This window comes from Zosterops lateralis (genome assembly GCF_965231275.1).
Source record: "Zosterops lateralis genome assembly, chromosome: 2".
In the NCBI taxonomy this organism is placed as follows: domain Eukaryota; kingdom Metazoa; phylum Chordata; class Aves; order Passeriformes; family Zosteropidae; genus Zosterops; species Zosterops lateralis.
The window spans coordinates 79,481,737-79,625,915 of NC_139763.1; the positions used below are offsets into that span (position 1 = coordinate 79,481,737).

The 144,179-nt window shown below is 44.3% G+C and overlaps 2 protein-coding genes across 3 annotated transcripts; one reads left to right on the plus strand and one right to left on the minus strand.

Annotated features, from left to right (window-relative positions):
* The first annotated feature begins 10,582 nt into the window (after positions 1-10,582).
* Positions 10,583-25,471, plus strand: CWC15 (CWC15 spliceosome associated protein homolog). The gene is made up of 7 exons (XM_083855563.1): positions 10,583-10,665; positions 13,056-13,194; positions 15,223-15,335; positions 16,218-16,306; positions 17,030-17,140; positions 24,716-24,834; positions 25,122-25,471. Exons 2-7 carry the CDS (start codon positions 13,064-13,066, stop codon positions 25,249-25,251), a joined length of 693 nt encoding a protein of 230 aa, XP_083711689.1. The 5' UTR covers positions 10,583-10,665; positions 13,056-13,063; the 3' UTR covers positions 25,252-25,471.
* Positions 25,472-38,975: 13,504 nt separating this feature from the next.
* Positions 38,976-105,079, minus strand: AMOTL1 (angiomotin like 1; the record flags this gene model as incomplete). Of its 2 annotated transcripts, XM_083854615.1 has the most annotated exons (14): positions 38,976-41,901; positions 42,823-43,092; positions 43,778-44,004; positions 45,233-45,358; positions 46,661-46,851; positions 50,331-50,480; positions 56,278-56,423; positions 63,052-63,141; positions 64,184-64,328; positions 68,288-68,561; positions 78,766-79,651; positions 81,695-81,841; positions 102,445-102,495; positions 104,995-105,079. In XM_083854615.1, 14 exons carry the CDS (start codon positions 105,077-105,079, stop codon positions 41,798-41,800), a joined length of 2,892 nt encoding a protein of 963 aa, XP_083710741.1. In that variant the 3' UTR covers positions 38,976-41,797. The 2 variants fall into 2 exon arrangements, with proteins under 2 accessions (XP_083710741.1, XP_083710742.1); XM_083854616.1 differs by lacking the exons at positions 102,445-102,495; positions 104,995-105,079 and adding an exon at positions 92,791-92,833.
* Between the last annotated feature and the right edge of the window lie 39,100 nt (positions 105,080-144,179).

Below are 144,179 nucleotides of genomic sequence, written 5' to 3' on the forward strand. Positions count from 1 at the left end.
GCAGTCTTCCTGTTCTCCAAGTGTCACAAGCATCAAGAACAATGTCTCAAAAAGAAAAATAACTTCATGCAAAACAAACCTGAAAAGCATGTCAGCATCCAAACTCTCTAGCCATTAAGAAGCTGCCAGGCTTGTTTGTCTGCTTTCCCACACTGCTTCTCCAGCCCTGTCTTTGTTCACAGGACTGACACTGGATTTGCTACAAATAGAAAATCTATCCCCTCACATGCTTGACCCCTCTACCCTAGTCTTTCAAAACATTCTTGACTCCAAATATTTTTCCAGGCTGAATTTCCAGTCTCCTAGCATGGCCTCTGTGAGACTCTAGTGTTGTATGTGACTGTCTCTTTCTCCTGAGAAGAAAAGGAAGAAGACCGTGTCTCCAAGGGCAAGAAGTGGCATGAGAGAGACACTATTTGTTTCAGTAGGCATACCAAGCTTGGACTTGGAGCACAACAGTGCCAGGAGACATGCCATGGCATGTCAGAGAGCATATCTGCCTCCTCACTGTCTCATAGGGAAACAGTCTCTTTTTAAAATTAGTTTAAAAACTTGCTCTGGGAAGGGAGCCCAGTGCTGAACTACAGCAAAAAGCAAGAGTGAAACAATTTTCCTATTGTAACTAAGAGATTCAAGGGCAAGGGGAAGGGGTGGGCAGAAGGACAACAAACTCTTTAGGAAAGAGCTTAAAAACACATTTTTGGGATTCCCACCTAAAATGAGGTTTTGATGCCAGTCTCTACTGCCTTTTTGTCTTCACATCTGCCCCACAGTGTCCCTGGTGCTGGTGAGGAGTGGTCCTCCACTGGCAGTGCTGCTTTGTTGCTCAAATCTGCCATGATGCTCACTAGCAAGGGTGGCCTGTGAGAGGCCACAAACTTCCTCAGACTGCCAGGGATGCTGATCTGGCTCCTCTGCTTCTTCACTTGCATTTTCTCCTGTCCAGACTCAGTGTCCACCCACAGCAGGCAGTGGATGCCCTGAAGTGGTCAGGGCACAGTTGAAATCAGAAAAAAAAAAAGAGCATGAAGTTTTAAATAAAAAAATTATAGAGGAAGTTCTTCATGGTGTACAACTAGAGGAAAAGGGTGGCAACTGGGAAGAGTGAAGCACCCAAACTGCTCTATGGATGGTAACACCGTAAGAACAGAGACATGTTCTCATTTTGTACAAAAACTCGCACGGTGGAAGTCTGACAGGTACCTTGTAAACCATGAAGTATACATGCTTTGCATAAATATTGAATAAAATTAATAAGATCCAAAGGCTGCTTCCTTTGGCACTTCATCACAGTCTTCATACCCAAGAGCTCTCTGTTAATCTTCAGACTATTTAAAGGTAGCACAATAACAATCCCATGCTAGACAGCAAAAGCAGGATGGATATAGATTAGCAATAGTGGCAGGATTAGTGCAAATTATTATCTGTCAAGATGAGCTATTTAGAGATATGCTGAAAGCTCCAGTACTTCCATTCTTTAAATTAGGAGGTGCTTTTTAACACAATAACTAAAAAAAAAGAGTTGATGTTTCAACTGTAATGACCTTTGTTTTACAGATTGCCAACTAGTCAGAGCCACAACAGTTCTTACCCACCTTAAATCTGTTTTGGACAGGAAAATTATCCACTTACGTGCTTTTCTTCTAGGTATTAATATTGATTTTTTTTTTTTCTTTTTTTTCTTTTTTTTTTTACTATTTGTTTTATTTTATATTTTCAAAACTGCGGTGTGATTCAGTCAATGCTGAGAGCTTGCCATGCTACCTGCTGCCCAAAACAAGGCATGAGACAGCTCCTGACAGTCTGCATTGACAAAAGACTGGTGAGTGGGAAGAAAATTAGAGGCACAGGCTTGTTAGGCTTGCATCATCTTCAGAAGAGGGAAGAAGAAAGCCATAACCCTTGAGAAAGCTAAACCTGCTGGCAGGATCCAGAACCTCTAATCAAGAGGCAAGATAGTAGTCACACCCAGGACTGCCTGTCTCCAGAAACACCACTGTGTTTTGGAACCAAGGAGTAATAGGAGGAGTGACATGTTCTGCATTAAAGGTTTGGCCAGACCTGATACATGGATATTCCAGCTGCTCCCCAGCTCCAGCACCCTCTGTGCTACTCAGATTGGCAGTGGACATGCCCCTGCTGTGGAGCCCAGTCATCCCAACAGCCAAAGTAGAGAGGCAGGCACCACAAGGCTCTGACTTGCATCATTCTACATGGCCAGGCAAGGATGAGATGGCATCTCCAGATGTGTCTCTGTCTCTGCACCAGCTTTAAAGTGAACCCAGGATGTCCACAGCTGGTCAGACAAGCCTCAGGCAGGATCTAATGTACTCCTGCCACCACAGAGATTTAGCTCACGAAAAATAAAGTGTGTTGGCTGTGTGAGGGAAGAGTGAGCAGCTCTTTCTCCATTCTCATTTCAGGCCTTGGCTTGCTACTGAAATATGTATTGCAACTGCTCTAGGCATAAAAGTAATATCATATTTTCCACATGTGTTGCTTCTTGGCCAGTACTGCCAAGGGAAAAATTTAGATGTGAAAAACACAATCACCAGTCCCAGGATCCTGTCACCACCATGAGTATAGGGCTCAGATCCTGCCCTTAGAGTTCACAGAATAGCATTGGTGCATGACAGCCAGGACAGGGTATTTCCTCTAAAATGAAAAAGGAGCAGTGCTTTTAGTCACATTGGCAGTAGGGTGGAAGGAAGTGCTGGCCTCAAATTAGACCTCTAGACAAACAGGTGACTGTTGAGATTGCAGGTTAAATTACAAGTGCAAAACCCAAAGCCCCTGAGGAAAGGTAACTTTGTCTCTCTCTTTAACTCAGTTCAGCATCTGGGAAATTGAGGTTTAGATCTTATCTCCATCACAAGGCAGAAGAGGTTTGGCCTCAAATGTCTCATGCTTGTAAGAGCCAGTGACAGGAGTCACTGTTCTGCTGCCCTGGGCTGCTTGCCACTGAACTTTGCACAAATAGTCAGGAGAATCACCCTCTGTCCTTTAGTTCTGTAGTGAAAGCACAAGAGCAAGAGTCTCACAGTCCAGCCTGGACCACTCTGCTCACAGTCCCTCTGAACAGCAGCCCCTGTGCCTCTGCAAGGACATGGTGCTCTCAACCTCCTCTGTGCAGCAGCCAAAGGAACCAGAACTCCCTTGAGAGCACCACAGCCTTCTAACCTCCCTCCAGCACAAGTGTTGTGTAACCACTCCACATGTTCCTAACTGAGCATTCTTACACCTGATGAGAAGTGCTTTGAAGTCTACCAAGCACCGGACTACAGAGCTCACAGCTGGTAAAGAGTGCAGGAGCTGGGGTTGCTGGAGTAGGCAGGCTCCAGCACAATGAAAACTTGAAGGGGGGAGATGTAAATAGTGGGGCACATTCATCACACGCCAAACATTCCTGTGCAAAGCCCTACCCCCACAGGCACCAGCTCTGTCCGTCTTCCTACCACAGCTGCTCATGAACTGCTGTGCTCTGATGGGTGGGATGCAGCACCTTACACAGGACCAGGACTCCTCCCTCTATTCCTGCTTAATTTTTTACCCCCAAGGATAGCAAAGTCAAGTTACTAGGGGCACAGTAAGATTGTCTTGGATAGGAGCAATAAGGTCCAGCTGCTCAATGTGCATGTTCTTGCAGGGACAGATGTAAGATGTGGCTGTTTTCACCATGCTCATGATTGGCAACTGGACAAGGAGAACAGGAAAAGGGAGAGAAATGCAAAGCTTGGATGCAAATTACTAATCCTCAATAGCAATGATACAAAAACAAGGTCTTGACAAGATGAGGCAGGTCTGCAGAGGCGTTTGCAGCACACACACCTTGGTGTGTCCCAAGTTTTCAGGGGAGCATGCAATGCCCCATTCAAAAGGCCTCTTGCTTACACCCACAGTGGAGCTCCATGTTCAGCTGAAGGAACTGGCCACCAGAAATCCTGAGCCAACCAATTCTTCTCATCATGTTTTTATACTCCTAACCAGCATTAACCACTTTGACTTCGACTGAACCCCTCCTGTCTTTCTGCACAAATCACAAAACAGAGATTAAAACCTAGGAAGGGAATGAATTTTGCCAGGCTGGTGTCAACTGTAAGTGGCTTCAGTCAGGATTACTGATCTTGTAGGAGCAGCCTGCTTTATCCTTAATCTGAGTCCCACAACAGGACCCAGTTTACAAGTCTTGTGCAAATAGAGGTGATCATTCTGATGGTAAAATTAAATGTCAAAACCCTATGGACTTTGTAATACAGGAAACCAAATTTCAGAGCCTGCTCATAAATGGGACACTATATCTGTAAGTTGCAGAGTGAAAACCTTTGGTCCATTATTTGTGGTTTTATAAAAAGGGAAATGCACAAGACTTGGGGAGAGGGGGTCAAGGTCCCCTGGCTAGTGGCAGTGCTAGGAAGAAAATAACAGTGTCCCGAGTCCCCGCCCTCTGCACTGACATAGTTCTGCAAAAGCAAAAGGCTCCCTTGAGGCCTCAGCAGCTAAAATACTGTGAATTTGCAATCAAGAACGAAAATAAAAACAACCTGATTGATCCCACTTGTGGGGGTTTCATTGTTTTTTAAGCTCTTGTTCTTTGTTTCCATCTGAATCAGAATAAACTCACTTCTGCCCACGTCTGAAAGAAACAATGTGACTGGTTAAAACTCTTCCAAAGCCCCAGTGGCCTCATTACCGGGCAAACCCTTTGCACAGTGTGCTAGTTCAGTAAATAAAGGATAACTAAGGACAGATAAAGGTTATCACAGTTGTTAAGAGAACTCACTGCTGGCTGATACCAGCTAAAATCCTCTTAGGTAGGAACACATATTATATTCATGTGGCATCTTTGGAGGTAGTAGAAATTGATCCTATGCCTGACCTTCTTTTCAATGGGTTTGAGAATTGCACTACTGAGATGTTGCTAGAAAGGAACCTGAATTGTGTCTTAGGTCAGGATGACATATAGCTGCTTTACTTTTCTTATAAACTCTTCCTTGTATTCTTGGTTTGGAGACTGGAGATAAATTAGGAGATTCTGGGCTTCCACACTGGATTCTCTGTCCCTTAGAGCCCTGTTTACAAAAAGTACTTACCTGCATCCTGAAGATTTTAGTAACTGAAATTTTAAATCCAGAAAGATCCCATATAACTTAACCTCATCTTTGGAACATAACTACTTAGGAAGTTTTATGTTATATACTCCACATGTTTTGCTTGCCTTTGTAAATTACTAATGAAATATAGAGCAGGATTTTCTGGGATTGCTCAAGCAAGTGAATGAATCACCTCCCAGAGGAACCTGTCACTGTCCACTGAACAGATAAAGGGTCCTAAAGATTTGCCTAGACTAGATACCTCACTTACCTGGAACTGTATGAGAGTAATCCTAAAGCTAAGGGAGTAATGCACATAAACTGAAGACTGATTCAGGCAGAAAATATTGATAAAGCAATAAATCATTAAAAAACTTACAGAGAAATATGTGTACCAGCTCCTGATGTTATTGCTAAAGTTACAGCTGCAGCTGACTCTTACAGAGACAAGGTCATCTCCACTCCACCCTGCCTAACAAATTGACTTGTGGAATACTTCACTGGTTTCTTTATTCTGCATCTACACAAAGACAGAGGTAAAGTGACCAGGTTCAAAGCCACAGCCACTGTGGCACATGGACAGCCAGCCCTTCCTTCTGTATAACACTGGTTTTCAAAATCTGGGCACTATGCTACTGAGACTCCTCCCAGACAGACTGAGTCATCATCAGCCAGCATTAAGGAAAGGATAAAATTAGCTTGGCTATTAGAAATGTTTGGTTAATAAATAAAACAGTAGGACAGTTTTGCTTAACAGTGGATGCAACCATAGACAGAGGTATGTCCTGGCTGCTTGCCTGGATGTAAATAGTGCATGGCTAAAATTATTTGCTTTGTCCAAGCACAAAAAAAAAAAAAAAAAAAAAAAAAAAAAAAAAAAAATCCCTTCAATAGAAACAAGAGAGCTTCCATGGAGCTGAGCATGCATCCAAGACTGTGAGTCCAGGAAGCATTAGCTGTGTGTGTCTTGGGGCACCACTCCTTCCTACAGCACCCTCCCTTCCCCAAGTCCCTGAGTGCCTTTTGGCTGACATCACGTCTCACGGTGGAAAAGCACTGGGATCTCGGCGGAGAGCCGCGCATGTGGGGAAGCAGACAGAGAAAGACACAATTAACAGAAGATGTATTCAAAACCAGTGTGTTGGACCTGCAGCACTGGTCTGGCTCATTAAATGGCTGCCTGAGGAGCCACAGTCTGTGGTGTCTGATGAAGGCCATCACTGCCTTAGGAAAGATACAGATCAGCTCCTCATCCCGTGTCTTTTCTTCCAGGGAATTCCCACTCATTCCTGGGATTTCACCACCCTCTGTGGTGAGTAGGTCACAATCTGTCTCTGTTGCTGCAAAGTAAGACTTTGAAGCTGCTAAAGACACCCATGACTGGAGTACTGAAGGCACAAAAATCCCAGAAGCCATGGGAATGGAATGGAGCACAGAAGCAGAAATTTGGAGAGACGGTGCAGTGGGAGGCGTGAGGGCAGAGGTTACAGGCTGGAATGACTGAGCAATGAGAAGCAGCAGTAAATGGCATTTACTGTCACATGGCAGGCGGTAGGGAAGGTGTGACAGAGAGCAAAAGAACAGGAATGGCCTCATCGGAAAGCAGCCCCTGTTGACTCACTGGCTGAGTCACAGCCTTGCCCAGCTTCTATTCTTTTTCCAATCAAGGAAACAGCAACTTCCCATAAACTTCTTTAAAGGCTGGTTTGGATGCTGAGCATTCCTGCACCAAGTTTCCACTCTTGACAATCCCCTGTGCCCTTCTATATATGTTTCCCAGCAGGAGACACAATCCTTCAAAGCACAGAGTGTCCTGAGGGAGGAAACGGTGCTGTGGCTGCTCCAAAGCAGAAACAGGATTTACAATTTACTGCTGATCGGCCATGCAAGTGCCTCAGATGGCCAGGGACAAGCTTGCACAGGAAAAGGGAGGTAAGGGGAAAATTCAAGCTGGGAGATTTCCATTCTGGCACTGAAATTCTGCCCTGCTAGGGAAAATGGTCACCCTCAGAGCATTGCTTTGAAAGCAGAGATTGCACATCATCCTGGTGTACTTTAAGGGTAGGAAAAAGATGGCCTACAGTGGGAGACATTAAAACTCAGGAATTACAATTGCTTCAACTAAATTCCTTTCTGGATTTAGAAAAAAATCAGTGAAAATCAATAAGTAAGAGTTACGCTAGAGATGGAAGAAAGGGGAACCAAAACCCAAAGAATATACATTGAAAGATTTCAAAACCAGAAAAATTACACAGGAAACAGGAAAAAAATCCCTACACTGGCAAGGCTAAAAGGGAGTTTATAAAGTCCATTAGGAACTTAAGCAATCTTCATAACACTACAGGCCAATAAGTAGATGAGAAAAACATTAACAAGGCTCCAAACAGGCACAAGGTTTTTAGAAATGTTTTTGTTCTCTTTCAGAACACAATGTCTTTTGCAGTCTTGCCATGATCTCAGAGAAGAAGCAGCACTTTGGTGAGACCTACATCCTAAAGCACTGGGATAACCAGAGAATGTTGGTCTCCTGGTGTGATCCACAAGCAAATACAAAATTGCACTGAGAATGTGTACAGGTATCATAAAGGATTTGGGACACTAACAGGCCATGCCAGTGGCATCAGCAGAGGATTTATTTTTAAGACTGATGCCTGTAACACAACCAAATATGTTTGTTTGTTGCAGTTCAAAGACTACATGGAATTTTCTAATCCAGAAAATTACAACCCTGAGAAAGATTCAAGAGTCACCATGGACATGTACCTGGATTCAAGCCCTCAATGCAGTGGTGTGGGTAAAAAGGCCAGAGTGATCCTCAGATAAACAACCACATAGAAAGCTGTGAAAGGAAAGCAGTTATATCTCTCTAGTTCACATTGATGGAGCTGATGCTGAAACATTTGTTTATATATTTGTTGTTGATAGATTGGATAGAGAGCAAGAAAAAGTGCTCAAATAATTGGTGTGAGGAAGAAAACAATCCCAAGACTAAAAGAGCCCAGGCCGCTTACTTTATCCAAAGGCAGCAGCAAGACTAGATTACAAAGTATAAATACTTAGTGAGAACACAGGCTTTTAAAATTACCACAGAAACGCACAAAAGACACCTGTGGTTGGAAACAAATATGATTGAAATTAAAAATAAGGTGCAGTTTTAAACTGTGAGGATAATTAATCACTGGAGGAAATGATCAAGGGAAGTGGTGAGTTCTTTTCATGTTTTCCATGCAGCACACAATATCTTTCTAAGGGTTTGCCACAGCCAAATTGCTCAGCAAAGATTGGAGCAGCCATGGGAAGATCTGGGGTTTTGTTATTGTCTTGTTTACACTATCTGATGACATTTCAATGCATAATCCAAGAACACAGGAATTCACACTTGCCACCTTTACCACTGAACTTGAGTGGTGTCCCCTTGTACATCCCTGCACTTTGGTGGATCTTTAAACCCTTCCCTTGCACTTGCCTAGTCAAAAACACACAGAGAATGTCCCTAAATGTCAAAGCCTGCCTGGTGGGGCAATAATTCTTCACATGTGGGGTGAGCCCTGCTTGGGAAAGAGCTCTGTGATGTGACCCAGAGGGACTGAGAAGCTGATGGTGATATTGATGAGTGTGGACATGCTCTGAGAATAATCACTGGATGAAGGCTCTCTGAGCACTTGAGCTGGGAAATAGACCAGCTATTATTGCTAGGCCCTGGAGACAATATGGTGCTAAACTTCTTACTCCTAAACTAAATCCAAACACGTTCAAGACTGGGGAAAACTGTGTATGGTTAGAGACCTTTAAACCCAAAAGCTGTGGACCTGTGAAGGTTAGGTTCTTCTGACACAAAACAGAGTTTGTATTTTTAGAAGTCTGGCTTCAGGCACCTCCACTTCACCAATATCCTTCTTTAGTGCTCAAGTCTTCTAAGGAAACCAAGCCGTGGACCATAAAACACATCTGCACATTGATACACACAATCTAGGGGAAGGGAAGCTCCCTGGGGAACAATTTTGGCCAAAGACACAAAGCCATTCCTTTACTATTTGAAGAATCTTCCAATCTGTTCAGAGCAGGGACTGTGCTAGTTTTTAACACGCAATGGAATGTTGCCTTTTCCTCTAACTCAAGAGCAGGAGAGGTCCCTTTAGTTCTTGAGGTCTTTAATCAAGACTCGATACTTCTGCCAGATGGATATTACAGCTGAACAGTAGGCACTGCCTTCAGGATCTGTTACTGAGCAAAACATAACATTCTGCTGCACCCCGACAGTCAAATTAGCATAACAGTCAGTGCCTCCTGATTTAAAGTCCACAGATTTGTAATCTAGGAATAACACCCACCACTGCAGAATGATGCACTCAATTCAGGCTGCTGTGATCTGTAGCCCAACACCACCAAATTCCCAAAGCCAGACTTCTCTGCAAGGTTTGATTTTGAGTTTAAACTGCCTGTAGTGGAAGAAATCATAAACCCATTTCACAGGGTGCCGATAGAGGCTTGCAGATGAGAAAATGCAATGCTGGGTACTCGGTTACTGACAGGTGTAGCTCTTAGAACGTGACACAGTAATTACTGACACTATTTATCCAGCTTCAGAGCGAAGCTTAACTTGATTAAAGTAATTGGTTTCTTTCTATACTGAAGCCCGACTTGTTCCAAGTGCTTTCTCCGATAGCTCGTTAGGCAAAGGGTGCAATTTCCATTGTTGCTGCAGCTCCCTGGATGGCAACATCTGCGGGACCTCTTGTGGGCTCTTCTGAACTGCACGTTGGGTGTCCAGCACTCAGGAAAACGTTTCCGCGTTCATTTGTAGATACATCAGAAACCCTTTCATTTCCCATGCTTTAGTCTGGATTCGCAGAAGCTTGATAGCAAAGTGTATCTGAAAGGAGCAATAAACACAAGAAGCTGCATTTTAAGAGAAGGAATTTAATTCCTTAGTGATTGCCGTTTGTGCTTTGGCTTCTTTATATAGACAGCAATGATTACAGAATCACAGAACAATGTGGGTTGGAAAAGACATTGAAGAGCATCCAGTTCTAATCCCCCTGTCATGAGCAGGGGCATCTCCCACTAATGGGATCGCTCAAAGCCTGTCCCCGGGCGCTTCCAGGGATGGAGCGCCCTCTTACAGCACCTCAACACCGTCACAGTAAAAGATGTCTTCCTAACTGGCAATCTAAATCTATCGTATAAACTGTAAAGGACTTCTCTGCAATGAGGGCAGGGACAAGACAGCCGTCAGCTGCTGCCCTACAGTCAGACTGAGGATGATGTTCTTAATACAACCCCACCCCCCAAATAAAGAGAATTTCTAAGGTACTCCTTTTCCTCCGCCTGCCATTGTGTCCATCCTCCCCTATTATCTCTCCCAGGCTCTCGACCCTCCCTCCCTCTTTAACCCCGTCCCCCCCGCGCTGGCCCCGCAGCGCTTCCGCCCCAGCACCGTCATGGCGGACACGCTCCCGCCCCTCTCTATGGTCAGCGCGCCGTGTCTATGGCCCGCCGCGGTGCATTGTGGGCGCCTGGCGGAACTATGGTGGCGGTGTAGGGCCCGGCTGCGCGGGGCGGAGGAGGCCGCGCTGTAAGTGCCCGGGAAAGCGGCGGGGAGGCTGCGGGAGGGCCCTGGAGGCCGAGAGGCGGCCCTGGGGCAGGGGGTGTCGGGGGAGAGGCGTGCGCGGCGATTCGGATCCCCCCGTAAGGGCCCGGCCCGGCAAGGCCAAGGCAATTCAGCTGCAGGCCGAGCTCGGTTACTCGCTCTGGGCCGATAACTCCTAGTAGCACTAAAGAGGCTCAGGTATTTCTGGAACCTGAGAGGTTTCAGGTTGAGTCTGGGTCCTTGAAGGCCAAGCTGAATACAGACTGACTTAGTTCTGTGGGCAGCGGCTGAGGCAGCTGGGGCTGTGGAGCCTGGAGAAGGCTCAGGGGGACCTTTTCGCTTAATAAACTGCCTGAAAGGAGGTTGGAGCCACCTGGGGATTGGCCGCTTTTCTCAAGACAAGAGGAGTTGTGCCAGTGGGGGTTTAGGTTGGACATCAGGAAGAATTTCTTCCCCGAAAGGGTGATGAGACATTAGAATGAGCTGCCTAAGGAGATAGTGGCGTCACTGTCCCTCGAGGTGTTTAAGGGAAGACTGGATTTTGGCTCTTAGTGCCCTGTCTAGTTGACAAGGTTATATTCGGTCACAGGTTGGACTGAACAGTCTCAGAGCTCTTTAACAACTTGATTAATTCCGTAACCTAAGAGAAGCAGAGATGCTTTCCAGACAATTTGTTAATGCTTCCTGAAACCACTGCAGCCACACCAGATCTCCTTCCTCACCTGATTTCATGGGTCCCCCTGTTACACACAATTAGCACAGATATATTATGGGAACAAGGGACTTTCTTGGATCCTGGGTCTGGCAGAACGTGTGCCAAGAGAGCTGATGGCTCACTGAGCTTCAGCTGACTTGTACAGCATTACTGAAAAGTGTCAGCTGTCCTTGATTAACAAGCTAAGGCTAATTATTGTCTTACTTCTTTATAAATGTATTTTCCTGTGTTAATTTTGTTTTCTGAGTAGTAGTTCAGGGCAGTAACTGTTCTGCCTGATGGGATGTTACTTTGAGCCGCATATTGTATTACCACTTTGATGCTGGAGTTGGGCATTTTGTGCTCTCATTCAAAATGACAAACTAACAAAATAAGCAGAGCATAAATAACTTTTGTTTGTGTACCACAAAGGTGTATGAAACAATGTCATAGTTTTTTATTTTGCTTTTTAATATTTTTAATAAGTTCTCTTGTTGCCTTTCAACATTCAACCCTCTGGCTGGTAGGACTGACACCTTTATGTGTCTCTGCAGGTCTCTCCTGTCCTAAAGATCTTTAGGCTGTGACTAATGGATATGCCTGCCTTGGTGAAGCAGGAATGAGAATTGTTTCAGATAGTGGATTTAAGGTCACAGAGTTCTAGAATATCCTGAATTGGAAGGGACACACAAGGATCATCAAAGTGCAGCTCCTGGCCCTGCACAGGACACCCCAAGAGTCACACCATGTGCCTGAGAGCATTGTCCAAATGCTCCTTGAGCTCTGCCAGGCTGTGCTGTGACCACTGCCCTGGGGAGCCTGTTCAGTGCCCAAACACCCTCTGGGTGAGGAACATTTTCCTGATACCCAACCCAAACCTCCCCTGACTCAGCTTCATGCTGTTCCCTCCTGTCCTGATGGCTGATCCCACAGTGTTTCCTGGCACTGATGAACCATCTCACACTCGTGGCTGGCACAGTGGTTTGGTCTTGCAGGGTCTGCAGGTGCTGTCAGGCAGTGCTGGGCACAGTGTGAGCTCACAGGGTGTCTGTGGCTGAGCCTGCTCGGAGCCTGTTTCACTCTTATGCACAGAAGAACTGAGAGTAGAAATTTGGGCATCCACCAGTTTGGTTTTTGGACATGCTGAGTTCCTGCAGTTTCTAGGGGAGAGCTGGTGACAACTTCTCTATTTATCCAAACTTTTTTTCTTGCACTTTGTGTATGCTGCCTGATGTTCATTGGTGGTTAATGATCAGCACCTGTGGTCTCTGTGAGCTGGCATTTCTGGTGGTGGTGCTGTGCAATGGTCTGGGGTCATGCCAGTAGGCAGTCATTTTTGACTGCAGTTCTTCAGGAGGAGAAAGAGTTGAGTTACAAGACTGTGCTGCTTGCTTTAAGGATGGGAGATCAATTCCTGGCTGCTGTTATTTACTTTACAAGCATACCTTCATATTTAAGTTAGAGTCCATGTATCATCTTTCAAGCATATTGGAAAAGACTCTACTTTGAAGCCTGCATAGATTCCATCAATAAAACACTACTTAAATATTGAGGATCATGAGCTGAGTGACAGCTGGTATACTGTACTGGGACTTGTCACTGCTTCTACAGTTCCAATTCCTAACGAGTGTCTTACACAGTAAGTTGGAGTAACAACTTGTTCTGTCCCTTGATTCTGTAGGAGTGAAGATGACGACAGCGGCGAGGCCAACATTTGAACCTGCAAGAGGAGGAAGAGGAAAAGGTGAAGGAGACTTAAGCCAGCTATCCAAACAATATTCTAGCAGAGATCTTCCTTCTCATACTAAAATCAAATACAGGTTAGTATCATTTTTTGAGTGTCAGGGCAAAGCAGGCTGGGAATGACTGTTTTGTTATGAGTGGTACCCTGCAATTTTCTCAATACATGTTGATGTGCTCAACACCGAGCAAGGTCCAGAGATTGTGCAGCAGTTCTGAACAGGCGGGCTAAAAGTGAAAGTCTCAAAAGCAGAGCTAGGAGCTGAGATGCATTGCAAGTGCTTTGGGGAGGTTTAATTTTAGTGATAATTTGTTGCTGTTTATGCACATGAACTATCAGAAGAAGATGAGCATTGGAGACTGAACATCTTGGGCAGTGAAAGGGAAAGTAAGTTGGCATTGGGGCTGAGCCACAGGGAGCACTGTCACTTGCAGAGCAAGATGGGATGAGAGAAGTGAAGCTGAGCACATCTTAGAAGCAGGAAAACCACATCATGTTTTTGGCAAAGGACCACTTGGTAAAGGCATTAAGAGGCAGGGGAGCCATGGAATAGCACTCAGGTAGTGGGATGTGTTGGAAGAGCTGATGTTAAAGTGCAACTCATCTTCAGCTACAGGTGGTTTACACAGGTCGTGGGAGAAGAAATTTATTTAACCAGTGAGAAAGATAATGTGATCTTAGGAATATTTTCCTATGTTTGAAATGCATATTCAATTTTTATCTTTCTGAAAGAGTATATAAAAGCTGGCATCAGTATGATAGAATTTAAATTAAATGTATCAATCTAAAAATGCTCGTTTTGTCTAATTGATGTTACTCTTGTCAGTGAAATTACTGTTAAGGTTTTACTTTTGCACTTTTCTGTGTGGATATTTACCCTGTCACCTCTTCCCTCCTGCCCCTTTGTTTTTTAAGAAAATGTATTCATAAGGGAGCTGAGTGTTTTGGAGAATACCAACACAAAAAGTGCTGTCAAATGCATTTTGCTGTTACGGGGAAAATTGCTGGTGGTTTGTTTTGTATAAAAAGTGGGGTTTGGAACAGCAGTCTGTTGCTTTGGAAGAAGTCTGTTGGGACAGGTATATATGGAAATATACAATGTATGTTTTAACAAATCCCTCTTTTTGTGTGAGAGGGAATGTGGAGGGAGCATCAAGTGTCTTCTGTTCTTCCTCCCAAATACCTAGTAAAAAGTTGTCTTTGTTAAATTGCCAGGGCTGCACCACTGCAGGAAAAGTCCAGTGTTTCAGTCCCACTCATGTTTGTTTGAGTGGCACAGAGTTTGGGGAGATTTTGCAGCTCTAACAAGGATTCCAAATTATAAAGACAGGCTGTGCACACAGTGTGTTTATAATGGCTCAAGTCTGGGTTTCTTCCAGGCACTCTTACTTCCAGCACTGGGTTCACAGAGAGGTAAAAGCAATTGCTGCTTCTTTTTATTCACAAGTTCTTTTCCCAATATCCACAAAAGTTTCAGCAGCCTTTAGGTGGAACTTAATGTGGCTCAGATATATGTGGTTCATTGCTTTTTGCCAGTGTGTTGTTATATAAAAGAGGAGTGATCATATATTCAATTTACAAGGTGTTTTGCCTGTTCTCCCAACTTTTTTATTATCATGGTCTGGGCTCATGGAGAAGAAAAGATTTATGAAAAGGATGTTCCAGTCTTGGTCTTATCTGTAAGCCTTAGAGATTGGGTTTGCAGCAGCAACTTTGGGTGGTAAAACGGTGAAGAAAGGTGACCATGATGTTTGTGGATGTCTGCTAGGACACTGGTATTGTACTGCTGGAGAGCAGAATATTTCAATGTAGTGAAATACAGAGAGATGTCACCATCCTGTTTTGTAGGAATTTAAGTAGAGTCTTTTTATTCATTCAGGAGCCACCAGAAGGAGCATGAGTGTGGGGCACCACAGGTCTGTGTGTGCAATGCATATGTGCACAGGGAGGGCTCTGCTGGAGAGAGAATAAACATCCATTTACATGGAACCCACTTCTTGTTCCCTATCCTTACCTGTTCACCCCAGGATTTACTGGTCTCCATGAAAATATTGTCCCCAGCTGCAGACTGTCAAACTTGAAGCTTTTTCCTTGTTTGCTGTTTCAGGCAGACCACCCAGGATGCTCCTGAGGAGGTGCGTAACCGTGACTTCAGACGGGAGCTGGAGGAGAGAGAAAGAGTCGCTGCAAGAGAAAAGAACAGAGACAGACCAACCAGAGGTAAAAAACTAGGAAACAAAAATCTTAACATCTTTGTGAAACATTGCTCTTGCGTGAAATTTGGGGTTGTAAGAAGTTTGCAGTTGCAGACAGCATGTCATGAGAGCAGAATTTTGGGTATTGTTCTGATAGTTCAGAACTATTGACCTGCAAGGGAGATTCCACTGGCTTCATGCTCGCAGAAATCTAGGCCGGGCAATAGAAAAGCATGCCCAGCTGATACAGTATAATTGTAATGAATTGGCAACAAGTGTGTGCAGCTAATAAAGGGCTTTTTTTGTACTTGTACCAGCAAGACAGAAAGAAAGACTGTTACATTCTGCTGTTACAGCACCAGTGTAACAATAAATCTGTTTGAAAGTATGCTATTCTTTTCAGATATGGTGAAGTAATAACAAAATCAAAGAGCTTTTTGAGAAATACTTATTTTTAGTATTAAAGTACAACCTCTCATACTTAAGATTTAGGTGTGAAGCTATTGCATGGCTTTCAAATTCAGAGAAGAAAGTAGATGTGGTTTGGACCAAACTAGCAAGCAGTAATACTTTGGGGTCATCCTAAATGGGAACTCTCCAGTTAGATATGTATAAAATAAGAATATTTCTCCTCATCTGTTTTTTCTGGGTTTTTTCTGCTTGAAATAATAATGACTTCAAAAAACTGTAAGGCCAAACTGTAAGTTTGGGACGTTATTGCTGCTCTTGAGGCTTCCTGAGGGGGAGGAATTAACATGGGCATTAAGATTGAGAAGTGAGGGGAAAAGTCAGCATAATAAGCTTGTTTCTCTTACTCTAATGCAAGACAAATTGTGAGGATTTTTGCTTTCTTACATTAGATGTTGTTAAATGAAGTGACTTAGACACTTTTTCTTTTACACCACAGAACATACAACATCATCTTCTGTGTCTAAGAAGCCTCGGCTAGACCAGATTCCTGCAGCAAATCTTGATGCAGATGATCCTCTTACTGATGTATGTGTCTTCTTTTCTATCTTCTTTCCTTTCATTCCTTATCAAAGCCTTAAGGATTTGCTGTTAATGCAATATCTTCTAGGTTGCCTGAAGATTTCAGACATATTTTCCTTTTACAACTTCTGTACTGTGGTGAAAGTCCAGAGTGGTTCAGAGGATTCTGGTCCATGCTGTGATGGTATTCTTGGAAAGCACAAAAAATCTAGGAAACTGAAAATACCACTTCCAGTATGGGGAATTACCACTGGCTTAGTAAGAATTCCCCAGGGGTAGAACTGTTGAGATACCTGCAAATGACTGCAACAAATGTTTGCCTTTGACTGTGCTTCTTATTACTGACATCTAGGAGTTAAATCAAAGGCTCAACAATAAGCTCTGGGTTTTTAAATTCCATGGTATTTGGTCCCAGCAGTATTGGACAGAGTAATCAGGCACACAGAATGACTTGTATCACAACGATTAGAGAGTGATTTGGGGACAGCCGTTCTCTAGAGTCTGTCAGTTACACATAGCATTTGTAATTGCAGGCATTCCAAAAGCACAAACCTATTTTTCTCTTTACTACAGAAGAGCAAGAACCCTATTTGTATTTCATTTGTTGCTACCCAAGTACTTCAGAAATCAGCCAGCAGCAAATTGTAGCCTTAGCTGGGAGGCACAGGGCTGGTTTTTTATTAAATTAAATGAACAGGCTGATTCTTGCCTTCCATTTGTTACTGTTAGGAAGATGATGAAGATGAGGACTTGGAAGACAGCGATGATGATGACACTGCAGCTCTCCTGGCTGAACTGGAAAAAATCAAGAAAGAACGAGCTGAAGAACAAGCTCGAAAGGTAAAATCTCACACATTAAAAAAAAAATTGTTGTTTTTTTTTTTGTACTGGTGTCTATTAAAACCAGTGTGCCTTAAGTACTTGGGATGAGTGAGAACGGGAAAACAAAGTGCTGTTCAGACCTCCTCTCAGGTATGATGGATTGGTTCTTCTATCAAATAATTATTAAGAATTTTTTTCTTTATAAGGCGCACTGAATGTTTTACTCACTGAAACATTTTATTCACTTTTCCTACGCTTTGTGTGGGCAGTGAGTCAACATAATCTTGATTTCATGTGTAAATACTCTGCATTCAGCTATCATACCAAAGGCTATAGTGGCATTAGTGAGCTGCATGCCATCCAGTGTAATTTAGTTTGTTAATGAGCTTTTACAAGAAATACTGATTTTATTTATGAAATAAAGATATGTGCTTTTTGATGCTCTGGGTTTTATACAGTAGTTGTCCTTTCACAGCTTTGGTGTTGTGTTGCAAGGAGCACAAGTTTGAACTGTAAGACCAGAACTATTTTCATGTGATTATACACAGGCAAATTCATTTGAAAAATGTCTCTGCAAAACCAAATAACAATACAGCAGTCTTTTCAGAACTGGGAAACTCATTCAGTTCACATATAGCTTTCATACCTCTCTATAATATTTCTCTCTACAGACAGAAATACCATGTTCTGCCCTTTAACGGGAGGAGAGTCCTGTAGTTACAGATGTTTTCCTGTGAGTGGGATTAAATCCTGTGCTGGTGGTGCTGTTACATCCTTGGTGTAAGAGAGATTGTTGGGATGGAGTGCATTAGCAAAATTCCTAAGTATTGACTGGACTTCTAGTGACTGGGAGCTTGGACTGGTTTCTGGGAGTGGTCTGTGTTGTCAAATTTGCCTCGTTTTAGGTTTGTATTGGGTGCTGGTTCTAATATTGTATTGCAAGAGTTTAGAGTCCAGGTATTTCATCTGCACTGCTGAAACACTCTCCTCTGATGGTGTAACAGAAGTACTGGATATGTGCAGCATTCCCTCCTCTGCTTTTACTAAGTGCTTGCTCTCTTTGACTAGGGCTTAAATAATTTTAGTGCTTTTGTGAAACATTTGTTCCTTCATCTGGAGTAGTTTTGCAAGGTTTTGTAAGTATACTCTCCATTAGTGTAAAACAAAACAAAAACCCCAAACCAAACAAAAAGTCTGTCAGAAAACCGAGCCACCTGTCACCTGTGCATAAACTAATCTGAGGTATTTTTTTAGAACATGCCAAATAAACACATTAGATGCTGATCAGGAGGCTAATCAAAGGCTGCTCTGACAATGTAATACTTTAGTGCCTCTGAACTATTTGTAACCTTTCCTGTAGCTTAACATGCATATTCATAGTTCAGTGTTTTTCATGAATGCTTAGCTGGCAGTGAACAGGGCTGAGCTTCTATCAGACACTAGGAACAGCTAGGAGAGGATAATGTTTTAACTGCTGTTGGCAGCATTGTAGTTAGGCTAGAACAGCAAGCCTGTTCTTGCCTAACAATATAAAAATTTACCTATAGAATCAACAAGGCCTGTAAAACCAGTGAGCTCTGCAGTTTTGCACTTAAATAGTATGTAAGGCTAAAAGCTGTACCATTCTGCTTCATTGCAGAAATTGTGCTGTAGAAGATTGTTTCTACTTGGTTGCCCATCTGGCCTTCTGCATTAAAGGATGTCTGAAAGCATCTCTTGTCTCTTTATCTAGGCATTTGAGGCACATCATGAAGCAATGAAATTGTCTTTTGCAGTAACAACATGGTGAACATTACTTGAAAACACTGTCAACAATTCGACCATGTATTCCTATTTGAAAAGTACTAAATTACAAATTAAGTGTAACCATGTGTAGGAAAGATTTTGACCTCAGCTGTCCTTGCACAGGGCTTGAAAGGAAAGTTTATGTCTCTGAAGATTTTCCACTTTGCTTGATAGTTGAAATTATGCATCAAGATTAAACAGCACAACTGGTCACATTTCAGTGTAGAAAACTTGCATTAGGAAAACAATGGTTAGTAAATTGCAGCTCAGATAATCAAGTCCCTGCTTCTTTTTATCACATATGGAAAGTAGGAATATCGTAATATCCATGAAATTCTAATTTTGTCACTAGAGGGTGCTAAAAGCCATGAAGTATTTGGGATAGCACTTGTTTTATTTTGCTGTCTCTTACAGGTCTAATGTGTTACCTTCATGGATATTCTCCTTACCCCAGCAGCAGGGTTTGTAGTGTCCAGTGCTGCACTGGACTGTTCTCTCTCCACACTGATCATCATTCTCAAAACCCATTGTTATTCAGACAGATTAATGTGTCTCTTCTTGTCATCTTCTTAGAATGTCCCAGGGTCTTAACAAGATTAAGTGGGTAAACTACTGTAATATAACCCAAACCTGTGCCATATGTACATTTTTCCCTGACACTTTAGTTATTTTCATTTATTAAAATGCTAGTCCAGTTACTTCAGAGACTTCATTTAGAGAAAACTATTTTTGTTAATAGTCTTCACTCATCACTTCAGTGTCCATTATTTAAATTGCCATTAAAGGAGAATGGCTGCTTTCCAAATGCATCTGTGGTGAAAGAGCAATTAAAAACAAAATATGAGAATCTGCTTTTTATGGGGAATCCTGTTCTGTTAACTTCCCTTATGGGTGACACTAATTTCCATAGAAATTATCTAAATCTAATTTTGACAATATTAATATTAAGAAGTTCTAATAGTTTGTCAGCCAAATACACAGTTCCTCTCAAAGATTGTCTTCTCAAAATGTTTAAGTTCCCTGAAGTTACATAGAATATTAAATAAATACTATTAATGTTTTTAAAAAATTCTTTGAGTGTGGGAGTCCTCCTGACATTTCCTCTACAATTGTAATCTCAGATTGTTTCTAGTAGACACTAAGCTGGCCAGGAAATTCTGCTTTTGAAAGGCATTTCTGTGGAATAATTCTAGGTCTGTATAAAAGTGTACAAGCACTAAATTGATGCCTGTGTTAACCATCCATGGATAAGTTTCAGGAAACATTTCAGTATTCTAAATTAGGCTTTACAATGCTCTTGTTACTCAGTTTTCAAGTGCTTCCTTAGAAAGTAAATTGAAATAATTAAGAAAAAAATTCAAACCAGTGAGCAGCTGAATGTATGTGTGCAGTTCTGGCAAACATGTTTTAATATGCAGTTGTTTTTTGCTTAGCTGAGAGCAGACTTAAAGTTTTTGATTTGTTTTCATAACAGTTTTATTTCACCAAATTTCTCTATAACTGCATATATTATTTCACCAGTGATCAGAGTAAATCTTAACTTTGCCCCCTGTTTTACCCATGTCACAAGCTTTCAAATAAAACACTAGAAAATGAGTCTTGATAGATATTAACTTTTTCACTTAAGTCTTGAGGTTCTGACTAAAACTAAAGAGATCAAATCAGTGATTAGGAAAATTTCAGTAAAGAGGCAAAAGCAGATGGCAGAGTATGTTTCTTCATTCAGTGTTTGAGACATGCCAGGAACCTTAACCCTTGCCAGGAACTAATGATAACATCCCTTTCCTTGTGGACAAAATCACGACAAAGCTGTGTGTGGACACTGATTTGTGATTACTTGGTGCTCTTCATTTTTGAAGTTTGAATGAATTATTTGTATCTCTGTGTTGCACAGAGTTAGTAACTTGCACAGGATCAGATAACTGGGGTGGATCTGTGCATTCTTGAATTTCATTCCCTGCTGCAAATGGCAGTGCTGTCACAGTTTGTCATTCAAAAATTGGCATTTAAATCAGGTTATGCAATTTTTTAAAAACTTTTTTTCAGCCTTCAATGAAATGGGTATTTCAGGTTTTCTTTTAGCTGCTCAACATCTATAAAAACTGAGTAGGATAATTAACTTCAATACAATGGAGTAATTTGGGGAAATTCAGCACTTTCTGTAAAAGTAATCTTCCTCTGTGCTAAGGTTAGGAACTAAGCTCAAAATAAACATGGTAACGATGTTTTTCTCTCCTTTGCAGTCAGAGACAGATATGCCAAGGAAAGAAATTCCCAAGATTGCCTCTACCACTTACTTTATCTGCCACTTTCCAGTCCTCTGCAACTCTAGTTGACTTAAGTCAATGCAATGTTTTTGCAAGCAGTAATCAGCAGTAGACAGGACTCAGTTGAGCCTGAAATGCCAAGTTACTGGAGACAGTGTACAAGTTGTGTATCCCAGGCTGCGTGGTGGTGCAGTGGAAATGCAGCCAGATGCAGCCTAGAGTGTGGTTGGTGTCCTGTGTCATAATTTAGTGTGAGTACAAAAGCTGTCTTGGCTCCCTGTTGTATCCTCTAGGTCTCTGCCAAGGTGTGAGCTCAGCTGCCTATGGGACCATGCCCAGTGTTTGGTGTCTTAACCCAGAGCTAAATCCATCTTTTAGTCTTACACTAGTGCTTGAAGTATGACACTTCTTAAACATGTTATTTCAACTTTGATTTCTTTTCTATCACCACATTTTGTCACTTAATGCTTTTCTTTGTTATCAGAAATTGAGCTATATCAGACTGATTGAGGCTGCAGGATATTATATGGGTTATGTCAAAGCCAGTAGAAGTTAGGATGGTGTGTATCTATGTGTAGGAAGTACATTGGGGTACTGTATGCGTATTTTTTATGATTCTTAATATTGGCTTTGTCTTTCTCTAGTGATTCTGAATATTTCCCATTCAGATGACTGAGTGCTTTTTGCTTCTCTTCATGCATGGTGGAGAGTGCTGGAATCAGCTTTGTAGGAGCTGATGAGATTAAATCTGAAATGTGGAAAGAGAGGGAAGAGGCACTGCAATTTCTCCTAGAAAGTTGCTGAGTGACTCCAGCCAATTTTTGACCACTAAAAAAAATATGTGAAGTGCATTGTAGTTCTCTATAAATCAGTGGTGTGTGGATGCGTTTTCATGCATCATAGAAACCCAAACCAAAATAGTAATGTCTGCCTCAGATAACGTAATGCATGTTGCACAGGTTCAGTAACTTTGGATCATGGCTGAAGTTGATGTCTAAGAAGTTTGAGGATGAGACTGTGCCACCATGCTCTACCTGCCACCTTCAGAAGAGTTCACCTAGAGTCGAGCTCTAAAATGAGAGAAAGCTGCATCTGTTTGCATATATAAACTTGGAGGAAGTTCCCTCCACAAACCATTTTTCAACAGACTATTAATTTCTTATAATGGTCTTGGTAGTGCTACCTTCTCTTGACTAGGAATTTTTGGTTTGTAGCCTTCTCATTTGCTCTCAGTCTTTTTCCCAGGCCTGTTGTATTTTCAAAGGCTCACTTCTAATGGAGCATAGGAGATTAAAGTTAATGGTGCAGAGCCCACCTCATTTTGGACAACACAGAGAAAACTTCACATGCTTGCATCCAGCTGTAAATTTGCTAATGGTCCTAAACAGAATCTGATCACCTCCTGGGAGGTACCTGAAGATCAGTACTGGGATTTTGCTTGTTCCAGTATCCAAGATTTTGCTTGGTTTTAAAGCAGTGCTCTCCATGCATGTGCTGTACAATAATCTGAGGGCTGCTGGACTTCTGGTGGGAACACCTGGCAACAGACTGCAGTAAACTGGATTTCATGGCTCTTTGCTATTCCATGTTATGGGGAAGGAAGATGGTAAATCAAAGATTGGCATTCTGTGCAGAAGCAGCTGCATACTTTTCTTGTCTCTGATCCACAGAAAAAAGTATAATTTGAGTTTATATTTATAATATGGGAGGAAATTGCTATTCCACATAAAATATTTCTGTTCTCCATGTTTCCATACTTACTGGGGTGATAATAACAGAAGTTGGACTGCAAATGTTAGATTTAGAGCTGTTTGAAAGTTCATAACCTTAGTTGATCTGTGTTAATAACTTCTAATTGTTGTGGTTTGTGTTAAAGCTCCATGGATACAGTAGCAGGAAAGAGCAAGTTTTTCCGAGGCAAATATTTTAATAAGGGCACTACAGGGCTTGTCCTGAAACTGTGCTTTGTTTTTGAGCAATGTTCCCTTTTGGGGAGCTTTTCCCACCCACTGGCAATTAATTGCAGCTGGTTCTACATTTTATTTGTGAGAAGCAGTGTAAGCATAGGTGTTTTTTAATAACTAAAAATTGAGTAGATTTTGAAAAATAAAATCTTTAGCAGTGATCTGCATCATCTGGTATTTGTGTATACGTTAAATCTATGTTCTTAAGAAAGCTGAGGTATTTTAAAAGAAAATTTCATGGAATCACAGAATGGTTTGGGTTGGAAGGGACCTTAAAGGTCATCTACTTCCAGCCCCCTTGCTGTGGGCATGGACACCTTCCACTAGACCAAGTTGCTCAGAGCTCCATCCAGCCTGGCCCTAAACACTCCAGGGATGGGGCACCCATCCAAAATTTCACATACCTGATCAATTTAATGGAAAAATATTGTAAATTGTAGGTAATGGTAAATAACTTAGTATTGATTAAATGTTTGAAGCTAGAGAACTCTGGCTAGCATCAACATCAGGTTTAGCATTTAAATCTTGTAAACTCCAGCAGCAAGGAAACTGCTTCCTCTCTTGGGATCCTGTAGAGGTCCTCAGCAATTAATTTTCTACAGTTTTTTTTTTTTCCCAGCTTGAGGAAAAACCTTGATCTCATGATCTCTTTGTTTTTAGTTCATACTGTTTTTAAAAGCCATGGTTTGATTCTTCTGCAGTGCTAATTCAATTCATTTTTTTAACCAGAGTGTCTTCAGACCATACTTCAGAGTAGGAAACCTACTTAGTCATCTCAATTTAAAGAATTGCTTTTTTTTTCTACTAGTTCTTTTGTCAAAGAACACTCCCTGCAGTATTTGTGAAAGCTGCTGGAAAAATATGTAAAATGAATATTAAACATGAATTTTGAAGTCTGTAAACATTTAAGTCACTCGATGTGCTAATGGAGCTTGGAAGTGTGGGCAGTGAAATTACTTTGTGGTGCTTGTTGTGCATTGCTTCACTTAGGCTTGAGTTATATGCATTTGACAGTACAAGGACAAGAAAATTTGTCTGCTTCATAATATTGAAACTCTTAAATAGCCTTATGACATCTTCTGTTCATTTCACTGTGGGATTTTCAATATCCTTTTTAATTGGTCCCTAGGGAAGTTGCAGTTGTAAAATCCAAACAGCTGCTGAAAATAGAGAAGTTTCAACATGCTGTGTGGTTTCTTCTGTCTAGTGAATATTGTATGATGTACTGTCTTTTCTCATGAAGATAAAGAAAATCTTTTAATGTGTACTCGGTTTTTAATATAATATGTACAAAGTAAAGCTAGAATATACCTGAATATTTGATGGCACATCAGAGCTAAGTAGAGCCGATATTGAGTGTTGCGAGTTTGACAGTTTATTAGCAAAGTTAAGCTCTGTAGAGTATCTCTGCTTCTGTCCTTATTCTCCTCATATGTAAGTGCCAAACACTCTGAAAAGTCTGAGCTAAAAATTAAAGCTCCATCTGTGTGAATGTTCAAAGCTAAATAATGTGTCTCTCTACCAACAAGAGGAGAAAAGTGGCCTAGAAAAATAATGTATCCATTTCTGGTTCTCAGGAACAAGAGCAAAAGGCTGAAGAAGAAAGAATTCGAATGGAGAACATCCTGAGTGGTAACCCACTGCTGAACCTTACTGGGCCAGCACAGCCTCAGGCCAACTTCAAAGTTAAAAGGAGGTACTGTGCAGTCTGTTCAGTGACACCCATCCCCTCGCTGACTCTCGCTGTGCAGAGTCAGAAAAAGTTCTCACTGTAGCTGGTTTCCATTTCCTTCCTCAGATCTTGTCACAAGTGTGTAGGAGATAGCTTGGGGTAGAACAATAGATCATCTTTTCTTAAAGACTAAAATCTAATCCTAATGACTAGTTGTTCTGTAAGAGGGTCAAACTCCATTTAGATGTTTTTGTATATCGCACCTAATATTGATACAAGCTTACTGAAATTAAAAACTTTTTTGTTTTCAGGTGGGATGATGATGTTGTCTTCAAGAACTGCGCCAAGGGGATAGATGAAACAAAAAAGGACAAAAGATTTGTCAATGATACTCTGCGATCAGAGTTTCACAAAAAGTTCATGGAAAAATACATCAAGTAGTGAAGTTTTATGTGCGGTAGCGCGGAAGGACTTGGTAGGTCATGGCTGTTCCCTCCCTTTCCCTCAGAATTTAAGGCTGAGTGTTTGGTCATGGGTTCTCAAATGCTTTTCCAAGATCAGCTACAGCTTCATAATTAATAAGTACTATGTATCTGGAGTTTTTATTCCTGCATATTGTTTTCCTTTACATTTTTAATTAAACTGGTTTGTGTCTCATGAATGTTTTTTCTTCATGTGTGTTTACTTTTACTGTCCACCTTGTAAGTGATAAAAGAGAGAAGCTGATGTGCAATAAATACTGCTGATCATTTAAATTGCTTTCCAAAATACCCTGTGTTTGTAGTGATGGTGGTTTGTAACTTACAAAACTTAGTTGTCAGTATTAATCAAAGGTGAGGAAGAGCTCGGTATGGTAAGCAGTGTGAACTGGAAAGAACTATACTCTCTGTACCAAACTGGACTAAAAACTATTTAGAAACTAATTAATTAATCTTAGTTTTTAGTTTCTTTTTTCAGTCTGCATGTGTCCTTTAGTGGTAATAATAGAATTGTCAGAAACTTGCAAGTGTTTTTATCAAACAAGTGATCCCAAGATACCGTAGTACACTTTGTTTACTCCTCTAATGTCCATGTTAACACTTAGGACGGTATAAAATATGAATGACGGCTAAAAAAACTAAAATGTGAAAGGTTTTTTTTGTTTGTTTGGTTGGTTGGGAATGACGGCTAAAAAAACTAAAATGTGAAAGGTTTTTTTTGTTTGTTTGGTTGGTTGGTTTTTTTATTCCCTTGTCATCTCAGTTGCATTTGAAATTTTGGCCAAGTGATGCACTGGATAGGAACATAACATTTTCAAAATGGAGTAGTTACGTCTCTGCCTGAGACGTGACAGTGGCAGAACTCAGATGTATTTATGTAAAATTCTTGTCCTTTTCCTTGCCTATGTTATGCTCAATTGAGTTTGTTCTCACAGATGCTGTTTCTTAGTATTATTTTCAAATTCTTAATTTGAAAACTTACCTGATTCTCTTTCTAAGAGAGTAAATGTAGGGCACAATGTTTCAGATTTTTGTTTGGCATGATTGGTATCCTGTAAAAGCTTTCCTTAGCTTTAGCTGTATTTTCTACCCTTTCACTAAGCTATGCATAGTGTACTAATGCCAGCAGCTCACATCCACCTTTACTTGGAAACAAGATTTTCAGCATGCTTAGGATTATATAAGCTACTAGAGGAATACATGTTTGTGTTATTTCTCCTGCCTGCCTCATGATAGAAGTGATTCTTGGGAAGCAGAAAAATTGATGTAGTTTGTAATTATCTTAAAATAAAGCGACTAAAATCTTGATATATAGGCGACATGTTTAGAAGTGGGGAAAAAAGAAGTTGAAGGCTGTACTTGTCAGAGCCTGGCAGTGGAGAAGCCAGCTGCTGCTTTAGGTCCAACCCAGCAGCACTGTTGTTATGACAACAAAAAAATACATTGGTCTCACAGTATTCTGAGATCCAACTGCTGTGCCAAAGTGAGCGAACTTAGAGTCTTGTTGGATGGGGGAGACATAGATGGAATGCCAGCTCAATGCCCTCATGGAAAATCTCAAGTGCAGAGTGACCATCATTTGTGTTCCTGAAGTAACATGACTTTTCTTGGAAAAAATAACGCTTTAGAGAAGTCAGATGGCTGGGGTTGAATGAGGTCTTCCACAGACATGCAGGCAGCTGTTCTGCACACCTGCAGGAGCATCCCTTCCTTAAATTTAGGCATAATGCATAGCTGTGCTATTTCTCCCAGTAGCTCCCTCCCTCGCAGGCTCTGGGGAAAGATCTGTAGGGACTGTAGAGCTCCAGGCTGCAGCTTCATTTGAGGTTTTTTGTTGACATTGTTCTTCAGCTCCACCACAGAATTTGCAGATCCTATCTCTGATGTTCCCCCTCAAAGCTTTTGTATTTTAGCCTCCTGGAGTGTAAGCTGACCCACATCTGAGGACTCAGCAACACACCAACACAATATGATAATTAAGGAATCTCAAATCTTACCTTTGGTGGGTTTTGTATCATTTATTACTGAACTTTCTTTACTAGCACTGGAAAATCCGAAGTGCTCTGTGATTTTTTGTCAAGGAAGTGCTTTCAGTATTGATGCTGTATTGATATTTAATTTTCTACCGTGTTTCTTGCACACATCTAGGAAAAATAAGCAGGTCATTTGTTTTTGTAAAACTGTAGTGTGACTGTGAGTTCTTAAAAAAAAATCAGATTGACATTCTACACCTCTGCTCTTAGCAGAGTTTTTTTTCTAGGAACCCCTGTTCAGTATGACAAGCAGCTTTCAACAAGAACAGTGGACCTCGCAAAGGCAGTTTGTTCCAGGAGGTGAAGTGGAAGAAAATTAATGTTTAGCATTTCAAGGAAGGCATTATTTTGCAGTTCATAGCAATCAAGATGGTATGTTTTATAATTCTGAAGGGATTAATAGTATGAGGAGTAAAGCCTTATGATAGTCCTGCAGCTGGAAATAATTGTGTTGTATATACAGGGTTCTAAAATGTTTAGCATCTATTTGTCTTCCTTGACTAGATGGCTGAATATTACAGGCTTCCTATTGCAACTAGCAAGATTGTCATCTGCATTCTTCAGGATTTCCTATTGTTATAGGTACCAGGTAGGCATCCTATGAATGCCTGGAAAGAGTTGTTTTTTGAAAAAAACTCAACCAACCAAACCTTTTTTGGTGAGTTCCAGTTTCTCTGTTCACTTGTATTTTGTTTGAAGTACAATCCTGGGGCAGGGGTGATCTGGTCCTTGCTCTGTTTCCCTTGGAGTGTCTCATGGGCAGCCCAGCTGATGCTGCTGTGGTGACAGCCCCGTGTTTCCTTTCAGCCAGGCAGGTATCAATTCCCACTGAGGTGGTGGGATTTCTCTCTACAACTACAAATACCTAAAAGTCTTTCATGCTGGATGAGAGATCTGAACACAAGGTCAAAGCATCAAATGCATGGGGGATGTTGCCCTCAAGTGCTTCACTTCAAAGAAATCTAGGATTGAAGCCTTGAAGGAATGTGGTGATGCTCAGAAAGTGCTTCAGACTCAAGTGTTTATTTATATCTGCAGCCAGGGCTAGTTGGAGTCTGAAGCTTTTTTTTTTTTTTTTAAGGAAAGTCAGAATCACTTGTAGGCACTTCTCTGATTTTCTTTCTTTCTCATGGCATAGTGCTCTGCAGTACAGATTCAGGAGGAGGGAAAGGAAATATCCACAGAAATGTTTCCATACATCAAAGTCCTCATTCCATCTCCTGTCAGCTTCTAGTAGGAAGTTTAATTAGTTGTTATTCAAAAACAAAACTCCCTGCCTAATTTTGTCATGCCTGTTTGGAAGCTTCTTCCAAGGAAACAAAGTAATCTTGTGAGTTTTGTTGTTAGTTCAGCTCTATTTTCCTTACCAAGGCAGATTGACATGTCATTTCTAGTGGTAGAAGCAGGTACAGCCTTGCTACCACACTTTATGTCCCTCAAGATACAGTGCAAGCAGAGCATAAATGGGCACATTTGGAAAATTCATGTTTCCTAAGAAAGGCTTCTCTGAGCTCTCTTTTTGAATTGTGGATAAGCAGAAAAAAGAATAATGTTTCTATTCATGCCCCAGTCACTCATCTGAAATAAATTTAAAATAAAATAAAAAAAACCCAAATTAAATAGAATTCTTGTGTTGTTCAATCACAGATAGATTTTACCATTGTGCAGCTTTCCTCCTTGGGCTGAGGTCAGACAGGTTAGCTTTTCTGGATTTCAGACTTGACTTTGTTTTCTTGGCATAGGTGGGTGTATCATGAGATGTAACTCAAGAATGACCATAATACTGTGTCTGGTGAGGAAGTAAGATTGAAAATTAAATAGTGTTTAATAAATTAAAAATTAATTAAAATTAATTGAAAATTAAATTAAACTAGACTATGTCTAGTTTTTAAATTGCTTTAGTTCAGAGTTGGAATATACCAAAGGGTTGTATAATATGTTTTTCTTTCCCCTTTGTAGCATCTGACCAGTAGCTCGACCAGAACCTTCATGTCACTGATTTTACCAAGACTTGTCATTTCAAGTGGGAAGCTTTCATCAAAAAACAAAACTAGACAAAGAAAAATACAAGCAAAAAATTGCTTGGAATTCTAGTGTGCCTAGTGCAGCTCTAATGAGAAGAAAGGGTTATGTAGATCTAAACAAATTACATCTCCTAATGCAAACCCCAGTTTTCTACCAAGCCTAAGAAATACATTCTGAAGTAGAGAGAAGAAGCACTTGTACAGGAGGTGAAAGAATGGAATAGAGAAGTCTGATTGCTCTCTCTTGAAATCAATATCATCTGCATAGGGAAAATAAATTGTATACTAGAATATAATTTGAAAGACCACAATGGGCATCATGATAAGTTTTATGGAAACAGAGGCTACAAAGCAGGCTCTATTCTAAAGAGCTTAAATGCTCAAAGTCAGGATGAAGGGCAGAATGAAAACAGGGTGTTCAGACCAACAAAAAGTTGTATTTGGATGCTGAGTATTGAGCTCTTTCTCCCCTTGGTATCTGTGTTGCTTACAAATCTGCCACTCCAACCAGCTCTTGTCTCAGAAATACTTCTGTTAAGAAATTGGGCTGTTTCTGTTTTTTCTGAGTTGTTTCTAGTGGATGGGATTTCCAGGATTTGGGTTTCTTCCAGTGAAAAGTGGTTATTTTTCCTGCATTGTGAACAAGCTGTGAATTTGAGTTGGATGAGGGTCAAGGATACATCTGCCAGTTAGTCTGCTTACTTTCAGATGGGGTCCCTTGTGGTCGGTCTCTTTCTTTTGGGCTTGCCCGGTTGAAGTTGGTGGCACACGAGTGGTTGGGATTTGTGGTGAAACCACGAAGCAACTGAGGTCGTCCGCACCAAACACGGAGTGGAAGAAGTTTGGGTCCTGTTGAGTTTCTTCTTTCTGGTGATGAGAACTGTCACTTGCACCTCTGAAAGGACTGTGGTAAACCAACTCCTCCTATCAATAGATGGATTAATCACATTTCTCACTGCAAGACTTGTTTTGGGTAGTGCAGCATTGTGATTTATTTTAGAAAGTAAAGCTTCATTGGAACTTCTTTGCAGTTCGAAACTTTGAGGGCTGATTCATTTTGCTTGGAGCACAGATAAGCTGATGGTAACAACAATAAATCATGTTTTCTGAGAGCTATAGTAATTATTCATAGATGTTGAAATCCCTAGCTGTTTTATGCCCACCTTATATTTTAATTTATGCTTGCTTTTCAAACACCAGCTTTTAAAAATGTATATTCTCTCCTTCAATGCATCCGCTTTTTAAGTGAGAGAAGGCATAATTTTAGACAATTCTGGAGCCAAATAATTAAGAAAACATAAAAAGCAAAAGAAGTCTTTCTTTATGTAATATCCCTTTCTCCATTTGTGCCAATAAAGAATAAAAGCCAGATGGTGTTGTGTGGGTGTTAGAGCAGGGCTCTGGAGTCTGTTGCAGCCAAGATGGTGGCCTGGATTTTATTCCTTTTGATGGACTTGTGTTGCAGAACTTGTTATATTCATGGAGTTGGGCATGAAGCAAAAGGATGAAGCAATGATTTTAGCCCTGCTCTGGGATGGGAGGAAAGCAGGGTTCAGGTTTTGGCTCTGCCTCAGCTTTTGTGGATTTACAAGAGAGGCCCAGGCATGTAAACTCTTCCAGTCCCAACCATGGATCTGAGGAGAGAACAGGGTGCTGGCATCCCGGCTCTGTTCCTGGTGGAAGTGAGTGTACCTTTACCCTTGGTAAATGGTAAAGTGGGTGGTTTACCCTTGTGGTGCTGAACCACTTGGAGCAAGAGGACCTGAGTTAATGTTTCTCGAGGCAGATGGTAGCAGGAGAAGTGCTCAGCATTGGTCACTCGGGTAAGTTCACACTTTCCAGGTCAGACTCCTGCAGGAGGTTGGAATTTGGGACGTGCCTTTGGCTGCTGAGATGCCTCTTAGCTCAGCTGTAGCTGCAGAGCATGAGAGCATGTCTGGATCCAGAGTGAGCATGCCTTTGGCATAAAGATTTCATTAAAATTCCTCATTTTCAAAGTCAGTAGTTTTCATCAACTAGCAGTGATATGTATCAGAAACATTTGTCATTTTACTCTCAATAGAAAGCTACTTGCAATTGCTGATTGCAAATAGGAGCATGTATGGGTGAAGCTTTTCCATTCCTTACTGCTGTAGCCTTGCTGGCTCCTCTTCAGCAGTTGTTGGTTTGGAGTGGGTTTGTTATTTAATTTCATCCTCCCCCCCAGTAAATACTCTTTGCCAAGAGTATCAAATCTGAGGACTGGGGTGAGTGTGTTGCAAGAAAATGGAGAGATGCTGCAAAGTGCCTTGGTACAAGGGAATGTGAGGAGGGATTTCACAGAAGGACCTGGAGGGTGTTTGGACTGCACTCAACTGGAGGGAAATGCAATGCAGAACTAGCAGATGCAGAAAGTTAAGGAAAACAGATTTTTAAATGGTGAAATTAAGTAAAGAGATATGTAGGGAATAAATTGGAAGGAGTAGGATGGATAAGCAGGAAAGATGAGCAGAGTAACATAGACAGAAAGGAGCTCTACCCACTCCTGCAAAGTGCTTTAGACAAAGAGGTGATAACTCACTAAGTGGGACCAGGTGGAGTCGTTTGTCTGCTCTCCAGGGCTCAGCAGCACTTGTTTCAGCTGCCCCAAAGAATGAGTTTCAGACTCTCAGCACAGATAGTTGCTCTTCTGACAACCAGTCCAGGGGGCTGTCAACAGGCTTTCCAAAGCACTCAGTGTCTGCGGGAAAATGCTGTGCAATGTCTGAGATTGTGGTCAGTTAAGAGCCATCTGAAAGGGAGCTGGAAGATTTTAAAGCTCTGATTTCTGTCCTAGAATGCTCAAAAAACCAGTGCTCTGAGATGTTAATCCTATGATTAAGGATTAAGCCATCTTGTGGCCTGGCTCTGGTTTTATCCCAGTGTTATACTGCTGGTAGTGGTGGAGTTAGTCTTGGTCCTTCCTGTTGTAAATGGGAGAGCAAGATCAAGATGTTTCTAAATACCTGGAATTCTTCTTTTTAGGGAAATACAGTTTCTAGAGTGAAAATAACAATACACCAAAAAGATTTTTTTAATATCCTGGACATCCTAAGAGTCAGCTGTGTATTTTCCTGCCAAGTGCAGGGAGTCTGGTAGGATGAGTCCAACCGCAGGAACAGCAAAGCTGAGTGTTTGAGAATACTAGCTCCAAATCCAAGGTGGCAAGTTAAGCACAGGAAGGGTGGTTTGATGCTGAATGGCATCATTATGGACTAATCCAGAAGCTGCTCTTTCTAAGAAAAATTTGTCCGGAAGCTGAAAACTCCCCACAAGTTTTTTTGGTGGATGCAGCAGAAACAGAGGAAGTATGGGGACAGTGGAGTGGGAGCGTAAAGGTTGCAGTGGTACAAGCACTGGGTCTTCAGCAAAACCAGCTTCTGGAAATAGGGGAGTGAGTCCACGGTTCGGTCCTTTTGGGGTTTTTCATCCAGCAGTCAGTAGGCCAGAATACATTTTTTCAGTTTCATTTTGTGGCATTCTATTTCCTTTGCTATTTGTTCATTTCACTTCATTTCTTGATTCCTCATTTAATTTGTTTCATAAAATGAAATCTTGAGATTTCAATGGAATCATTTCAAGAAATGAAGAATTTTCTTGAAACAATTAAGTGAAAACAATTAAATGGAATTGAAAGAAAGAAAGTGTATCAAAATGAAGCAAAAATCATTAAATAATTGTAATTGAAATCTCAAGATTTTGTTTACTTTCATGAAATGATGGATTTTTGTCATGCCAGGGTACCCGGATTGCTCACTCCACACTTTTTGAATCCAGCCATGGTGATGTGGGTCTCAGCAGCAGCAATAAGCTGCCATTAGGGTTTGGGTTAGGGTTCAGATTGCTGCAGAGCCTGCAGCTCCAGGGACACTGGCACTCAAAAAGGCAGTGTAAGGGCATCAGGGCAGGGTGCCACATTGCCACCTCAACACTGTCTAATCTGTACACCCATGGCAATGAGGACCTCTGCCACAGTGCCAAGCTGCCATTAGGGTTAGGGTTAGTCTTAGGCCTAGGTTTAGGCTTAGGGTCAGAGTTGAGAGAGTAAAAGAGCCTACAGCTCCAGGAAAATTGGGGCTGGAAAAGTCCTGCCAAGGCGATCCTGGCAGGGCCCCAATGTTGCTGATTCTATATCTTTCTAATCTGGACCACCCATGGTGATGGGGACCTCAGGCCCAGGAACAAAATGGCATTAGGCTTCCTGTTAGGGTTGAGAGAGGAAAAGAGCCTAGAGCTCCAGTAATACTGGGCCTAGAAAATGCAGGCCAAGAGGATCATGGCAGAGCCACAATATTTCTGCCCTCTAATGTCCCACACCGCCCAGCAAACCATGCACAGTGATGAATTGTTCTTGAGAATTCTCCCTCTTCCTGTGGTGCTCTTCTAAGGAAAAACTTTGACACATCCGGCAAAACAGTCCACGTAAATTGCTTTAGTGACAGGTGCAGACTCCACGGTACTTTCCTGATGGTCCCTCACAAGAGATACATGGAGCTGGTGGAGTGAGGAGGAGATTGCCAAAGGCAATCTCCCAGCTGCTGGCCAGTGCCCAAGCAGTCCTGGGCTGCAGCACCCTTCTGTGCCAGCTCTGCTGGGAGCTGGAGGGAAATGGGTGCCTAGCCGTGGGTCAGGATCTTTGCATCCAGCATATGATGCAGATGATGATAACACAGAACTGCCGGTGCCTCTGGGATCCCAAGGCATGCCCCACCAAGTGCCTAGCCCAGTTGCAATTCTGAAGCTGCTCCTGAAGGGGGCCTCGAAATGGCATTCCTGTCTCCAGCAGGCTGAGAGGCAGGTCCTGCGTTCAGAAAAGTCTCTTCTATCTAGAACTTCAAGTACATTTTTCACATGGGAAAAATCCAAGGAGAAAGCTGATGTTTGGGGTGAAGGCTGTCGAGTGCTGGGAAATATTTGCTCTAAAGGGGTGTATGAAATTCTTCTTTAGAACTGAAATGAACCTGGTCTGTGGTAGCTGTTTTGGGTCTGAACTGTTCAACTGGATGATGATGCACAGAGGAATTTTACACCCAGGGGCTATGTAATAAACTAGTCTTCAAATGCAGACCCAGTTCCCACGAGCACACAATCCCATTTACTCGCTGCAAGCTCAAAGCCCTGTGCTTAGATCAAGCTTTTTTTACCTGGAAAAGCCTACATTTTAACAGGCCTGGCCACAGCCAGGGGTCACTGGGGGATAACAGAAAAAATTCCCTTAGCATGAATGTCTAGCTTAGTCTAGATTCAAATTCTTCATACTCAAATTTTCTTCTGCCACTAGAGGTGACTAGATTTCTTTTTCTCTTCCTCCTTCTTCTCTTCTTAATTTTGTTGTTCCCTGTAATGAAGTAAAATTTTTATTGTACTTATTCCTATTATTCTTATTTTCTTGTTCTGATTCCTATACTTATTTTTCATTTATAGCCTTATCATAGGATGTTTTGGATTGCAATGGACTTTTGAAGGCCATCTAGTCCAACCCCCATGCAATGACAGCAGCCATCTGAACTAGATCAGGTTCTTCCTAGTCAGTCTTATTCTCCTTGCTCTCTTCATCTACTACTGCTGCTGCTGCTATAATTACTGTAACTATAATACTACTGGTATTGGCATCATCATTCCATGCTGGACTCACCCTTCAGACCAAAACCCCCATCCCAGAGCTTTCCCAGTTTGAGATCCAGGTAAGAGCAGGCAGGATGAGCCAGCAGAGGGAGCGGTTCCCACGCTGTTTCAGCACAGGGGCCGACACCTTGTCTCAGCTGGCTTTGCCCAGGAGCTGGCCCACGGCTGCTGGAGAACGGCACAGGGGTCCTGTTAGTGGTGGATGGGGACAGGATGATGTAGGCTGCTGGTGTAGTCCTATTCGGGGTCGGGTGAGGCTTCAGAGCCCTGCAGGCAGAAGAGCCAGCACACACAGCCAATCTGGGTAACACGATAAGGCACTTCATGGCATCTGAAAAGAAAGGCTCAGCCATCTAAAAAAAGCCCTGTGGTGGGGATAAGACATTATTTGACACCTTAAGTGAAAGGACTCTGACCTGTGCACCATATTTAGGCTTGAGGAATGTGTACAATGATTTAATTTTAAAAGCAGAGGTGCACAGAGCTGGCACACAGATAATAATCATCTTTATCAACAAATACCCTTATATACAGCTTGAGAGCATGATTTGGGGCTACCACACATGTTCCCACTATGCCAGGCACTGTACAAATACCTAGATGAGAGTAGCCCCTTCCTCTTAAGCTGTTTAGTTTTAAAACTGATCAGTAAAACTGGTGGCACATGAGAACCTGACTGCCTGGGCTTTCACTGCCTGTTTCTGGCACGGTCGAGCTGGAAAAAGACGTTGGAGGCAGCAGGGGGAGAGGGTGCAGCAGAGAAGCAGGGGAGGATGTGCACTGAGAGGATGAAGGCTACAGCTACAATAGGGATGCTATAAAAGAAAGCCAGAGAGGAAGTTTTTCCAAGGCATGCAGTGATGGGACAAGGGGTAACGGCTTTAAAGAGGGAAAGTCTAGACTGGACATAAGGAAGAAATTCTGCATTATGAGGGTGGTGAGATACTGGCACCGGCTGCCCAGAAAAGTTGTGGATGCCCTGTTCCTGGGAACCTTCAAGGCCACGTTGGATGGGGCTTTGGGCAACTTGGTCTTATGGAAGGTGTCACTGCACAGGGTAGGGGTGTTGGAACTATGTGTGGTCTTTAATGTTCTTCTATAAATTCAGATGGGATTTACAGCAAACAGCAAATTTTTTTGCACACCAAATTGCATTGCAGTTTCAATAGCAAGCCTACCAGAAAGAGCCATCTTAAAAATGCTCCAAGTGACTGGCCAAGCAAGAGGACCTCCATCTCCTCACACCTTACAACACCTTTCTCCCTCCTGGAGCTTCGTCCCAGCAAGATTTTTCCTACCTGGGCTGATCAAGGCCCAAACCAGGGACCAGCGGAGGGATGTCATCTGCCATCACAGTCCCGTTCTCATTCTGAGCCCAGCTGTCCTGCAGGAAGCTTCACATGCCTGGAAGGTCACTGGCTGTCCACCCTGCTTCTGCAGGGGACTGAGGGTGCTCCCAGGGCACAGAGACACCAGAGGAGCCATGAACAAGGAGTCAGAGTCCACCAAGCAGCTGGAGAAGTCAATGGTCAGGTGTGAGTACGACCTCCAGAGAGGCGGTGGCACTGCCTTCTTCCCAACTTCTAGCTTGCCAAAAACTCCATCGCTGCCTCATCATGTGGTACTGGGGAAAAAAAAGTTCCTTTTCACCACTAAACTTTGCTGCAGGTCTTCAGCCTCTCACAGGATGTGGGGCCAACACAAACCTGGGCCTCACCTCGTAATTGCTGCCCTGCTTTGTGTCAGACTGGAGGGCACTGGCACAGCACTGAGTTCTGGACTGCAGCAGGGCCATGCAGGGTTACTCTGGAAAATATGCACACTGATATTTTGTTCATCTAAAGCTGAAGTGGTCGGTATGAAAGAAAATAGCTTGTGGTCTTCATACCTCGAGTCAATGAATTCCTGGGCCTTTTATAGCTCAGGAATGCCGGGCACTCGCGTTTGGTTTTACAAGGCTTCGAAGCCGCAGCTTAAGGTCTGGATGAACATTAATCACAGTGGCACGATGACAGCTGCTCGTGTTTTTACCCCTCTCTCTGGTGGGACTGCACTGAGGACATTGTGCTCTGTTTTCCCCACATGCTTTGGTTTGCAGAGGAGGGGGTTACTACCTTCAGGCTGACTTACCTGACTCAGAGTGGTCGAGGAACACAGCGGAGTACTCAGATAAGGCCAGATTGTTGGATTGCATCCAGATCCCAGACTGGGGATCCTGACAATAAGCATCCTTCCTGCCAGGGAATGAGATCTGAACTTTTCATGTTTTCACTGCAGTGTACTTTAAGTCCAGACTCAGAAGGTATTTAAAGATGTTGGAAATCGCAGCTTTTCCCCAAGAATGAACCTCACTGCTTTGTATGTTTGCCCCTCTCAGACTTTGGGAGGAGAAAGCCCTGAACGTAGAACAAACCAGGGCAGAAGAGATGCCAGAGCTGCACAGTGCACAGAATCCAAGTAAATCCTGAAAAGGTCTTGTCATTTTGGATGGGACTAGATTTTTGAATGCTTCTAAATGGCAATCCTGCTAATATTTTTAGCTCTTCTGAGCTCTTTACATGATGCAGGTCTGTTACTTTTGGAATAATGGATTTTAATGTTTAAACAAACTGACTCTCAAGTGTGCTTCTTTGCATATTTATTCCTGACATTAATATGTAAAATATATTTCACCTGTAGACAGTGTTACAGTGACATCCTTTTCTTTGGCCAGAGCATCTGTTGAAGACACACCTGAAAAATGGAATAAGCCCCCTCCTTGTTATACCTGAACACAGCTGGCCATGAGGCTGTTCCCATCCTAATACTAGTTTGGCCTCTGTTAGTTTCTTTTCTTCCATAGCCTCAAAAAACAAGACACATACCAAATTTTACTGTCAAATCTTGACTTGAAGGAAGTCAAAAAGCCACAATCTCAACAATCACCAAACTTTTGTTCTTGGCACAAGAAATACTACCAGCTGCTGTGTCTTGAAGATGGAGTGATCAGATGGGTCAGGCTGACCTGTGCCTACATGGGGAACACACAATGCTGGGATCTGGGTCAAACAAACTTCTTAAGCTTCTGCAACCAGCCTGGATCTTTGCTGACACACTTCTGCTCAGGACAGGTTGGTTTTTTCAACATGTGCAAAGATCTGGAGAGAAAAGATTGGGATGGGCAAAGAAGAACTCATAGAAGAGTGAGGCCTTTAGTGGCATTCATGCCTTTCATGCCTGCAGCTCCCTGGGACCTGATTCAGGAATTTTTTAACAGACACTTTCAAGAGCATGTGAGAGCCTGCTGAGCAACTCAACCTCTAACTCAAAGCCAGACACTTGGCTAACTTTTGCTCCCTTCCCCCCATTTATTTCAGTTGCATAAACAAACATAGGAACAATATTTCCACCAGGCTGGAGCATTCCCCTTGCCAGCACTACAGCATGAAATGGGATCTGGTCTTTACTCCTTACTGAGCACAGTATATAATTCAAGAACATCTAGATAGAAAAGATATTTATGTACCTCATTCACACTGATCCAACATCTGTCAAATAAAGCTCCAGACCCTCCAGAAAAAAATACAAAATAATCACTGGGAGTTCTATGCTTAGCAGGAACATAGGGCTAAAAAATATTCCTATCTTCACAAAAGTATCTCATTAAGTTTCCCCTCTCATTTCCTTCCAGTGAAGATGATCTCATTAAAATCATCTCTTCTTGATCATCTCTAAAATCATGCTCTTCTTGCTTGGGCAAGCTCCCAGTTTGACCCTCTGCCTTGGAGATCCACTGATTTCATGCCCACATACACCTATTGGTGTCACCTGCTGTGGGGCCTTTCATTAACCTGTGAAAAATGGAGAAGATGCAACCTTAAAAGCCCCTGTATCCCCTCTTAGTCTTAGCACATTGTTTGCAAAGCTTAAAGAATTTTTTTAAAGTCCTTTCTTCTGGAGGACTGAATGTATTCACACTGGAAAAGTGAGAAAATAAACATGTTTATACATTTATTATCTACAATAGTAAGGCACAAATTTAAACAGCAAAGAATAAGAAATCTTTGGCTGACCAACAATATCAACATTTGCTGGGAGTGACACATAATGTCCTTCATTTCCCCCCCTATGTACAAATAACTCTCCAGCTGTACAACACTGTACACAAACTTCTCTATACAACCAACAACAATAAAAAATGACAGTATTTTACAACTAGTTACCACCAACATCACCTGGAATGGCTACAGCACAGTTTCCCAACGACACCAAACAGTTCAAAGAGCTGGGAAAGGCAGCACAAATGGAGCTGTGCCGCTCTGCTCAGCGGGGCTGACATATGGCAGTAGTACTCCATGAAAGTTCTGCTAGTGCTCGGGCTGGAGGGAGGCACACCTGTCCTCCAGACTTTCCCTCCAGGAAAACTAACATCTCTTGAGCTCAACACAATTGGTGAGAATGAATCTTTTGGTTTATTTGAGCTGTAGCCTACAATGAGAGTTGCCTACACACTGTCTCTAACAGTTTCCTGTATGTGACCGTGAATCTGGGACAGTATCAAGTGTAAAGCCAGCTTTGGCTAGCAGAAACTGGAGAGACTCTGGTCTCCCCAAGGAGGAGTGCTGTACTCTAGCTGACTTGGAGAAATCGAGCTGAACCACTACCAAACATAACTGAGAGCTGATCCACGCTGATCCAGCACTGTTTCTCCTGGACGCCTCATTGTCTGCCTGCACACAACTTACTGAAGAGTTTCAGCAAAAGAAATATTACAGCTGGTAACAAAATGCTTAGGGATTTACAAGTACCTGGGTATCCTTATTTCTTGGATAAAAAGTGATGCAATTAAAAATTCACCAACATTTTACTTGTATTCCCTTGATTCGTCTTTCTCCTGCCCCATTCCTACCACAGACACTTGAGGAAGGGCCACAAAAGTGGGTCAGTGGTGATGCCACACGCGGTCCCGGCTTTTATGCAAACAATTACAACATTTAAATTAACTTTAGAGAAAAAAAATTATCTTACAAGGCATATATTAAGCTGCATAACATCTTCCAAGGGTTTTCCACCTTTGGTTTCACAATGCAAAGCTGCTAATACTTGAAACACAGTTGCTTCCTGCACAACCTATCTACCAATACTTTGTTTAACAAGTGCAAAACTCAGAAACAGGGTGACAACAACATACATCTAATTCTAGGTACACACAAAAATAAGTGCATAGCTTTAATATAGCAATTTTGTTCTTTCAAAAAAAGGTATCAGCCAAGCAGTACTGAGCACAAGGCTCTGGCCTGTGAAGGCTTTGAGTTCACAAGGACTTCAGTTTTTGGCAAAAGGAGAGTTTAAAATGCCCGGTGTTCTCAGCAGTCAAGGGCTCTACAGGAAGAGGTGACCTCGAGCCAGCCCTGAGTGCACGATTACTTTTAGCACCCATTACTTTTCCACTCTAGGAAGCTTCACGTTAGATCCCATTACTCTTTCCCAAAGTCAAGCTCTCCTTAAAGTCATTATGGTGCACCACAAGGCTCAGGAACTGCAGAGCCAATACAGAAATGCTTCACAGAGGAAAATTTCCCCATCGGCATGTGCAGTGCACAAAGCCACAAGTAACACAGCGGGTGAGTTGGCTGCCTCTTACTGAATTCAGGAACAAAGCTGAAAATAAGAAATGTTCCACCCTGGGTAAAATAAGGTGAAAAGAAACCACAGCTCAGCACAGAAAACACATGATGCTCACATACTGCTTTGCAGTTAAACCCTTCCCAGCCTGCTCCTGCACTCCTTAATGTCCAGTCCCACATCAGCTTGAACAGCAGGTTTGTATGCTCAAGGAAGGTAGGACTTGGATGTAAGAATTGAAAGTAAGGAAAAATCTTGTTCTTGCCACAAACACACTGATTCTTCCAATATCATGAACCAGTGCCCAGAAAGAGGTATCTTCTGATCTCACATGCAAACCCAGCTTAACTTCTCCAAAACAAACCCATGGAGCTCCCTCCTGAAGGAACTCTATAATGCAGAGCCCTTTAGGGAGCTGCTGGGATCCTCCCCCAACTTTCCTATGGTTACAACAGGGTTTGCTTCAGCAGGGTCCCCCCCTCCCCTTCTACATTCATCCACCAGGAGAATTCCAGCCAACAACTGCTCCTATCAAAAAAAGAAGTCTCAGCAAGCTCTGAGGTTGCAAGACATGAATACTTGTACTGTAAATTCAGCTCCAAGAGAAACACTTGTCCAGCCAGGAAAGAGGCACCTGACCTGCCTGCCCAGGAAAACCACACCAATGCCACTTCAAACAAATGCTTACGAGAACCTGCCATGTACATCTACAGACCAATTATTCACAAAAATTAAGAAGTGAAATTTTTGAGACTGAAACCTTTGAGAAATGCATTGATATTGAGGAAGATGCAAGTTTTTCCTGGATTACTCAGAAACTCTCTCTGTCCTCCAAAGAGACAGGATTTTGCTCCCTGTCCTGGTTGTAGAGGCAGGAAAATAGCAGTGTGCAACCAGTCTGTAACTTCACTACTTTCTCTTTATGCCAGAAAACACAGTTGCCTTTTTCCTCAACACTCCCCTTCTCACACCACTTTCCATTTTCAACAACCCTTTTTGTTCAGAAAATCTCAGACATTCATTTCATCACTCCTCTTCACTGCTCTTGACTTCTTGCCTGGTGAAAAGTCTCAACATATCAGCTTCAGTTTGGGAATAAACTTTGTTTTTTCAGACTCTCAGGGTTAGTTTTCAAGGTTGGCACACTGAGGGCCATCTTGGCCCTGGCTGTACACACACAAAACCCCAGAGTACTGTCCTCTGCTCAGATGAGGACTTCCATCATGTCTGTATCTGGAAACTCAGGCTTGTGGAGCAGGCTGCTCACTCTGCCTTTGCTGTCAGGCAGCTTCCCATGGCTGGAGTTCTCTGCAATGGAAAGAACAGAAAGTTGATCTTCAGTCCAAATTCAACGGCAATTTGTTCAAAGCAAATATCAAGCCATTCCTTGAAGGTGGGACATGTATTACGCACACATCCTACACACTGAAAGCCAAATTTCTTCAGGACACTAAGAACATGTGCTGCTGAATTCCCCGCACACTGACAGCAGGTGTGTTGGTGTGCACAGGCCCCGAGGACAGGCACAAAGATGATGTTTAAGAGATACAGACCAGAGAATCTAATTAGCTAAAATCATAAAATGGTCTGGGTTGGAAGGGACGCTACAGACCATCTAGTTCTGTGATAGTCAGCGCTTTTAATAATACATAGCATGTTTTCAAAGGAAAAGTTGCATTTGAGTGGAGATGAATGTGTAAGAAACAGGCTTTTTTCAAAATAATATGCATAAAATTAATTACTCCTTTGCTAGGGGTGCAAACCAGCAATTTCCACCTTTCAAAACTAACTAAAATTGTACTTTTTCATACCCTCTAAAAAAAAATCTTCACTTCCTCCTTACTATTCCCCCCAGCTTTCCTTTAAAAATTAGGGAGAAAATGGTGCTTTAACTAACCATGGTATGTGTGGAGGTGTGGAGAGTATGTGAGCAGGTGAGGAGGGTTTTCAAGGTATGAAACTCTACCATTTTATATCTGGCAGCATGAATAATTGCAAATTCTCCCTGCCACAGAGAAACTGAGCTTTACAGAAGCTGCCAAGCACAAAGCCACTCTGGGCAGCCTTAGAAAGTTCTCTCTCTCCAATTTTAGTTTCCCTGAAGAAACCTCCATTGTACTTTACAAACTGTGGCAGCATCACATCCCCCACACCTTGTCCCCACTGATACTGATGTGTCTCTGGGTATTGCTGACATTTTGCACTGAGGGGGGATCTGGCAGAGCTCACCCAGTTTCTCGCTGGCCACTCGTGTCCCCAGGGGCCGTGGGGCCGGGCTGTGTGATGAGGTGGCACCCAGGCGGCCCCGGCCGGGAAAGGAGGCGGTGGCAGGCCAGAAGAGCTCCGCGGTTTTGTCCGTCTGGGTGCTGCTGTCTTTGCTGCCCGTCTTTGCGTGGGACGCTGCCGGCACTGGCACGGGCATGCAAGACAAGGAGGGCAAAGGTGGAGGCAGTGAGGGGCCTGATGGGTGGTCATGGTGCTCCTTTCCCAAGAGCAGCCCTGAAAACACAGAGAGGTCAGTCGCATCCTGGCTCAAATGTTATGTACTGTCCCTCATCCCACCCTGGAGCTACAAGATGCTGGATATGGCTCATTTCGTTTGGCTTAGCTTTTCCCTTGATGCTGCTTTTTCTGGCATCTATATGGTACTTTCCTACAAAACAGCTTTTTGAAAGCAGCTTTCCCTCCCCTGCCTTCCCTTCTGCACCCCTCCCCATCCCAGTGGCACTTACTCCCAACACAGCCTTGCACACCTCCCTCCACACCCCATCCTACGTGGCCCCCAACAACAGGCAGTCCTGCACTGATTTTCCCATCATGCTGTCCTATCCAAAGAGATGCTCACCTTCTTGATTAACTTTATTCAGGCTTCATTTCTAGCCTAAATTTGTTATTTACTCCCATAAAGTTGCAAACATTATGTGTCTGTATCTGTGAGGACTTCCCTCAACTATGGCTTTCTATAATCAGTGCAGAATGGTTTTATTATGACTAAAAAATGTAATTAAAATACAAAACAAGGTTAAAGGATGACTGGTTTTTGACTTAAGCACAAGGACACACATTCTGCCTCTGGAAATGAGCTGTCAGGGCCATGTGTGCCAAGGCACTTTTGCTGAGCTCAAGCAGAAGCATTAGGATGAAGTGAAGGATGAACCGAAGCTTCAGCAAAAGCTGAACTCACCTATGCTTCCCTTCCAGAGCTTTTCTTCCTTCCTCTCCTCAGCTATCTGGTTGCTGGTGAGCGAGGTCTGGCGCGAGTGCGTGCCTGTGGCAGCGGCGATGGAGGGCACGGACCGGGCCGGCCGCAGGCTGGTGCTGTCAGCTTTCCCAGGGTCCTTCCGGGAGCGCTGCTGAAGGACCTTGATCATGGCATCCTTCTCGATTATCTTGGCATGGAGATTCTTTATTCTGCCAAAATATGAATGCTCTGCTTACAGGAATGGAAAAAACATTCACGTGGGCAGGTCTCCGCACCTGGAGACAGCAGGGAGGTCTGCACGCAGATGCCCTGCTGCTCTGTCCTCTCTGGTTTAGGATACTTGGGCAAGACAGCTCCTGGCAGTTCCTCCAAGGATAACCAAGCACTTCAAAACAGACAGTATTTTTTAAACCAAAACTTTTCTGCAAGGTTAACTGAACCCATCTATGCTATGGTTTTACGAACCCAGCAGGAGCAGTGGGCAGTGCATCCTGACCAGGCTGCACATTGCCACCTTCACAATACAAACACATAGGCAATTTTCACCCCTGTAACACATTAGAGCCAAATCTGGAAACTATGCTTTGGCAGACTGAGTTAACCCCAGGATTCAGGTCTGCTGTCAGCTGGAGTAAAGACCTGCTGAAGTGAGTAGAAAGGTTCCTTCTGGTTTCTCTGAGAGGTGGTCTGGCTCTTCCTTCTCTCTCACTGCTGCAAAAACAATGAGCACATGATATTCAGAGCTGAGCAAAGCTCACTACTTCCCTCACACAGACCCTGAAGACTCTCAAATCACTAAAAAAATGGGATTATCTGAACTCTTTTCCAGGAATGATTAACACCAAATCATACTGAACAACTACAAAACCGTATTTTTCATAAAGTTGTACACATTGACAGTCAAATAACTAGCCCGACTGTGCTGTACAATATATAATACAATGCAAGTGCATTTTGTAAATAGTGAAAGCATTAGTTTTCATCATCACATGTTTAATTAATAATGTAAACACAAGATGCTGATCTATATTTATGAAGGCAGTGGCAAAACTCTACTACTTCCCTGGAAGCAGGATTAGCTTGCATCTGTGAATGAAAAACAAAACCTAAACCCAGTAAAAACAATCACTGGTATTTTCTGCAAGCAACAAATACACCTTTTTTGTAAAAGGGTCTGCAAATTTGTGTGCTGGCATGCCAGACTACTTTTAATAGTGGAACAACCTCTGCTTTGTAAAAATGTTGGGTCTGTCACAGAAGGCTTAACAGGAAGGTAGGGAGGGAGTTATCAAATGACAACTCCTCTTTAATTCCTGTTTGAATGCTGAAGAGCAAAACTAAATCAAACTGAAGCCAAGCCCATCCTATCCAGGCATTCTGGTTTATGTGAACCCAGCCCCAACACACATGAAGCAGGAATGGCAGGGCATCCCTTACGTGTACTCCATGTCCTGGCAGCGGCGGTTGGCCTGCACGATCTCCTCCTCCTCCTGCCAGCCCCGCACCTCCAGCGCCATCTCGCCGTAGCTGCCGTTGTGTGAGTGGCTCGGGGCTGAGGCATCCCTGGCAAAGAGGTTCACCACAATCAGGGTCCTGAGACCATGAGGGTGGCTTTTGCAGCCTCAGTGCAAAAGTGAGATTGAAACTTGCAAAGAAAACCTCAAACCCACATTCAAAGAGCAAGTCAGCAATGGTTTCCTCTCAAGTGGATGGCTACCTGGCATGGGGGCATCCTGTTACAGGCTACTCTTGGCTTTGGCTGGGTCATTAATGCCATTAATTTAACTGGGTTAAAGGAACAGAGAGCATGCTGGAATCATGGGTGACCCACACAGGGCTAACACTCACCCAGCAGGATAGGATCAGACATCAGAGGGACTCACTCACCAGATCCCAAGTCAACAAGACTACATCATGAACCACTAAAAAAGCTCTATCATTTGGAAGGTGAAAAACAGCACAGGAATTGCTGCCTAGACTGGAGAGTGAAAGTAAAGTCCAACCTGAGTCACATACCTAAACACATTTCAAAAGCAAAACTCATTTTAGGATGTTTTCTGGGAATTTGGCTCCTAAGAAACTGGGCTGAGAAGTTAACTATCCCATCCTCCTGATCACTGGGAAGTGTCACTGCCTTCTGTGCTGTTGGCTACCACACTTTGACACAAACTGGAGACAGATAGTCCAGACATTTGCCATGTGAATGGGAAAGGGCACGTCAGAAACTGCTGAGGGGAGGAAGCTAGTTCAGACCAGAGAAAATACAACAGGGAATATCTGTCTTCCAATATTTACAAGGCTGTTTGAACATCAACAGTGGTCTGTTGTTTATCATGTATGCCTGGGAAGGATAAGAATCAATGGAGGAAATTTGCAGTGAAGAAGTTTAGCTTAGCTATCAGGAAAAACATTTTAGTTTGAAGATTAATAAAGTGGTGAAAAAGGGTATTTAGGCAACAAAATTTCCCTTCTTGGAGGTTTTTAAAATTAGGTTAAACAACCTTGTTGCAGGCCATGGGATGGGTGCAGCCATATATGAAGTCCCTGCTCACTCTGCCAGAGTGCTGGTAGAAGCTGCCTTACTGTGCTGCCTAATTTGGCACCTTGAGACTGCCAGAGGACATTGCTTCAATCTGATGCCTACATCTGATAAACTTCTGGACCCATCAGAAGGATAAAACCTATCTCAACCAACAATTCTATTTCACTGGCACAACACCCTGGAGAAGTGCATTAACCCTGGCAGCACGACTCAGCAGGGAAAGGGCAAGCAACATCCAGCCTTAGGAAAACACCCCTTCAGTATTATTTTGCCATGCTTTCCATGGTGAGCAGAGCCGCCTGCTTGCAGCAAGGGCATCTTACCTCTCCGTTACAGCTGTGGCTGCAGCGTTCATGGCAAAGTGCCGGATTGTACTTTCCTCCAGATACTTCTGCTCCCACTTGGTCATGTCAGCTTCCAAGGCCAGGATCCTCTCCTCCTTCTCCCGCACCAGCTCCATCAGGGCTGGGGCATTATGCTCCGGAAGGCTGCTTGCCTGGTAGCTGCCCTGCCTCTGCCAGTAGAAACAGTGACAGATATTCATGCCCTGCCCAACATGAGGAAAAACCTTTTTCTCCTCAGTTTCCTGGCACATATAAAGTCATCCCTTTTGATGGGGGCAGGTGGAAATCACAGGCTAAACCCCTTAGCTTGCAGGAGAACAGGTGAGTTGACCATATGTGCAACGCTGCACATGCTTTCCCAGACCATGCTGACAGAAGGAAGGAATTGGCTGCTACCCTGATGTGCAGAGATTTCCTGGGATATCCCAAGCCAAGGGAAAAGGTAGGGAAAAAAGCTGGTAGGAAAGGAAGCAATGAAGCTTTAAAAGGTATTTTCCTCACTGGGACTTCATGCCCATGGCTGGGCAGTGCTTAGTATGGACAGGCAGTTATTAGCAAAGGGTTTATATATTAAAGCTGAAAAAAACCACCTTGTGACCTAGTTACATGTACCCTGTTTAAAGCAGCAGCTGGGAAAAAATCCCAGCCATGCATTTAAGCTTGTCCCTTCTGGCACATTAGTTGTCTTGTGCCCTCAGGGGATGCTTTCTGTGGTGTAACAGCTAACTTTCTAACTAGAGGGGCAGAAGATCCCCAGGCACCTGTGGGGTGGCTCCCATGGGATGGTGACAAGCAGTAATGGGTGCATAACTCTTTCCATCTATGCTGCCAGAAAAGTGCTTGTCCAGGCAGGATTTATTTCACCCAGTTAGAGCACTTAATTAAGTCACCTAAGCAGCACGGAGAGCTTCCCTGAGCTCCTCCCACTGCTGATAGAGAGCAGTGGCAGAGGGAGATCCAGTCTTTGGCTCCACAGAAGGAGGAGTGCACACTGAGCAGAGAGGCATGAAGCTTTGGGATAACTCAGTAGAAATAAATTATTTTTTAAATAAAAAATTGCAAGACATTTGTTATACTCCATGGTGAACAGTATTGTACTAAGGAGGAAACCATGTCTCAGAGAACTGGCTTCTCATTCATGCTGCACCTTGGAGTTCCACTGGCAAAGCTGTACCATTGAAACTAGAGATACCAGAGAAGGGCTGCAGCCTTTGCCTCTGGTGCAGTAACAACATGTTTGGAAGATGTTTTCTGGAAGTGCAGTATGGAGTGGTCCATGGGAACAACGGCTGTGACTCTGCTCCTGCAAAAATATTGTCAAACCTCTGTCAGAAAGGTATTATTTTGGAAGTGTGGTCCTGATCTACAAATGGTATCTTGGGACATCATGGGTGCTTGTCATCTTCTGAGTGAAAACATCAGCCAGCCCTGCACACTGAGCCTGTAGTGCTGACTGAAAGAGTTTGTTTATTGGTCCCAATTTGTGCCATTAGTGACCAGGAAGATTTGCCATCTAGACTCAGTTACCAGCAAGCCAGGGACAGAAGAGATCCTGGGTCACTTTCTCCTTGTGTGCTGGGTACCTTCTGCTGACTCTGGTAAAAATGAGAAAAGAAAATCTCCCTTTTTTTTCTCTACAATGAAAAAATGTTTCAGAAGCTGTAACTTTGATTACTCAGAGAAGATAGCTCTGAAGCAAAAAGTTGGGGTATTTTGATGCCACGTGATTCTCTGCAGCATTGTGGCTCATAAACGAACAGTGTAGATAACAATAGTGAAAATACCCCAAAGTTTTCTCTCAAAGCTGATAGGTGAGACAAGAAGTTAATAGTATCTTTCCTCTTAAAACTTACTAGATGGAATGAGTGCAGGCATTTGAAAACTATGTCAACTCAAAAGCCAATTGCTAATTGCAGTACCAAAGAAATTTTTTAATTAAACACCCTGTAAATTACAGAGGAATTTTCTGCCAAAATGAACAGATATAGCCTGAACTCCCAAAATAAGGATTTCAGCAACAGTCCATCGCTGTTACTTAATATATCAATTTGTCTCTATACCCCAGCCTTTCTTAGTTCTAGTTTTACCTTCACTTGACTTTTAATTGTATTTTTCTCAGATGTTCTTTTCTCAAATGGCATTAGCATGTCATATTCCATGTAATTCCTTGTTAAGTTGGAAGAGAGCTGGCTAAGGGGGAACTGAGAAGACTTGAACACCAAGCCATGGTGGACTGGGCAAGAAAAACTTAAAATGCTTCTATAGCAGCAAGAAAGAGCAGAGAGAGATGAATGGGAAAGGTCTGCAGGCAGCAGCAGAGTGCTACCTTGGGAAGAGTGCTGGGGTACCTGCCCTGCCCTGGGGCTGCCAGAAGGAAGGGGATGCTCTCAGGTCTGGCTGCCTCATGACTCTGCAAACCACTGACACTGCCCCTGACCGTAGAGCTATTTCCCAATGGCATCCTGCCAGCAGGATCAGCCCCTCTGCTTTCTGGCACCACAAGCTCTGTGTAACAGCTGCTTTGGTGTCCACCAGTGGCTTACAAATAAGGAAAGGTTACAGTAGCAGATGCGTGCGATGACAGATACGAATGAGCCCTTCAAGAGTTCCAAGAGCATCATGCTTTGCTTATGTTGCTGGTTTTCCCTCAAGCTGTAGTTTGATACATTTAGCATATCTGCTCACTCTCCTCCAAAGCAAATGCCCATATTTTTGGCATTTGGTGCAGCCTGCAGCCTGGAACATCTTCCTGCAACCTCCTCATTTTTATTTTTTTTTTTCCTTTTCAAGATAATTTGACTTTGTGACTTAGGGATGAAGGTGTTGTAACAAAGGAGTAACTGTGCATAAAATACATGCATAACAATATCCCTCTAAGGACATAGGGCTACTGAAAAACAAGGGGACACATACAGAAATTCAAATCTATACTCCTGGCCCATTCTGGACTGGACTGATATATAAATAATTTATTGTCTGAAGATAACATCACTTGGCTCCAGATCTGTCATGGGTCGAAGTTTCTTTGAACCACATCCATCAAGCTTTGCACATAACAAACATGGGCCTAGGTCTTGCTCCTACCAGATCCCACATCATCCTACTTGGCCTTTTCAATGAAACATCGGCTAAAAGTTTTGGGGTGAATCTCAGGTGTACCACACCTTTCCTCTCCTTCTTCTGTGTGGAGCTGGTTTTTGCCCAATCTGTCATTGCTAGAGAGAGAAACCTGGAAGAACATTTTGCCCTGCCTGCCTTTGGGCAGGGGAGCCAGGACATCTCAGCCCAGCAGCAGGCAGGGCTCAACTGTATCCAACTGCCCGACAGCAGAATAGCCCCATCCTCTGCTGAAGATCAAGAATAAGAATCATCAAATGGTTTGGATTGGAAGGGACCTTCAAAGGTCATCTAAATCCAGCCCTCCTGTCATGGACAAGGAAAACTTCACAAGCTCAAAGCCCCATCCAACATGACCTTGAACATTTCCAATGATCCACAACCCTATCCAAATGAGTGGTTTAGGAGGAAAGACCAACAACTCGAATCCAAAGGCAAGGTGTCACCTGGCAGGGCTGCGAGTGACCATCTCTGTTAAAATCAACACCAAAGGCCCCGTGCTGGGGTCCTGCCCATATCCCCCTGTCCTCACCTGCTGCATCCTCAGCGAGTCCAGCTCCCGCTCCAGGCGCGTGCGCAGCCGCCGCTCCATCTGCTCCCTCTTCTCACAGGCTGCCTGCAGCTGTGTCAGCGCCTGCTGCAGCTTCTCCACCTTCTCCACGTAGGCCTGCTTCCTGCGCAGCTGTGGGGGACAGGGGTCAGCAGCCTGGAGGGCACTGCACCCCACCCTGCGCCCCCTGTGCACTTGCAGGCGTGCACTGGGCTTGAGCATAGCTTTGGTCATTTTGCTTCCAAGAGTTTCTCTAGGGAAAGGATGGTGTCTCTTTGATGGGCAGGGAATGGGCACAGCAGGCATTGCTGGGGCAGACCTACCCTTTTCGGAAGGAATGCTGCCCCAGATCTTCCACCCATTCAGGAACTGCTAACCATGAACCCCTCATGCCATTTCTAAGCAAGAGCTGTCATGTTGGGGGATACTCTTTGGGCAAACACATGGGACAGAGCCAGTTAAGAGGAATCCCCGTGGGTTGTATTGACTGCTGACACTCAGTACACCACCTGCACCCAAACAGAGGGGTTCTTTCTTCACTCCTGCATATCTGCTCAACACAGGTGAAACAAGTGGAGTGCCAGCAGCCAGAAGTGTTCCACCTATTCCATTCTGCTCACAGGCTTGTCCATGCTGATCTGTAGACAGGGTGTCCAGGCAGCCAAAGCCAGGCCCTCTTTATGTCTATAATGCAATTACTGAAAGGCTGAACTTGACACAAGAATTTTGTAATGCAGGGTTTTACAGCCAGAGATTGCTCAAGCAGCATACCCCAAAAGGGGTATGAATTCCTCTCCTGTCACCCTAAATCCATCCATGTTACAGGTGAAGTGAAATACAGGCTTGCTCACAACAAAAACATAGCTTGGTCTAAGCAAACCTCCCTAATGCCTCGCACCAACAGCTGGCAGAGTGACCTCCTTAGCTCTGCTGCAATCTAGGCTAATGCTAACAGCTCCCTGGGCTTTCCCTGAAAATTAATGAGATTATAATCCCCACTAGTCTCTGGCAGCAGCATGAAGACTGCATTCCTCAGGAGCTCATGACTTGGCAACACCACACAGCAGAGGCTTCTTACTAAATGTGCTATTTTGGCAGTAGGAAGGTATTTATATCACCTCCAGTTACACCAGCATGGAAAGAAAGGGTTAGGAAGCTCCCCCAGGGTCTCTCTTTGGCAGCAGACCTCATCTGCTCTCCCATGTCCTGCCAAGTGCTGCAGGGTCCATCTGTATCACAGGAGCCACAACTTGGCTTTGGAGCAGCCCTCTAGGCCCCGGGGCTCACATTCACACACCTCTGCCCTTGCAGGTGAGGCGATGCTCACATGCCCACTGCCTCCAAAAACAGTTTTGCAGGAGATACACAACAAGACAGTTCTCATATGCATAAGTTTACAGGGAGGTTCTTGAGCCAATTCTGACTTTTCTATTCTGCATGTAGATTCATAAACAACAACAAAAAATCACCAATGCATTTAAAACACAGTTTAAAACATTGTAATTCAAATTAATTTGGGTTGCCAGTGAAGCATGGATCCATAAGGGAGAAGTGACTACAGTCAGAGACATGTGACATTAAGCTCCAATACCTCACACACACACAGATTCCAAAAAGCCCCAAAACTGGATGGCAACTGGAGAGGTACCAATCCATCCTCCTGCTGCATGGTAGGATCAACTGTACATAAAACCTGGCACACATTTGTATAAGCTGTTTACAAAATCACCCAGGGGTAGGAATTACACAGCCTATCCCTGCAAACTACTTCACAGCTTATTTTCCTTTACTGCCAGAAAACTTTTACCCTAATGCCTAATCTGGCTTTCTCTTATGCAATTTAAGTAAATTACTTCTTGTTCTGTTTCCAAACTGTGATCTACTAGAGCAAGAAGCATTTAATTAAACAATTCACTTCTTCACTAGATCAGCAAACTTGTCTGAACACTGCCCTTGTCCTGGGGATTAGGAAAACAAAGATGAAGAAGAGCTAAGGCTAAAAGGGGATATCCAAGCAAATAAATCTGAGTAAAGATGAGTGGGTCTTGGAAAATATCCATGCTGGAAATGTAACTCCAGTTTGAACAATTGAATTCTATGGATATAAGATTTGAATGAAAGACTGTAAGAGATGGAGAATCCAGTATCACTCTAAGTAGATTGTTTCAGTGTTAATTACTCTTAACTCTTTATTTTCAGCCTGATTTGCTCAGCTTCAGCCTCCAAACACTGCATCTCATTATCTCCTCTTATGTTAAATAGCAATGTTTAATCTCTCTGACAGCAATCCCTTCTTCATCCATCCCTGGATGGATGAAGGGAGAGCAGTGGATACTGTCTACTTTGACTTCAGCAAGGCTTTCGATACCGTGTCTCATGACATCCTTATGGGTAAAGTCAGGAACCACGGATGAATGGACAGTGAGGAGGGTTGACAATTAGCTGAACAGCAGATCCCAGAGGATGGCACAGGGTCTGACTAGAGGCTTGTTATTAGTGGTGTCCCCCAAAGTTCAATACTGGGCCCAGCATTGTTAAACCTATTAATCAGCGACTTGAGTGGAGGGGCAGATGCCTCCTCAGCAAGTTCCCTGCAGACACAAAGCTGGGAGGAGTTGCTGATACCCCAGAGGGCTGTGCAGCCCTCCAGAAGGACCTTGACAGGCTGGAGAGATGGACAGAGAGGAACCATCTGAAATTCGACAGGGGCAAATGCAGAGCCCTGCACCTGGGGAGAGATAACCCCATACTCCACTACAGGGTGGGGGCTGACCTGCTGGAAAGCAGCTCTGCAGAGAAGACTGAGGGGTCTTTACTATGTGGGTGATGGAGCACTGGAACAGATTGACCAGGGAGGTTGTGGAGTTTCCCTCACTGTAGATAAGCAAGAACCATCTGGACATGATCCTGTGCCATATGCTCTAGGACGACCCTGCTTGAGCAGGGATGTTGGACCAGATGACCCACTGTTGTCCCTTCTAATCTTACCCATTCAAGTGATTCATGTTCTTGTGCACTCATCGAAGCTCAGACAACTTTTCACTTTAATTCTTCCCAGCAAAGAACAGCTTCTGGACCCCAAATAAATTGTATAGCTGCTTTCTGAGCCCTCTCAAATTATTGAGTTTTCTGCTCAAAGCATGGAACAGACACATGATTGCAGCAGCAGTCTGCCAAATGACATGTGGTGATAATACCACGTACACATTTTGAATTAAATCCTTCTACTAGCAGGCACTCAGGATAATGCAGATTTACATAGAACACTATCTTATGATAATTCAACTTAGTAGCTACTGCTTATTTCTCAAGGCTTGATTTAAAACGCTGTTAATTACATGCTGGTGGTAGAAGATATCTGGGCAGATTTACAAAGCAGTGCATGAACTAGAGCTCTGTTAACAATAATAACAGTCATTTTGATTTGGCTGAATTTGTGTTTTCCTCAATATATTCCAAATTACAGTAAAAATCCCTGGTTTAAAATGAAAGTTTAACACTGCAACTTATCTTCTGCATGTGTCTAATTAAGATCCAGAAACACTGGAGACTGTTGAAAAGGGTGCTCTGATTCAGCCATGAAACGAGACAAAAGGGAAAGTGAGTGCTGGAACTTGGGCACATGCTGGCAGCCTCAGATGGAACTGCACTTCACCCAAGCTGCCTGACACTTCATTGAACAATTAAAACACAGTAGCTGGGCTAAAATTCATTTTAACTGGCCCTAGAATGAAAAGAAAAGAAGTTAAAAGGTACCAGATCAATATGGGTTTGTCAGGCTGAGGACTCTGATATACTATGGCAAATACCACAGCACCACTTTCATACATGTCACCTCTGGAATCCACCATGCCCAAGGCAGGAGATTCCGCGTCTGTAACACCTACAGTGCCCCAGGCAGGAATTTAGCACCTCCAGAACATCTGCCATGCCCTGAGCAGGTTAGGAGCTGCATAGAGGGAAACATCTAACCTCTCATCAGCTCTACCAGTCCACAATCCAGGATGCAGCAAAGGCACATTTCTGTTGGATGACTAGACTATAACCTCACTACTGCCAAGCTGTTAGAGCTCTAAGGCTGCAAACATATTTACTACAACACAGCAGGTATAAGGTAGGTTCTTGAACCACCTGCCTGGAAATCACTGTATATGCTTCTGCCTTCACTAGTCTCTACTCAGCAAGTCAATGTTACCTGCCAGTGCCACACTGACAGTCTGTGGACCAGACACAAGCAAAACACTATTTCTTCCCATCTCTGCATGATGCCACAAGTATAGAAGCAGGCATTGCCACCTAAAACATTCCTTTATTCAGCTCTTTGTAATGAAATGCAAATAGAAAACCTTGGGCTGCCTTTCAGCCAAAGAGTGTCAAGTGAATTATGTACAGACTAAAGATATGCTGGCTCCTGCAGCTACCCCCAAAGGCACTGCCCCAAATACACCCCGATGGTGAGCAGGCTTAAGTCTAACTAACAAAGGAGCAGTTAAACTTAATGTGATCCTCTTCTTGCTGCTGAGGGAATGGAGTTTTTAAAATGTTTCTGAACAGGGCGTCAGAATGGGCCAATGGTCAGGTACAAACCAGCAATGTGCCTTCAGCACTCACATATAGTGAGTGCTGAATCTTCCAGACTCTAAGTAACCATTGGTTAGCCTAACAGGGAGTCTGTCATTGTCATTTTAGTGTCAATAAAAACCATTCAAAAACCACAGAGGTCAATTCTCCTTTCACCTTTCCAAGACAATGAATGGCACTTAACTTAATTGCAGGTATTTGGGAAAGGCTTTCTCTGCTCCCCACAAGACCCTTTGCACCCCCTGCTCCCCTGGCCAGCCCTAGGGAGGGCACAGGTGGAAAATGAGGCTCTGAAAGAGAACAGAGCTGCCCAAGATCTGTGCCAGAGCCTGAACCTTCACCAAATCTGTTAGAGCAGAGGTTCATCAATGGCCTTCCTGTCACCAATTACCTGGCCACTTAGGTAGTAAAGGTCATGTTCCTTTTACTTCCCATAAAACATTCTCCCTCTGTTGGTCCCAGGGACAGAGAATTTAGAGGTCTAAAGGTCAAAAAGGTCTGTTTTGACAGCTTTTCCCAATCTGCTAAAATGCATAAACTTTCAAATAGTTACTAGATCCATGCCTCCTGATTTGAAGGTCCCTAAGGAACACAATAAATTGAGAGATTCTTCACCAGTAATGGAGAACTGATAAGGTCACTCTTAGTTACAGTTAAAACTGAGCATTATTTCCAATTTGAATTTGTCTAGTTTCAGCTTCTAACTACTAGGTATTGTTCTGTCTGTCAGTTTAAAGAGCCCTGTGCCTAGGATTTCTCTTCCTGTCTGAATACTTGTCTCCACTATCAGGCTTATATAGTTACTGCTTAAAGACCTCTTGGGAGTTTTGCACTTCTTGAGTCTCACAGTACAATAGGTGCTCTTCCTGTAGCTGTAAATCCTGGTCAGTCAGTCTGCTTCCAGCCAGATTGGCCAGATATTTTAAGATGTGAAGCCACCAAGCCCTGTGCTGCTGTGTGCATCTCAAAAGCTTCATGGTATTCTTTGGTGAGAAATGGGATGCACTAACACCACAAGTCTCTGTCACAGACCCAGGCCAGTGAGTAGTCAGTTTTTTATTCAATTTTTCTGTTAAATCCTAGCATTACCTCAGCCACCAGCTGAGTTGAATTTGATTTTGTTCCTGGTTACACTTCGAAGGCTTTGCTCTAGACACATCTGTGGTCTCCTCTGCTTGCTTGTTTGGCCCAGTACTGTGTAACCATCCACTCTATAACAGGGCAGGTGCAAGGGAGACAGGAAGACCTAGCACTCTGTGGGTAGAAGAGAATCAGGACTTGGATGGAGAAAGCTCTAACCATGAGCCGTGTCTATCCTCAGAGCACAGAAATATTGTCCATGCCTCACCTCCTCTTCCAGCTTCATAACCTTGGCTTGTGCATTGTTTAGGGCCTGGTCAAGGATCTCAATGTGCCTCCGCTGGTCCTCATTGGCTGAACGCACAGCTGCCAGCTCCATCTCCAACTTCTCCTTCTCCTTCAAGTGCTCTTTGTCTGAAAGAAAGACAAGAACAAGAGCCACTCTGTGAGGACAGCTCACAGGCCCCAGGCCACACACCAGAGGTAAGCTGTCACCTCCCTAGAAAAACAAAAATTATGAAAAGCAGCAGCAAGTAGGGCCTTTACAACACAGTGCTGAGACACAGCATAGAGAGCTTCTACTGCCAGGGCTCAGCCCCTCAGTGCCCAGCCTTACACCAGCAGCAGAGACAAGTGGCATCTGCACTAGCAGAGCTTGTGACCCCCAGCACTGCCTCACAGCTTTCCATTCTGCTGAACTGCTAACACATCCCCCAGCAAAATTTTGGCTTGCATCAACTACTCCTTTCTTACACCACACCCTACATCAAGACCTGCTTATAGCTGGCCAGCTTCAATGCTGCTGCCTTCTGTAATGGGCAAGAAACCTCAGCCCCATGGATGTGGGCTGTGCTTTTTATTTGTAAGGATGGAGATCATGACAAACAGAAAATTTGAAGAAGCCAAATAGTAAATACAAATCTGCGCTAGACAGCCTGAAAATGGAAAGAGGGGAAAACAGTAACAAAGAATATGATAGGAGGCCTCTGTACACACTTTCTCTGACCATGCAGAGAAAAGGGAGGCTGTGGGAACCATTTCAGGCCTATGGGGGCCCTGGGTGACCTTCCAGATCTGCAAGACTAAGGATCCAGTGACCAGTGCTCCCCTTCTGTTAAGCATCACAAGCAAGACTAAAGCACGTAGACAACCTCTGTGCTGAAAAACCACCCCTTTTTTGGGTAAGATTTAAAACAACACTAAAAAAATAAACAACTGGCTAAATTCAGTCAGCTCTGCTCACATCTTTGTCTTCAGCAACAAATTGCAGGCCCACCATTGACTTTGCTGGCAAGGTGCCTGGGGAAATGCTTGGCTCCATCTGCTTATGCCCTGACAGTGCTGAGAAGCCATTTCTGGGAACACAAGTGTCACAGGACAGTCACTGGATCCTCGATGTCAGAACACAAATAGTTAATGACTAGAGTAGAGGATCAAGGTTTCATTCAGTGACATCTAAAATTTCAGAATCTGGCCTTCGTTCTGAATGACAACAAAAATAGATGCTTGGAAAGCCTCCAGAAAGGAAAATTTCATCCAAAAATTTATTTGGCATCAATTAAATCTGGTTTTGATTTTTGATTTTTAAAACATAGCATTACATAATTTATTATTTTTTAACTGAAGTGAAAAGTTGCTTCAAAAACTGAAAACATGGGAAATCTGCCCCAAACATCCAGCCCATGACATCCAAATGTGACCACTCAAGCTGGAAGCCCAACAACCATCCACCTTCCCCCAAGCAGGGTCAGAAATCTTCGCACAGCCAAAGCCATTCCATTTCAGACCTGAACTACCCCCAGCAGGTGGGTCAGGTGGGATGAGAACAAGTTTAATTCACGCACAATCAGCAGGTGCCTGCAGCGAGGTGAGAGGTACACAAGCTGAGCCATGTGGAACAAGACAAAAGTGGACGAGGTGAGCTCAATTCCACCCAGCTGTCTTCTCATTTATTCTAAGAGGAGGAATTCAGCACCTCATAAAAAATCCTGGTAGCAACACCATCATGCTGGTGAAACTTTGCACCACTGCAAAGCCCACAAGCAAAGCCCAGTGAGTGCTATGGACACCACACCACTGACTGCCAGCATGAGCCATTCCGGTATGATCGTGGCCTTCTTCTTCCCTTGTTAGTAAGGGATTTTACATTAGCCATGCAGACTTCTTCCTTCAATGCAAAAATATTTACTTCAATCAGATTAGCCAGAAGGAACACTAATATCTATTGTAGAAAAGTGTAAATCTGGGCTAATTATCAGGGAGCTAATGTCATTAGAGAGTGAGGAAGCTGAAAGATGAACGCTATTTCAGCCCTCCACTCCACCACCTCATGCTGGGACCACACACGCTCTGCTCTGGATTTGAAACCTGTGTTTCATGTTACACATGGGGATAACATACAGCAAAACAAGACCTGAGATCTTCATTTTCAACTTCCATTCAAGGAACTTGAAGCCCTCAGCCTATCCTGTTGCATTGTGCTTTCTATCCCACCAAAAGAGGACAAATTATACACAAATCCACAAAATAATCACCACTAGAAAGCTGGCACGAAAAATTTCCTCAACGGGTCTCAATACTCCTCTGTCAGTTTCAGCCTGTAAAATCCTGGAGGTACATTTTATAAATATTTTACTTGCAATAATTTTTAGTGAAGAAGGACTTAGTCGAACATATCTTAAATTCTCTTCAAGTGCAAACAAAGTACCTGAAAGTCTAAAATCAGTTTTACTACACTACCCTTGCATACACCTTTTTAACTAAAGGACTCAAATTAATAACTATTTCTGTGTTCTGGTGGGTCATTGCCACGTGCCATTACAGAACAGTTCCCAAAAAGCTTCACTGTTGCAGGTCACAGCTGTAATCTCACAGTTTTCTACAGACTGCCTCTGACTCTTGCACCTGCACACACTGTGGATATTACACCTCTACTCTGGCTGGGTACAAGAAAAGGGATAAAGCAAGGAGGCTGCTTCAGTACTTCTCAAACAGGCTTTCTGACTTGTCAGGCTGGGAAAGTGAATCTAAAGTAGACAAGTCTTGAACCTGCTTTGAAATGGAAATTTTAGACAAAAAGATACAGGCGTGAGATGATACAGATTTAGTGTAACTCAGATGTGACTCTGACCTCAGTACACATTACATCTGATAATCAACTCATTTGACCAATTTAATGACTATCTCAGTACATCCCAAGCTGATTTTTGCCTTGCTCTGATGTTACAGAGTGGCAACACGGACATATTTTACAGACAGCCCTTGCTACTACAATGTGACCACCGCTGGCAGAAGAAAATATATCAAATTACGGCAGCCACAGACTAATTTGGCTGCAGGAGATTTCCTGCAAACAAGAGTGGCTCCCATACCACATCCCTTACAGCACTTCCAATAATTTCTCTTATGCAGGTTTTCATTTCCCAATGGTGGCTCTTCACTCACAGCTGTTAATTCCACAGATGCTTTCCAGCAACCATGCCTTTGCTCAGTGAAACCTGAGGGACTTCTTTAGCCTCTCGTCAGTCTTGCAGCTCCTGACATGGCAGGTGTGTGGAGGAGCTCTGCCACCCACCCTCCCCGGCCACAGGTGCATGCCATGGCAGCTGCTGCCAGCCACCCTGGGACCAGCTGGTGTAGCAGGATGGGGCACAAGAGTCACCTCTTCTGCCCACCTACATCAAGCTGTGTCCCAGCCAACTCCAGTGGCCCAACCTTCCTAAACAGCCATGGCTGTGAGATGAGGGATCAAGAGCAGGATGGGCCCTCATGCTTTGACACTCTCCCCAGACTGACTATCAGAAGGAATCTGAAATGAGGACAGGACCTTGTTGCCTGCTCCAAAGACCTTTCAGCAGCTGGTATCCACCCCATAATAATAAGCAAAATAAATGAATCAGTATTTATACCAAGCAGCCAAACAGGAAGTTTTCCACAGCTTTACTAAATTCTCTGCACATTAAATAGGACCAGGTTGCCAGGCCCAGACATTAAGATTTCCCTCCAGAGGAGCAGCAGAGCTACTGTCCATCTGTCCCTCTGCCCAAGCCTCACTCAGTCCTCTGCAGCTGTGGTTTGATGCTGACAAAGCTGGGCCAAGGGAGCCCTGGAGCAGCAATGCAGATTATTTCCTGATTGCTTCCGGTCTGGAAAAGGGAACATTTCTTTGCCTGGGATATTTGGGACAGAGATATATGCTCAAGTTCATGGCACATGAACTGAACACTCCCACAAAGTGTAAGGCTCTATCAACAAACTGCTAAAACTGTCCATGCATCCCCACTAACAGATGCAGAGCCATGTGGATGGGCACAGACCTCAATCTGTCTCAGACACCTGAAAAAACAGTGCTCCCACAGTTCAGAAACCCCCAAAACACACAAAACTCTCACACTCCACCAAAACATTTTTTTCCCAAGATATGACATTGTAAGCTTTCTCTCAGCCCTATGCCCTTGAAACCATTCTCAATCTTCCTGCCTCTTCCTTTCCACAGCCTGTCCTATGCTCCTCCTGAGTGTCTCTTCTCTTGCCTGTATGGACCCATATGCCTTCATCAGACGCTGCTTCACGGCTTTCTTTCAAAAAACCCTTTTCCCTGACAAAACATCACATAATTATCTTGAAACTAATAAGATGTGAGTATTTTTCAGCCCCTGATAGAACAGTAGCATTTCTCCCAGGCACAAATGCCTAGCACTCAATACTTCGAGGCATGTGGCCTGGCTTTGTCTATTATTGCAAAGAATAAGATTTTTTTTGTCACCTGCAGTCTTCATCTCAGAGCACAAGACTGCTCTGCACTATTGCACTGCTAATGAATGGAAAGCTCTTTGAAGAACTGAGAAATGAGTCTTGAATATCCTACCTTGACAGATTTTTCAGGGAGTTTTTCCCATTACTGGAGTTTTACCATACAAAAATTGGTATGCAGCATTACCAACCTCAAGAATCTTAGCCTTCTTTCTTCAGCTCATCGCCAGAGTGGCTTAAAATGAGGACTTTTAGGAAACTGCTGATATTGGAGTCTTCTTATACAACCTGGGTCACGTTTCCCGGCTGTCTGCCACAAACATAGGGACTAGAAACCTGCTCTTGCTTTCCTAATATGAAAATTAAGATTTGCATTTGCTAATCCGCATTTACTTAATAACCTGCCACCCTTAGGAAAGAATCAAACATCACTTTTGCAACAAAGTTTTTTCTCTTTTTCTAAAAATGACTATTTCAATCTCAGTGTATATAAAGTAACTAAAACTCAATTTCCTTCTTTGCAGTTTTCTCCCTGTGCATCCTATTGAAAGACATGAGGAAGGTACAAACTGTGCTTGTAACAACCCCAGGTCAGAAGTGAGGTACAACCGAACCCCTGTCACGGATTGCCCCTGTGGGAGACTCAGAAACACTCAAACAACAGTGTATAAATGCAGTCAGCAACAGAGGATTTCCAAGCAGAACCTTTTATGGACTCTGAGAGGGGTGTTTCAGGTAGACACCCTGATATTGAGGTCAGTACTGTGCATGTCCCAACAGCCCAAAGAACATAACTGAAGAGGACCTGCTTTACATGTGCCCATTTTTCTATTCTTGGAAGCACTCTGCATTGCATTAGTAACATTCAGCTCTCTGGCCTAGCCAGGAGACACTCCAAGCATCCAGACCTTCTTATGTGATAGAATTTGAAAAGCTATATTTGTTTGTAAGCTGTGAATTGATTGCAGCAATATGCCGAGTGCACAGAGCAACGTTTCACTGCTAGATATTTATCAGTAGAAGCACAGAGCATGTTTATGTACTGGAAAAGAACTCAAATTGAGTCCATCCTGGGGATTTAACTCCTCCTTGTAGCTAATAGTATATAGCAACACTGCCAGGCTGTCTCTACACAAAGAGAGCAGATCCCAGTCTCCAATTTCCAATGAGCAGCTTATCCCATTTGAATTCTTCCCAAGGATGACAAGATTTATACATCAATGCCATTTCCTTAAGAGATCATCCCACTGGATTTGCAGCAGTATCTACACATCTTTATGTCATTTGCTCATATGGCAAAGCTAACACATCATGGAAAAGATCACTGGATTCTTTTCTGGTTTGTGCACACACATACCAAACAATCAACCATGCTGGCATCACTGCTGATGGTGGGACTGATAAGAAGGCTCTCCAGCATCTGGAGCAGCTGCTGGACATTACAGGGCTGGTGGTGAGGCATACTGAGTAGTAGCAAACTCTGCAGTGCTAATGGAGGTGGATGGCTCTCCACTGCAGTTGCAGCTCATTTTCCAAGGAAGCTCTTGGTGCAATAAAACAGAAGGATGAGCTGTCCACAGCAATGAGCTTCACTGGGATTTAAGCTCACAAGATACTGCACAGCTTCCAGGTGGCCATGAAGCCATTCTGGAAGCATGCTGAAGATGCTTAGGATACAAAAGAAGCCACACACTGCCACACAGAACCCAGCTGCTCAGGTTGGACAGTCACACACACACAGTGCATGGCAAGGAAATCAGCAGCACTATAGCCAGTCATTATGGGAGCCTACTATGTACTGGGAATGGATGCTTCCACAAAAATCTTTGTCACTTCAGTCCTTTGTAAAATGCATGGTTGAGCTCTGCTCTTTCTGCTGTTAGTCAAACCATGGCACTGACAAACTAGTCAGCAGAGCTTGTTCTGAGCTTTTCCCAGCAGAGACAAATCTGGCTTCTCTAAAAAGCACGCTTCTCTAGAGATTATCTCTACAAGCAACACTTCACAATTTCAGATAAATATTTATCAAAAAGAAGCTAAGTTGTGTTACCATTAACTCCCACTGCTTGGTTCTGGTGCTCAGAGAGAAAAACCCTACCCTAAACAACCCAGTCTGCAGTTTAAACACAAGTTCCTGATGAATCAGCTGGGTAAAACCAAGCCACAAGCAGGATAACAATTAAAAGCAAAGTATTCACCTCCACTCCACCATATACGTGTCCATGTATATATATGCATATATATATATATATATATATGCATCTTTCAAACAGATAAGCACAGTACTCACTCTGAGTGGCATAAAGGCCCTCTGTTGCCTTATCCTCGTGCCCATCGAAGTCTCTGCTGGCCAGCTGCCTATTGGCTGTCTCCAGTCGTTCTGCAAAAAACAGGAAATACTTCAAGTATAAATATATGTATATAAAATTGTAGGCCAACCAAGAAAATAAGATGCATGCCAAAAGAGCAGTATAAATAGACTCTCTGAGGAGGATATTAAAATGGAGGCTGATGCATACATAAAAGATGAAGCCTTTGACCTCTTCCATGAAGCTGTGTTATTCAGATACACAGAAACTGGGAGAAAAACCTCTGCCATTCACAGCTGACATGCCCAGGCAATCATCTCTCACACTACTCAAAATGCACAAGGCATCTGCAATCTGAATTGCCCAGCTTTGCAAGGGGATGGCTGCTTTCCTGCAGTGAAGAGCTGCCTCTGGGTGCAGCAAGATATCCTGGGGAAAGGCAGCCCCGAGCCCAGCAACACTAGTCCTTGGGGATGCCCTGGGAAAGAAGGCATTTTCTGCAGCCAAGGATCACTTTCCCTGGGAAGGTCCTGCCTTCATAAACTTCCTCCTTCAGAAAGACCCACCACTGCAAAATTTTAAGTCAGTTTGCAGAAGGCACCTCACTGCATGAGCAGTGATTACCAAAGTACCCCTCCCTCAGGAACCTGGATGGGCAATAGTTACCCAACATATCCTCCATTTCCTTTCTCAAAAGGATACACCCTCAATTTAAAGTTTTTTAAAAGAGATACCCTTTGTACCTTTTGATACTCGCTAGTGGTCTGTGAAGGCACTGACCTTGGGGATTTACGGGTAGTGCAGCATTGTTCTACATTACAATTTGCTCTTCAGGATACTGTGACTGGTGGCCTTGCTGTCAAATCCATATTTTTAAGTGCTGAACACAAAGGCACCATCTGGAGCAGATTCTTACACTTTGCCAGAAGGTTTTTTTGCCACCAGGGGGGTGACAGCAGTTTTGTCTAATGCCAATGAGCAGAGCCTTATTTCTCATGATGCGTTCCTAAATATTGTATAAACCCACTCCTCTAAAGCCTGCTGCTCTGGAGCTTGTAAGTGAAACACCACGTCAACTAGAGGGGAAAAAAAACACAAGCAACTGTAACGTACCACGGAGATCCCTGTTGAAGTCATGAAGTCTCCTAATTTCTCCTTCAAGTTTGTTTCTCATCGCTTTGTCCAGAGACTCCCTCTTAGTGGTGGTTTTGACCAAACCCTCATAAGCTTCTGAAATCCTCTGAATCTCTATTTCAAACTGAAAGGAGAGAGTTCCTGTTAAAGCCCTGCAGGAATACATCCCATCCCAGTGTTTGCCCAGCACATTCCAGTAAGACACAAGGGGTCAGGGCAATGCTCATGTCCATTGTCACACCAATCACCAACTCTGCAATGACCAATCACCCTGGCATGAAGCCCCACTAATGCTGGTGGCTTCCACAGTGGGAATCCCTGTAAACATCCTCTAGGGCAGCTCACCATGTCACAATGCCTCAGGACACCCCACTGGTAGCTCCCAAAAAATCTTGTGGTGGGCTAGACTGGATGGAACTGCTTGGTTGCCTTTAGTCTATGACCACGGTGACTGCTTTAATGCCATCCAAGAGGAGAAAAACAGGAAATGGTGTAGTTGTGTGGGCTGTATTCTCTCCTAGAAAGTGTGTAGGAGGCAACATTTATTATTCAACAGGTCCCTGATCCAAAACCTATCTCTGAGCTCTGAATGCCACCACAAGTATTTTAGGCTCAGCTCTGGCTTCATGTCACTTTCAAACTATTTCTTTCCATCCTTGACTGAAGACTGCTTTATACAAGAGACACTCTTTATAACAGACAGAACCAATTGTTCTGGGTTTTCAATCTTCTTAACTTCATCTCCCTGAAATCTGGCAAACTGCAGGCAGGGTATGCAGAGGAACCCCTTAGTGGTGAACTTGCATCTTAAGACCTGAGTTCAACAGACGGACAGAAGAATAGTCCAGGGCAGAGTTTCGCTGTTCAGCTTAATCCATCCAACTCTTTTAATAAGATAATGTCGTGTTAAGTGATACAGCTTTGGTAAAATCACTGCTGTAGAGATGGTGAACATTGATGTGGGTATCTGTTTCTGCATGCCTGACCCTCTTGTTTGTGGAGACAGGCTGGGAAACCAAAAGACATATACAGCCTCCCACATACCTTTCTAAATCTGGCACTTTTTGGCCTCTTGAGTCATGGGTGGGACAGATTCATGATTTTTGAAGGCAGGGTGTGAGCTCACCTCCACCTGCTGAAGAGTTAGGTCCCTCTCAGTAAGCTTCAGGCATGATTTTCCCGCTGTAGCACCTGGAGAATGAAAGCTCCAGGGATGCTGGAGCTGTCATCCCACTGTGTGTGTAGGAACCTGCAGCCAGGCTCCAGCAGACTGGACCTGCACTTCCCATAATACTGGAGCCACTCTGCCCATGGGCAGGCAGCACCTCCAAACCACACACCAAGGAAAGCCTGGCAGAGCCATGATGGGGAAACCAGATTACCTTCCCCAGTTTCTGCTTCCAGCTTGTTCACAAGCACAAAGCTGAAAGGAATAGGGGGATTCGGACTAGACATTCAGATTAGAAAGTTTCTTTATTGAGTGGGTGGTCAAACCCTGGAGCAGGTTTCCTAGAGAGGCGGTCAATGCTCCAAGCCTGTCAGTGCTTTAGAGGCATTTGAACAATGCCCTTAGCAAGGTGCTTTAATTTGGTTCACTCTGAATTGTTCAGGGAGTTGGTAAGCCACTATATGCAGGACAAGATGCTTTCTCCAGAGAACTCCTACACAGCAAAGCAGATTTGCTAGCACAAAAGTGTGTTTCCACAGGCTAACAATCTGGCCCAATGATGCTGGTTACCATTAAGGCTCTGCTTGGCCCTCTGTAGGCTGGTATTTCCCAAAACACATCACCACACAGCCTGCAGCCCTGGAGGCAAAAACTTGCTGTAGCAAGTGCTCCATCAGCACTGAACAAAATTAATGGAGAGCAGAAGAAGAGCCATAAATTGTGTTGGCGTTTCTCAACAGCTCTGGGATTTCCTTCTCCTTCTTCCGTGGAGGAGAAAAAAAACAATTCAGCTTTTTCTCTGCTTGGTAGCTCCTGGAGTCAACCCACTCAAACAACCCACACATGTGGCATGAAGAAGAGCCAGCCCAGCCTGGCAATTAAACTTAGCAAGGTAACACTGCTCAGAAAGGGGAAAATCATGCAAAAAGCTCAAAAATAAACGCAGACAATTCCCTTTCCAACTCTTTTTAGGTAGGAAAATGAGGCAACTCATCAAACAGCACAGGGATTCATCACCACCTTGTACCTCCCTATAAAAAAGTCTGTTCACACACAACTGAGAATGTGGCAACCCTCAAAACTGATCTTGTTCATACATTTGTACAAATGCCCAGGGAGTCCTATAAGTCAGGCTGACTTTCTCTAACTTCTCCTATTTAACAAATAAACATGATGGGAAGGTGGTCCTAACTAGAATAAAATTGTTACCCACAAACAAGAAGTACTCCTTCCTGACCCTTCCACTTGCAACAAGAGGGAAGAGTTTTCACATCCAAAGTATGTAATTTAACTCAATCACATTTTCAGAGGCAATGTTTGTGGGAACCAAGGAAGACCTGCCCTGACCTTGTGTTCAAACACAGCAAAAGCAGCATGGGAGGGATACCATGTGTTAGAGATTTGGTTTCCTGAAGAAAGAATGCACTTGAGTATGTGTTTCACTTTAATACTCCGTTTACATTCCCTCAAAGTCAATGGGACTCAAGTCCACACTTTACTGACTGAAGTGAGACTTCAGGCCATGCTTGAATACCTTTCTGTTGGTGTCTGATGCAATAGACTTGCAGGGCGTCCAAGATAAAGAGAGAGCCATTTCCCAGAGTGAAAAAAGCCAGAATATTTATAGGGCATTACACTTAAATACCTTTTACTGAACAACGCAGCTTTTGTAAAATTAATAGCTGGAATATTTCTTTTTGCCCACAAAGGCCACAGGGAAGTCAGTATTAAAGTTTTTGCAGATTTCTTCACAGATAGTTAATGTTGCAGTGAAATTTTTTTAACTAAGTTTAGGAAATTCTGTGAATAAACTCAACTCATCTTGTTGCAGAGAAGGAGATATAAGAGAGAGCAGCTACAAAATATCTGGTCTTTTTTCTGATCTGTTTTAACAGATTGTCACGTATTTCTCCCAAAGCTAAGGCTGGGACATGGTCTCTCAGAGCAGCTTCTTCTTCTGTGAAGGATGTCTCCAAGAATATCCTGATCTGCATAGCATAGAAAAAAATAGAGCTCCTATCTTCAGAGAGAAAAGACCTGCAGTCTAAGGTCATTTGTGTCTAAGTGGTGGCAAGACATAAATGAAATAGTAGTGCAGGGTCCTAAATAAGTTATTTGATCCAAGCCCTTCGGACCCAAAGCCAGCAGATCTGGGGAGCATCTCTGCTTTACCTTCAGCGAGCCACAGTTTTAAGCAATTTCTACTTTGTTTGATACAACTCTTCATCTTCTCACCCCAGCCAGTGCACAAAACATCACCCTTCTCCACTGAAAAACCTGCATGCTTACAGAGAAGAGGATGCAGGATCTCTTAGAAAAATGAGTTTTGAGCAAAATCTTTATCAAATGGTTCTTTCAGATAAGTGGGCAATGCTTTTAGAACCCACGTGGTCAAATGGCTGTCTAACATTAGTTCTTAGAAACTCAAAGAGCAGTAACTGAAAGCCTCTAAGACAACCCAGTTAATGTATTTCCAAACAATGGACAACTCCACTGGTGCCTGTTGCACTTCCAAAGAGTGTGGAGCACCACACGAGTTTATTGTGGTGGACAAGATGCTTGGGACTGATGTGGATGTGCTCTCCTGCATCTCTAACCCCTGTGCAGATGGGGCAGGACCCAGGTGCACCGGGAACATACTGTCCACAGGAGACTTCCAGGAAAAGCTCCAGTGAGGCCAGCATGGAAGGGGAAAAAATCCAGTTGAGAGTTATCTAATGGGCTTCCCTGTTTCATTCTAAAGGCAGTGGAGCCCAAAAGGCACACGATTATCCTTCTGTGAGACCACCATGGAGAGGCAGTGGTTATAAATGGCCAATGGTACATCTCCATTGCAGTGACACAACTATGAACAAACAACAGCTGCCCAAAGGCAGAAGCACGTGGCCAGGCTCCATCCCAACCTCCACACCTACCTTCTGCAGCTTGTCTGCCTTCTCGTAGTACCCCTCCAGCTCCTGCCGCAGCACGTGGTTCTCCTCGGAGAGCATCTCCACCATCTGCTGCGCCCGCTCCACGATGGCAAAGGCGTCGGGTGTCAGCTGCTGGCCCGGCTGCAGCGTCGGGCTCTGGGCAGTGCCAGGGGCTGGCAGTGGGGCCAGGGAGCCCGGGAGCAGAGGGCCAGCAGTGGCCTGCGAGGACATGGGGCTGTGCTGCTGAGCCGGCGGGAAGGGCGGCTGGCATTGTCGGCTGTGGGGAAGCACACATGGGGGAAGCGTTAGAGCCGCACGCCCTCGAAATGCTTACGGGAGCTCCCACCTAATGACTGCATGGTTTATTAATAGTGCTATAACTGGACAGTCACGACTCCTAAATACCAACAGTCGCAGCACAGACTGGGTAAATTGTCTCCTCGCCTGCTCTTGACAGTGACGTACACATCTGGTATGAACGGATAAAGGAAGCACTGACTCAAAACCAACATTTTTGCCTAGGTGTGCAGCTAATACTTCAGCAGCAGCCAGCCTCTCCCTGCCTCCCCTTCCCACAAATGCCATAGATGAGAAGCATAAGCTGGCAGGCTTGAAGAAAACACAAGGGATGCATTACTCACCCTTGGAACACCACTCCCTGCCCAGAGCAAGACCAGCAGATCAGCTGAGTTGGGAGGTGAGAGGAAGTGATGTGAGCAGAGCAGCATTCCTGAGTGGCTTTAGCAAGTGGAAAAGGGAAGTGTTGCTGTGGAACTGCTGGAGGCACAGCCACGTTCAATCACAGTGAGCCATGAAAGCCATCTTCCAGTGGGAGATCTCACTGTGTCACTCCCCAGTTAAGGGCATCTATCACTCACCAGACTCATCAGGGAAGAATAAGAAGTGAGCTGATAGTGGATCTGCTTGTGAGCTAGGCTTTCTGTCAGCAGGCAGCTCTTTAATACCTGAATCATAATTTGCAATGGCTGAAGATAATCCAGGAGGATGTCTCAGCAGTGAGGGTAAGCCTGAAGCTGATAGCCAGGTGGGATCAGAGTCCCTGACCCAACCCACCTCCATCCCTCCATCCACTGCATAGGCAGTCCTCAAACCCTCAGCCAGGGGAAGGAGCCCCAGGCAAAATCTCACTGTGAACAGACTGAGCCATTCCTCAGCCCTGATGCCAAAGTTCTGAAATTTCCATACTGATCTTGTTAAAGAGACTCAACTCAGACCAGGTGACCTCAGTGTCAGGGCCCAGTTAGGTTGGAAAATAAGCTGTCTGCTGGACCCCATCTCAAAGTCTGCAATCAAGTACTTTCTGGGATTTGTATTTTAATGTAACTACAAGCTATTAGGCTTGCTGATGTTATTACTACCTTTATTTCTGTACTCTACACAAGGCAGAAGACATAATGAACAGACACATTTACCCCACTGGGACTCAAAGATCCATGAATGTTTTTTCTTAGACAATTTTGTACTATATAAATACATAGTAATTATGGTTACTGTTGTCTTCTGCACCTACACAGCTTCTCAAAACAGGGTTTCCAAAAGCCTTCACTGTTGGCCTAATTCCACTGACAATATCCCACCACTTCCTTCAACTGCAGCAGAACAAAGCTGAAAAGTGAAGACAATTTTAAAATCCTGCCCTAGAAAATAAACAGCACTGCTCTAACAAACTTGTCCCCACCAAGCCACACAACAGTAAAGACAGCTAGCAATTCAGCCTTAATCTTCTGTCCAAACTAGAGTGAAAGCAAATCAGGCTCTGCAGGCCCCCTGACACAGCACACACAGAGTCCCACACTCTCATCCCACCTTTTCCCAATACACCCACACAGAAAGGTACTGAAATGGAGGAAACACTCAACACAAGTGCACTGCTAACCTGGTCAGAAGTACAGACCAGTGTTCCTGGGAAGAAGATCCCAGTAGAGTTTCATGCAGCCAGCACTGAGGAAAGCTGTGCTGAGCTCAGTCTGGCCTTGAGATGGCTTTTACCTGCCTAGCACAGACATGCTCTAAGGCTGTGTCTCTCCTGTAAATTAAACATTCATGGAGGCAACTCAAGAGCACAGAGTGGGGCCATTCCCTCTGAGCAGCTCCCAGGGCCAGAAGGGCTTGCTCTCAGTCCCAGGTACATTAGTTCTCTGGAAGAGGTGCAGGCTGATAACTAAGGAGCTAAATTTCTACTGAAAGAGGATAAAACTCCCCAAAAGACAGGAAGCCAGGAAGGTGCTGTATGACACTTCACAACAAAACACACAGGAATTCATAGAATCACAGAATGGCTTGGGTTGGAAGTGAAGTTTAAAAACCATCTGTTCCAACCACCTTGCCATAGGCTTGGACACCTTTCACTAGATGAGGCTTCTCAGGGCTCCAACCAACCTGGCCTTGAACATTTCCCATGATGGAGCACCAGACCTTCTCTGGGCAACCTGCTGCAGTGCCTCACCACCCTCAGCATAAAAAATTTCTTCCTTATATCTAATCTAAATCTACCCTCTTCCAGTTCAAAGCCATTTCCTTTTGTCCAATCTCTACAGGCCTTGGTAGAACATCCTGCTTCAGCTTTCTTATAAGCCCTCTTTAAGTATTAGAAGCCTGCAATAAGATCTCTCTGGAGCCTTCTCTTCTCCAGGCTGAACAACTCCAACTCTCAATCCATCTTCACAGAAGAGATGCTCCAGCCTTCCAATCACGAGCATAGTTCTCATCCATCCTCACAGTCACTCCATCCTCCTGGTACTCCAGTGTGCAAACCTGGCAAGGGACCTGATGACCACTGTGGGACTTGAATATTCTTTTGCTCAAAAATCTGAGCAATAAATAACATTATGAGTGAGGAATGTCACTCACAGTGCAAAAGATGCTCCACAAGTGAATGTGAACTCAGACAAGCACACGACACCTCCTCAGTGCTGCTGACAGCCAGTCTGTGCTCACGCGTTTTACCACAACAATTAATTCAGTTAAGTGTGAGCTTGTTTGTCTTTACCAAAAGAAAAGGCACCGCTGGTTTTATGCAAGGAAAAGTCCAACTGTCTGGATACAGTTACACCCTTACAAAGACACTTACTAGAAAGTAGAACATTTGGAAGATTTGCTGCAGGTATGGATTTTCACACTTCTTTATGGGAATAGCGTAGAGCAATAGAATGAAATTTATCTCTGAAAGTAAACCAGTGGAGATAGAGCAATTTTTCTTTTTCATTATGAAGCACAGCAATTTTGTCCACAGATACACCCTTCAGACCCTTGCATGAACTTTTGACACTGTACTTTTGGGAAATCTTAGCCTTTCATCCATTTAATCTTTTCTTGTCACTTTCGTCTGTCTAGCTTTACACTACAGAGGAAGGAAAGACCACAGAGATCTCTATTTTCTTAAACTGCAAATGACTTTTTCAGCTACTAAAGATTTACACCCTATAGCAGCTGCCAGCCACCAGAATCTCAGCAGCCAGGGCCACAGGAAGGATTCTCCAATGTTTTCCAGCTTGGAAACTGTTGAACAGGTACAACTGACTTTATACTTCTTGAAGCACAGATGTTCAACAAAATTAATGTTTCTAACTTTCTTTTTACTTGTTTAATCTGACCCAATTTAGTTCTGACTTAGCCAACTGCAAAATCTCTGAGTACGTATGCAATAAAATAAACACAGCAATTCACATTAACAAATCAGCATTTGCAAAAATAGGAATGTTATAACATCAGCTTAGTTCCTATCCAAATTCTCATGTAAAGCTCCAAAGAAACGCAGCAATCAGGATTATCCTAAGGTCCTTTGGGCTTAGTAAAGAATGACATTTTCACAATGCTTCTACTGTATTTTAATGTTGATCTTACTCTGCATTAGAGCAGGTTAAAATCTTTCAGCCAAACACATTCTAGTAGAAAATCATCCTTAAAAGCATGCAGCAGTGGAACATTGTGAGTTTTGGCCATCTCTCCAACATTTCAGCTACATTTCTATTAAAAACATATTTTTTGTTGACATTATTGAAGAAGTAGGGCCCCCATAAGCTTCTGCAATGTATTGTAAAGAAGAAAAAAGGGAAAAAATTAAGGAAAATAGCTTTTTTAATAAAGAGCACCAGCAGACAGTGCAGCTTTCAAGGGCTACTGTGCTGGGGTCATCAAACACTCTCTTTCTTTTCACAGATACAGCTTGTGATACATATATAACAGCTCACTACCTGTAGCTTGTAAAAGAATGTCTTCAGCAAAATACCTGACAATGGACCTCACTTTCTTAAGAAATCCCTCAAGACGCTGGGGCTGCCCAAGCCCCCAAATTTAGGCATGGTCTTAACACTCCTCTTATACTGGACCACCTTAGAGCAAGAATTACCAAGACAGGAATTTGGGGAGAATTTTAACTTTATGTAGGAATAAGAAACTTGGAAGGGAAAATTAATGATAAAGTCCAGTTGCTGTTGATGACCAGGAAATCATAAATACAAAAGAGCTGTTGTTGGATAAAGCAGAGCAGTATTAGTAATAAAATTAAAATGCCTGTAAATGTTCTAGAAAGGAGATTCCACCTCAGCCTTGCTACAGGTACAGTGAAGGTCTCCTCTGCCTAGGGATGAAAAGGGGCCAGGGGAGGAAGGACTTTGTTTCCAACACACCATGGCATTTACATTCATAATTAAAATGCCCTCCTCTAACCTATTTAGCTCATCTTTCCCTGAATGCTCTGCCTTCCTTTGCCTTTAGGGCAAACTGGCCTACTTCATCTTTCAAAGACTCTCCCAAGGAACTTTATTTCATTACTTCATGCATCTTCTGTGGATGCTCTGGCTGAGTCAGCGATGAGAATAAGGCGTTTCTGGGGTGCAGTTCTTTGAAGTTGCCTTAGGTTTTACCTTACAATGAGAGTAAAAAAGCATGTGAAATGTGCTTATTCCTGCCCATTGACTGGGAGCTTTCAGTCTGGATACTAACCTCAGACCAGGTGTCTACCTGATATCATTACAATTTCTGCAGTCACAAAGCAGACTTCAAACGCTATTCTGTCTCACTGTGAATAACATGGAAGAAACAGTATTATGACCATGCAGGAAAAAACCAGGATGCTGGCAAAGTCAGCAAGCCCAGTCTGATGGTCATGGCGCAAGGAAACACAATTATAGATCCATCACTAAATGATGATACAGAAAGAAATGGAGAACATTTGCCAAAGCTCAAGGCCCTCATGGTATTGACTGTCTTATGGAATCAGCAATAGTTGCTGATAGTTGCAGCACCTTGTAAACACAAGTGTTTCTTTCAAAAAACATTCTGCAGACTTGGACTCACATCTCTCAAATTGACTATTTTGTTAGTGACATTTGTTAGTTCTGAAAAGACTTGCCCTAGCTTCTTTGGCACGATTATGTAAAGATTTTGCAGGGTAAAATTATAATCTAAAAAGACATCTGCTGTATCAAACATATCCTCGGTAGTTAAGAGAGGGACAGGATATTGTATTTCCTCACAGAGATCCACACTCAGAACAGATGCTCAGCAGAGGGAAAAGGTGCCTTCCTCAACCTCTGCACTTCTAGAGGAACCAGCTGGGATAATAATAGAGAAAGGTAAGGAGAAATGACAGGGCATCACCCAAGCTGTGGAAACAGCTTCATTTCTCTTTCATTTATTTTAATGTAAGGCGTATTAGACCAGAAGGAGAGAATACAAAGCAAAGCTCTTCTGCAGAGCTGCCAGCATTCACATCAGACCGAAGTGCAGCCTCCAACCCATGCTCATGCTTGGGTTATCCTTGGAGAGAAAAGCCAGGACAAGTCAGTTTGGGTGTAACATCCTTCAGCTTGTCCACAGTGCCAGCAAACCTGCCTGCCTGCCTGTCTCAGGGAAGAAAACAAGCTCCTTGTGTCCTGTCAGCAGCCACAGACATGGCCGAATTGGTAAATATCAACAGGTTGTCTGAAAACAGCAGTAGTATGTGTAGGGGGAATAAATACACAAATAACTGGAGAAGCAGCAGACTATTTCAGCAGTTAATTATAGACTTCTGCATCCTGGCAGTGTGGAATTTTATGAAGCACATAAAAAATGGGATGTATTTAAAATCAGCCCAGATTTATCCTTTTCATTGATTCTGCATGCTGACTTTCAAAATGCATGGATTAAATCAGAATGAAAAGGTGCCTGCATGATTGTCTTTTGCACGTACCACAAATTAATTCCCCTCAGTAAGAAGCAGAGTTTCCAGTTCAAGGCTTCATTTGCATTATACACGCTTTTTATTAATAGTGCAGAAAAAGAAATCATTCTGACTAAAAAACACAAAGATCTGACAAGAGCCACTGGGATCAATGAAAAGGATTCATTGCACTGAGTGATCTGGATCACTGCTTAAGCAGGACATGGAGAAACAATATCGACCTAAGCTGGTCCAAGTTCATCCATCCAGGAATAAATACAGCAAGCTAAAGTAAAAGGGTGGAAAATACTATCCCGGGCTGTGACAACCCTCACATGCCTGGCTGGATAACAAGCTGTATGGGCAGATCCCAGGGTGCCAACTGCAAGTGTTAATGAGCTAAGTAAACAAGGAACACTGAGTCAAATCAGAAGTGTTACTACACCTGATTAGCCTCTCGTCCAGCTGGTACTGAACCAGTGTTCAGGTTGGCTTTCAACAGTGGAAAAAAAAAGGGAATTTGACAACAGTGAAATAAATACAGGGCTCCAGGCTCCATCTGCTAAATGTATTAAAGGACTGATATCAGAGGTCTCCTCACTGTATCTGACAAAGATTTTGCAAAATCCCTGGGAACTAGAAAATACAGGCTGAAGCTAAAATGGAGATCTGTGCCAGAGATGGCAATTAGCTAGTGGAACAAGGCTGTAAAGGCTGTGATGGATTCTCCAGATGGAGACTGTTATACACACCAGGACTGAATGTTTCACAAACTGGAATTAATTCATGGCATTGTGCAAATAAACTAAATTAGATTAGTTCTAAGCCCTTTTACCTAACAAGCTGTGACTTTCTGAACCTCCACCTTAAGAAAGTTAGCAAAGACACCATTCAGGAATAGCTGCACATCTAGGAAAGGAAACGTTTTCTAAAGATTATTATACTTGGCCAACTTAAAGCATTTGGAAGTTGTGAGTCAGGGCCCCAAGCATCAAGTAACTGGCTTAAAAATACTGGTTTTTAAAATGAATAAATACTGGTTCATTTTTATTTGCTTCTGGTTGTTTTGTCCTCTAAGCTTCAAGGTTCAAGCTCTGCTCTGCAATTTTGATGTCCACAAAAACAGAAGTCACTAAATCTAATTTATATAAATGCTGAGACTACCCCTACATCATATGACTCTAGGAGTTCTTCAGTACAACACAAATTATCTTGAAATTTACAATAAATTATAATATTTCACCTTGATGACTATAAAGGCAATGTTTCCTTTAAAGCCAGTTGTGCAAAACAAAAACTCACACCAAAAAAAGTTAAGCAGCAGCTACAGTTATTTCATTATCCTTCAACAACTCCCTCCCAGCACTGATCCCTTTCCTTTGACATTTCCCTTGTCAAAGAAGGACTGTGAGGAAGTGGGGGCTCAGTGACCCTTTAGGTCTTTTCCATCCCTGGTATCTGTGAGTGCTTCTTCTGGATCTATGTACTCTATGTTCCTCCTCTTTTCTGGAGCACGGAAGCCTTTTGCACAGTCCCTGACCAGACGATGCCAGGATGGATGGGCTGGGGAACTAATATGACCGAGAGAGAGGGAAGGAGATGCTGGGGTATATGAGATTCTTGTCTGACCATGAGCAAAGTTCTGTTTCCATCAGCTTCTTTCCCAGACACTCCTCATGAGATGAAAGCTGAAATTCCTCACCTCACTTGTTCCTCTAACAAAAAAAACAGCCTCTCCAAACCCTATCCCTACTGTTAACCTTATGAAACCAGGTAGTCCCCTATCTCAACCTCTTCTGTCAAGGTCCTCCATCCCAGCCAGATGCCTGGCAGTGAGCCTCCCCAGAGCCCAGTTAAGGGGAGAAGCAGTGAGAAAGCGCAGAGTCACAGGAAGGTTTGTGCTTAGGAGCAACCCAGGAGGGTAACACAGCCCCCCCTGCAACCTACTTCTCCAGCAGGGCTCAGATAGAGACTGCTGCCCAAATCCTCTAGTGAAGACAGGGCTGACATCCCTGAACAAATAACCTGCCTTTATCCTCTCCAAAGATTGAAATATTTGGCACAGAGACCACTTTATGAAATTGTATTTTAACCATCCCTGACATGGGCAAGCCCATCCTGTCATGCAGCCCAAGATGCATGCAAGGATGCACTGGAGCACAGCTGCTGAAGATAGAGAAATGACAAGTGATGAATAAGCACACAGGGACTACAGTCACCTCCTAAATGCTTTTGTCAACCAAATCTTCCTGGGTGACAGGACCATACACAGATCCTACAGACCATGGGACCAGTTCTAAACTGCAATAAGTACAGAATAAACTGAGTTTGTTTTTTGGGTTTTAGTGACAGCAGTTCATAATAATTGAGAAAGAGCCAGGTAATGAGTATTTCAGCATGCTGAAGCGAAGCTTGACATCCCTGTGTTAAAAAATATAGACAAGCCTGAGATGAAGATGAAGACTATCACTTTGTTGAGACCCAGAGACTCACTGTCTGAACACAGCCAAATGTTCCCCTATTCACTGACAGGAAAACCTCCCCAAAACCCAGGCACCATGTGAAGAGAGCCAAGAACGACCAGAAAATAACCACCTGTACATCAGGATCCAGAACTGCCATAAATAAAGCTCACAAGACACCATACACCTTAGAGCAAACCTAGCTTTGGTGAAACAACCCCCAGCTATGCCAGCCCCCAAACCTACATCTGTACAAGCTTGCTGGCATAGCCAGCAGGGATATATGCAGACTGAGAAGTATTAAGGCCCTTGCTGAGTTGCAAGAAAGATATCACTGAAGATTTTTTTAATAAGTGTGCAAAACTTGGCAGCTCTGCTCTGTCACACTGCCAGCCTTCTGCTGCACTGCATATCCCTCCCCGTGGTGCCCCTGTAACCTGACAGCAGGGAGATTTCTCCAGCATCATGGAAAGAAAACAGCACACAGGGGTAGCAGACAGTGTGATTTGGGGGTAAATGATGCTGCCTTGCCAGGAACAAGCAGTGACCAGCATCACGAGCCAGTGGATTTCCCCCACAGCTGCTGGGGTGATCCAGCCTTTACTGAGGACTGGCCTGGAAATTTGCACTGAATCAAGGGGGTTTCTCAGCATTAACCTTGCTGATCAGACAAATGGGAAGAGCTCTGGAAGTGGCCCCAAAGGGTTTTCCACTTGACCTGCTGATGTTCCCAGTTAGCTGAAGCAGTGCATGCAGCACCCAGCTCCACTCACTTGCACAGACTCAGAATGCTATTGAACCAGTATTTTCCAAGCATTTCCAAGAGTGGTAAAAACCAGCTCCTTTTCTGTGTGGATGAATCTGCTTGGTGCTGGAGATCTTTGTTAGCACCACAAACAACTGCATGAAAGCATGGCCCCAGTTGCCCTCATCCATATAAGTCTTTCTTTGCATAAACAGGCATTTTTGCTGAGGTCTTAAAAATACCATCTTGCTCTAAAAAAATTGCAAAAACTCTGCACAATGGCCATACATGTAGCTATAGAAAGACTCAGTGCAGGCCTGCCACTTGTCACAGCCACCTTGCTCCTGTGACTGAAACTACACTTTGAGTTTCCACCTGTCCCGACACAAAACCCATCCTTTCTGCAAACAAGGAAAAGCAGAGCATTCCCTCCTGCATTTCATGCCTCACATATTTTGGACAGAAAGAGGCAGGTCGGTTGCACCACCTTTTCTTTGTGCCTGTGCTGTGGTAAAATAACTGTGTGCAACTTAAGGTGATGCCAACAAAACCTTTGGGGATTCTGGGATCAGTAAAGACCCAGTGAGGCAGCTTGAAACATAGAAACTGCTCACATTCACACCGAACAACTTCAGACTTCCAAACCCAACAAAATAGCTGTCTGAGAGGTCAAAAAGACAGAGATGAGACAGAGAAACACTTGCATTTAGGTATGGCAAGGAAAAGGAACCTTTAACACATCACTTCATCTCTGAAAGCAGGACCTGCACCACTCAAAGGGATCAGCATACAGCCAGCAAACACTGGATTACTTTTAATGTGCTTGGAATAAACCTGTGCTCACGGGGAGGCCTGGCATGAGGGGCCCAGTACCGTGAAAGCCTCATGTGAGCTCTGTGGGAAGAGTTAAGTAGCACATAAGTGGAATATAAGCTTTATACAGTCCTCTGGGAGACACAGGTGCCTTCACCAGCTGGGCCACAGGATGTTAGTGATGTCCCCACCGTGTGCCTGGAGCTACAGCTCACTCTGGCCACGTCTACAGGAGCCCCAAGCCCCACAGACAGCGGCTCCCCCAGCATGGACAGCCCCATCCCAAAGGCATTACCTGCTGACCCCGTACTCTGGGGGCGGCTGGTAGCGGACGAGGGCCAGCTCTGCCCGGGCGGGCTGGGGGGCGGCGTAGGCGACCTTGAGGACATCTTGTGATGACTGCTCGCCATAGAAGAGCCCGTGCTCCTGCGCCTTGCTGCCTGGGGCTGCTGCCTTGCCTTTGTAGGGGTACTCGGGAGGCGGGCCCCGTGGGTCCGTGGCCTTGCTGGGCTGTGGGGCTGCCTTGAAACCCTTCCCACCTCCCGGGGCTGGGGGATGCTGCTTGGCCCCGTTCCTCTCCAGCGAGAGCTGCATGATCCTCTCGCTCAGCGAGCGGACGTGCCCCTGCTTCAGCTCCTTCAGGGCCTCATCCTTGTGTGCCTGCCCACTGTTGGCCCGGTTCACCGTCGGCCTCCCCTCCGTCCTGGACTTCTGGCTGGAGGAGCCATAAAAACCCGGCGTGGCGGCAGCGGCCGGTGGTGCGGGCTGGCCACGGAAAAACTGAGACTGGGCCTTGGCCTCCTCATAGGTGGGGAGCTCCTCGGTGCCATGCGGGGGCTGCGGGGCCCGAGGCTGCTTCTCCATGGCAGCACCGTCCCCCTGGTGCTCCTGCCCCTGTGGTTCCTGTCGCCCTGACGGCTGGACCATTGGCAGGTCTTCGGGAGCGAGGTTTTCTGCGGAAGAGAGAGTGCTGGCAGTGCTGTTGGAGGGGCCGCCGCTGCCCGTGGCCTGGTGCTGTATGGCCAGCAGGTTCATGTTCTCGCTGGGGTTGCCATACCTCAGCCGCTCCTGGATCAGGCGCTGCAGGACCGTGCCGGCTGCCACCTCCTCTGCCCCTCGCATCTCCGCCTCTGGCACACGGCGGAAGCTGGGTGGGCGCAGGGTGCAGAGGGTCTCCTCGGCTGGGCAGGGAGAGAGAGGTGGCCATTAGCTCTGCTGTCCAGGACGTCTAATGCCCCCTGCTCCTTCTTCCCTTCCTCCATCCCACAACAGTGACCTTGTGCCCAGGATGCCCCAACAGGCAGTGAGTGTCCTGCCAAGATTCCCCTGGCAGCACAGGGGACATGGAAGCCAACAAAGGAGGCAGAGCACTGCTCTCTGCTCATCTTCCACCCCTAAACCTTAATTCTGTTTGGCAGTGACCCCTAGAAATACATTCCAGTCCCCTCCCTGGCCTTTCTCTCCATAATATTTCATGTGTCCCATACCCACAGCTCTGAACCTCCTTCTAAGTCAACAAGGAAGATTCCATGTCACAGAGAAATTTGGTATTTTCAAACATCAATAGGATAGAGGATATAGGATAGGAGCCTACATTGATTATCTCATCCCACTCCTGACCAATTCAAAGGTCACAAAAAGTTAAAGTGCTTTATTAAGGTCCTTGTCCAAATGCCTCTTTAAACACTGACAGGCTTGGGGCATTGACCACCTCTCCAGGAATCCTGTTCCAGTGTTTGACCTCTCCCTGGAGATGGCTTGCACAACTTACAGAGGCAGCCCGTATGGCAGTACAAATTGCTATATTTTTAATGGCCAAAGGTGTAAGCGTACTGTGTGCCATGACAAAATAAAATGTAAAATGTGTCACAGAAAAACTGTCAAATAGAACTGAAAATGAAATGGTCCTAAAGATCTGAGAATAATCTGTGCTCTGGTATCTTCCTCTAAAACTGCAATTTCCCTTCTGGCTGAAAACATTATTTCTACGGAAATCAATACTAACTGTTGTAATTTTGCTGGGTCAACATGAGGAAGACATTATGGTCATAGATTTAATGCCAACATTTAAAAAAAAAGCACAGACAGATTAGCTACACAATCCTAATACAGTCAGAGACAATGGCACCATCTTTGCACTATACATGCAGTGGAGCTTGTCTGGAGCTAAGCATCTAGAAGCATTTGGACAAAGCTCTCAGGAACATGGTATGATTCTTGGGGTGTCCTGCACAGGGCAAGGAGTTGGACTTGATGATCCCAATGGGTCCCTTTCAACTCAGGATATTCTATAATTTAACCATGGCTGAGACCATTGGAATCCCTCCCTCCTGGAGCCCTCCTTCCATCCCAGAAGTGCTGTAAGATGTCTATCTGAACACTGTATGAGCTCAGAGAAATGTTCCTGAAAGACTCCAGTGCAGACAAAAGTGAGAAGGGTCTTCCAGTGTCCCTAAGCACGAAGGAGGCACTTTCTGCAGTTCAGTTTCCTGAGGTCACTCTTGGAAACTTTCTCTCTCTGCTGTTGTTCCCAATTCTCAGAGGAGTTTGTAACATTTGTTTTTTGGCATTTGAAAGCAGTTTAAAAGCAAACTTTCTCTTGAGGTCTGGTCATTTCCTTCAAGTTTCATCAGTTACTGCACATGCTGCAGGATAACTTACATACAACCTGGATGCCAGAGGGAAAGAAAAGCCTTTGACTCTTAACAATGATAAGAGGTCACTTCTGCTAACATTTCTGTGGCAAAGCCTTAAAGATGATTGTAGGGCTCAAGAGAGAGAGAAGATTGCCAGGCTGTTTCACTCTACACCTGCCCTAGAAGAATACACCTCTCCTGCTTTCCCTGAAACAGTGTTATCTTCCTGCCCGCCTCACCCGCTGGGGTTGTGGCCTGTTATTGAAGTCCAGAAAGACTGACCACAGTGAGCTTTCCACAGTGCCTATGGTCTTGCTCCATCAGCAAAAGAGCCATGGAAATTGGTCCAGCTGTGCAGTAAAATGCAACCATGTCCCAAAGGATAAGTGGAAATGATGCACCCTCCACAAATACAGATGGGTAACAATACACAAGTCAAAGGTAACTTTGACATTACGAAGAATGAGAAGCTGGCGTTCAACTCTCTAAATATTACTTGTAAATCATTTAAACTGCTTGGTTTATACTTTGGGAAAAACCTGGAAGTATATGCAGTGGGTTCATACAGAAGTGTGGCCATGCACTTACCAGCTTTTTCTTTGGCACTGATCACTTCAGCTGTTAGAGGGGACACCTCATGCCTGCCAGCAAACAACTGGTGATCCTGGTAAAGAAAGCCAGTGTCTTCCAGTACCTGGACTGGGCTGGTAGGCTTGTAACAAACAGATGTGGAGCCTGTAGGAAAGAAGAACAGAATGCCAGTAAAGAAACCGCAGGAATGACAAAATGTGAGGCTGTGACTTGTGTTAGTAGTCCAAAAAAATTTCTTGAGCACGGCTAGGTGCTGAGAAGCCCTTCTGAGGCCAGTGAGCAAATCACCTCTTCAATCCACACTTCCCAAATAACACATTAGCCCTGAGGAACAAGAGGCAGAACACCAAGTCACCAGTGCTGTTTCATGCATTGACCCAGCCTGGCCTACAAAGTCCTCAGTCCAGGTACAAAGAAAGGTTTGTAACAGCTAACAGTGACAAGTCACAAGCTCACAAATCAAGGCATAGCCCCAGAACATGAAACCAACAGAGCCAGCATAAAACTGATCAAGGGAGTGGGTAAAAAGAAGGAAAGGTGAGGACACAGCCACACATTAAATAGGGCTATAGTCTGGGAAAGGCCTTACCACAAAATATGCTCATGAGTAATAGTTCAGCAACACAGAAAATTGCTGAGACATAAAATACAACCAGTGCTATCAAGGGAGAAGGTTTATAAATCACTTTGTCCAGATGTTCTTAATATGGTAAAGAGTGCACATAGCTAGAGGGCCATGGGAATTTGTCTGGCAAACCAACTGCACAGGAGCTGCATGCTCCAGCCCCAGCATCCCACAGCCACTGATGGCTGGACTCTTCTGGTTTTGGCTGGGACAGAGTTAATTTTCTTCTCAGTAGCTAGTGTGGGGCTATGTTTTGGATTTGTGCTGGAAACATTGTTGATAACATAGGGATGTTTTTGTCTCTGCTGAGCAGTGCTTACACAGTGTTAAGGCCTTTTCTGCCTGCAACTTGGCAAACAACAAGGCTCATCCCAAATCTGTTCTCAGAGGTGCTTGTTTTAACAAGCTGATACAAAATGCATCACAGCAGTGTTAAGCCAGGAACCACACTGGCTTGACCCTATATTTCAAGCCACAAATGACATTGGCATAATCCTACAATTCAAGAAAGATACAGACTGTACAGGGTCCAAAGGAGGGCTGCAAAGATCATCAGTGGGCTGTAGAACCTGTTCTGTGAGGAAAGGCTGAAGGAGTTAGGTCCTTTCTCCATGGAGAAGAGAAGGCTGTGAGGGAGCTCTCATTACAGTCTTGCAGCATTTAAAGGGAGGCTACAGAGAGGAAAGAGGCTCTCTCTTCACAAGGAGCTACAGTGAGAAGGGGTAGCAAGCACAAATTGCACTAAGAGATGTTTTATCTTGACATAAGGATGAAACTTTTTATAGTGAAAACAATCACTCAGTGAACAACCTCCCCAGGGATGTGGCAGACTCCCCATCACTGGAGGTTTTCAGTATGCGATTAGACACTGTCCTAGATAATCTCATCTAAATTGTCTTCTTTCCTCAAAAGGTTAGACCAGATGATCTGTGAGGTTCCTTCCAACTTGATCTGTTCTACGATTTTATGATTTTTTTACTTTCTCATTTTTCGGAGAACTTACTCATTTTTGTAAAGAGAGGCTCTTTGAGGTTCAAACCTTGGAAATGAGCATCTCCTTGCTGCAAGTAACCTGGCACAACAGGCACACAGCAGGTTCACTCTCCACTCACCCCACTGGCTGTCACAGGTTTTAGGCTATGGAAATGGCCATCAATCTCTAGCACCAGCCACTGCCAAGGACTTGCTTGAGCAGGAGGCAGAGTGCTCGAAGTGCCACTGGCGAAGCTTCCAGCCATCCCTGTGGGGCAGGAACCCCACAGGCACAGGGGTCCACAGCACCCCACTCTGCAGGAAAAACAGTCATCCACAAATGACCTGGATTTATTGATCCTGACTGCTTGGTTTGTGCTCAGCTAACTGCATGCTCCCTGCGTATATTACACAGGTCATTGCTAACCCCATGCAACTGCAGGGAGACCAAGGGGGAAAACAAGGGGGTAGGATCCAGCCTGTCATTTCTACAGGCACGAAGATACTATTTTCTTCTTTGCCAAGAGGAGAGGAAATAGGCATTTCTGCAAAATGTTAATGAATTCATCACTTTACCATTCATATTATGCATGAATGTGTATGGCAGTTATCTATATTTAGAGAGCAAGAGGGAAAGATTGCTTGCTTGAGTAGATTTAAGCCATATATGTTTGTGAAAACAAGCATAGGAGACTGGTCTGTAAATTGTGCTGATGCTGACACAGATCCAAGAAAAATCTCAAGTACATTAATTTCCAAAATTATTGGCCTATTCTAGTAGAGAATAGGATTAAAGACACCCTTCATTGCTCCTCCACACACACAGTCCTGCCTTGAAATTTGGAATCCTGTACATAACCAGTGCATTTCAAACACAAGCCTGTTTTATGAATAAAAAGTACATTGGGGAGAAGCAAAGAAAACCTGCACACCCATGGAAGAAGACAAGCAGCTTCATGCATTACAGGCAACCTGTACAGCCAGCAGATACTGGGATTGGCCCCACCTCTCACCAAAGAGAATTCAAAAGAAATAAGCTGTTAGTAAAACTAACAGTATCCTCGCTTTCTGCATTTCGAGTCTGTAGGCACCCTTGGGTCATGGTTTCAAATTTTACAAGATTGAAAATAAAGACATGTTTTTTTCTTTAACAGGAGCAGAAATTCTCACCTAACCACTTGTGCTTGGTTGTCATGGCAGAGCAATATTCTGCTAAAATCAGGACTGGTAAACGCCAGCATCTGCCAAACTGCTCAGTTTCTGATCTCTGTTATATCAGAGTCAAAATCAAGTAGCCCCAGTCCAGGCAGAAACTATGGGACTGTGCTGTGCCCATGCTGATGTTTCATCATCATAAAATGATGTCATGATGTTTTATGATGTTAAGAATGATGTAACAATATTTTATGTTCATTCACAGTAGGTTTTAATAAAATGTCAACTGTAACTGACACAGAAAACCAATTTCTGTGTAACATGGAAAACAGTTGCCAAGAGATCAGTGCTTGGCACACAGCCACAATCCAGATCATGGGCAGTAAGGCACCACTTTGAAAGCTTAGAGGAACCTCACAAGCCATTTGGAGCAAGGCACAAGCCTTATTTCTTTCTCCCCTTGCTCTCATTGGAGCCTTCCAAATCCCAGCTCCCCTCTCTGAAGGGAAAGGCTTTATTACATCCAGCTCTGACACGGTGAAAGGCACCCATCCAATGGTCACGCACTTGTTCCTTTCCCAGACCTCCTCATTCCTCTACAATGCTCACCAGAGGAGCAATTTTCATCCCTGTAACTGATTCCTGGTGCCAGAGCAGTGGTGCCCAGCAGGCAGGAGTAAGAAGTTAGTTGAGGGCAACCTAGGATGAAGATCATCACCCCACCAGGGACATGTCCCTGGGGAATGGCTTTTTACCCATATGTAGCCCAAACAAGCCACACACCACAGCTGCTGCAGCTGCTGCCCCATGTTTTGTGAGAGGCACTGCCAAGAAGAACCAACCTCATCATGTCTGTAGGCAGCTGCCAGCTGTGCTGTGCCCACCCCTCTCCCCCTCCCAAAGCCAGCCCAGCCCCCTCAGCCCCAGAATGTCAGGATGCAGCCTAGTCCATAGACATCATGCCTTCAATTGCCGTGTATCTAGTGTCTCTTATAGCCAGCTCTGTAAGACATGACCATATTTCTGGCCCAGTTCAGTTCCTGCTAAATTGGGTAGCTGCTCCAGGCCTTCATTTCTGCATCTCTGCCGACTCTCCTACATCTAAGTGACTGCCTGACACCAATTCATTTGTTTTCCTTTTCTTTCAGATAAGCATGCATTCCACTGTACAGAAGCAGACATATTATCCTCGAGGTTACTGCACAGCAGTGCAATTCATTTGAAGATTCAGAGCTATTTAAATGAATCAGCTGCTAAGATTAACACCAGACAGTCAGCCAGGACCCAGAGACAGTGGAGCAACACTTAAATATTTCCTGTTTCTGATGTGGCTTCAGTCTGGTTTTAAAAAGGATCTAAAGCAAACCACATAGGAAACTCATTGCTGTGACATGAGAGGAAAGCCATGGTTTTAGAGCAATAACAGCATCCCCAAGAAACAATTTTGTAAAAACAGCCAGAGAAGATGGTTTTCTTACAGTCAAACTGTGCTACTACTCTTGTCTTCAGTAAAACACCAAAAGATGCTGGTTGTGAAAACACAGCTTGCTGCTGTTTAGAGGCAACACCTCAAGGCAGAGCCCAGGTAATGAGTTTCAGCATCACACCCCACTGCCCATCCAGGTAACATAATGTGGCTGCCCACAGCCCAGCCTGTGCTACTGGCATGTATGACTCCTCTTCTTCCACCCAAAAGCCACCCAGCCAAACAAAACCACAGAGCTGACCTCCAAAAATTCCTCTTTTAATCAGTACCCTACTGACCCAGTGGTTCAAAAGAGACTGAAGTGTTTCAAATATCATCCTAAGCAATCATCTGAAATTAAAAAGTAAGGCAGCTTTACACTTTCCTATAAACCCTGCCACAGTATGTAAGGGAAGTCCAAAAATGACAGAACAAAAATTACATCATTTCCAAGCCTACATCTGTCCTTCTGTATCACAGCTGTGCCAAAAAGGAGTATAAATACCTTATTCCACATTTAAAATATTTTCTCTGCCCTGTTGTTGCATAAAAATCTCAGGTCAAAAAAGGAAGAGAATTATTTAAGGGAAATACCACAAGAACAGTAAAACATTCCAAGGTGCCAGGGGCTGCACAAAGGCTGTGCCATGAATTGCCCAGGGTGGACCACTCAGTCCCTGCAGTGGGTCACAGGGACCCTCTGTCAAGGCTGGACTCCCCTTCATGTGCATCCTGGCCCATGAACTCCACATTCTCTCCTAAGCATTGGCCCAGTCTTGTGAGCAGGGATTGACATACCCCAGCTACACAGCCACACCACTCTCCCAAACCTGGGAGGAAGATTTGAATTTCCTTTGGCATAGAAAAAAAAAAAAAAAAAAAACAAAAAAAAAAAAACTCACACGTCTCACTTGTTTGTTTAGGTATAAAAACTGGACTCCTATCAATGTCACAAGGGATGCTTTTGGTACCTCCAGCAGCACTGGGATTCTTTTGCAGCCACAGCTCCAAATGAAGTACAGGGGCTCAGGCAGCCATAGGTAATTGTTTTCCATCAGCAGCTCCCCAGTCAAGGCACAAGTTTTCTAGGTCACTTCTGGGGTGGCTGACTCATCCTCACACCCCATAATTCTGCCTGTGAACCTCGAATCCACTGCCAGGGCTCCTGAGCCCTGCGAGGACTGAACAAGCATCACCAGTATTATTTTCACAGGAGCAAAGCAATATCTTGCAGGACAAAAATCCAACACACATAATGCACACCAGATGTGAGTGAGAAGCACCTCTCACTTCCCACATGAAAGTGAAAGAAGCTGCACCCCTGTGCCTGGCAGGACTATCAGACCAAGCTATGCCTCCGCAACTCACCGCTCTGGGGAAAGAAATCCTCATCCTAGTATCAGCTCCAGGATCCACACTGTGCTATTCCCTTGCTCAAGAAGAGTTCCTGGAGTCACCCATCCTTGGTACTGTCATTTCACTCTCCAGAAAGTGCATTGCTCAAGAAAGCACAAGCAAGACTGATGGGAATAGGCAATGGAGGCAGCCAAACCCTATCTCCCCCAAAGAATTGTGCTAACACGTCCAAATTTAACTGCTTACAAGGATGAACATTCTCCATGAAATTTCAGCCTCACGTGCTTATTTTCATATATGCTTCCCTTCAGCAAAAAACCAAAGCAGGGAGAAAAAAACCTGAGAGAAGCAAAGCAAATATGCTTTGAAGGCAGCTCCCAAACCTGGCATGAGATCAGATGGATACAGAAAAGAGTGGAGCCAAGCCTGCCTCTCCGGGAGATCCCCTTGGATGCCCGCCCTTCTCCACCTTCCCGATGGAAGTCAGGTGTGCCAGCGTGTAGGGGCAAACAGTGCTCATCACCACTCTTTCATCTCAGATGGTAACAGGTTTTATAATGCTAGAATAACATGCTGGTTTTCCCCCCAGCCCAGGCTCACCCCAGAGGAGACGCAGGATACAGGCAGTATTCTCATCACACCTCCAGGTGCCAAACACTTACCTGGGCATTAACCCGATGGAGGAAGAGATGCATATTCCTCAGGCAGCTGTGCCAGGATTTGCAAAAATATGTGCATTTTTAAGGTCTCTCTATATTATAAGCTACACATTTGCCTTTGCAGCTATAACATTGAGTCTACAAATATAGCCAGCCCAAATTTATTCGAAGAATTGAATCAATAATTGAAACTCCCGCTTTGATCAAGGTGCTAGTGGCACAATGATGACTCATGTCAGCATTGCTGCTCCAAGATGAAAGGATAAGTATTATTCAGAGCTGAAAGTAGGGGAAGAAACTCCCGGTAAGAGAGTGAAATACAAAGGCTGACATGGAGCTCGCGAGTGAGACAACACTTCTGCCACAGCCACACCGCCCCAGCAACTGTCTGCAGACATTTTCACTACACTATAAATTCTGATTTCCAAGCAATAAAAAAAACCTCCAAGATAAAAATTCATCACATAAATTCTTAGGGAAGGAAAGCGTCTTCCACTGGGGGGAAAAAAGCAAAATCATCAATCAGCTACAACATACAGACAAGACACTTGTAGAGCGGGAGTTTAAGCCACGATAAATTTTGCTGTACTTACTGCCTTTAAAAATGATCACGTTACAGAAAAGCACTGGCATGATCCATGTCACTTGGATATTTAAGCCCTTCCATTAATTAACCAGAAGTGAAATAGGACCTAGGTCTGTGGATCATTCAGTCTTAGTTCCTTGTTACTTCAAGCAACTATGTTATAAAATTCCCTTCTTGAACTGAATAAACAGCATCTTGAAGAAGAGGATTTTTTTTCACCCCATTTGGAGGAGGTTTTGGGACCTCTCTCTTCTTCAGACACACACGAATACTCCTCTTGGTTCCCACTCACAGTCATGGACATTGCTCTTTACGCATCTATTTTTTTTTTGCCAGTGGTGTCCTTTAGGTTAAATAGCTTTCTCCCTGAGTCATTCCCACAAACTCGCAGCGTACAAAGGAGCCTGGGATAAGGACAGAACAAAAATAGTACAAAGGCTGTACAGTACTCTCTAACTGAAAAGGCGGGCATTGAACTCTATCGTATGGATTTCTAGAGTTTTTCCATTTTTTTAAACACAAGCAACAAACCAACCTAAGGATCAAGTTCTTCATTTGATCTGTGTGAAGAACTGCTTGTGATAACCCCACATTAAGCAGAGTCTTTGCACAATTCTTAAGTGTCATAACTTAAAACAAAAAGAAATTAAACCTTCTTCCCACCAGAATATATAGTACAATTATGATCTTTCCATTATTAAATCATTACACGCAATTTATATTCAGCCACTTTGAAAATGCAGAAATTTAATAAAGGCGTTATATGTAGAAGTGCTAACAAGATAATTGCCTGTAGGTCTTGTTCCTAGATGGCTCAGCTCAGATTTAGAACAGGGAAAATCACAGCAACAGCCACTGGTGTGGAGCCATCACATCAAAACCAGCCTCAAACGGTGCTGGTCACAAGCAGAGCGGCACATCCCAGGGGATGGGACATGTCACTAGCAGGGACCCTCTGTCCATCCCAGATAGCCATCACAGGGAGGAATTTCACTAAAAGCATTTTACATCATTAAATTAAATTAAATTAAATTAAATTAAATTAAATTAAATTAACAACGTTGTTATTTCCAGCCTGAGACTTGATCACTGAAGTTAGTGTTGTCTTAAGCACATTAATATTTGTGTTAGCCAACATGGTCCCAGCAGATAATGCCAAGTGCTGCTCAATTATTTAACCCCATGCTATGTGTCCTTGAGATGTGGCATGCCCCTGTAGATCACCCCTCTCCTCGACTGGTGCTGCCTTGACACGTGCTGGCTGTCACTGCCTGGTCTGCACAAAAATGACATGCTACAACTTCAAGATGTGGGACAGACAAGCATCAGGAAAACCACAGCCACACACCATGGTGGGACACATCTGACCTGGACAAGACCACTGAAAGCCAGCAAATGCTGCAGGACCTCCTGCTGCTAATGGGATACACCTTACTGTGTGGCCAAACTCTGCTCTCACATGCACCAATCCAAACCTGGAGCAGTTTCACCAGTTTCTACAGATTTTCTTGGAATTTACACCCACAACAGTATCTCATCTACTCAAAAAGTCACTAAAAGGACCAAAAATGGACTTCCTAAATGCAACATTTGAACAGAAAAGTTGCTCTAAGAGTTTAATCTTTTTAAAGGTGATATTGTTCTTGTTACTATACTTTTCTACTTCCATCTATTTCTACTTCTGCCCTGAATGGAAGGCAGGCTGTTCCGTTTAAAAATTCAGGATACAAATGGGGACCAGATTACATCTATCTCAAAGCTGCCAAAAAGCAATTGCTGTATGAAACCAAAAATCCTCCTGGGATTTTTCTCAAATCCGCAAAATATTCCCGAGCACTAAACTTTCCACTGGGACTATTACATTAGCAGATAGTCTGTGTGTGAAAATCCAAGTATGCGGCCGTCCTCCTAATGGTTTCCAGGACAAGAAGGCTGCACAGGGCACACACTCCTGCCTTAACACCAAATAACATTTATACCAGATCTGGCCTTTAAAGCAAGTTACATGCCTGTCAGTGAGAAAAAAAAGGCACTGTGGGCTCAGGGTTTTGTTCCCCAAAGGAAAGCTGCAGTGGTGAGCCATAACATCTCTGCATAATCCTGAAACACTCTGGGCACAGAGTCTGGTTGTGCCTGACCCTCTGCAGGCTGCTGCTGGGACCCCTTCCAACCCCCTCAGGTGTGTCTTTGCTGGAGAAATGCAAAGCCTCTGGCTCTGTGCTGGTGTTTCCTCACACAGGAGCTCTTGCAAGGAGCACCAGAGCTGTATCCATTCATCCATCCTCCATCCAGGGACTCATGTGTAGAGGGTTGGTCCAGATCGCCAAGGAAGGCCAGGACTTGAAAACTGCCCTCACTCCTGTCACCAATCCTGCAGATATTTGGACTTAGGAGAGGCCACACGTGCCCCTTTGGATTGAAGCTGCCCTTCTCCAGCAGCTCAGTGCTTTCCAAAAGAAGAGGGAAAGCAAAGTTTCCTCTGCCGAACGCTGACAGAGAGAAAAGGGGAGCAATGGACATCAGGACAGATGAGAATGGACATGCAGGTGATTGGGGGAACTGGGAGGCCCAGCCCAGCAACAATGTGGGGCACATACCTCCCCTATTTAACAACATGAAACCAGCCTCCCCAAATTCATCCAGTTGTGCCTGGGGATCAGGAAGGCTGGGCAGGACATGGACCCTCCATGCAGGGCCAGACCATGCACCCAGCACAGCTCCAGAGAGGGTTTTACCATGGGCTCTTGCCCACCCAACATTCCCTGCCCTCGCCACTCAGACATTTCTTGATAAGGTATTTATAGAACTCCTGGAAAAGCTTTTCTGGCCATTAGAAATTACTATGTATACATACACATATATATATATGCATAAAAGTAAATATATCCACGTGGTCTGTATTTTATTTATATATCATATATGCAGCCACATATGTCTATAAATGTATGTAAATATAAAAAAAACACATAAACATATAGCCACATGTATTTCTATATATTTTTACTATCTATATATAACTACATACATGCACACCTGTTAGCAGGAATGGCGCTGCCAAGAAAATTCACAGGACTCATGTCCACTGCCACTCTTCTCTTAAGAAGCTTTTATGCTTATTTCATAAAAATGTCATTTAAAAACATACATAAAAAGGTATAGCCTGTACTCAGTGGATGCAGAAGAAGGGCCTGGCAGACCCCCAGCCACCAGATGCTCATCCCTGGCAGCAGCTGCCCACAGCTCTGGGATGTTCACACAGCACCGGGAAAGAGTAAAAAAAAAAACAAAACAAAAAACCCCAACTTTTTCCATCGAAAGAGGAAAAAGCCCAAGCAGCGACCTTCCTGTACTTACAGCTATGAATCACAAAACCTGGCAGGAGGATTCGGGTTAAATTCACGTCGTGGGGTTTTTTGGGGGTGTTTTTTTGGTGGTTTTTTTTTTTTTTCCCCCTTGGTTTGTTTTTTTTTTTTTTTTTTCCTTTCAGTGCTGATGTTTTTTTTCTTTTTTTTTTTTTTTTTTTTTTTTTTTTTTTTTTTTTTTTTTTTAAGGGAGTTTATCTTTGTTCCCTGCATGGGTGGGAAGGTTAAATATAAAAAAGTTCCCTCTCACCATCATCCATCCCCCTGCAACAACAACACCGCGAGGAAGCGCTCTCCGGCGTGGGAGCCCCCCCGGCGTGTCCCCGGCGTGTCCCCGGCGTGTCCCCTGCGGCCCCGCGGGCCGGGCCAGGACGTGGGGACAGTGCCCGTGTCCCGGTGTCCGCCCCGGGGCCGCTCCCGGTGGGTGACAGCCCGGCGCCGGGACCGCGGGGCCGCTGGAAACATTCCCGGCGCTTCCTCCGCTCCTCCCGGGAGCGCCGGACCCCCGGGGCGTTCCTCCCCCAGCACATCCTGCGGACACCCCGCTCCGACCGCGGCTGTGCCGGGGCTCGCCCTGCCCTCCCGGAGCGGGGCGGATTCCCGGGCAGCACTCCGGGAGGAGGGAGCAGCAGCCCGGGTCTAACGGAGCGCGGAGCCGGCCCCGCTCCCCGCAGCCCGAGAGCCCCGGGCGCTGTGCCCGGCAGCCCAGGCCCGCCCGCATCCCCGGGAAGGCAGCGGGGCTCGGCAGCGCTACGGGCGGGCAGGAATAGCGACATCCCGCAGGGAGCCCCGCACAGCCCGGACACACGTGGAGCCCGCAGCCCCGGCACGGACACGCGTGTGCTCAGACACGGACCCCCGGACACGCACCCGAGCGGGGACACACGGACACCGCCTCCCTTCCCCGCCTTACCTCCGGCTCCGCGCCCCGCCGTCCCCGGCAGCACCGCGGCCATCCGCGCCGCTCCGCCGCCCCCCGGCGCTCCGCCGCCCGCCGAGGGCCGGGACAGCCACCGGGGCGGGCCGGGACAGCCGGGGCGGGGACAGGGGGACGGGGCCGGCCCGGGCTCCTCCCGGCGCGGGGCGGTGTCTGCCCGCCCCTCCCGCCCCTCCTGCCGGGGCTGTGGCGGGGGCTCGCTCGGGGGAGGTTCGCAGCCCCGCCCGGAGCCGCGGGAGACGCCCGGCTACGCCCGGGATGAGCCGGTGTGGCAGCGCCACTGCCCTGCCCCGAGTCTGGGGATGCTCGGGATCTAAATCCCCACCTAGGGATCGGCACAGGCTGCCTGGTCCCCTGCGCCGGCTCCCAAGTCCGTGAATTAACCCTGAGGATCCTCCTCCTCTCCCAGAGCTCTGGCTTCTCCCCGTGCATGGAGGAGCCGATGGCTGTTCGGACATTGACTGGGGATATCATTTCGTTCCTAAACGCAGCTCCCCGTTCCCGAGCGCAGCCCCTTGCCCTGCTGTCCCTTGCCCCGCTCCATCACACGCCTTTGTGCTTTGGCACAGCAGCTCCACGGGATGAGCGTCCATGAGGACTGCAGTGACCCACTGCTCCATATCCCCAGACCACCCCTGCCCTGCTGCCAAGGTTTGACAGAGAGGACATGGCAGAGGAGCTCCTCTGGTGTTCTCCTTTCCCATCCCTGCAGCCGTGTTAGGTAATCCCAACACACCCTATTCCCAGCACTGCCCCATAGGGTAGGCATCTTTTGGGACACTGCTTGGGTTTTGCCATCTCAGTTCTTGAGCCTCTTTCAGTGCAGCAAGCTACCCAGTGATGCCAGGATTGTCCATTGTGTTTGTACTTCTTTCTCCCAGGCACTGATGGTGGCTTCTCCCTCCTCAATACTGTGTCAAATGGATAAAGACAGGTAGGAAGAAATGTAGCAATAGGGTGAAGAAGAATCCAGTCACTGTCACCACAGCCCCATAAAGGGGCACAGCAAGACAGGAGCTGGCCCAGTGCCGTGGCCACAGGGCTGGATGTGATGCAGAGAGGACTCCCAGCAGCTCCAGGAACTGGGAAAGTGCTGTGGTTCACAGCAGTCTGAGGCATTGCTTTTTTTGCATCACAAAACCCAGCTTTGCTCAAAGTCTGTTTTTTGCTCAGATGCAAGACACAGGGAAAATATAGGATATGGGAACAGGCAAAGAAGGAAAAGATATTGGTGGTGAAATAAAGTTTCTCAGTTCCTGCGTCTGTGCATCTGCCACGACAGAAGTTACCTCAGAACAATGTTTGCCATGGGAGCTGGGCATCCTCAGAGGTGCCCTTCCCTCCATGCCTGTGGGCAAGGCAAGGTGCCAGCCAGGTGTTGTCCCTGCCGTGTCTCTCTGAAGCTTTGAAACTGAAGCACCTTTTACCCATCTCCCTGAAGTCACCTAATACAGGCTGGAGTTATGCTCAAACAGGGGAGCAGCAAATTGCAAATATGCTGCTTTTTGAGGTGGGGGCAAGGGGAACCATCACATCCTTGACCTCTTCAGGAGAAAAAATACAGGCCAGTGCTTAGTGTACCAGGCTTGGATTAGAGATAGATGTTCAGTTCCTTTGTCATCTGCAGCTGCCCTGAGTATCTGGGGGAAGATTAAGCCCAAATTCAGGTTTCTGAATGCCCAAATCCTCTGCAAATTCATGGGGAACCTTGGCAATAGAGTTAGACACCTCAGGCCCCAAGAGGAATTTGCCTTGGATTTTTCAGATTTTCCTACTTCCCCCAGAGAGGTTAGCTTTTCTTATAAGCACAGGTGAGCCATGAACCAGCTCAACTATAAAATGAAAGAGAAATTTTGCCCTTGCTTATTAAGTACCTTTTCACTGTGGCAGATGAAGAGAGATGAGGGCACTGCTGTCCAGATCATCCGCTGAGTCCAGTTCAAAGGGACAATTCAAAAGCTACTTTTTGTCATGTTCCAACTTTATCATTTGGTTGGGCAAAATGAGACACATTATTTTGGTTATTCTGCTTCCCAGTCTGTGTCATGGGGGCAATCTGGCTGTACTGCCCTTGGCCAAGCAGATCCAACCTGCTCAAGGGCTTATTTTGTTTCTCATTCTGGTCCCAGGGTTTGTGCTCCCCTTTCAGCTACTGATGCATGGTGAACAGTGGTGATTTTTGTGCTAGAAGAACAAATATTTCAGGAAAAAATTATATGCCATCTTGTCTTTCAGTAGAATTGCAAGAACCTGGTGAACCATGTTGTTATGTTCCCAAGGAAAAGACCCTTTTTTTCCTGCTGAAGTAAAAGTATTGTTTCAATTTTCTCTCATGTTATTCATTTTCCGGTGTGTGTTTCCACGTGATTGCAAAATCTTTCCTGTTCAATTCCATTTTGATTTGATAAACTGGTAAGTGGCCACAAAGGATGACAGATAGGAGAGGGAGTTTGGGGAGGAAGTTCTCTTGTGGTTTGATATATCTGATAACCTCTGGGGAGCTGAGTCTGCCCTGGAGGGCAAGGCAACTGCCACTGATGCAGCTTTGCAGCTCCAATATTTTAACAAATTTCATATATACTTAGTAATTAGTTTACTTATATATTTTATTAAAATATATTGTTCCCTCAATTTGGGAATAGCTACAATATTTTTATATTTCTTTGTGTGTTTGGTTTTTTATGTCATCCTTCTAAGGAATTTGGGGAAGGAAATTATTTAATTTTTCACCCCTTTTGGTTCTAACCTGCTCAACCAAGACCAAGTGTCACCAGAGCTCCAGTTGTAAGGTCAGCAGATATGATATGACAGTGATATCTGTTTTCAGGATATGACAGTGCCATCTCTGTTCACTCCCTGATAGCCATGGATTCAGGAGACCCACATTATCCACACATCCCATGTCTCTATACCCTGCTAGGGAAAACAAACACCTCTCATGGATATCCCAAGCATTTTGGTGAGCTACATGGGAAGGGAGAAGCATTTCCAGGTGCCACCATGGCTTGGTCCTTAGCAGCCCTCTATATCACTCAGCATCCCTACACCATCCCAAAGACCTGCTGGCTGGGGAGCTCTGAGCAATTGCTACTGACAGACCTGGGGCTGGACCTCTGAGGCCCTGCAGCAGGGATGTAGCCATCCCAAACCACGAGCACACCCGGGTATTGATGCTCGTTACATTTGCAGCCAACCATGCGTGTAATCCCACAGATTCCAAATGCTGCAAGCAAACAAATAATTGTCCCACTCCGCCTGACACTGCGGCAACCCCAAATGCCTGCACACAATTCCACTTCTTGCTGTCGCTGCTGCTTTCAACAGTGGCTGATGGGCAGCCAGAGGGTTCCAACCCCGTTAACACCACCTCTGGGGATGGCACAAATAGCTGCCCTGCAATGCAGAGACCACAGTAAGAGCTGAATCAAGAAATCAGAATACACTGCACAGAAACTTCCACTCAGGCAAATTTAGTAAATAAAAGCCACAAAGCCTTTGACATAAAAGATGTCCTTCCCATACCTCAGGTGGAGAATATTCTCTCTCTTCTTGATAGTCACAGGCTTTACCTGCCCTGCAGAGACTTCTAGCTACTGGGCAGAGGCAGATCCTCTTGCAGCATTGGAGCACCACCTTCTAAATCTGCAGAAGGTTTTTAAGTAATCTTGTAACCTGGCAGCCAGTAAACTCAGCTCCAGTAAACCTGGAGCCCCAAAGAAACCATCCTGCTAAATAACTAGCCACTGTTAAGATTTCTACCACGACAACGATGCACATTTATCAGATCGCCTCTGATACACATTTCATAGGCAGAATTGTATTTGGAAGCAGCAGAAATATCTCTGCACATCTGTTTTTCCAGTTCTGCCAAAGAGCTTTCATTTTTCTCTAATAACTTGACCTCTTTGGTTTCTGGCAGAAGGCAGCTAAGCAGAGCACTCGCTCTCTGGATTCGCTCCAGTGTGGGATGAGGTCAGGACAACAAAGAAAAAAAAACAGCTGGATGGTTATGAAGCAGTGGGAAGAAGCAGGGCAGGGACCAGGGCTTTTTCTTTCCTTCCCTTTTATATCCCATGGGATTTTGTTTCTGGGCGTGTTTATTCCCCAGGCAGACAGTATCACCAAAGCAGTATTTCCTGCAAGCTGCTGTTGTGGGGAACCTCCTCCAGCAGCTGACCATGCCCAGGGTGCACTTATAAATAGCACAGCCAGCTAATTTCTCCCCTGGTCGGCTGTCGGGAAATGTGAGCCGCAGGTCCTAGGGATTTCCACTGATATATTGCATCTCCCATACATATTCTTCTCGATTTTGGCAGGGTAAGATTCATACCCCCCACTCCCACTTTATTTTTCCATTTCATCACATTCTCATTACTCTGCCCAGGACTTTCTGCGCTGGGGGCTTTCACCTCGCATTTTTTATTCAGTCTGCTTCCTTTTTTTTCTGATATTCAATTAAATCATCTTTAAGCAGCAAGCAGAAAAAAATGCCAGTGGGGTGGGAAGGAGGTAGAAAAGAGAGGAGGGATGAGGAAATGGAAAATGGGGAGAAGATATGCCAAGCACGAGAGAGACAGAAAAGCAGTCTGCATATGTTCCTCTGTTGGGATAGTTTTTCTCTCCCTGATCTCACTTTCTCCTTAGCCAGAAATTCCACCTCAGGATTTGCCAAGGAGAAAATGTAGCGTTTCTCTGCTGGGACGCAAAGCAAGTGTGAAATGTTCTGTTTTAATCATTTACAGAACAAAAGGAACACAAGAGTCACCATCTGATTCATATCTGCTGAAATCCAGCAGTTAAAGCTGTGGGAGAGAAGATGAAGAAAGGAAAGGGTGGTTTGTTTTTGTTGGGTTGTTTTTTTTTTTTTCTTCTGGTTAGTCACTGTTAACCTAAGACAAGAAGGACCACACTGGATTATTGCAAAGTTTCAGAGCTCCTACTGTCCTCTCAAGTAGGTGACTGTAGAGAAAATACACAGAACATCGCAAGTGCTATTTCCTCTAGTACATGATCCCATTTTCCTTCCTGAGCCAGAAGTTCTAGCTGCATCATCAAGTTTGACCGCCCTTCATGGACCTTTCTCCCATGATGTTTTGTAATCACTTTTTGAGCCCATTCATACTTTTGGCACCCTGGACATTCTGTGGCAGCAAGCTGCACGGTGGAACTGTGTGCTGAGTGAAGACATACTTCCTTTGGGCTGCTTTGAGCCTTTCCCTCTTTCACAGAATCTCAGACTGATTGAGGTCAGAAAGGGCTCAGCAGGTCATCTGGTCTAACCACCCTGTTTAGGCAGGACCACCTAGAACCTATTTCCCAGGACCATGTCCAGATGGCTTTGGAATGACTGCAAGGATGGAAAGTCCACAATCTCCCAGAGAAATATGTGTCAGTGCACAGTCGCCGTGACAGAAAAAAAACTGTTTCCTGATATTCAGAGGGAACCTCCTGTGTTTCTGTTTGTGTCCATTGCCTCTGGTCCTGGCACTGTGCACCACTGAAGAGAGTCTGATTACAACCTTCCTACAGGTATTTATACACATTGAGGAGATCCCCCGAGCCATTCCTTCTCTATGCTGGTGAGACTCAGCTCTCTCAGCCTTTGCTGACAGGAAAAGTACCACAGTCTCTTCTTTGTTGGACTACATCCACGATGTCTATGTCTCTCTTACACTTATTTACTTTTATGCCATTCATAATTCTTGTACTGCTACTGTACCTTCCTTCAAGCATTTTTTTTTCCACCTAATTGAACTGTAGTTTACTCAGAGCTTGCTTTCATGGAAGCTGCTCTTTCCCTCAGTCACTTTTGCCTCCCTTGCCGGGTATTTCTCCAGGGAATGTCAGAAGTGTTCTCACTGCACAAGGTACAGGTGAGCCATGGACTGACTTAAACAGCAGCAGACCACAGAGAGGTTTTCAAAGGTTGGGCATGGCAAAGCAGAGCACAAATCTCTAAGACAAGGAGAGAAAGAAGAGCTCGGAAGGGATTTCCCATTCATTCCATCATTGGAAGCTTTGGAATCACTAAAAATTTTGCAAACATGTAGGAAAGGAGAGTATGAGTAACATCTAGCCCAGATTCAGCAAGAACAGAGCTGTCAGACTCATCTGACCTGCTGGAATGAGGTGATAAAACTGGTAGATGAATGAGAAGGTTCATCTGTATATGTTGGTGCATAAGTGTGACTTCTGGTACCGTGTCATACGGTGTCACTATACACAAGATAGGAACACCTGGACTACAATAAAATACGAAAAGATGGATGCGTGACTGGTCAAAACTTTTCTTAGAGGTTACTAGAGTTACTATGGTATGATGTGCTGCAAAAAAACCTCTCATGAATCTGGTCCCAGTCAGTGTTTCCACAAATAATGCAAAATCCAAGCACAGCTTTTTACATTTGCAGTTGACAGCAAGCTGGGACAAGCTGACAGGAAGCTGGACACAGGACTAGAGGTCAAGGAAGACATGATGAGCAGGAAAAAAGAGATACACTCCAGTGATCCTCCATTAGATGCCCCCTTCAGCCCCTGCAGAGTGGGCAAGAAACTCAGTCTGACCCATGGAAGGCCTTTTTCCTCCTTATGCCTGCCTTTGGCTTTAATTATGGAAAATAATTTATATTTATAATAATAGCATATAAAACAATCCCTATAATTATATATAAAATAATATTATAAATTTATATTCATAATAATAACTTTTAATTTTGTACTGAGGAAACCCTTCCAGGGCAGCAAAGCACTGGGGTGAGTTGCCTGGGAAAACTGCTAGGATGAGTTGGTCCTGCATGCAGAGTGATGGGTGAACAGGAGCCACAGTCCCTGCCTCCGGGCAGAAGTGGGATGTAGCTGTCTTCCTGAAGACCTGCTCAGACCTGCCTTTCTGTGATTTTTATGCTGATGATGCTTTATTACAATATTGATGTTTTATCTCAGCATGTTGTTATTCTAATACTCCTTTATCTGGTGCTCTTCTACTAATAACTCCTGCTGTTCATGTGGTTGGTTTGACCAGGGCTGAGTATTTTTGACCTGTTATTCTTTGGTTACACAATCACTTCACAACCTAAATCCAAGGTGCTACTGGAATGGTCTTGTCCTCTACCTCTCCAACCTGTGCTTGGTCTTACCTGGAACTGCAAACCAGACAGCTGTGCCTGACTTAGGTCAGGGGACTGATCCAGCTGAAAACTCACCAGCTGGGAGGAAGGCAAGGGGAGAAATCATATTTCCATTACTTGTTCTACTATCTCATATCCTTTGTCTGTCTTGTCTGCCTTGGATGGAGTAATCACGTCTTGTGCTGTGTTTGGAAAGCAGAGTGGAATTGTAAGGTGATACAAGCAGTGGTTTGGATAATCTTTTCCAGGCTGAGGGATGTCTAAATTCTTGTGCAGAGAAAAGTAGTGTCCGAGGAGTTCCTCCTAAAATCAACCACGACTTGTTATTTGGGACAGGGAGCCTTTTCTTTGTCACTTTATAGTAAGATCTGAAGGGTTTGCCAAGGTTAGGCACATGCCACTGAGGAAAGACTCTGTTCAAGGAATAAGAGAAAGACCAAGAGGATAAAAGGAGCTGGTCTGAGTTCTGTCACAGAAAATGTATTTTTTAAGTTATTTGACATGTTTTAACCACAATCTGGTAATGAATGAAGCAGCCAAAGGAAGGCTATTGGCTTTATTCCCACTCCCTGCTAAGACACTCCTCTGGGTGAATGCATGTCAGAGCAGTCTCTATCCTGACACCAAGTGGAGAGAGCTCACATGGACTATTCTAAAATGTGATCAAGTGTATATCCTCACTGGCAGTGAGGACAACCCCTCGATGAGCCACTCATTCTAGAACCAGTGAGGCACCACACAGTTTTTAAGCATTTTTGTATTTCTAGGAATTTTTTTTCAAGAACTTGTCTCCTAGCAGCAGAAATACACATTGGAAATAGCTATTTTTGATAAAAACCACTCTCTGGGCTCCTGCAGTTTTACCTCTGATCCCAAGTTTCCACCAGTGCCATACATGGTGAGTACCCAGTGGGTGCATGTGGATCATCTTTACTGGGGTCAAGGTGGGTTTCAAGAGCATCAGGGTAGCCACAAAATCACAGAGAGGTTGAGTTGAACAGAGATATCTGGAGTTCATCTGGTCCAATTCCCCGCTCAAGCAGGGCCACCTACCGCCCATTTCCCAGATCCATGTCTAGAGAGCTTTTGAGTGTCTCCAAACATGGGGAATTTCTTGCCCTGAAAATGAAGAGGAGGGTGCGTTTTCCTTGTGAGGAAGGGCCAGTGCTCGGTCATGTCAAGATAGAGTGTGCTGGGGCAGTTCCCAGCATATTGCTAAAGAGCAAGGCACAGTACCTACTCCTGAGACTGGCATATATCCCAGCACACCTTATTTCACACTTTCCAGCATGTTCTTCTCAGGAGGGGTTGGGAGGTGGTCAGCTCTGGGCTCCTTAGTACAAGAGAGATGTAGAGCTCCTGGAGCAGATACAGCAGAGGGCTACAAAAAGGATTAAGGGACTGGAGCATCTCTCTTACAAGGATTGGCTGAGGGCCTGTTCAGCCTCGTGAAGAGAAGACTGAGACGTGAGCTTATCAATGTCTATGAGTATCTGAAGGGAGGGTGTCAAGAGGACAGAGCCAGGCTCTTCTCAGTGAAGCCAAGCAATAGCACAAGCCACAACAGGCAGAAAATGATGCACAGGAAGTTCCACCTGAATATGAGAAAAAACTTCTTTACTGTGTGGGTGACCAAGCACTGGAACAGATTGCCCAGAGAGGTTGGAGGATCTCCCTCACTGGAGATATTTTTGATCTGAATGCAACTCTGTGCAATTTATGGCACTTGAGCAGGGAGGTTGGATCAGATGACCCCACTGTGGTCCCTTCTAGCCTCACCCAATTTGTGCCATTTCCCCCTTTCCGTGCACATCAGACCTCCAGTGCTGGGTGGCCAGTAGCCCTGCTTCAGAAGCTTCCCATCCTGCAGCTCAAGTCATCACCACACCTTACCTAGAACACCTCTAACTCATCCTGAGAATCACATCTCTTTTGACCTTGGCCCTGGGATTAAGGGGAGATTACTGCCAGATGAGGTTTCCCCATGGATTCAGCCTCTGAAGCCTTCAGCTTCCATTGCTCATTTGAGGTTTTCTCTCTGTCTTACGCTTCTCTCCTGCTTTACACATTTCTACTTCTGCCTCCTGGGTGAAGAAAAATCCCTCATCATTTTGCAAGGTGCCACAAAGTCACAGAAACTCCAGTACCAGCCACTGGCTAAGCCTCAAACCCCCAGGCAAGAAACAACAGCATCCTATAGTACTCTGCTCCAGAAAGGTAACAGCTTTTCTCCTAAGGGGAAAAAAAACCTGCATCAATTTAACACAGAAACCTATCAAACACATCTAGTGTCAAGCTATTCCATCCCTCTGATGGATGGCATTCAAAAACAGCACAGAAAGGAGGCATTGGTGCTGATAAATTTAAAAGCATTTAACAGCTGCCCTGTTGTTTAAGTCATCTCCTAATTACTCATCATAAAAAAAAAAAAAAAAAAAAAAAAAAAAAAAAAAAAAAAAAAAAAAACACCCAGGCAGAGGAAAATGGTCATGCATGGACTTACCCAGCTGATCCAGAGCAAAGAGGGCTGGGGCACCATCAGAGAGCTCATTGTCTGAGGGAAGAAGAACAAATGCTAGGGAAGTCATCTGGAGAGGTAGATGAGGACAGATGGGGTGACAACACTGTTCTAATTACACTGTAGATAAGCCCCTGCTCAGCTTGCTTTCAGTTCACCCTGACAGCTTTCCTGTGCATGTTATGGGTTTTCTTTTAATTCAGCCTTTACTGAAAAACCTCAGAACCAGCTCAAGACAGAGACTTGTCAGGATGAATCCTGAAGAGCAAAAGCTCCACTGCCCCGTCTGTACCCTCCCTGGGATCCCCGGTAGTGCTGCTCTTTGTCCATACCACAGCTCTTCACTCCCTTTCTTCAATTTACCCAGTGCTCAGGGCATGGCCAAGAGCACCCTGCCTGCAGCAAAGCTTTCCTATATGCTACAGTCTCCTCCAACAACAGCAGCTGAAGAAGATTTAACCAGCAGGAGCAAGAATTATTCAGAGGCTGACCCAACCTTTGAGTCATCTGATAACAGCACTGCAGTAACTCAGTGCCTTTGACAGGTGAGACCACAGGCTCTGGAAATCCCTAAGCTGGTGGCATCTCTCACCAAAAACTCGTAGGAATTTATTTTGCATCCCATAAATGAGCCTACCCAATCTTGTCTGCTCCCAGCTGCGGAGCACAACACACACAGATCCCTCAGTGCCAGTAAGATCCACAACCACACAGGAACATGTGGCCAAGTGTTGAATTCCATTTGTGCCTTGAAGGTCATGGGGATTCTGCTATTTTCAAACATTACATGCAATGTCAAAAGTTCTGCTAAATTGAAAAACCCAATGGAAATTTTAAAAACCTTGAATTTCAGAGGGTGGGGAATTTTGTGGCAGGTTTTTTTTCCCTCTATGATCCATGTCATTTTTCCAATGGATGGGTTTGACCCAAAAAGCTTTTGGTCTAGAATCTGTGTATCCCTGTATTCCTAGCGCTCCAGGAGGACATTTAAGAAGGGCAGGTGCAGGATGCCCTACAGCAATCCCATACCTGTGCCCTTTCTAAGAAATCTTGCCCCTGTTGTAAAATGCTCTTAGGTTCAACAGTTAGGAAAAGTTGAGCCACGAATTTAGGATAGCAATAGGCTGCATACAAAACCGAAAGCCAGTGTATATACACATTCAATTGTTCAACTGGTTTGGATTTCTATGAATTCCTGATGGCAGTGACTCTGATATCCTCTACTTTACAGACACGAGCACGGTGCAATCCTGAAGTCTACAGGCATTTAACCAATACAGTTATAAACAATAACACAGACCATGCACATATCAAAGACTTTTAAGAAACAGTAGAAGCAGAGATTGTTCTAATGGGAAAAAAGAGTGGACTGCAGAAAGCATCCCTGTGCTGTTCCCCTGGAGCCACCCTGGGCTGGGCATCTGGAGAAGAACCAAATGTTCTATCATAAGGATATTGCCCAGTGGTACTTTGCTGGGGTTATTGAACCGAGGGCTCAAAATCATAAATCTACTTGTGGGTTCAAAAGCATAAAGCTACTTATGTCATTCAGCTCTCACAGAAAGGGAGGCGATGCCACATCTTGGTTTGTCCCTTTCCCTTCCCCCAGCATCTGGGCTATCAGCGGGAAGCCAAGGGAAACAGATGGAGATAAGCGAGCGCTTTACCAAAGCAAAGAGTTTCCGTTCCCAAGGTGCTGCCATCTGGAAGGCTGTGGGTTTATTTTGGTTTTAGTCTGGGGCACAGCACATCCCAGACAAAGAAGGAACTTTGCCCAGGGAGGGACAGCTTGTGCTGGCCCAGGGGACAGGGACCTCTGGTAAAAAGATGACCTGGTGCACTTGTGGCTGCTCCTGCCAAATGTGGGATTGGGGATTAAAAAGCCAGTAAGAACAGCTGACTGGAAATTAGGTAGAGATGAACTGATAGAGGAAATAGAGCTACTGGCTACTCATTGCATCTGCACCAAGTGCTTTCCTGAAAGAGGGAATTTCTAGAGAGCAATGAACCCTTTGGGGTAGGATGTCTTGTGTCTGGTTAAGGTCGGCTGAAGCCTTGAACAGTCTTTGCACAGGGAGCCCCAGCTGGGGCAGCCCCCCTGTCATTGCCAGGACAGCATGTATCCCTGCAGCCAACCTAAATTTTCCCACAAAAATATTATTTAAGAGAGTATTTTATGAGTTTTCCTGTCACTCCTTCCCAACCATGGTCATCTGCAGGGTCCTACTAGTGGAGGGTGAGGGTGGTTATATCTAGCACAAGTGGCACATTAGCTGGCCAAAAGACGGGTGTTCGGACCTTTTCTTTTCTTTTCGTCCACTCCAAAGAAGGAAAACAAGCCACGGACCAAGTGGCTGTGTCAGTGTGACAGTTTGGATCTGACCTTTCCCAGCTTCACACCAAGTACTGCCTGGCTCTGGACATAGCCCAGCAAAACCCCTGGGACCACTGCAAGCACAGCGAATAGCAGCAGCACATTGGGAAGGCTCTCAGCACTTTCACTGGGTGGATTAAGAGCCAGAAATCATATCCTACCTCCTTTCACATTGGAAAAGGGGTGGATTCCACCATGAGACAACCAGTTTGTTTCATCCAGCTTCCAGTTTTCACCAGGGTCCATCTCTGATCCGCAGCATCAAAGATCTGCTTGCAATGCCTCCTGCTTCTCTCTCTGGGGAATAACCAAAAGATACTCTGAGCATCTGTCATGCTGCTAGACCATAGCCTGCTGCTGAGAGGCTCACCTCAGCAGAGGAAAATCTTGTCAATATTTCAGGAAAAAAAAGAAAATTTTTTTAAAAAAATTAAGGAAAAACCCACATAGCTGACAGGGAACTCACAAGGAGTTCTGACTCTACTCAACCTTTCAACAAGCCTCCCCATTGGATCAAAAGGCCACCTACACTTGGACCTCTTAAATTTCTGTTATCAGTCCAACCAACACTTAGAAATTCCTAATCCATCAAGATACTTGCAGGGATGGTGTTTTACTTCTGGGGTGAAGTGGGGTGATGTTTCATAGGGACATCCATGGGGGATGTCTTGGTTTTACATGCCATCAGGTCCTGAGAAGTAAGGGAAGTGGGCAGGCTTGCTGCCCCTTGTTTCCACATCCCAGCTCCTCCATGGATGGGAGTTGCAGGCTGGAAGTTACAGTCAGATATACAAGCCAAGGCAATGCTACCATTGCCCACTTGACTCTCACAGCAACTCCAGCCCTGGAGCAGTGCCTGTGAGCCACCAAGGAAGGATGGGGATTACTGAGCAGTCAGCATGGGAGCTGTCCACCCTAAAAAGTTCCTTTCTGGTGTAGACACTAAATTATTTTCCTTACTATCAGTCATTCAGTACAACCCACAGGTTTGTTGCACCTGGGAATCCTCATGGGGACATTTTCCTTCCCTTGACTCCTTGAACCTGTGCATCTGGGCAATCCCAGATATGACCAAAGACTCTGAGAATAACTCATGGAGAGTGGCCCTGTGAAGGGCTTGAGGTTCTCATGGATGAAAAGCTGGACATGAACCAGTGGTGTGTGCTCACAGCCCAGAAAGCCAACCTCATCCTGGGCTGCATCCAAAGCAGGGTGGGCAGCCAGGCAAGAGAGGAGATTCTGCCCCTCTGCTCTGCTTTCATGACACCTCCACCTGCAGTGCTGTGTCCAGCTCTCGGGTCCTCAACAAAATAAGGATATGGACCTGTTGGAGTGAGTCAAAAGGAGGGCCCTGAAGATGTTCAGAGAACTGGAGCATCTCTCCTGTGAAGACAGGCTGAGAAAGCTGGGGTTGCTCAGCCTGGAGAGGAGAAGGCTCCAAGGAGACCATGTAACACCTTCCAGTATTTAAAGGTGGCTTATAAAAATGTTTAGATTAGACATTAGGAAGAAATTCTTTACTATGAGGGTGGCGAGGCACTGGAACAGGTTGCCCAGCTGGAAGTCTTCAAGAGCAGACTGGGTGAGGCTTTGAGCAACCTGGTCTAGTGGGTGGCATCCATGCCCACAGCAGGGGTGTTGGAACTAGATGATCTTCAAGATCCCTGGAAACCAAGCAACTTTGTGATTCTATGGTTCCATTATCCCTGGTAGGATAGCGCATGCAGGTATTTAATGCAGCCCTAGACTTTCAGAATTACATGGATTTGGAAGGGAATAGAGTGCTTGCAGTATCAGCAACCTCTAATTTATTAAGGAAGCATATAACAGTGTTGTGATGCAGCAACAAGTTTTTGCCTCTATTGGAAGATGCTGAAAAGGAAGCACAAGAATTTTCCCCTGTCTGAGGGAAACCCAGACCCCAAATGGCAGCAATGGAGCTGATATCATGGTGAGGTGAGTCCCATGAGACCCACCACACTGGCAGCCGGTCATCACTATTCAGCCTCTGATTTTCTTTGTAATTATTTGTAGGAATCTTTTACAAATTAATGCTGTCACAACCCTAATTCAGGGCTCTCCTGAGAGGAATGGACAAATAGCAATGGAGGGACACCAGCACCATCTCTTAGGAAGTGAAAGAGATGGATGGGGCCCTGTCTCCACAGGGAAGCAAAGCATGGCTGAGCCATCCCACTGCACTTCTCAAGCACTAGTAGCTCTCAGCTAACATCTTGCTGACGGGGGCTGCAGGAAGGGGCAGCAGCCCCACGCTGAGGTATTTGGCTCCCAGTGGCTCCCAACATGGCACAGCCTCAGCCCACTGCCAGGTCTCACCAGCATGGACTGGGAGTGTGCTGGTGTCCCCAACTGGCCAGACCTGCAAGAAGTCGTTTCACACATTCTCTTGCTCAACGCCTTAATTGAGTATAATTAAATACTTGTCCATGTATGTTTGATGAGCAGCAAGAAGGACAGGTCACTGCATGCATAGGCAGAGCTGGACTGGAGTTTTTTTGATGTAGCAAATTCAACTCAATTTCAATTAAGAGGTACTGAGACTTCAGGCAAATTTAGGTGGACTAAATAATTAGTTTAAGCTGAAAGAGAAGAAAAAGAGTCCTGAGAAGAGCAGCAAGGCTCCATTTTGACATTTTAAAAATGATTTTTTTTTCTTGTTCTTTCAAGTGCCGGTTTTAGTTTGAAAGTGACCTAGTTTTCTTTTTCTTTTCTTATTTCTTATTTTTTTAAGTCATGAAAAGCAGTAAATAATCTCAAACCAGAATGTCTCATGCTATGCTTATGAAAAGAAATCAAAGAAAAAAAGAAACATTCTCCTTTAGGGGTGATCCAAACCAAAAAGTATTTTCAATTTTTCCCTTCAGCCACTGAAATGAAAAACCTATTATTTGTACATCTACACTATTGAAAGGCATCTCTTCAATGTGTACTGCTGGCAGTTTCTTCTTTCTACCTGCCAAGGGAGGGGTTTGTCTCCAAGTGCAATAAAAGTATAAGAGAGAAAGAACAAAAGGGCAATTTATCAACATAGCATAGAAGATAAAGCGGGTTTTCCATATTTACTTGTTTCTCTGAAAGAAGGAACCTCAGGTCTTTGCCTGCAGCCCCACTCTGCTCAAAATCATATAGACATGAACTCATATAGACACAAAATCATATAGACACAAGTCCTGAGCTCTCATCACACAGATTAATTGCAGATGTAAAACCTGACTTCACTGACATGTAAGGTCTAACCAACATTACAGAAAGCAAAGATCAAAAATTTATTTGGGTCAATGACATCAGCAATGACAAACACCCAGAAGATCAAAAACCTCAGTCTTTGCTGCAGCTTTGGGGTGTCCATCTCTTCCCTTCACAGCAGAACCTGATGTCAGCAGAGGCTGCTGGTGTCAGGTGTTCAGTCCCAGCATCAGAGATCAGAGATGGGTTTGTGGTCCCTGTCTCACCACAGAGCATGCACTGTGCCCACCATCTGCTCTGGCTGCCCAACAGGATGGGATGGGAGGGAAAGGGATGGGTGAAAACACAAGACAGGGCTCACTAGCTGCATTTATATTCATGCAATAGACATCTTACTAAAATGCAGAGCTGGAGAAGGAGGCATTGCTGCTCAGGCTGGTGTCTCGCCAGGGCTGGGATGACAGCTCCAGCTGCCTGAAGGGCTCAGCCTTGCTACAGTCAAAAATCAACACCCATTACCTCCATCTTTCAAAAAGACAAATCAAATGTGAAATTTTCCAAAGGGCCTGCACTCGGGTTCTGTGTGCAGTCTTCGCCTATGGCAAGGGGTGTTAATTTTACACACCTGTAGCTTCCACCATTCCTCTGAGGAAAAACAAGGTGAGAAAAGACCTTCCCTCCTATATCCCTATATCCCGACACAATATTTAAAAATAATAGGGGCTAAATACATTAAGACACCTTTCACTCTGCAGCTTTTACTGTACCTCAAAAACAGCCATGCAGATCACAAAGCCCTGTCCATTTTCAATCTAACTTGCAAATCTCTTCCAAACTGCGGGGGAAAAAAATAGCATAATATTGGAATGACCATTTCAGCAATGTTTTACAATCCCTCTAATCTGTCAGGAGTGGCTGCTGGAGCACAAGCCCCAGTTAAGCTCCTCTTCTGGAGCATTTCCAGTTCAAGACAATCTGCCACACAGCCTCTCAGGGCACTCAGCAACTGCATGGGAATATTTTTGTTTAGTACCATAAACTGTAGAATTCACATAGCCAGAACAACAGGAAAATAAAAGTTAATGACCTGAGATTAACCCAGACAGGCAAGAGACTAAAGCATCAACTCCTAAATGCTACAGCATGCAGGGGCTTGATCTGCTGGACAAGTATAGGCTGGAAGTGTTTGCCCAAACACTGCCCTCAAAATTGGCTCCACCCATAGCTCAGGTGCTGTTGAGCAAATGCAGATGTACAAAGGATCTCACATTTCTCTGAGCGATCCTGTCTCCTTGCCTATGGTTCAGCTTTAGAGCTCTAACTGCATCCACCTACTTCACTGGGAGTAAAATTCAGTGGCTCTTCCAAAAGACAGAGACACAGCTTCTTCTCCTCTTCTCCATGGAACAAACAAGGGCACAGTGTCATGAGATCCTCAATTCAAACTGATCCAGGTAGATCACCACCAGGGCTGGTGACCACCTGAAGCTGGTGATACTCACACACCACCTTGCTGGTCTGAGCCCCTAGAACAGCACACTGGAGCCCTTTGCATTTAATGATTTCTTGACTTAAATGAGCAATGTTTCCAACACCTTGTAGCACCTAAAGAGAGTTCACATGTGATCCCTTCTGGGTTGCATCTATTCTGGGGGAGCCAGGCAGTGTGGGGTGCACACAATTGGTTCCTGGGATCAGAGCATCCCCAAGCCACACCACCCTGTTGCTTGGTGGCCAGGCCAGGGCTGGTGACTGCAGAGCCACCACCAGCTTATAACAGCCTGGTGTAAGAGTGAGCATGGGACTGTGGCAAGAGAAAGGCTAGACAACAGCTGAGGTGGTCACAATTCATAGGAGGTCTGGTAGATGGGGCAGCTGGGATCACACCAGGGAGAGCAGGGTTCAGCATCTGTTTGGAGAGAGGCTGGGACAAGGGAGAAAAATCTGTTTCTGTTCCTGTTGCAAACCCTATGTTGGTGGCTGGCCATTGCTAGTGTGTTCTCCAGCAAGAGAGGGCACTGACCGTAACACGTGCTTCCAGGCAACTTTGGGGGTTTGGCATTGATATTCACCACACCAAAGAGATGATATGGGCAGCCAGGGCAGAACTGAGGCTGAGACAAGAAGCAAGGACAGAAGAAAAGAGCTTGGTCCAGCTGGAGAAGAGGAGGAGAGCTTGGCCAGACTGTGGGAGAAGGTCTCAGGCAGCAGCCTTGCAGCAATCACACGTGAATTAAATGCTATGAGGCAGCTCCCTTTACCTGTGATGTTTCCCAGGGCCCAGCAATAATACAGCGATAGCCTTCTTTCCATCAGACATGCACTGGGAACTTCCCTCCCCATGCTCATGGAAGGGGCTCTATGGTGCCTACTTAATAACCCAGATACTTCCCAATCCCAATGAGTTCAGAGAAGTTAAAGCATCCCCTGACCCATAGTTTTGCCCAGAGTAAAAACTAAATACCTTTTGGCAACTTCTGTGTCACGAAGGCCATGTACTCAGAATGTGAGAGCAGTGCCAAGGGGAAGTCTTGTGGCTTGGGCAAGCAGCAGCTGCTCTTGGGCAGGTATCACTGCTCTGCAAAGGCATTGCCTTCCTGCAGCTGTTCATCTGCCTAGAGACAATATGAGAGGCAAGAGGGAGGCCTGACTGAGTCTTATAGATCTGAGCAGGGCAGGATCAGGACTTTGAGGGGGACATTACAAATTCATTTAACCTGGAGCAGAGTGGGCACAGTTAAAGGCACAAGGTGATAAACTATTTCCCCTGTACCCCAGAGCTCAGCCTGATGGCTGCCTTTAATCACCCACAGCTGTTCTTTACTGCCTTGGATGTGCTCTCCTTTAATTAGCCCAAAAGGTGACTAATGAGCTATTTGTTAATGTCATCAATCAAAAAGCTCTTTTTGTAGCTGGTCAGAAAGAGGTTTGTTTTTTTTTTTTAAAGCATCGAGTTTCAGCCAACTGGCACGGAGCATGATCACAAGCTAATTACATGATCTCATGGCAGTTATCTCAAACTAATACATCATTAATCTGATCTTACGACAGCTAAAGGAGAAGCCCAGAGCCAAGAAGCACTTGAACACTCCACAGTTCTCAAGACAGGAGCCCTTTTTATAAAAGCTGCAGGTTTACACACAGCAGGCACATGTCAGGGCAAGCTGCAAGTTGTATTGCTCCCCTCACCTTGACAAACAAAAACATTCACAAGCCAGGAAACACACCATCTCCTCCAAAAGGAACCTTCCCCAAAACACAGCTACCATTCCCCTGATTCAGTTCAGGGCTACAAGGATGACCAGAGAGGGAAAGGGGCTCAGGGACAGGATTCCAGCAAGCGCTCAGGAACCCGAAGGCATTTTTGATAAGCTTTCATTAGGACAAAACCCTTTTGGAGGACCTGTCCCAGCCTGATCTCAGGAGGACATAATAGCAGGTGGGTAGTTTCAGGTCACCTGCACTGACAGAGTTGGGCATTGGAAGCTCCTATCTATCCTCTACGTCTCTTTGGATGTAAAGGTAGGAGGCAAACCAAGAAATAAATTCCTATTTACATGTCATGACTTCATTTAAATAGCTCACCTTTTACTAGAGACAACCATCCGCACAGATAATCAGACAAAATCTTGAAAACCTTTGAAAATACTATCCTTAGTTTCAGCCAAACTCTTCCTCTCACTCTTGAGCAAGGGTACCCCCAAAAATAGTCCCAAAAGAGCTGCTCACAAACCTGTCCCAGCCATCTCACAGGTATGGCAGGACACCAGGATCCACTTCACAGTGCTCCAGGACCACTGCTCTGATGACACAATACAGGAGATGCTGGGTGCACATATCAATACAGATTTGGGGTGAGTTAAAGATCTGTAAGGTCCTCCAAGTCACCATGTGGAACAAAATTTCTCTATCTTACTTCTCTGGTTTTCTTCCAAAGTCAGAAAATTGAATTGCAACTCCACAATTCAAATGTTAAAACACTTGAAGCAAAAGCTTGTGTCTCTTTTTGTGTCTGTTGCAGAGCTGTCTGTACTAAACTAGCAGCACCAAACACACCTCAGCATCTCCCAGTTATCTTCACAGGCAATTAACTGCCAGGATATTTTAGCCATAACAATCACTTATCTACTTAAGAGAGGATAATTTATCTGTACTGTTTCTCTGACCTCTCAGAAAATACACAACTGCCTTTTTTTTTGCAGTCAAAGGAGAAAATATTCCTGTTCTAGTCTCAGCTCAGACAACACCCTAAAAAAAATGATAACACAGAAATGGTAAATCTTACCTGAAAAAAACACCTGTGATTTCTCTGGCGACAAAAAGTGTCTGTGCCTTGGTGCTGCAAGACCAAAGCTTTCCCGGGAAATGTTTGTCCTCTCTTGGGTAAGAGCTCCACAAAAACTATGTAGCCATTGCCTGGACTTGCTTTAGTTTGAGTAGGTAAGTCACGTGAACTCAGCTACTCCTGTGTGTTCAAAGAGCTTCAAAACGCTCTACACCACCTATCGCGTTATGGTTCCCACAAATATGCCAGGTATGTGTCTGTCTTCCTGAGTCACCTAATTATCTATGGGAAAGGAACCTGTGGAAACACAGCAAAGGGGAAAAATATTCCAGCTGCTTGTCTAAATCCCTCGACAGCCAGAAGTAGCCCTGCAAGGAGATCTCAAACAGAGGCTTTGCTAATTCTTATGTCCAAAATGCCAGAGCTAGTGGAGATGCTGGGCTGTCTCCTTCCCTCCTTCCTCAGCAGTTTGCAGCACTGCATGTGGGAAGTGCCAGGAAGGAACAGCCCAGTCTCAAAAGCAACCACAGCACTGTAAGAGACAATCTGAACCTCACTGGGTTGCACAGGTTATGGGATGGCCTCTAGCCAGGAGGAAATGTAGGGTGAAATAGTCCCTGATGACTGCTGCTAATGAAGGCTGAGTCATCAATGACACAGAATGAAAAAATGGTGTGATAGCAGTGGTGTCTGGGCTAGTTACATCTTGATAAGGATGGTGGATGTCTTCCCGGGTTTTCCCTTGAGTCAGAAGCACCTGGGGAAAGTGATACCAGGAAAGGGATATCTGCCATGATCAAATGCCACCTCAGGCAGTCTCAGAAGAGGAATAAATAACGTGAGAGAACAGGATACCTTGTAAGTTAACCTTCCAGAGAAGGCACTTCTACTAAGCAGATGGGAGGAGATAAGGGTGACAATGAGTGCAAAGAGTGAAGGGAGCCTTGATTACACCAACTTATTGCAAGGAAAAATATGGTCTTACTGTGGTGAGTATGGCTCCAACAGATGTTCACACTCTGCAATCTATTTTCAGAGCGGCCAGTTTTCCTGGATGATTTATGACAAGGACATCCCAGAAGTGAAGCTTCAAATCCTACACAACATCCGAAAGCTCACTTGAGCATAGGCAGCCCACATACCTGTGGCAGATGTGAACAGACCTTGGTTTTTGCTCCATCTTCTGGAAGACCATCACCATCCATCATGTCTTGACAGCTTACGGTACTCAGGAGACTATAAAATTTGAGCTTGGTTGTTAAGTGCTTCCAGCTACCAGGTTAGACAGAAAACCTCACACCTAGGAGGCAAATGGCCACCATTCCCAGGGCCTGGAGGGCTTCAAGCACCCCTGTGTACTGGATGACAAAGAAATGTGCTGTGCAGCATTCAAGCCAACTCTGTGGCTTGGTTTTATCGCCCCACTCCATTGGCCAGCATTGCCTAAGGCATCTGTCAGTATCTGGCTGTGCTTGGCACCTTCATGCCGTGTGAGCAGGTTGGGATGCTGCCAGGCATGAGATGGGTTGCAGACCACCTGTGTATTCAGGAAGCCAGCAGGTCCAGGAACAGCAGATATCAACCAGGGAAAAAAGACCCTCAGATACCCTGCATTCCAATTCCTTCTCCAATGGCATAGCTCTGGCCACAAAGGAAAGAGCATTCAAGCTCTTACCAAGAGATATGTTAACAGCGGCCAGCAGGTGCCAACTGGTGCTGGCTGTCTTGGCAGTGTCTGGAGCAGTGCAAGATTCTGGCTGTGCCACCACCTATGTACAAGGGTGTTGGAGTCAAGGGCATCCCTCTGGGCACCCTGGAAGGTCACAGACCTTGGTGGAGAGGCCTGGGACCCGAGAAAGAGGGTCTGGGGTCTGTCCAGGGGGTTTGAGACCCTGGCACAGAGCCCAGGAAGACACAGCCTTTGATTTCAGTCCATGAGAAAAACTTCCAACACAGAGACGAATTACAAGTCACAAATGTGTAACAGACAGTAGTGCAGTTAATCACTGGGTGGAAAATTTGGTAATTTTGGGTTCTTAGAATTGGAGGATTTAGGGTGTTGCCCTAAGTTCTTCTCCTTCTCCCTTGGCATCCATCTTCTGCAGTGACGTGGGCACAAGGTAGTTTGAGGGGATTGGGTTAAAGTAGAAATGACCCTTCTAGTATAGGTACTAGGCATTGGTATGAAATTGTAAATAATAGATACGTAATTATCTGTATAAAAGCAAAGCAACGCTCCATCACAAGGGGAGTCGCATCATGTCCAAGCACCTTGGCCGGGCACAGAGAATTGTAAGATAAGAATTAATAAACACTCCAGAAACCAGAGAAAAAACAAGACCTTGAGACTCCGCTTCATTCTCGTGCCAGACTCAAAGCCTTCAGAGGGCAGAGGGCAAAAAAATACTTACTCAAACCACCACCTGAATCTCAGGCAAAGAAAACCAAACCCGAGACAAGGGAGGAGCTGAGAGAGCCCTGGCTGCGCTGGTGTGTCCCAAGGCCATCCTCACAAGCAGTCTCATTCACCATAGCCATAGAGCAGCAGGAGTAGCACTGTGTCCTAGGGTGACTTTATGATGCTTTTGTATCCCCAATCATCTGTGCCTTTAAGATTGGTTCTGAGAATGAAGCAGTGAAAGAAGAAGCGTGCAGTTTGTTTTGAAAAACAGCGTACACTCCTCTGCATCTTTTTCTTGGGACAGTGTTGTTCATCTGAGGCATGGACAGTGGCCAGACAGAGATCTCCTGTGTTTTCAGTTAGTTTTAGCTAGCTGAGGCAGAGAAGTTTCCTGGACTGGAACAGTTCCCTTTCTATTGTGACTGTTTAAATCTGCTCTGGACTGAAAACCCAGAGGAGAACCGAGGGCTCACATGTGCAGCCCAGAGGGGCCTGGACCTCCAGAGGGACTGGGACTGGTGGAAGACTGAGTGAGCTGAGCTACACCTATGGCAAGGACTTCCTCAGTTTTGTCATCTCTCTTCAGAGAGGAGAGAGATTTTGTTGTTTCATATTATTCATTCTTTATGTTTGTGGGCATTTTGTTTGTTAAATAAATAGGGTTTTTTCCACTTCTCTCCGAGGAAGTTCTTTTCCTGGATTGGCTGGGGGGAGAGGCCATTTGGATTTGCTTCCCAGAGGGACCTTATTCAGGGGTTTTCTCCCAAATTATCCCCAAACCAGGACACACTGGCAGTGTCGAAGCTCTCCCACCAACCCCCTGACATGTTGATGCACCAGAATCTATTCTGGAGGATGGAGATGCCATCAGGCTTCGACTCTGTAGTGGGAGAAACTTGGAGAAATCACTGGCTGGATAGAAGTCAACTGATGGACATTTGCGTGATGGAGACTTCGGGTTAAGTTTCTTTAAAAAAAAAAAATAGTACTACATAGTAGGCTTGTAATTACAGGAATACCAAGTCCTGATGGCTTTTCCAGGCCTGTTGACTTGGGGCATGCTCTTACCTTCCTCCCGGCATGTCTGTGCGGGGCTGTGGTCACCCCACCACAGCACATGATCATCCACTCCTGCACAAACATCCTGGAGAGCCAAAACTGCCTTCAGGAGGGTGAGAAACCAGTGCTGTGCAATTCACAGTGCTCCACTGCTCTTTTGCTGTGAGTCATGAGCTTCCCAGGAGATTTACAGCCAGAGGCACCGATTTGCCTTGAATCAAATGGAGTGGATCATTTCAGCCCAAGCCAAGCTCCCAGGTGAGTCTGGGTGAGGCAGAGATGAGCAGTCATTGCACTGCATTGCATCTGCTGCAGAAAAAGTGGGTAAAGCCACTCTTTCCTCTCTTCCTACCCTGTGCTGAAGACAAGGCATGTTGCTGGATATCACCAGCTACCTGCCCTTTCTCCAGCCACATCACCTGAGAATTACCCCTGAGTGGCCATATAAAAACTCCCATCCCTTGCTCCTCATCCTGCTCACCAGTTCTTCTGAACTGGTGGGAGAAGTCTTCACAATGCAGTCTGTCTTCTGCTGCACATCTGCCCAGATGTAAACACTGTGTTACCCTAAAAGAGTGGAGCAAATAGATGATCATCCCAGTCAATAGGATGAGAGGGGCCATCCCACTGTTGTTGGAAAATTGTCTGAAAACAGACACTCTTTCCTAGGAAAGCCTTTCTGGGCTTTACCTCGCAGGGCAGCTCAGGCATGAGTGAGGTTGGTTGGGAGATTGTCCATATCCTGAACACCACTGGGGTCCTGCACACTGGGGTCCTCTTGAGAAGCAGTTTCTCCTCTCTTGAGAGGAGTTTCTCGGCTGAGGGTTGGTTTGCCCCAGTCAGTATGCCTAGACCATGCCGTGCCTATAATTCTGTCTTATTCAGAGACAGTGCTGGGTTACCTTTGCCAGGGAGAGGAGGAAAGTGTGACTGGTGGTAGGAAGGCCAGGTGCAGGCAGTGGGGTGTCTCAGGTTACTTGTGGGGCAGGCAGAGATGGGCAGCAGTGCATGGGTTATTCAGTGATAGGAGTCAGAGAGGAAGATTTCTGTCCCACTGAGACCCTGACAGACAGCATAGCCATAATGACCATAATTTTCTCCCTGGTGAAGGATGAGGCAGGCTGAGGAAGCTCAAATATCCACATACATCCTTCAATGCAATTGAGGCTCAGGTAGGATCTCCACTACCAGGTAGGAAACACTTTTTGCTGTAATATTTTCCAGAGGACTGACTTAGATATAAAATATTTACAGCTCTCTCTTCAGAGAAATCTGTTTTTGGCACAATTTTTCTGTGCTAAACAAAATCAGAACTCTGAAGAGAAAAATACAGAGGGAATCGGACCAGCCTCTCACTGAATTACTTTCCTCAGGATCAGACAAGAGCAGAAAAGAGGCTGGTAAGGTGGTGGTGATGTTGATGACTACACAAGGAATTGATGGCAAAACCAGACCTCAGTAGCCTGTGTGAAGGATGCCTTGTCCATCCTTCCCTATTGGACTTCTTACAGGGGTTATGGCAACCTGCACTTGGTCTGGCTCCTAATCCTTCCTCATTCAGCTCAGGGCTGACCCAGCACCTTTGCTTCCTGTGACTCATCAATGGACAGGTCTGATCTCCCCCAGCCTTGTACTTTTCCATGTGAAGGCAAGCCCACGCTCACTCCCATGTGAATGTGAAAGTCTTGCTGTGGTGTTGGGGAGAAGAGAGACAAATCTCTTCTGTCTCCTTACACCCAATGGTCTGTTGCCAGTTTATGAGGGTGTGATGATCTCTGCCTCTAGGGTCAGCCATAACACAGACACCTAATGTCTTGCCATTGGGATCACAGAAGTGCAGCCAACAGTTTCTTTCTGCTGACTTTCTCCTGGCTGCCTGCTCTTCCCTATGAACTGAGTGGTGGGATGCTGTGGTCACTTCCCATTTCACATTCTCTGCAAGTCCTCTCTCCAGCTGCAGGAGGATCTGGATGCATCCAGGGCAGAGCCCCACCTGACACAGGGTTCCTTCTACCCAGTGGCGCAGGAGAGCCAGGGCTGCTCAGGATGGTGCAATTATAACCCCCACCACTAATTACGCTGAGCAAGATTTTGGCCACCAGTCTTATCTAAGGCATGGTGGTGGGTGAGTCCCTGTCACCAAGTCCCTGCCTCATTCTCTTTGGTTCTCATGAAATACTAGAAAAGACCTGATGCTCTGCATCAGAACAAACCCAAAAGCTGAAACTTCTAAATATCTCAGTAAAGAGAAATGCCATTTTCTAGCCAGGTCTACTTGCTACTTAAAAAAACCCAACTCGCCAGAAAAATATCAGCATTGCAGTGGCATTTGTTCCAGCTGAAATGTGAAGCACGTCATCTCCTCTCCTTTCAGGTCACCACCTCAGTATTGGTTAAACTTTTATTTTGTATCAATAAGGGGTTTTCAGTTTGTGCACATTATTTAAACTCTCAGCAAGGAACCAAAGTAACAATTATCCACCCCCTGGTTTGGTGATTCACGGGAGACTCTGACGAACACTGACTGATGCCATGCAACCAGGATGAGCTATCGGCGAGGAACAACCATAAAAAAGTGTCTGCTCAGGTCAATTATGGAACAACAGCGTCTGACAGGATGTGTCCAGCTGCATCCTGGAGACTGAGACACCTGGTGATTTAATCATCCCTTGAGGTAGTATTGCTTTCATATGCACATTTCTGAAAAATTCATCAGCAGTCCGACATTGGTGGTAGCACTTCTCAAATGGAAACAGCTCCAGGTGTTGGGCAAAGAGAGACTTCATCTGGTCAGTAATATTTTCCCTGACTTCAGAAATGATGGAGCAGACCCCCCACAGCAAAGTAAATGGATGGCAATAGCTCTTTGTTTTACTATATGGTACCAAATAACTGCCCTAACTTTTTAATGGCTAAAAAGATACCTCCATTAGTACTGACGTGTTTGTGATGTTGCATGTAAACCGAAAAACCTTCCTGTGGCTTTACCACACACTTCATTGTAACAGCCAGGCCTACCCACATTGGCCATTATGATTCTCTAATCAGAAATATCGTAGCTATGAACTCTTTTAGGGGTTGCTTAGGAATTTTTTGCTGCCATGAATAAACAAAGACTAAGCTTTAAATTCCATTAAATATATTAAATTTTGCCTGACTCCCTCTCCCCCAAAGAAAGCAACTGCTCTCAGGCCTTTTTCTGTTCTTATGCTGGAAGCGTTCTTAGCAGGTCTGAGCAAATTTGGGGCACCTTCTTCTAGGGTATGGAGCAATTCCATGTCTCTTCTTAAAAAGTTGGCATGACAGAGGCTGAACTTTCCCTTTTTTTTTTTCCTTCCAGTAAGCCCCTACATTTAAGCTTCCCTCAAAAAATTATGGCAGTTTTTGATTCCCTCCATATCTGAGTCTTGTCTCCCCACAACACACAGACATGGTCCCTTGCAAACTCATCTTCTCCTCCCTTATGGGGACACTGAACCACATTGAATGTATGAGTGGATTATCCGCAACACCAAGGTTTAGGCTTCTCCTTCAATAATTTCTCATGATTAATGAAACATTTCATATGTTCCATGGATAGGGCCCAAAGGAGACCAAATCTACCTCTTTTCCCCCATGAACAAGCTGTAACAGCCCATTCTTGGCTGTCTGTGGCTTGGGCTGTGCCAGTGGGTTTTCCATTGCTGATTTTTTTTCCCCAGGCACTGGAGCTTGCCCACTAGTCTCTGCAGTTTTCCAAAGAGCTGTCATTTATGTCTGCTGTGGCCAGGACACACAGAGACCTCAGGGATGTTCCCTACATATGGAAGTGCCTTGTCCACTCAACACTTGGACTCGTGAGGATCAGCAGCAGCTCCCGTGGCCCCTCTGCTCACTCCACTGCCTCCCAGTTGCCAGAGGAATCAATGTTTCCCTGGAAAATAACAACCACTCATCTTTTTTTCTTTCCCTCTCCTCATTTCAGGAATGTACCACTTTCAACAAAACTTCTGCCAGGAAAAGTTTCTTAGGTTGGAATTTTTAGACCATGTGTGGAAAAGCTGCCTGGGAGGCAGCAGCAATCAGCAGTAAGGGCAGGACAGTGGTGGGACCTCAGCTGGCCTGTTTCAATGCAGGTCTCTGACCTGAGCTTCCTACATCCTTAACCCTTTGGTTACAATCTTGGGCTCTATGTCTTCTTCCAAACTAATAAATCAAAAAACACAAGGATGAGATTTGATCTTCCTTTAAAGCTGGGGGAGTGGGGGGACAAAGCTATATAAACTTCAAAAGTGTTTCTTTCCATCCTTAGCTCAGGCTGTTTTACTCCCAGGGTAAGTTCTCCACTCATTTCCCATGATGCTGCATGTCCCAAGCCAAGATTGCACTATCTGCACCCTCTGCAGCCCTGTTCTGGGAGACAAGGAGGGCTCCAGGCTCCAGGCTCCAGGGGGTGCTTAACAGCCTACAGCCAGACTGAAATGCAGAGGTGATGGATGTTCTGTGCTAGCTTGGCTCAGCCTTTCTGCCCATCCATGTCCTGCCCTGGCAGCAAAACCTCACATATGGTTGGGACTGCTTTTCCCTACTAGCACTGAATGAGTCCATCCCCACAAGCAACAGTGCCCCACCAAAATCTTCATGGCAAAACTCTGGTTCCTCACATCTCATCCTGCTCACCAGTTCTTCTGAGCCAGTGGGGGAAAGGTCTTGTGCTAAACATCTGCCCAGCTGCAAGCACTGCACTCCCCCAAAAAAGCAGACAAATGGAGAGAGAGGGTTGCACTAAGCAATGGGATGAGAAATTCTGTGCCTGACTAATTCTGTCTGAAAACAGACACTTTTTCCTAACAAAACCTTTCTGGGCTTCACTTTTCAGGGAGGAGCTGGGTTGGAGCTAGTCCATATCCTGAACACTGTTGGGGTGTTGCATCACTACCTCTTGGGGTCAGGAGGGGAAGCAGTGAGGTGGATGAGAAGCTGGTGGAGGACTGCCATCTATCCAGCATTTTTGTGAAACAAGCCTCTCTGTTTCCCTTGTTTTCCTTTAACCAGCACTCAAAGTCAGATAGATATCTCCAGCACCATCCAACATTTTGTTTTGCACAGAACTTTATCTTTGTTACTTTGCCATTTTACTGATAAAACCAACAACAGAAAGTAACATCGATTTGTCTCCTTTCCTCTTCCAATTGTCAGTTCAGCAGCCAAACCAAACACAGGCATCCCCATGCCTGCTCTCTGGCCATCACTGCATCAGTAAAAAACAGCACTCCATTTCCAGCTTACCTTGAGAGGTCTCTCCTTGCACTGCCAGCTGTATTCAGATCTCCTGTTGTGAATTTTCCCAGCCCCAGAGTCTCCTTCCCCCCAGCTGTGTGGCTGAACCACCTGCAGAGCGAAGGCTAAGAGGTCTCTTATGAAACCAGGCATTGGGTGCCTCTGCTTGGGACAGGATTCAAACCTACATGGTGGTGGAGTTTTTCCTGGTGTACATCAGTGTGTGTGGGCACAGGACTCCCTGCAGGGAGCTAATATGAGCCTTTGACATCGCTGGTTAAATTTAGGGAATTAGCACAGTCCTAAAATGCTCTGGAGGGAAGCTAGTGCCAGGCTGATGAGAGAGACAACACCCTGCAACCACCTCCCACCCAAGCACAGGGCAGGGGATGGAGCCAGGAGTTCCTACACCAGCCCCACTGCCATGCTGCATCATCCCTTCAAAAATAACCCCCCATAAATGTGTACTCAGCTCTGCTGCACCACAAAAGCAGACAGCTCCTCAGGCTTGCCTGTGACATGGACCAAGGGACTCCTCCTGAAATTCCACAGCCCCATGGAGCTGCTGGTCCTTGCTCTGCTGGTCAGGGTAGAAGGTTTTGGAGTGACAGAGGTGCCCTCACATGGTGAGGATATGGCAGGGGAGGTGAAGCTGGGCAAGTCCCAGCCCATGGAATCCCCCAACACCTGGTGCAGCTGCTGAATCCCTGCCCCAGAGGAAGCTGCAGCACTCACTAACTAGAGCAGCCACAAGAGAAGAGTACCTCCAAACAAAAAGAATGGGAAAAAATCACTAGAGAGGCAGCCTCCCCCAAAAGATGAAGAGGAAACTCTGAAGCCCAAGAGGAGTCTCTGAGCCCCAAGTGTCTGTCTGATGTTTATAGAGCTGGGTGGAAGCTGTAGCTGTGTAGTTGTAATTTAGGTTGGTTTTGGCAACCTCAATCCTGGCAGAAGATGGCTTCTGCAGTTTGAAGTGTCTTTCATAGACACTCTACTTTTCTCTTGTTTCTTTGTTGATTCTTGCAAAGGCCTCTCTAATCTCTGTGTGAAGCACATCCCAGAAAGCTATTGCAATAATAGCTTTGAATTTTCACATGCCTTCTGCATGGAGATTGTGAGACACCCAATCCAACAGGACCAGAAGCAGCAGCTCTCCATTTCTGAGTGTACCATCTTGCATGAGCAACTGCCTTGTTTTGCTGCAGTCTTGTGGCGCCTGAAAAATGGAGACTGGAGTCTTTTGGGTGAGAGGAAAGTACATATGTTTGTTTTCCTGAAGGAGTAGCTCTGCAGCCACCAAACAGACGGTGAAACCGCAGCCACAGGAAGCACCTGATTCCAAGCCAGACTGTGAGAAACAAGAGAACTCTTAATGGCTTTCTCAGTACTTATCCCTAGCCTGTGCTAATTGCAAAAGGCAGTGGAGCCAAGCAGGCTGATGGCCCTCGAGTCCAGCCTCTTGTTTTTGACATTAATGCTGCCTTAGAGTACACTAATATAATCTGTAGAGCTTACTGTTAATATAATGAAATCTTCTTCAGATCTTAATCAAATTTATTGACTATGTGGGAGGGCTTCTGAGATATTTCCAGATTTTTGTCTCAAGGAAAATCATTCCCATAGCTTCAGCCTGTGAAACTGTGCCATGCCTATGGGATGTGGGAGGTTGAAGTCCAGGGTATTATCTCCACAGCAAAGCACAAGCAGGCCCTTATCAGCACTGTACAGTGGGATAATATGCCCGCTGCATTAGGGATGATGTGTTTCTACTAATTTTCAAATAGTTGCAAAATTCAAATGCTTTTCAGAGAAAAGTTCAAAAGTTTCACTCTTGGGATACAAACACCTGACATCTTCAAGGATCAGGTACCATTGCTTTCATTTACTTTCCAACATTACTCTTGTGCATCCAGACATTAATTTATGCATTTCACAACCACTTTCATTGTGCATCATCAGGCTTTCAAAGTCAGTGACCTCTGAGGACATCTGCTGCAATTTGACTCTCCAGCTAACAAGAAAGACACGGTGTTGTTCTCAGATCAGTCATCCCTCTGCCCTTTGTTGTTCCCACTCTGATTGATGTGTTCTCTTTGATGCTGCTCAGGGACATGTTAAAAGCACCCTCGTCTTCCCACCTCCCACTGCAGATCCCTGAGTGTCTTCAGCCATTTCCACCACGGCAATTATCTCTGCCAAAGGGCACCTGATTCTACCTTACAGCTCTCATGTCCAAGCTTTTGAAAATAATGAACTCAACAGTGATTAGTGTAGATCCAAGCAGAGCTTGTGAAGAGCCATGGTGGTTATTAACACAAAAGGTACTAATTATATTATACCAGAACCAGATAATGCCAGAGCAGAGCTTCTGTGGCATCATAGTCCATAGCTGTCTGCCACAAGGAATCACCAGGAGATTGTGCTAAACAATGTGAGGCAGATCTCACAACTAGTTTCATCCTCTATATCCATTTTTACTCTCAGAAGGATGTTTTCATCTTCTAATGATTAAGGACATTCTTCTCATTTTCAGCTTAAATACATTCATGGGCAGTTTATATACATTTGTTCTAAAACCTATGTTCTCTCTTATTTAAGTAGTTTGGTCCCATTCCCTTTTCTAACCCAGGAATCTGTCTTTAAAAGAGCAATTGCAACCAGTATATACAGCACTAAGCTGTTTTATACATTTTGTCTGGTTTATACCAATACCCTAAGGCTCCGACATGTAAACATTCATCTGCTTAATTCTATTCTAGGACGTAGATCTATCAAAATTAAAGAGACTACTTGGAAAAAAATGAAACATAACTTTGCAAGAAAATTGGTTGTGTAGCTAACTGCATCTATGTGTATTCTGCATCTGAAAAGTATGTTCTTCTTTTCAAAAGTATCATAACATGTATTTTCTGTTGAAAGAAATGAATATCCTTTGATTTGACTTCTTTCATTATGAAATTACAGAGCACTATGACAAATTAATACAATTACTTAGGTTTAAAAGATGTCACAAGCATATCTGAAGCTGAAGTGCTTTTTCACTAATATTGTGTTAAGTAATACAAAAGCAAAACCCTTCATCCAGAAAAACCCTTCATCCAGGAAGATGCCAAGACAGGAAAGGATCTGCATCTTTAATAATACTTCCTTCTTGCTCAGTATGCGTCACTCTGTCATTTCTGATTGCTAAATATGGATTTCATATACAATTTAATAATGAAAAGCTAAGAAAGCTTTGGCCAAGGCAACAACACATCACGCATAAAAGTATAATATGTGCTCTTTTTACCTACGCATGGGTTAGGCTGTAGCTAACAAGAATGTATTTATTGAGTGATAGAGCAACAAAGACTTGCCACCAGCTTTATCTACACAGTACCTGGGCACAAAGCTGAATTTTTTTTATTATTCTGCATTACAATGAACTTCTGATACAGAAATACCTATTTCAGGTAAAACTGCTTTGCTGTTTTTACCGACATGAATTCCTAACTCAGTGAACAAGCACAGCCTCAGCCTGTAGTAACTGGAAATATGATGTTTCAATGAAGAAAATTAGTTTCTCTTGTGCAACCATACAGAGCTCTTTGCTCTTCTAACCTGTGTGCTGGAGCATAAAGTGAGCTTCAGCAGCTCCTTCCATGTCAGTTCATTTGATTTCTCTCTGTGTGTAGGGATAGACAGAAATCTTTCTCATTGTCTCATTCTCTCTTTGCCCTGACCCAGGGTTAGACAGCTGGCTAGTAGGTAAACACCTTGGCTCAGGTGTCAGCCCTGTGAAGCTGTGCCCAATGTCCACTGCTGCAAGAATACTCTGATCAAACAGCGTTTGAAGTCCCATCCTCAAAGACTCTTGGAGTCACGCTCCTTATTTTATCCAAGATCAGAGAACTTATGGGATTTTATTTGTCTGGCACGTGTGTAAGTCAGCTTAGGGCTCACTTCCCCTGCACTTCTGTCCTGTGCTTTCAGCAGTGCAACACCAAGCCAGCCCCAGGCTCTCCCCCTGCTAGCAAACCCCTGCATTTCTAGCTCATAAAACTGTCTCCATATTCCCAAAAATACTTTTCTTCTTACTTTCAAGCAGTTTTTCTGTTAACAGTGACCTGCCTTATGAGAAGGCATGAGCATTTCCAAAGGATGATTCAGCCAACCAGCCCACCAGCTCTCCCAGCACAGATGATTATCCTGCCAGAAGTGCCCATTCTCCTCCACTGATTAAAAAGAGAGCCTAAAGCAACTATTTTAGACTTGAATGTATGATTTCTGAATGTCCTAAAGCAGGGACCAAAATGTTTTTTTCCTCCAAAAAAAAGGATTTACACTGGCAGACTACTTTCAAAACTTCGTAACCAGGAAAGGGTACATAGATGGGGTTAGCTTTACCTGTTTTAAGCTCTAAAATTCATACCAGGAGAATGGAGGAGCCTACTTTCACGATGAGATTAATGACACAAAATTCCTGACTTGGGATGATTTGATTCACCCTCAAAAGCTGCATTCCTCTCTCATCTCACTGACACCAGCTGATGGACAGTGGAGATGAGCCAGAGCTGGGAGAAGGTGGCCACTGCCTGCAGTCCCTGTGCTCCAAGAGGGCTGGAGCTGGGGCACCTGTGGTCAGCTTTGGTTTGTATTTCTTGTGTTTAAAGGTTGTGATCTTCTAAATGCTTACAATGTCTTAAACTTGAGGTAGATTTCCATCCCAGTGCTCAGTGACATACTTGCAAAGCTAAATTAGGCATGCACACATCCCTCCTGTTCCTGTTAGGTGAGGCGTGCTGATCAGCTATGAAAGTTTTCTCAGGAAGAGATGGTGTTCTGCAAACTATGTTTTCTTCTGGCATTTTCAGATGCTCTGTGGTTTCCCTTTGGGTATTTTCTCATCTGTTTTTGCTGCTGGCGTGTTCAGGCAGACTGAAGTGTCAGTGAGCATGGCAGAGGGATGCTGCATCTGCACAAAGCAACAGCCAGCTCCAGAGAGAAACGCTTCCCTACAGACTGGTGTGATAGAAAAATATTTCTTTGCCTGCTGTTAAACAAAAATATCACAGTGAGTCATCCACAAAACCCTAGGGAAACAAGTAGGACATTGTGACTATTCTCTGGGCTTCAATTAGCAGATGATTTTAATAAACCTGAAGTCACCGAAGCATAGAATCACAGACTATTTTGGATTTAAAGATACTTTAAAGACCATTTAGTTACAACCCACCACACTATGGGCAGGGACACCTTCCATGAGATCAGACCTCTAAGGGCCCCATCCAACCTGGCCTTGAACACTTCCAGAGATGGGCCATCCTCATTTTCTCTGGATAACCTGTGCCAGTGCCTCACCACACACAGCACAAAAAATTTCTTCCTTCCAAACTAAACCTGCTCTCAGTCAATTTGAAGCCGTGCCTCTTTGTCCTATCAGCATCTGGCCACATAAAAAGTGATCCTATGATGATAGATCAGGTGGAAAATACAATTGCTTTCCACAGCATGGATGTGTCTCTGTCTCTCTCATACACACACACATGCATTTTGTTATCTTTGTCCATTCTCCAATTCTTGTTTTTGCACTACGACAGTGGTTTCAGTTCAAAGACAATTCACACTTTCTCTGCTTCAAAGTTAATTTTGCTTTATAGCTTCATGACCGCAGGGACCAAACCAGTTTTTCCTGATGCTTTACTGTGGAGCTACGTAGAGGGTTGTTTCAAACACAGAAGCTGCAGTTTTGTAGCTCACCTGCAAGAGGTGACCTCCTCTGGAGGAACAGCCTGGCTGAGTGCCCAGCTTTGACTTCAGCCTCCTCCATCCGCAGCCAAGATCTGGAGGAAAATGTCCTCGGCCACTTGAACCAAAACAGGTCAGATTGGCAAAGTTTTACTGTTTGACTCACAGATTCTATGACAGCCACTCTTGTTAGTGGTGTGCACACCCAGGGTAGTGCTACTTTAATTAAACCAGTGTAATGCTGCATGTTTAAGTAGGTACACCTTTCAATTTAGCACCGGACATTTGGCATGTCATAGCTGGGTCCACACTCAGTTTAATAGAGTCAAAACCAGACCTCCAAAGGCAAAGCTCTTGTAAAAATTAGAGTAAATATCATGGGCCTTGTTCTCTTCTGTTTTATTCTGTTAGTTATATCACAGTCATTGCACCATTAACTTCAGTCATGCTTCTGAGCCTGGGGAAGGAGTGGGACTCACACATGCTTTATACATTGTCTGTTTGAAGTTAAAATTGTTAAGCAAAATTATTTTCTGGTTTGATTTCCCAGAACATATAAAAGGCAGGCAGCTGAGATTGGCATGACAAGTTTGAGAGACAAATCATCTGGGAATGGTGCTGAACATGAAGAGCAATTTTGCATTACTATGATACTCATCACTTTCTGGAGAATCTCAGATGGAAACCTAAAGAAATCAGCATGAAATCCTCTATTTTGCTGCTTGATAGAGGAAAAGTTCCTACTGACTAGAAATGGGCATGAAGAAATTATTTTTTTTATTAAGTGTCTGCACACTTGCTGCTTTTGGAAATAAAAAGCATTTTACCTTAAGCGCTCATATGTGCAGAAAAACCACCAGCAGAAAGCCAACATGCCATGTTCTAATACAAAATGAAATATGACCTTTTAAGAAACCTTAAACTTCTGAAGAGTAAATGTTAAATCTATATATAATTCAAAGTCTATCAGCTAAATTAGATGCTACATTCAAACCTGTCCTCAATAAAACCATTCTCACATTCATTTTTTTGGCTTTAGCTGTTTGCTGAAAAGTTATTTCAATAAAAAGGTAAAGTATTGGATACTGTTGCATGAAGTTTCCATAGTTTTCCTTGACTCACAAATTACTCTGCTGCAATGTTATCTGGGGATAAAAACATTGTGTCAAAACCAGTTTTATGATGTTAAAACTCCCACTCCTATTTTGAAATCAATTTAGTTATTTGAAAGAAATTTTAAAAGGAAGTACCCAAGTGCATGTATTGCCTTGGCAGAAAGTGCAATATACTTGTAGGTGTTTAATAGCCCCACTCATTTAAAGAAAGTGTGATCCAACTGGGTAGTCCTTGCAAGATAACAAGGACTTAATTAAATTTGGATTTTGAGAGATCTTTTACTGTATCACTAACGGCAGGTACGCCTTGGCCTTGACAGTTCTCGGTAAACTCATGCAATCCCTCCCCCTTCACTCTTTCTTGAAAATAATTTCCAGAAAGTTTTCTTACCATTTAAGAGCATATCAGCTGTTCATGTGCCAGTATTTAAACTCACAGTCACATATGGCTCAGGTATCCTATAACCACCTTGTGGAAAGTAATTGGGCAAAGACCTTGGACCAGCATGTGGACAAAACACAAGGGGATTGACAAATACAGGGAACAGCAGAGGTGGACAAATTGATGCCAGTATCACCAAACCATCTGTAAATGAAATTACTGACCTCGTTACCTTCCTAATATTTGAAATACAAGTAGGAAATGCACAAAATACTGCCATTTGAAATGTGTGACCCGATCTTTTCATCCCCTTGGATTCATCACCTGAATATCAATGCTTATAGTACGGCAAATCCAAACCACAGCAGGAACATTCTTCAGTGCCACATTTGTATGGCCAAAGGCTGTGCTTTAGATGGGGAAACAGTTTGGACAGACACTCAGTTGTGCCCATCAAGGCTGGATGACAAATATGTAAACTTCTTGCAGAAAAGGCTTAGTCAGAGTTTGTCTTTCCAAACCATGTGTTTTGGGAGCCAAAACTGCCCAGCAGACCTGAGCACAGCCCTCCTTCAAGTCTCTGGTGGGGGCACAGCAAGAATAGAAACACTGTTTGAGTTTCACAGACTGGGACCAAAGCAAGACCTGGAGCACTTCCTCCATTTCCAGCCCATGTGTCAGTGGGTTTTATGTGTTCATCTGTTCCTACCCTGCACAGCATTGACATCAGAGTTCATTTTCCAAAACAGCTGTGCCAGTGCCTGTTTCCTTACCTTGGTATCCAGATAACAACAGAATGAGTTCAACAAAAGCTTCAACATAATATATTTTTGTAATCCAATGTTCATATGTATCAAAAATATTCCTATGATGCAATGAAATTTTATTTCTTGAGAACTGTTTGAAATTTCATGTAAACAGACCGTAAATAAATTTTGTAAATGGAAAAGAGACCTTGAAAAGAAACCCAGAAGTCAAATGTATGTGCCTGCAGAGTCAGATGTGGTCTATTTATGCTTCACATCTCAGGGCACTAGTAGGGGGTTTGCCCCTGGACACCAGAATGTGTATTTAAATGTCATAATTCCTGATGCTTTGCTACCCTGGGCACAAAAAGTCCTCAGCTGTCCTAATTTAGAGAACAGATTATTCCTCATTTTAAATGTAAACCCAAATGTTTTTGCCTAATGAGAGGGGGAAGCGAGAGATGTGGAACAAGACTTCATTAGCAGCCTTGAGATTCCAATGAGATTTCAGAAAATCATTTTTACAGTATAAGGTTATTCACTTCACTGGGCAGAGAAGCTGATCAGGCAGCTCCAGGCTTGGTTTCTGTGGCTGGTCTGTCTCCCTATTTGTGGGCATGGGGTGCTCACAGCCCAACCAGACCCTGGGAAAAAAGTATTTGAGAAAATAAATGGTCATTTCTTATCTGCATCAGTGCTTCTTTTAATTTTTCTCCTGTACATAGTGCTGCTATGGAATTGCTCTCCCCATCACTGGTGGCCATAGACCACCCAAGGTCACATTCTGCATATTCAGCCAGAGGCTCAATTTCACAATGAAAACTGTATTTTTTGGACATGATATATGTAGCTGGTGGAAAGAAAGCAGGTTTTTACTATTTTTTGGACTAAACATGCCTAAAACCTCCTTAAAACTTGGCTGAGGAGCTGGCATGACACTTTCAGGATTCCTTTTTCCACCAGCTCTTGCTGGATGCTCTCTGAGGCTGCTGTTTTTTCCATTCTTGAGCCCTTCCTGGGCTAACCCGTGGGTGATCAATCAGCTGCCCTTGGGACAGCCCTGCCTTCCTCATCTGCCTACCCCCTTTGGGCTCAAAAGCAGGGCTGGCAGCAAAGCACTGCCCTGCCATGGTTTCTGCTGCAATGTGCTGATGAGATGCTGTGGGGAGATGTCTGCTGTGGAGAGATGTCTGCTGTGGAGATATCTGCTGTGGAGAGATGTCTCCTGCCTGCTGAGATGATCCAGTGGGATGCCTGCAGAGATGCCTGTTGTGCCACTGGGGTGGTGCCTGGTGGGATGCCAGCTCTGATGCACATTGAGGCGCCATGCTGGGATGCCTGCTGAGATAACTTCTACATTTAGCCATTTTTCAAGACAAGTGAGACCAAGCATCTAAATATTTGTAATTCTTTTTTACTTCACCGCAGTGCACAGAGTGTGTGCTCTGTGTAGATATGCCAAAACATTTAAAATTTTGTGTTTACAGGCTCTGTCTTATTCTGGAAGCAACAGTTCCAAAAGGCGGAGGCTCCACAGCCATGCTGCCAGCCAGCCTCTCCAAGGCTCTTATTCTCCCCTGAACACCAGCAGAGAAAGAGCAGATACTAGCTTATGTTATCCCCTGCACTACCAATGGCACTCTTCATAGCCAGTTGCCATTCACAGGGACACTAAAAACAGGTTCAGAGCACAGGCACACTCCACATTTTTTCAGCAGTTGCAGGCTTTCTGGGAAGATGTTGCAGTGCCTGGCAATGTTGTCCTTCCCCATGCCCACTGCCAGCCTGTCCCATACCACAGATGATTCACCAAGAACCTCATGGAGAAAGCTGTATCTTACTCAGCCCCCCCCCAAGGCTCCCCTGGGCCCCTTGGACTCCTGGAAGGAGATTGAGCTCTGGTAGCACTGATTGTGCCCACAGAACCCGTGCTGCAGAAGGTGGAGGAGCATTTTGTGTATATAAGCACAAAATACCTCAGATGCAGAGGCTGCACTCGCAGTGAAGGGTCACAGTGTCACACACAGTGCCTCTGTCTTTGCTGCTGGCTCCACATTCACATCTGTGTCAACTCTCTTGTTTATTTTCTAGGAAAGTCTTCTCCAGGATACCTCATTTTCTGATTTTGAATGTTACGAAATACCCTTCCATGCATAATTTCACAATATATTACCTGTTACAATACCTATTTAATACAGTCTCTTGGCCATTAAGGTTATTATTACACTTTACTCTAAAATTGTATTGGCAGCAATGCAGAACTGCTGTGAGAAACTGTGGACTCAGATTTATGTGGATCATTTAAAGAGAAATTCTGAAGTTGTAGTTTTCTCTTCCAAGAGGAACATGCATGAAAAATTACCTTTAAAACCTAAGACTACATGTGTGAAATTGTTCTATATGCAATTTATTCTATTTATAATGAGCTGTGATATCCTAAAACAAAACAAAACAAAAAAGTTAATATGGATTGCTATGCACCCTTTGCAATACAACTAATGACTCTGTCAGCAAGTTCCATACTGCAATTTCAATTATATCTGAAGTTTTAAAAATACAAGAATTTCTGTAAAATAGTATAGGCAAGTTTTATTAGATGAAGAAATGCTAAAAATAGTCATGTACGGCTCATTCAGTTCAGGTTTATGGTCTGGTTTTGAATTTAATATTTTCTCAGAATGAGATACCCTCTGAGCCAGGTATTCCCCCTTAGCTTGACTCTCTGCACTGGGCCGTATGCAGATGCCAAACATTTGCTCAGCAGGGTGTAAATGCATCCTTGGCATTCAGGATATGTGCAAGGAACCAAAGAATGCATTTGTCCCACACCACAGCGGTGACAATTTGGGTCTTGAAACAATAGAGAAATCAAAAGCTTCATATCCAGGCACTTAAATATATATTTTCTAATTATAAGTGAATTTAAGCCCAGGTTTATCTCACATACACTTGAAGTATCTGAGTCCTAGGATCTTGTCCTGGCCTACAATCCCTATGGAACTACTGCATGTCCTGATCATCACTGAAGATGGGCTCAGTCCTTGTAAGGTCTGGTTTCCTTCCAGGAGCTTCCTGGTCTTCTTCACTGTCTAGCAGTGTAGCCCACAGCAACCACACATCTTCACTGTGAATGCAGCAATTTGTTGGGCATGGAAGAGGAAAGACATCCAGTAATACAAAACTAGGCAGTCTCCCTCCAAGTCTGATTTCCTTAAAGTAGTTAAGAAACATTAAGACTTAAAAAATATTGTATATATGTTTTTTGGGACAAAACCCCCCGACTTTCACAGAGCAGGTAAGTGTTGAACCTGCTCAGGCTCCTAGGGTGTGAAAAAAAAAAAAAAAACCAAACAGAAATCTCATGTATCCTGTGGTGATGTTTAGCAGCAGGGGAACTTCAACACCTGTGGCCATCTCTGGCTGATTTTACTATCAGGATAAAGAACAGAATGGGTGTATAAAGTATGTGAGTTTATCCACTGTTATATATGCTATTTAAGACATTCTCATCACTGAAGATGATGTCATGCTCTCAGTTTATTAGAAGTCCTGGGTGGCCTGGTATGCCTGATTCCTGGTTAGGGCTGTATTTCTGCATCCCACAGCTTCTAGATGAGTCATTTCTTGTGACTCTGCTTATCCATCTGTGCTTCTCAATACCCATTCACACCTCAGCTGGCAGCTCTGACAACTCTTAGCTGACTGGATTCACAGAATCACAGAACCACAGAATACTCTGAGTTGAAAGGGACCCACAAGGGTCATCAAGTCCAACTCTGAAGTGAATGGGCCATACAAGGATTTAACCCATGACCTTGGTGTTATTTGCACCATGTTCCGACCAAAGTAGCAAAGATTTACAACCACTCAATCACTGTCAAAGGTATTAGCACAAGAAGCTTAATATAAATTTGTGAAAGTGGAACAAAGTTCAGTGGCAAGATTCACTGTATTCCTTACTGTATAGGTGAAGCACACAAATAATAATCAGTTTAGAATCAATCTAGAAGGATTTACACAGGAATACGTTCTAGGAGTTGATGCAGAGATTACTGCATTGTGTTGCAGTAATTTCTTCACCAATGTAAGATTCATTCCAAGGGGGTTAGGCAGTAATAGTTGGATTGTAAGAATTTGTGGATTGCAAGAAGACCATCACATTAAGCAGATTAAAACGTAAATACACTTTTCTAAATAAAATTTAAAAAAAAAAAAAAAAAAAAAAAAAAAAAAAATTATGCCTAGGACTGCAAAGACCAGTGTTACCATGAGGAATTATGCTCAGTGTACTGCTGGTCCTCAGCATATGCTCTCATAATGAAACCACTACTTCATCCGTTTTCTCATAAAAATGCTGGACAGTCAATTACTTAACATTCAAATGTATTTAAACCTCTTGATCAAAACTGCTCTAGAGTGGAGTATCTCTCCAGTGCTGGCTAAACATGCTGAGGACAAAGGATGCATATTTTCTACTGTGAGCTCACATTAAGTTTGCATTATTTGAAATAAAGGTTAAGCCTCTGACTGTCAATTAGTTGCAACACTGTAATGATAATATGTGGGTTTCATCAAAAGTGCTTCACATTTTGTGAATTACAGAGAGAGATGAGTAATGAAATGCTGCATTTTAGTGAATCATTATCTGTCTCTGACAGTTGCAAAAAGTGAAGTATGACTGTCCATATGACCAAGACACAGGAACTAAGTGTAATTTATTAAGCTGCTTCTTGATTGAGGAAGTACTTCCACTCTTAAACAAGGCTAAGTATTTTGCTGAATATCTGTCCAAGTGATAAAGTAGATCATTGGAAACAAAGCTGTGGTTTTGAAGCTCTTGAGTGCAGCTCTGTGTGCCTTCCCTAGGCTGTAGTAGACCAGGGAATGAGGCCAGCACTGCTGCTCAGGTTCACCCATTCAGCTACCACAGCTTGCATCAGGAGGGGCAAGGGACTCACCTGAAGGGTGGTCCACTCTCCATTAAGGTGGATCTTATCTGCCAAATAAATATATTTTATTTAAATACAGTAGAGGACTGATCATAATCCATGGCAACTTTTTTTCCAAAAATCAGAAATCTTATTAAAAAGATTTCTTAGTGATTATTACTATTACTCTCTCCTGAATGCATCTAACTTTGACTTCAGCCATTGGATTTTGCTGACTTTATCTGATACCCTGGAAACTCCACAATCCAATTTGTTCCTCAAATAAACAGTTACAGGGATCAAAGCTGGCTCTCAATCCTCACTTCATTAAGCTAAGTAAATGAGCTCATTAAGACTCGCACAACAAAGGCACTTTTCCCAATACTTCATTAAGTCTGTGACTCACCCCTAAACTGTCCCAGTGTTAGATGACACTACAACACTGCCAAATGAAAAGGTGCATTAGCTGATCTACTGGATATTTTCCTCCTGCACATATATATGTCTGCCCACACCTCCCTCGGTAGCACTGGGCTTTTCCATAATATGAGAGAAAAAATCAGGCTACAAGGGACCTTGGGAGGTCAACTCCAAGATCTGCCTCGGATGCTCAGGGCTTCATTCGGGTCTGGACAGCCTCTGAGGAGGGAGGCTGCAGAGCCTTTCTGGGTGCTGGGGTGGGTATCCTCATAGAGAAAGGATTTCTCCTGACACTCATCCAAACCTCTCAAACTTTAGCTTTTGCCCATTGCCTCTCATCCTCTTGCCTTGCACTGCCATGCAGAGCTTGATTTGTGCTTCTCTATGCCCTCCCTGCACACTCTGGAGGTGCCCTTGGCTCCATCTCAAAACTACACACTTTTGGGTAGGACCAAAGCCCCATGCTGTATAATAAGGCTGAACAGATGAGTCACTACCTCCTGCTATTCTGCAAGGATTTGGCTGTGGCTGGAGGTAATTTTGGCATCTGCAGCTTATCCTCCCTCTTCTTTTACCCATTTCCTGAAGTTTGGGTCAGCGGCAAGTGTTACGGTAAGGGTTTTGCCATCTTCCAGTTCAGTGATGATCTGATCAGTCTGAGGGAGTCCAAGGAAAAATTAAACCTCAGACTTCCCTAATAAGGAAGGCAGACACAGCAATAATAGTAGCAGTGTTAGGAAAGCCTTACCTCATGATGCTGGAATTAGGGTGGGTCACCGAGACCATTACCCAGCCTTCTGCACTGGTGGGATCTTTACCAGCATCCATCACTAGGAGTGATGTGAACGGTGAGATAACACATTCAAATTTGGAGTGACTTACTGATAAACTGATTTTGATGAGCTGATAATTCACTATTACATTTTCTACATTACAATTTTTATAATACCTCATGCCATATCCTGCCCTTTGTACAATCCCTGAGTGCTGATAGAGGCTCTGAAGGAAATAATTTGGTCTATGTCTGTAACTGAGGCAGGAACCTTGCCAGTACTGGAGTTGGCCCCTGACATCCCCATGCACAGAAGTCAAACCAAATGGGCAGATTTTAATAATGAGGCCAATACTCATAGTGAGGGGTCGCTTCAAATCAAAGTGTGTGACTCAATCATACTGGTGGTTGGACTTCTACAGTGCTGACAAACCTTTTTGAGATAATTAATATGGGGGAGAAAAACAGTAAAGAAAGACAGTTTTCCTGCTGATGTGTCAAAAACATAGGGACAATCTTTTCCTATTAGTAATAAACTGATAAAAGGTACAATATTGTCCAAATAATTGTCTAATTGTGTAACCAAACCACCTGCTTATTTTCGAGGATCAAGAAACACTTTATTGTGGGTCTAATCCACCCTCAAATGACCAATTAGAAAAGGAGGTAGAATTAACTTCTAATCTATTGGTGAACAGAAAGAGCTAATTAGTTTTACAGTATTCTCTTGTGCCAGCTACTTCACATAATCTGGCTGAAAGACCCCACACACGCAGATGCCTTTGTGTTTATTATTTATTATAATTCAATCTTGATGTAAATTTCACAGAACCCATGGGTCCCCTCCCCAGGAGACATGGAGGTGGTGATGCAGGGCTCTGCTTCCACTCACCTTCCTATGACAAGGTTTTTCCACTGTTTTAAACACATACAGTTTTTCTCATGAAATGGGAAGAATTTATCGATTCTGACTGATCTGGTTAGCCCACAAATTGCTTTTTCATGCAAGATGACAGCTGAAAAATAAGATCCATGTAGCAGAGCTGAAGATACCTGCTGAATAAACCAGTGACTCTCCAGACCGAATCCTGTCAGGATCAAACAACCTGAAAGCACTGGAGGGGAGACCTCTGTGGTGGCAATGCTTCCAGACCAGGGAGAAAAAGCAGCATGATCCCTCTTACCCTTTTCTGTGGGGGAAATAAAGCAAATGTACTTCATTAAAGGTGCAGCAGGACAGAGTGTCCCCACAGCTCCTGACCCTGCACCTACTGCACTTCCATCCCACTCCCTCCTCAGCTCCTTCATATCTATCCTAAAAAACAAAGAAATAACTGCCCTGTGCACAAATATGCCTTATACAGCTTTCAGTGAGCTACTCTAAAACTAATCACAGCCATGCCATGGGAGCAAACCTCCAGAGCAGGTTGCAGGGCAGCACGTAGCTCCTCTCCCTTGCAGTCACGCTGGTACCAGTATCTAAAATAACTGCCCTAAGTTTTCTGATCTCTACACTCTCAACACTCGCTTCCCTCTCTGACTCTCCTCCCTGAGGGCCAGAAGTCAGGCTGCATTTTCTTCAAGTGCAAAACAAACGGGTGCCTGAGTAAACAAAAGGCAGTAGCCTCGGCTGTGCTTCAAATTTGAGTGTTGCTGCCTTGCCCCAGGAATGCCACCCTACACTCAGGCACTTGTAATCTGAACAAAACCATGTGCAGTAAACACATCCAGCTGTGCCCTAACTTTGCAAATACCAGTCTGCGGCTCATCTTCCAAGATGAGGACCAGTCACCAGTGTGATACCACATCTACCAAAGATAATTTGGTAGAAAACCTGTTTTGTGGGTGAGTTGTTTGGAGTTCTTTTGGTAAAGTCTGGATTTTTGGCATAATTATGTCAATTGCTTCCAAAATGAGTCTATAAAGGATGCTACAATAATACCTGCATGCTGTAGCATGTTCAACAGCAGCTCCTTCAGATGGCAGCAGACACTTTGGCCACTGTGATCCTGGAAAATGACGGTCTGCAGACATACATGCCTTGTTCAAATATGTATGTGCCAAAGTGAGTTCAGAGGAGAGAACACATCTGCTATAAGTTCAGGCTGGAAGAGCTGGGGTTGTTCACTCTGGAGAAGAGAAGGCTCTGATGAAACATTACAGCACCTCCCAGCACCTTAAGGGAGCTTACAGAAGAGCTGGAGAGGGACTTGCTGCAAGGATATGAACTGATAGGACAAGGCAGAATGGCTTTAAACTGACAGAGTGTAGGTTTAGATTAGATAACAGAAAGAAATTATTTACTATGAAGGCAGTGAGGCACTGGCACATGCTGCCCAGAGAAGTTTTGGATGCCCCAGTCCTGGAAGTGTTCAAGGCCAGGCTGGATGGGAATTTATTTGAGCAACCTGATCCAGAGGAAGGTGTCCCTCCCCATCATAGTGGGAGTTGGAACTGGATGATCGTTAACCAATCCATACCATTTGGTGATTCTGTGGTCCAAAGCAGTTACCCCAAGTAAGCCCAGCTCTAACAGGAGCTTAACCTGTGAAATGTGCTGGGTCATGAGCACCAGCAAAGCAAAGAGATCCCAGCACAGTACCTACTGATGCCACTCATTTGCCTCCCCACACTTCCACAGTCAGCGCAGTTTCTCTTCACAAACAACCTCCTCCAGCAGCAGACAGGAACTTGATAAAGAGGCAATCCAGTGGCATTCCCTACAGAACAGCAGCACAAGCAGCCCCTGCAGTCAAGGAACTTCTATTCATGGAAGCATACACCACAGATACAAACTGTGTAGCACTGAATAGCAACCCCCTACATTAAATCAAAGACAATCTTTATTTTTCTTTATGACTGATACAAGGACATAGCTGTCCTTTCTCCAGTAGCAGGCTTTTCTCCCCATGTTTTGAAAGCCCAGATGTGTTATTATAAAGAACACTTGATGGGCAGTTCTAGACTGTGGAGACACACAGAAATAGACAATTTATGGTGAAAGATAGGTTTGTGAACTCACTCTCTGCTCTTCTAAGATTCGTCATCTGTGAGAGCTGGCTCACTCAAACAAAATTGGCACACAATCTGCAACATCAGACAAGTCTCTGTTTCTCAAAAGCATTTTATTTGATATAAAAGACAAGAACTCAAGGGTGCACTAACATAATTGAGAAACAGCTATCAAATAAGAAAGCTTCAGTTTTCAAAGGATCTGGCTGTATTTCACGCAATCACTTGAGAAAAGCAACCCAATACTGGCTGATAAAATTGGGTGGCAGCTGCCAACGTGGTGTGATCACTCTGAAGACCCTCTTAGGACATTGCCTGTTTTACCAGCTAGTCCCTTGAAAACGCAGGTGGAGCAGCAGGAGGCAGCTGGGAATCACAGTGCTCTAACCCCACCTAGGGGACTGAGCCACGGCTCAGCTCCTGCACGGGCACCTGCAGCTGGCAGCCCAGGGCTGGCTGAGAAGGGAACTGCTTTTGTATAAAATAGCGCTGCTCCAGCCCCAAATCCCCACTTTCCCTGCCTTTCCCATGTAACTCATTTGTCACACAGCTCTTAAACCTTATTAAACCTGCACTATGTCACACTCTTCTTTTTTTCAGTTTTCATTTAGTTTTACCACATGTTGTGCTACTACTCTAGTCTTTCTTTTCCCTGCTTGTTGCCCCCAATAAGAACTGATTATATATAAACCTAAGTATGTGCTTTACAGAACCAAATATTTTATGAAGGAATAGACTGGTTAAACATGATTGAAACAAACATTATTTTTAAAAAGCCAGTAAACCCGTAAATTTGCTACAATAAGAAAAAGCCAAATCAAATGTGACATTGAAAAATAAACATTCAGCTTCTGCTCACATCAACATTAGCACTGAGGAGCACAGCGATATCCCTCCTCTTTCTATTCATCCTAGACTTTACTGAGTGCTTTTCCAGGCAAAGTCCTCAGTTTTAGATGCATGGGCAATGTGGGACCACTTTTTCTGAACAGAGTAGAATTATAGAATAGTTTGTTTTGAAAGGGGCACTCAGGCTCAGAAAGTGTGATATTTAAGGTGCTCGCAAAGCAAATAATATTGGTTTTTTTTCTCTTGCCATACACACATACAAAATTGCATGCCTATTTTTCTGCCTCAGCAGGGTCAAAAGCTTCTAGGTTTTGTGACAGCACCACCAGGTGGTCCTGCTTTCCTATGAAATTCTTTCAGGCTGTAAAGCCAAGCAAGTAGCAGGCAGTCTGAAGCCAGTTTTGAGTCTATCATTATGTAGTATTGATATAATTGCAGCTTCCTTGGCAAACCTTACACTGTAGAGTCTTGTGTCTGCTTTCCCTTCAGTTCCACTAAAGAAGTCAGTTTTAAATGAAAAGAAAAATATTTTAAGACATTGTTCATAGAAATATTTTAGTTCTTACTGGTTCATGATAACAGTATCTTCCCTGGTGAAACACAAGAAAATATAAGAAGCCTGAAGTAAGAATAAAAAATTATTTTTCCATTATCAATATGTACTATTTATGGGAATTATGATGACGGCAAAAATAAGGGGGGGGGGGGGAATTAACTCTAAAACCACAATTAAATATGCAAAATGACACTGTGTTAACATTTAGGGGTCTTCTGAAGGACTATGGAAACAGGACTCAGAATCAAGAACCAACTGCACTGAAAGCAAACCCAAAGAGCTCTGCAAATCTCTGTCACAGAAGACAGATGCATGTAAAACATTCATTTTCAATATCATTAGAATATAACACAGAACTGGGGCTGAACTGAAGAATTCAGAACCCAAATTCCCACTGAGAGGCATCGTAACAAGGACACACCATTACTGATCTTCTGTAGCTTCCAACATAACGGGTTTGCTGCAAGAGAACAGCATCTTCTGAGTAAAAATATTGCTTTGCATTTCGGCATCATCCCAGGGCAAATCTCTCACGTAGCAGAGGATTACATCCACCAGTGCCCCTCAGGAAGCACAATGCCATAATCCCTTCAGGAGGGATTAGGAGAGGAGCAGAGGGGCCACCCCATCCAAACAGCTCCCGCTGTTTGTCGGCAACAGAGCACAGCCTTCCTTACATGGTCCTACTGCGCTCCACTGGGATTTCTAGCAGTATCCCCCTGCAAAAGTGTAACCCAAAATGTCCTTCAGGTAACTGCTGATGGGAGCAATGGGCCCTGCATTTCCTCTCTGCATCACATCAGTGTGAAAAAAAGCAACCATGGTCTTTCCAAGGATTACCATATAATTTGAGCAGATTTAAAACCCTTTACAAGAGACAAACAAAAGGAGGTCCATAGTGAACAGAACACAGCAAGCATCTGTTTTTAAGAATCAAAGAGGCTGCTAGTGGGCTAACATATCAGGATGTCTGATGAAGTTGGGAGGTGCTTGGTGTTTGCCAGGGAAAGGTGGGTAACACGAGGGGATTACTTTGATGTTGTGGTCTGAAGAATCCTGGTATTTCATTCTAATTCTAAGCAATGCTAGCAGATGACCAAGATGGCAAGCAGCTGTAAATGTAAATTTTAAAAATGACTTAGATTTGCATTTAATAGCTGCATTTAAAAAATATAAATAACATTCGCTCAAAAATTTTAGAAAGCTTTCTCTGCTACTTTTTAAACAAGATTTTACCCTCACTAAACTTCCTAAAACCCTTGAACCAAAAAAATTACAAATCTCTGTACAACTGTCTTGTCAGGAAGGAGTCGAAGCATGGAAAGAAAATTGGGTTGTCAGAAACCAGACGCCTCAAAACACTTTCTTGGCAGAGGGAAACTCCTACACATGTTCTGAGTACTCTCTCAGAGGTAATGACTACCTATAACCAGAGATGAGAACTTTGCACAGGAGTGTTTTTGTGTTTTCAAGAGCTGATTAAGTCATTAAGGAGTTATTGGCAGCAAAAACGGGAAGGTTACCCCATTCCAGTTCTCAGCCACTATTCAAACCCATTCCCACAAATGCAGGGAAGGGCAATAATAAAGTGTTTATTTTACTGGTTTATGATCTCTGCCATCTGACAGTTTTCCTGGTATTTCTTGCTCAATACGGATCTTACAGTGAACTTTCCTCACCTTCTCTGCCATTGGGAAACTCCTCCCTCCTCCAGCACGGAAAAAGTGTATGGGAAAATTGGAAATATGGAGAAAAACCTAAAATTATTCTTTTTAATGGGTAGAATGGCATTTATGAAGTTTAGATACAGCTAGCATTGCTGTCTTCTGTTTCTCCTGGCTTTGCAAAACGAATAGCTGGTCTGAAGGTTTGTTTTTTATTTGCCCAGCAGAGTACTCCGCATCGGAATGCAAAATTAATCTTACTAAACTTGTCCCAATCAGTTTAATGACTAATATGGCACTAAAACATATTAATTCTTTTTTCAAAAATGCAAAAGACAAATTACTTTGCAAAACACTGCAAAGTTTTATAGAAAAATAAACTAAAATAAATTATTTTATAAACAAAGGTAAATTATTTCACAAAACAAAAACCATTTCATTTTATACACATTTATACACATACATTTATGAAGTATGGTACACTTTGCCTAAATCTCATAAATACCTTAGGTCAGAAAATACTGTTTCAGCAATCCAGTTAGGTATTTAATAACAGCATTATTATCTCTACTAGGAAATAAGGAAATAAACTAGGAAATAAATTATTATTTCTACCAGAAAATAAGGGAGACAATGAGAGAGAGAACAAAAGAGATGCTCCTTGCCATAATGAGCTTCTAATGTTGTTTGCATTCATTTGCTTAGGCAAAGCAGGGCAGCTGGTTGCACATTCTGGAGCCAGGTTTGATGCTCCCCTGTAGCCCGGACCTGGTTTCTCAGGCTGCAGGACCCGGGTTCAGCACATCTGCAGACACTGTTAATCCATCTGTGAAACCACAAACAACACCTGGCCACATCTGTGCTGTGCCATGCCCACAGCACCACCCTGGCACTCTGCTCCTCATGGTTCCCCCATGGGAGCTCCTCCAGGGCACAGCCTTGCCATGGTCTCACCTGCCTCACACCACCCTGACCTGGCCCATCTCACCCCTGCCCAAGGGAGAGAACAAGCTCTCCAAGCAACTCCAGCTTACCTCAGTACAGATGTCTAAAACAGGCCAGAAGAAGAGCTTGAAAAATGCTGTGTGTTCTGCTGGGGGTGGGAAGGCCTGTTGCTGGCAAGGCAATGGGCAGGGAGAGCCATGGTACTTACACACCACCCACTGCACACAAGAGATGCCAAAGCACTCACTTCAGCAAGCCGTGACTCTGGAGATGTTTGTGAGGGTTATTTCATCATCTACAAATTTTTATAACCTCCAGATCTATTTTTATTATATAAAATCAATTAATTTTGTGCTTAATTTTGGTATAAGAGATCTGATGTCTGGTTTACAAACAGATTTTTCAATCCAAGCTGTGAAAATAAATTAAGGAAGGGTAGTACAACAAGAATGGTTACAAAAGACATCTGCATCTGAAATGGTCATTTAAGACTCCTTTTATAGTCACTGGGCAGAAACAGTCCATGATTCATCTCATCCTAAATATAACTGGCTAGAGAGGCATGGATAAATGATGGTAAAAGATGAGAAATAACCATTCTTCACATACATTTTTGTGCAGCGCAGAAAACACAGTGTTCATCATATATTCAGTATAGTAATGTTTTTCAAGTTACAAGAAAAACAAGTCTTCTCCAAATTAATGCAGCTTCTTTCTTTCTTTCTTTCTTTCTTTCTTTCTTTCTTTCTTTCTTTCTTTCTTTCTTTCTCTTTTTTTCTTTTCTTTTCTTTTTTCCAGTTAGAGGAATGTAGAGTGGACATTTTCATAATGTCAGTGTAAAAAGATAAAATTAATTAGGACTGTCATTTCTATGTATTTACACCATCCTAATTCATGTTGTTCTTGCCTTATCTATCTGGCTTCTGCTGTAGCAGGAAGAGGGGGAACGAAACTGGCTCTGCTCTCACCTCCTGCCAATGCACGTGAGCACGGATTCCAACTCCCACCCAGACTCCCACACTCTAGCTAGAGATTTGGGACACTAAAGAAGCAATGAGCATGGAAACCATCAAACTCCAGCTTTATCTTGCTCTTCACCAAAAGCTTTAACGCTCCAAAAGCAAGACAGTGCAAAAACAGTATCATGACAGAGGCGCGACAAACAGACGTTCAATACACAACACTTCAGCTGAACCAGCCAGTTTAAAGAGGAGAAATCAATAGCAAGAGGAAGGAGGTTAAAAACTCCTCTTCTGCCTGTCCTCAGCTGCATGCAGACATTAATTACTGCTTGCAGGATGCCAAGCTGTTGCACTCTACTTCCTGCACTTGCAGAAGCCTGTTGAACCCAATGCCCTCATCCAGTCCCACCTACTCTTTGTACCCAGGAGAACACATGCTTCTTTGTGAGAGGCAATTTTACTACCCTGCTTCCTGCAACCTGGTGACTCTCCCTCTACAGGGTTCTATAGATTCACCTGTAGGCACACAGGACACCAGGCTGGACCACGGGAATTTGTAGCATCATTGTGCTGCAGGAAACCCCAGATCCCATATTCTTATAGGAGATGGAGTTTGAGCTGTTTTCTACTGAATCTGAAATGCCTGAAATCTGAGATCTCTGAGCCATCTTGGAAGAGCCACTAGCAGCTCTGGCAGGTGCTAGTGGAGTGGATTGTGCAATCTGACATTGGAACTCAGTTCCTCACCTCTCAAAATCAAAATTACTCTAACCTTGTAACATCCAGAGCCCGATGTCATGCTTAGCACAGTTGCTGGGCTTTTAAGGACGACTGAACAAGCTGAGCTTATCAATGAAAGGCTGCTGTAATTATGATTTTTTTTTCTTATCTTAGGTTTCAGGAAGTCTGTATGGTTTCTTGTTTGATACATGCAATCCTTATATTATTAACAGAGGTCAAAAAGAGGCAATCGTAGAGCAATCCCTCACTCTTTTTATAACTCTTAATGCACACAGGTAGCAGAGGGCTTCAAAGTGCAAGAAGTGCAAAGTACAAT

Bases quoted from the DNA above. Each gene is read 5' to 3' on its own strand.
- CWC15 (XM_083855563.1), top strand. From the start codon at position 13,064: ATGACGACAGCGGCGAGGCCAACATTTGAACCTGCAAGAGGAGGAAGA. The intron at 15,336-16,217 runs GTAAAAAACTAG...TTTACACCACAG, and splicing joins CAGAGACAGACCAACCAGAG to AACATACAACATCATCTTCT. The intron at 17,141-24,715 runs GTAAAATCTCAC...TCTGGTTCTCAG, and splicing joins CTGAAGAACAAGCTCGAAAG to GAACAAGAGCAAAAGGCTGA.